We start from the raw sequence: 144179 nt of genomic DNA on the forward strand, positions 1-144179 counted from the left end.
TCCTCCTTATTGACTCTCTGTCAGTTCCGCTGATTCTGGGTCATCCGTGGCTTTCTCGTCATAACCCTGTTGTGGATTGGGTGAAAGGAGAGATTGTCCAGTGGAGCTCTTTTTGTTCACAGTCCTGCTTGACCTTGCCACTCCGGATCCTGCAATCAGTTCCTGAGCAGCTTCCTTCTCAATACCATGAGGTCCTGGACGTGTTCTCCAAACAAGCTGCTGACTCCCTACCGCCTCATCGCGATTTTGACTGTGCCATCGAGCTCATTCCTGGGTCCAAGTTACCGAAGGGGCGCTTGTATTCTCTATCTGGTCCCGAGACCAAGTCCATGCAAGCTTATATTGAGGAGAATCTTGAGAAGGAGTTCATCAGGCCATCTAAATCTCCTCTAGGTGCCGGATGCTTCTTTGTGTCAAAAAAAGATGGTGGACTGCGGCCCTGCATTGACTACCGGGGCCTCAATCAAATTACAGTCAAGAACACCTATCCTCTCCCTCTCATCTCAGTGTTATTCGATCAGTTAAGAGGTGCCACCGTCTTCACCAAAATCGATTTCCGTGGAGCATACAACCTCATCCGCATCAGAGAGGGAGATGAATGGAAGACGGCATTCAATACACACTCCGGCCACTACGAATATCTGGTTATGCCGTTTGGCCTCAGTAATGCACCTGCTGTGTTTCAAGATCTGATTAATGAAGTGCTATGGGAGTTTCTCAATTGTTTTGTGGTTGTTTATTTAGACGACATTGTCATCTATTCCAAATCATTAACTATACATCGGGGTCACGTCAAACAGGTCCTACAGAAATTGCGAGAACACCACCTTTACGCCAAATTAGAAAAGTGCGAGTTTGAGGTGCAGAAGGTATCCTTTTTAGGTTACGTAATTTTTTCAGAATGGTTCTCTATGGATCCAACCAAGGTCCAAGCTATCCTGGATTGGGTGCAACCAAATAATCTCAAAGCGGTGCAGAGGTTCCTGGGCTTCGCTAATTATTATAGAAGATTCATTCATGGCTTTGCTGATATTGTGGCTCCTATTGTCACCCTGACCCGCAAAGGAATGGATTCCGCTAATTGGTCGGCTCAAGCAATAGGGGTTCCTAACAGTAGGGAAATGTTTTTCCTTCTCTCTAGTAAGCACATCTCACTCCCTTATTCAAGATTTCTCCCAGGCTGCCCCGACCACTGGAACGATCTCCCTCATTCTATAAGACTGTTCCCTAGCCTGTATAGCTTCAAACGGTCATTTAAAACCCACCTGTTTAGAAAAACTTACCAGTCCTCCACTCAGTGTCGGACTGGGACATGAAGGGCCCACCGGGGGAAATGCAGCGGTAGGGGCCCACTACAATGGGGTGTGGCCAACTGTAAGAGGGGTTGTGGTCAGTCATTAAAGGGGATGGGGTCAGGCCATGGAGGACAACGTATAGCACCTTAGTATGGTCCATAAAGAAAAAGAGGACATTTGCAGTGAGGAGCCGCGAAGGAAAAGACAGAAGAGAAGAAAGAAGTCAATAGGAAAGTAAGTGAAGGGGAGCAAATGCAGCATGGAGGGCACTGTGTGAAACAGGGGAGACAGGGAAAGGGGAGGGATGAATTGAATACAATCAATCATCATCAGCTATTTGTGTGCTGTCCATTCTTTGTGGTTAGTGTTCTCTCCCCTCATAGTGTACACAGAAAACAAATGCTATACTACAGTACTAGAGATCAACCATTCATCATATGAAAACCACAATATAAGGGTATAGACTAAAAATTAATATATCCATGAAGCACTATGGAGACCACAAAATTATTAGCATAAAAATATATGCACATTTAAAATATTACATAAATCTAATTACACTCTAGACACTGGCAAATAAAAACAGGACTCTAAAAAATGATCTACCCACAAAATGTACACTCAATAATAATCCAATGCCACTACAAAGGACAAAAGCAAAACATTAATATTAAAGCATATAGCAGATGCAATCCTATAAGGACCTAACTGTCTGAATGTGTTTTATTCTGATTAAGATATGCTTCTATAGGGAATAGAGTCCCACAATTGATTGAAAACAAATAAACATGGAACATGATATAAACAGTGAATTTGGTTACTAGTTTATTAGGAATCCATTCATTGGTCAGCTGCAATAGGATCCTTTTATAGAGGCACTGAAGACGTATATTGCAATGAAGCCATTCTAATTTATCTCCCTCCCTCCGAGGTCACACAGTGGAGAGCTCTAGAGAAGTTTGCACGATTTATTACTTACTGATTACACGGACTCACACTGCAGTTAGGATGGCAACTTTATGACTACAGGACGCCTGCAACTACAGCAGAAGGAGTAATCTGAGATCTGTGTCACTGTGAAGCATTTCTGCCTCTCTCTGTCTCAGGAGCAGGAAGTGTTCTCACGTGCTGGCTGTAGGCAGGGATTAGTTTGACAGTCTCCGTTTCATATGTAGACTGACCGCAACTCGGTAATTCTCTGCTCTGCCTCACCAACAAAGAGGGCGGGGTTATCAGGCAACAGGGCCTCCCGGGGGATACCCCGGCTCCCCGGCAGGCCAGTCCGACACTGCCTCCACTTCACCATATAGTATACCTCACCTAATTTTATCTTCCATCTCTCCCACTCTTGCTTCTTGCCCTCAGATTCCTTTACATTGGCTCACCCCATGTGTCTGTCCCTTTCCCTTTAGATTGTAACCTCTAGTGAGCAGGGCCCTTTTCCCTCCTGTTCTCATTTCCTATGGCTCACCAGCTACACTGCGCACCTCCCTGGGCTCTATGCCGTTTGACTCCTCTATCATCTTTGTACCTATTTCAGTGGCTCTAAACTTGTTAGTTGCGCCCATGCTAATGGTTACAGGTTTTAGCCTGCACTGTGAATACATCTTGCACCCCATTAGCTGTGTTGAGAGTTGTAGTATTATTTGTTTACTGTATTGTATGGTTATACCATATACAGACTTGTTGTTTTCCATCTGTATGGTGCAGCGGACCTCATCTGGCGCCCTATAAAGATTATTAATAATAATGCCACAGAAGCTCTTCCATCTGCATGTCTGCCAGCATCATCACTGAAGATGCCAAAGTCCTTTCTTACTCTAAAACCCTGGCCAGAACTAGGCTTTTTATAAACTTTTTTGGGGGGGTGGGGGTCTTCTTCCTGGTCTCTTTTTCTTAATCCTGTACGCACTCTCCCTCCTTTCCACTCTGTTTTTCTGGTGTTTTTTCCTCTTTATAACTGTTTTTCAGTTTCTTTGTACAATACTGCCTTTACCACAAAACATGATACATCAGAATGTGGAAGCAGTGTAACAGAACCAATAAGAGAAAAATAATAGGGGAAAGTTTGCAAAACATTTAAGGCCAGGGAAACATGCAAAATTCAGCTGTAGACCTTTTCAATACAACAGATCATGTGAAATTACAATGGTGTTTGAGAAGTATTTGAGTGTGTGGGTGAGTTAGGCATATGCATGTGCACAACAGAAAGGGTTAATAAGTGTGAAGGAAAAGTGAGGCAAACTCCAGGAACTCCAACAAGCCCAGGTGGGTGTACAATTCTTTAAAAAGTCATCAGTATTCATCAAGTAAATGTCAAGACAAACATGTAACAGTTACCAAAGGAGGAAAGAACATCTGCTAGTGGGAGGGAGTTAAAGAGATGTTGTAATACCATAGACTCCAAAAATGTGTGAAATATGAAGTAGGCATACCTTTTCTCCATGGATGTTAGGTGACATATTTTGTTGTGCACCTGCTGCAAGGAGGGGGGATCTATTTTTTTTCCCAATGATGTACTATGAGGCATCTAGTTGTATTAAGAATTTGTGTGGCCAATTTAGCTGAGGGTTTATCTAAGTTCTGTATTGGTAGAACCCAAAGAAAGGACCATGAATAATTAATGGTTTTAGGGTTATTCTGGATATAAGGGTGGTTATGTTGTCCCAGAATTTGGCAAGCTTAGGGCAGAGTCACTAAACGTGGTAGAAGGTACCACATCCTCTCCAACGTAATGAGCAAGTTGTGCCAAATATCCTTTGGTGTCTAGTAGGTACTAAATATTACCTGGTCACTTTTCGACTATTGATGTGGGCAATTCCTGTTGTGTTGTATATAGCTTTCCAGGACTGTCCACAACCCCGATTTAAATTTAGCAGATGTATTAAGATTTCATTAATTTGGCATCACTCCATAAACAAGAACTTTTCATAAGAAAATTATTACAGGAAATATGTATTAATTCTGCATAGATCAAATCATAAACACTACTGGAGTTTTTTGTGTGCTCTATCATCAGAGTGATTTATTAAGGCCATTTAGTTATGTTTGTGCTTTAACTATTCATTAAATCACAAGTATTTTTGTTATTGTACTTCCAATGTGCTCCTATAAGCATGTTACAAAGGTAAAACAAACAATGAATCATTCCTGAAAACTTGTGCAATATTTGTCTCTGTTTATCTAGAATACCCAGGATACTCTATTATTATTATCATAGATTTGTAAGGCTCCACAGTGCTCTGCAGTGCTGTACAGTAGGGAAAACTGGATATATAAGATAAACAAAATAAATACAGACATGAAAACAAAGGGTATGGAGGACCCTGCTCATTAGAGAGCTTACATTCTAAGTGGAGGGGGGCACAGCTGAAACAAAAGCATCAAATGAAGATTGGGCCAGTTGTGAGGGTGCATTAGTGTAAATAGTGTTATCGGGGATAAGGTCACCTCTAAAAAAGAGATGGGTTTTCAAAGAGCATCTAAAGGTTTGAAGGCTGTGGGAAAGTCTGCTTGAGCGAGGTAGGGAATTACATAAGTGGGGAGCAGCACCAGGCCCGGCGCTCCCATTAGGCAAGGTTAGGCACTTGCCTAGGGCGCCGGGCTCTGGAGGGCGCCACAGTATTCTAAAATACTTTAAAACTGTGTGGTGACCGCTGACCATACCTGTCACGGCCGCCGCACAGCATTCAGATGGACGGGGAGGGGGGAGGGGAGGCTATTTTGTCACCACCACCGCCTCTCTGCTCCGTCTCCTCCCCTCCACTTACTAGTGTCAGTGAGTGGAGGGGAGGAGACGGAGCAGAGAGGCGGCGGTGGTGAGACAAGGTAAGGAGAGGAGGGTGGAGGGCGGTGATTTTTGCAGGGGGGGGGGGATTTTTGCTGGGGGGGGCGCCGCATTTTTAAAAATGCCTAGGGTGCCGTGGACCCTAGCACCGGCCCTGAGCAGCACAGGTGAAGGCTTGTAGGAAGAAGTGAGAGGTGGCTGCCAGAGACGAGACAAGTGGAAGGTCAGATGTAGATCTAAGAAAGCGAGCAGGAGAGTACTTTGATATGAGATTTGAGCTGTGTACAGGGCCAGTGTTGTTGAGGGTTTTGTAAGTAAGGGTAAGTAATTTGAACTTGATTCTGGAGGACACAGGAAGCCAGTGTAGGAATTTGCAAAGTGGTACAGCAGATGTGGAGGGGTGAGAGAGGAAGATCATCCTTGAAGCAGCATTTAGGATGGAGTGCTAGACTCCATCAGGAGGTTGCAATAGTCAAGACTGGAGATGATGAGAGAATGGATAAGAGTTTTGGTAGCATGTTGAGTAAGAAAAGGGCATATTCTGGCAATGTTTTTAAGGTGGAGTTGACAGAACTGGGAGAGAGTCTGGATGTGAGGAATAAAGCAGAGGGTGGAGTCAAGTGTGACACCAAGGTAATGGGCTTGGGAGACTGAGGAAATTGTGGTGTTATTGACAGGCAGGGAGATGAGGGCAGGTGGTGACTCTGGCAGAAGGGAAGATAAGCAGCACTGTTTTGGACATGTTGAGTTTTAGGTAGCATTGCGACATTCATGTGGAGATAGCAGTAAGACAGTTGGTTACACGAGATAGTACAGAAGGAGAAAGGTCAGGGGAAGAGATATATATATATTTGAGTGTCATCAGCGTAGAGGTGGTATTGGAGGCCGAATGAGGGAATTAATTCCCCAAGAGAAAAGGTGTATAATGAAAAGCGTAAAGGGCCAAGAACAGAGCCATGTGGGACCCAAACAGATAGTGGGTGTGGAGGATGTGCCAGAGGTAGAAACAATAAAGCAGCAGTTCAATAGGTAGGAAATGAATCAGGAAAGAACTGTGTCACGAAGGCCAATGGAAGTGAAGGGTGTGTAGGAGAATAGGGTGATCAACAATGTCAAAAACAGCAGATAGGTCCAGGAGAACGAGTATAAGGAAATGACCCTTAGGGCTAGATTTACTAAATGGCGGGTTTGAAAAAGTGGAGATGTTGCCTATAGCAAACAATCAGATTCTAGCTGTCATTTATTTAGTGCATTCTACAAAATGACAGCTAGAATCTGATTGGTTGCCATAGGCAACATCTCCACTTTTTCAAACCCGCCATTTAGTAAATATACCCCTTAGACTTTGCAGTAAGTAGATCATTGATCACTTTTGTAAGAGCAGTTGAAGAGATGAGATAGAGGTGGGCATGCTGTGGAGAGGGAGCAGAGAAGTTGGGAGGGAATAGAGTCAAGGGGACAGGTTGTAGAGTGAGATGAAGAGGAGTGCAGAGACTTTGTTTTCAGTTACTGGAAAGGATGAATTAAGGGTGGATTGGGGAGTGTAGGTAAAAGTGGGTAGAGTGAGTGGAATTTGGCATGAGGAAATATCTTGTCAAATGGTGTCGATTTTGTCTTTGAAATAGATGGCAAAATTATAGACTGTGAAGGAAGAGGGGGGAGGAGGTGCAGGTGGGCAGAGAAGTGAGTTGAAGATGGCAAAGAGGTGACGTGGGATAGATGACTGAGTGGATATTAGAGATTTGAAGAACGGTTGTTTGGCAATTGAAAGGGCAGTGCTGTAAGAGGAAAGGATGAATTTATAGTGGAGGAAATCAGGATAGGAACAAAATTTTCTCCAGTGGCGCTCTGTAGTGCGGGAACACTTTCGCAGGTAGCAGGTCTGTTTGGTGTGCCTGGTTTGGGTCGACGGAGACTATATGTAGTAGCTGGAGCTGCATTGTCAAAATTTTAGCCACATGAGGTGACAATATCCATCATTGGTTCATGGTCCATGGAATAATGCATATTATCATCAATGGGACAGCTGATTCTTACACCAGTTTTATCAAAGATGGCAGATACAAACGAAGATTTGCTACTATGTGATGTATTTACAATACAGAACACTACAAAAAGAATCAGCCCGATACACTTTCTTAAATTTCATGTTCACAAAAGATGAACAGTAGGCAGATGGGCAGAGTACATAGGAAAAGCTAAACATGACGTTTTTTTAGCATATTCAAGCACAAAGGACATGCCAATGTGCAAATTTCAGGCCAACGCTTAGCCACAAGTTTGGTAATATCTGTACATTTTAGGCAGATAATCTATTACGTCTTGTGATCTTGAGCTCACTATGAGTTTTAATGAAGTTACAGTAGTATATGTACTATCACTGAAAGTCCAACATCTAAATTGGGTGTTCGCATAGCCTCTTCCTCCCCACAGACTACTACATCAATAGGGACTATAGCTGCTCCCCCCCCCCCCTGCCTGCTCATCCTTACTTGTACTGGAGCCCTTTCATGAAGTGAGCTGACCCAGACTGTCAACAGATGCCTCACATCCCAGTCAGTTGCCTTCTCCCTTGTTTTTCTTCTATAACACTTGTGAAGCTCACTTGCAGAGATATATAGCAGTAAAGATCTTTAGAACTTTAACACAGTAAAAATTATAACTTATAATAACTTGTAAAACTATTTTTTAAACCTAATACATATTTTTTTTAGAATAAATTTTAACAGATTTAAGTTTGAGATTCAGACTAAATTATAAAACTAAAAACTAAAATACAATTTGAACAGTAAGATGCATGTTAGAAGCAATTCATCTTGCCATTTGAAATATTATATGCGGATACTAAAAGTATAAGCTACTGCCCTTTGTCATTTAAATTCCAAATTGTGTGTCCATTAATTGACTTAAGATGGGTACACACGCAATTCAGTCCTTCACATGACTGCTGGGATCGGTTGCCAGTTTGGTCATTTGGTTACACAAATGTAATATTTCTTCCTGTTTTTCTTCAGATTGACCTATCATTTCACATGTTAGAGAGTGGTTTGGTACGATATGGCGGCTGAATAACACACACAATAGACGTCAAAATGGTGACTGTGTAAACGTCAACAGCCACAATGTCAACATTCAGAGACAATGCTAGCGTTACAGCCAATGGACTCACTAGCAATAATGCTGGAGGGTCCGGCCCAAAATAATAAAAATAAGATGATTTATACTTACGATAAATCGGCTTCTTTGATTCCATCTGTGGAACACTGCTAACCATGGGGTTGAGTAGGGTAGGGAGGAGTCTGGCACCTAACCAGTTAATCTTTTGCTGCTGACAGACCATCCCCCCCACCAACTCCCAACAGAACTCAGTTTGATTAACAAAGCCCCAGGAAGATAGGCCAATCAACCAAGATACACAGAAGAAAGCAAAGGGGGAGGGAACGCACTGTCCCCCAGATGGAATCAGAGAAACCGATTTATCGTAAGTATAAATCCTCTTTTCTCTTTCATCCATCTGGGGGACACTGCTAACTATGGGGACTTACTAAAGCAGCCCCTCTGATGGGTGGGACCGCTCTGATAGCCCAGCACGTAGAGCACTACGGCCAAATGAGGAGTCCTCAGACGCAAAAACATTAAATCGGTAGAATTTTGTGAAAGTATTGGCTGAGGACCAGGTGGCTGCCTTGCATAGCTGGTCCGCTGAGGCCCCATTTCGCGCCGCCCAAGACGACCCAACTGAACGGGTAGAATGGGCAACAATACGCTTCGGCACAGGATGGCTAGTACGGACATAGGCCTCCCTAATTGTTAGGGTAAGCCATCTAGCAATTGATTGCTTAGACGCTGGCCATCCTCGTCTAGAAAAATCAAATAACACAAATAGAGAATCTGTCTTACGCATCTTTGCAGTTCTCTTAACATATATCCGTAGCGCCCTAACCACATCCAAACATTTACTTCCCCTGGTTCCAGAAGCCTGAGGCTCCCCTCTGAACACCAGAACTACTATTTCCTGATTTATATGGAAACTCGACACCACCTTAGGGAGAAAGGATGGAATAGTCCTTAAAACTGCTATATCCTCATGAAAGACCAGATAAGGTTCCCTGCAAGATAAAGCCCCCAACTCGGAGACCCTCCTGGCTGAGGCAATAGCCAGCAGAAAGACTGCCTTCCAAGTCAAGAACCGCAATTCCGCTGAGTGTAACGGTTCGAATGGAGGCTCCTGCAGCATATTAGGATCCCAAGGATCCGTTGAATGCACGTAGGGCGGTTGAATGTGAAGCACTCCCTGCAAGAAAGTCTTACCATCCAGAATCTCCGCCAGCCATCTGTGAAAATACACTGACAAAGCTGACACCTGAACCTTTAGGGTTCCCAACCGGAGACCTGCATCCAAGCCACCCTGTAAAAAGGCCAGAAATCTAGTCAGACGAAACGACTTTGAATTGTAGGATTTCTTCTTACACCACCTTATATAAAACATGCCAGATGCGGTGATACATCCTAGCCGAAACTGGCTTCCTAGCTTTTAGGAGAGTGTCTACTACACTCAAAGAGAACCCTCTCGCTGTCCACAGACCATATTCAAAAGCCATGCCATTAAATTCAGCTGGTCTAGACTCTGATGCAAGAACGGTCCCTGGGTCAGCAGATCTCTTCGAAGCGGCAACCGAACCCCTTGACCTACTGCCACAAGAAAAATCTCTGGGAACCATACTCTTCGCGGCCAGGCTGGAGCCACCAGAATAACTGGTCGATCTCCCTGTCTGACCCTTCGAAGGACCCTGGGAATCATTGATATGGGGGGGGGGGGGGGAACAGGTAATCTAACCTGAAGTCCCAAGGCATTGTCAGGACGTCCACTGCAAGTGGATCTCTTGTTCTTGCGCAGGACTCTGGAACTTTCCTGTTGACTCTTGATGCCATCAGGTCTCGATACGGAAGTCCCCACCTGTCTACCAGCAACTGGAACACTTCTGGATGCAGGGCTGTTACGGACTTACCTTATCCCCGCCGCTCCGTCCAGCCGCACTTCCGCATTCGGACCATGTGACCGCACCCAGAGGCGGTCACATGACCACAACCTAGAGGCGGGGATTTTGAATCCCCGTCTGTATAAAAACCTCACTCTGACACTCGCTGAGTGTCAGAGCAACACTTACCTGTTCCTGGCTCCTGCTCTTCGTGGATTGCAGTGTCTTCCTGTTCCTGTGTCTCCTGTGTGCTGATCTCTGCCTGTTTGACTTCCCTGGCTCTCTATTCCCTGTGTACCGACCCGGCTTGCTGACCATTCTCCTATTCTTGTGACCCGTGTACCGAACCTGGCTTGTTGACTCCGAGTTGCCTTCTGATTCTGCCTGACTCCATTCCTGTGTACCGACCCGGCTCGTTGACTCCGCTACCACCGCTTCACTCCGCTGTACTACATCTTGAGGCGAATCTGGGGACCGCGACCTGCGACTCCTGGCAGCGAAGCCCACCCCGCCTTGCGGCGGTTCTTGGTGAACACCGGGGAGATCGTTAGACTCCGCACCTCAGGTAAGCCAGCGCTAATCAAGATTAGTAATATAGTATCCAGAATCTGTTACAGTTTGCTCTGACCATGGATACCACAGCTAAAGATCTGTTGGAGCATTTAGTAGGAAGGATGGATAAACAAGAAGCTAACCAAGAGCAACTTTTAAAATTCCTCAATAGCCTATCCACTCGCTTGGATGTTGTCCAGAACACCCTAGTGGCTGGTGGATCACCTGGGCCGGCAGTGGCCCCTGTACCTCAGGCAGCAGCAGCAGCTTCTTCCTCGCAGCTACGGTTACCTAACCCACCTAAGTTCGATGGAGACCCTAAAAATTGCAGAGGATTTTTAAATCAATGCTCTATACAATTCGAGCTTCTACCTGGGAACTTCCCCTCCGGAAAAACGAAAGTGGCCTATGTGATTTCGTTATTGTCCGGTCAAGCCTTAGCATGGGCTTCCCCCTTATGGGAGAGGGACGACCCCATTCTACATGACTTCAACCTCTTCTTGTCCACCTTCAAGAAAATATTTGATGAGCCAGGAAGGGTGTCCAATGCCGCTTCTGGCTTACTACGACTCCGCCAGGGAAACCAGTCTGTGGGGCAGTATGCGGTCCACTTCAGAACCATGGCCTCTGAACTTCGCTGGAATGATGAGGCTCTAGTAGCTACATTCTGGCAGGGCCTTTCAGACCGAATCAAAGACGAGTTGGTATCCCAGGAACTCCCTACATCTTTGGACGACATTATCTCCCTCTGTGTCAAAGTTGATTTGCGTTTCAAGGAACGCAATTCCGAGAAGGAACAGTCGCGGCGTAGCATGATTCGCTTGGCCCCCAACTTCCAGACCCCTGTTCTTCCCCCTGAAGAGCCCATGCAACTTGGGAGGACCCGCCTATCAGCCGAAGAGAGGGAGAGGAGATTTCGGAACAAGTTGTGTTTATATTGTGGTGAGAGTGGCCATCTTCTGAGTTCTTGTCCCAAACGCTCGGGAAACGACAGGGCCTAACGAGTTCTGGAGCTGTGTCGTTGGGCCTCTTTTCTCAGTGTCAGTCAGTTCCCAATAGTAATGATTGCCTGTCTATTCCCATTTCCCTTCAGTTAGGACAAAAGACCTTCCCGCAGTCGGCTCTTCTAGATTCCGGGGCCGCAGGAAATTTCATTTCTGCCACAGTAGTTAAACAATTCGCTATTCCCACACAAGCCTTGGAACAACCCATCTCTCTGATGGCCATTGATGGGGGAAGAATCCCTGAGGGGTCCATCTTGGTACGCACTATTCCTCTTCTACTTCAGATAGGAGCACTTCATCGGGAGAAGATTTCTTTTCTAGTAATACAGAGATCTACCAACCCAGTCATCCTAGGACTTCCTTGGTTTCGTGCCCACTCTCCCACCTTGGACTGGAAATCTGGTCACATATTGTCCTGGGGACAGTCCTGCTTCTCTCGCTGCCTACAGAGAGTGGTTCCCCCGAATAGTCCCAGACGTACCCAAGAATTTCCTGTGACTCTCCTGCCTGAGCCATACCAAACCTTCTCTGATGTTTTCTGTCAACAAGAGGCCACTAGACTTCCTCCTCACAGAATCTGGGACTGTGGCATTGATCTGATACCTGGTAAACCCATTCCCAGGGGCCGTGTTTACCCCCTTTCCCTCCCGGAATCTAAGGCTATGGAGGAGTACATCCAAGAAAATCTAAGCAGGGGCTTCATCCGCAAGTCTGCCTCCCCAGCTGGGGCTGGCTTCTTCTTCGTAAAAAAGAAAGATGGGGGCCTCCGCCCTTGCATTGATTACAGAGGCCTGAATGCCATTACCGTTAAAAATCGGTATCCACTGCCACTGATTTCTGAACTATTTGACCGGATCAAGGGTGCCACCATCTTTTCTAAACTTGACCTCAGAGGAGCGTATAACCTTATACGCATTAAGGAGGGGGATGAATGGAAGACGGCGTTTAACACCCGAGACGGCCACTTTGAATATCTAGTCATGCCTTTCGGGCTATGCAATGCCCCAGCCATATTTCAGAGCTTTATGAATGAGCTGTTTCAAGACCTCTTGTACCAATCTGTAGTCATCTACTTGGACGACATTCTCATCTTTTCTCAAGATCTAGCATCTCATCGTACTCATGTATTGGAGGTCCTCTCTCGTATCCGAAAAAATCAGTTATTTTGCAAATTGGAGAAATGCACCTTCGAGCAGAGACAAATTCCCTTCCTGGGATATATTATTTCGGGCACCGGTCTACAGATGGATCCCACAAAATTGAAAGCCATACTTGACTGGCCCCAACCTTCAGGCCTTAAAGCCACTCAACGCTTCCTAGGATTCTCCAACTATTATCGTCAATTTATCAAGGGGTACTCCTCTCTCGTGGCTCCCATCACAGCATTGACCCGCAAATCTGCTGACGCTGGTATTTGGTCCTCTGAGGCTATCCAAGCCTTTATATTATTAAAGTCTCTCTTTTCATCCGCACCCATTCTTCAACAGCCAGATTGTTCTCGTCCCTTTGTCCTGGAGGTAGATGCCTCTTCTGTTGGCACAGGAGCCGTACTATCACAGCGAGGTCCTTCTGGAAAACTTCATCCCTGCGGATTCTTTTCCCGTCGCTTTTTACCTGCTGAGAGGAATTATGGGATTGGCGATAAAGAGCTCCTGGCCATCAAATTGGCTCTCTCCGAATGGAGACATTTACTAGAAGGAGCACAATTCCCTATCACCATATATACCGACCATAAGAATTTGCTGTACTTACGCACTGCCCGATGTCTAAATCCTCGACAAGCAAGGTGGTCCTTATTCTTCTCACGCTTTGATTTCAACATCACTTTTCACTCAGGATCTAAGAACACGAAGGCAGACGCCTTATCTCGCTCTTTTGATCCAGCTGACATGGAATCCTCGGAGGATAAGAAATTCATTGTAAATCCATGTCAAGTATTGGCAGCTACACACCTAAAAAAGGGCTGCCCTCCAGGCAAAACATTCATCTTGCCACATCTACGCACCCGGCTCCTTCACTGGGCTCATCACTCACTCTTCTCTGGGCATGCCGGCATTCGCAAGACCTGGGACTTATTGTCCCGAAGCTACTGGTGGCCTTCCTTGCTGGAGGATGTGAAGAAATTTGTTGCTGCTTGTTCCAAATGTGCTCAACACAAGACCTCTAGGAAGAAGCCTTATGGATGCTTGCTCCCATTACCCATTCCTGATTACCCTTGGTCACAGATCTCCATGGATTTTATCACGGACCTTCCCCCTTCCAAATCCTGTACTGTAGTGCTTGTGGTCACGGATCGCTTCTCTAAAACAGCTCACTTTATTGCTCTCAAAGGCCTTCCTTCTTCCTCCTCCTTAGCCGATATTTTTATTAAAGAAATATTTCGCCTCCATGGCTGTCCTCAACATATTGTCTCCGATAGGGGATCACAATTCATATCAAAATTTTGGCGGTCTTTTTGCAATAAATCCGGGATTAAGCTTGACTTCTCTTCCGCATATCATCCCCAGTCCAATGGGGCTACTGAGAGAACCAACCAAGAATTAGAGAAGTTTCTAAGAATATTTATCTCTAGTAACCAAGACAACTGGGTGGACCTTCTCCCTTGGGCCGAGTTCGCCCATAACAACCATTTTCATGAGGCCATCTCTAACTCCCCCTTTTTTGTTCTGTATGGCTGCCATCCTAGACTACCCACCTTCTCTCAAGTCTCATCTTCTGAAGTTCCAGCAGTGGACTCTCTGGTTCGTAACTTCTCTGATATTTGGGAACAAACCAAGACAAACTTAAAACAAGCAACTACTCGTTCCAAAAAATTCTACGATAAAAGGAGAATGACTCCAAGTTTTGCAGTTGGTGACAGGGTATGGCTATCCACCCAGAACATTCGTTTAAAGGTTCCCAGTAAAAAATTTGCTCCCAAGTTTATTGGCCCATTTGCTATATCTGAGATTATTAATCCCGTAGCCTTTAGATTGAGTCTGCCTCCCTCTTTACGTATACCCAATGTCTTCCATGTCTCCTTGTTAAAACCGATGGTAACCAACAGATTCTCCACCTCATCCAGAACTCCTCCTCCTGCTGTGGATCGGGATCAAGTTGAATACGAGATTAAAACTATCCTAGATTCTCGTAAAGTTCAAGGTGCCATACAGTTCTTGGTGGATTGGAAGGGTTACGGTCCTGAGGAGCGCTCATGGGTAAGAGCCATTGATCTACATGCTCCCCGTCTACTTAGATCCTTCCATAAAAAATTTCCTTTGAAACCCTATTAGGTGTTCGGAGTCCACCTTTATGGCAGGGGGTACTGTTACGGACTTACCTTATCCCCGCCGCTCCGTCCAGCCGCACTTCCGCATTCGGACCATGTGACCGCACCCAGAGGCGGTCACATGACCACAACCTAGAGGCGGGGATTTTGAATCCCCGTCTGTATAAAAACCTCACTCTGACACTCGCTGAGTGTCAGAGCAACACTTACCTGTTCCTGGCTCCTGCTCTTCGTGGATTGCAGTGTCTTCCTGTTCCTGTGTCTCCTGTGTGCTGATCTCTGCCTGTTTGACTTCCCTGGCTCTCTATTCCCTGTGTACCGACCCGGCTTGCTGACCATTCTCCTATTCTTGTGACCCGTGTACCGAACCTGGCTTGTTGACTCCGAGTTGCCTTCTGATTCTGCCTGACTCCATTCCTGTGTACCGACCCGGCTCGTTGACTCCGCTACCACCGCTTCACTCCGCTGTACTACATCTTGAGGCGAACCTGGGGACCGCGACCTGCGACTCCTGGCAGCGAAGCCCACCCCGCCTTGCGACGGTTCTTGGTGAACACCGGGGAGATCGTTAGACTCCGCACCTCAGGTAAGCCAGCGCTAATCAAGATTAGTAATATAGTATCCAGAATCTGTTACAAGGGCCCACTCCCCCGATAGTCTGCCTGCAAGTTCTGTATTCCTGGGATGAAAACCGCTGACAACGCGGGCACGTTCCTTTCGGCCCAGGCAAAAATCTGAAACGTGACCTTCATCGCTCTTGCACCCCCTTGTCTGTTTATGTATATCACTGCCGTGGCATTGTCGGATTGGATGCGGACCGGCCTTCCTTGTAAAACACTCTGAGCCCTCTGCACTGCTTTCAAGGTGGCCATGAGTTCCAGCACATTTATGGGAAGAACCGACTGTTTCTCTGACCACAGCCCCTGCATCCTTAGGTGAAGGACCACTGCCCCCCAACCACTCAGACTGGCGTCCGTGGATACTAAGATCCAGGACCACGGGACAAAGGACCTGCCTTCTGCTAGGTTGTCCCTCACCAACTGAGGGATTCTCTCACCTTTAGAGACAATCTCATCCACTGGCGATCCAACCAGAGGAAGGACCCTGACCACTTCCTCAGTATGTCCCATTGAAGACATCTGGGGGTAAATGCATCAATCTGCGGGTTCTTCAACACCCGCGTGTTCAGCCTCTTTCGCGATTACATTTCAAGCGGCGCTGCATTGTAAAGGGTTAACTTCCCTTTACAATGCAGCGCTGCTTGAAATTTAATCGCGGAAGAGGCTGAACACGCGGGTGTTGATGAACCCGCAGATTGATACATTTACCCCCTGGAATGAATCCTTCCGTACGGAAGCATCTAGAAAGATGCCACCATCTTTCCTAGCAGCTTCATACACATGAGTACTGACAGCCTCCTGTGCGACAGAACCTTGTCTGTCCACTCCTTTAAGGACCTTACCTTGTCCTCCGGAAGAAAAACCCTGCTGTCTGCAGTGTCCATTATCAATCCCAAAAATGGACATGTTATCATTTGAGACTTTATTCCATTCAGGAGCCAACCGTGTCGTTCCAGCACCTTCACCATAAGGCAAAGATGTTGTTCCAACAACTGAGCTGTTAACGCCTTGATTAGTAAATCGTCCAAGTAAGGTACAATCTGCACTCCCTTGGAGTAGTGCAGCCATAATCTTTGTAAACACCCTTGGGGCTGTGGCAAGCCCGAACGGAAGAGCCCTGAACTGATAGTGAGCTGAGCCCACCGTAAATCTGAGAAGCGGCTGATGCCCCTCTCAGATCGGAACATGGAGATAGGCATCCTTGATGCCTATTGATGCCATGAACAGGCCTGCCTCCAGGCCATTTATGACAGATCTCAGGGATTCCATCCGAAAGGAGATTACCTTCAGATGAAGATTTAGTTGCTTGAGGTTCAGCACTGGTCTGAACGAACCATCCGGTTTCCGTACCAAGAAGAGGTTTGAGTAAAAGCCTTTCCTTCTCTGGTACTCCGGAACCTGTACAATAACCTCCTGTGAAAGAAGCAAATCGACAGAAGAGATCATTGCTTGTCTTTTTTGAGGACAGCGGGGTAAACTGGTTACAAAAAACCTGTGCGGAGCTGGCCCTACTAGATCTATCATGTAACCCCTTCTCATGATCCCCTGAATCCACCTGTCCGCCAAGGACTCTGTCCACTGCTGGGCGAACCCAAGCAGCCGTCCTCCCACCCTACCCTCTGCTACCAGAGGAGGGTGGTAGTCATGCTGCTGGTCTATCCGGAAGCTTGGCGGAAGAGGACCTACCTGCTGCGGAGGAAAATGATGACCTTACCCTAAGCGACTGTCTCCTACCTCCGGCAGCCCTTGACCTGACTGTCTGGCCTCTGCCAGACATGCCCCAACAAAAAGGCTGTCTAAAAGAACTAAACCTTGGAGTCCTGGGTCTAGGAGTATTCACAGGCAAGGATGTACTCTTACCCCCCGAGGCCTGTGAGATCCAGGAGTCCAACTCTGGACCAAATAGCACCCCACTAATATACGGAATGGATTCTAATGATCTCTTCGACTCCAGATCCGCATCCCAAGCTCTTAACCATAATGTTCTTCTTGCTGCTACTGCTGTAGCAGAAATAGAAGATGATATGGAGGCTGAATTCTGGGTCGCCTCATACACATAACCTGCCGCCTTAAGGTGCATGGCCAAAGGGTGCAATTCCAAATCCTGTAATGCGGACGCTAACTGCCCAGCCCAAGCTTCCATAGCCGTTGCTACCCAGGCCGAAGATAACGCCGGTCTGAAGTTGGTACCAGTGGCCGTAAAGACCGATTTCAGAAAAGTTTCTAACTTACGATCGGTCGAGTCCTGTAGGGCACCATTCCTGGTACAGGTAGCGTGGTCTGGCGAACCAACCCCACCACAGGCGTATCTGCTCTTGTCACCTGTTCCCATCCGGTCATATCCTCCTCCTGTATTGGATATAATGACCCAAACTTTTTTGGCACAGAGAACCTCCTATCCGGATGCTTCCAAGAGGCCTCTGCAATCTCTCTCAGCTCTGCTGAGGGAGGGAACCTGACCACTTGTTTAGGAGCCTTCTTAAAAAGAGACCGGTCCAAGGACCTCGTCTCTTCGACTTCAATAAATCCCAAGGTCTGACATACTGCTTTTACCAGATTGTCCATACCCTGGTACCTAGAGCCTTCCTCTGACTCTATTAATGAAAGATCAGAATCCTCTAACAATTGACCTTCCTCCGCAGAGGATTGCTCTGAATCAGACAGAGACAACAGCGCATTAGCTGATCTATGTCTCTTATTTCTATGTATATGCCTGGGATTTTCCAGCAAATGGTTTAGTCGGTCTAAACCCCTGGCCACTGCCGACCATCCAGCCTCCCCCATCTGGGGTGACTCCTGTAGTGCCAGGGAAGGAGATTGTCCGACCCCTGGTGGCAATAAACTAATCATTCCCCCTCCTGAACTCACTGAGGGTAGTGTCCCAGGGGTAGATGGGAGCTTCATAGCCACCACTGGGCACTCTGCTGGTTTAGATAAAAGGTTCACAAGGGTATTAACCCCCTGTGACAAAGCTGCCACCCACTAGGGAGGCTCTATCCCCTGAATGAAGCTGTCTTTAGGCTGCAACATCACAGGCGCCACAGCGCAACCAGCACAAAGCCCCCCCTGATCCAGATGTTCACCAGTTAATTTAGCATTATACTTTGGCACGTGTTGCTTTACTTTTATCAGCCATCATAAGATAAGAAAAAAATAAAGTCACGTATAACAGAAAACGCCCAAACACTCAAGACATTCATCAGAAATACTAATTATGCTTAAACACATTATAGCATTTCTGACTCAAAAAGGAGAGCTATAGTTTCTTTTAACATAAAGCTCTACTTAGTATATGTGCCCATAATACCTATACTTCTCTATCCATTGCATATTGGAGTTTGTATGTTCTCCCCGTGTTTGCGTGGGTTTCCTCCCACACTCCAAAAACATACTGGTAGGTTAATTGGCTGCTAACAAATTGACCCTAGTCTATCTCTGTCTGTGTGTGTGTGTTAGGGAATTTAGACTGTAAGGTCCAATGGGGCAGGGACTGAATAAGTTCTCTATTCAGCGCTGCGGAATTAGTGGCGCTATATAAATAAATGGTGATGATGATACATAGAGAAAGTAAATACTTAGCAGGGGAGATGTGTGTCAGCAGCTGCACTTCCTCCGAATGACTGCTGTGTCTCTCCTCCTTTTGTATTTTGGCGCCAAAAAGGAATCTTCCACCTGCTCTCTCAGCGGGGGGGGGGGAGGGGTGTTTTTTTTACACATTCCCCTACCGCTGGCACATTGCATTCTCTGCGCCGGATAACAGCGATTTCCACCTCTCCAGTAAGTGAAATCCTGTTATCTCTGTGTCCCCTGAAAAGTGCTGAACAGCGCGGCCATTACTCCAAGTTCCCCCTCCCCCCCTTCTGAGGAGGGGACTTGGTACGCTCCATTCCTTATCATGGCCCCGGGGAACGGCAGGAGTACCGGCGCTCTCTGCCTGTGGCAGCGCCTGACCCTGCTATCAGTGTGAGAGCGGTCTGTTGCAGACCGCATAACACACTGTGAGAAGCCTCACTGCTCCTGTGAAAGCTGTTAGCGGGGACCGCGGCTCCCCGGCTGACAACCGCTTCTCTCTCCACGAGTCTGCTCTGTGTAACAGAGCCCCTCGCGCTAGTCAACAGAAAGCAAAAAACTTCTAAAAGATAAAAAAAAAGCCTAATTACAGTGAACTCCGTTCACTGTGCAGCTCTTCAACTTCAGCCCATACTCCTTGGGCACCTACTTCAAACTGAGTTCTGTTGGGAGTTGGCGGGGTTATGGTCTGTCAGCAGCAAAAGATTAACTGGTTAGGTGCCAGACTCCTCCCTACCCTACTCAACCCCATGGTTAGCAGTGTCCCCCAGATGGATGAAAGAAAAAAAAAAACATTACAAATGACGCAAACTAGCTCTTGACAGCAAAAGCTACCAATGCTAAATGAAAGAAATACTGCTTGTAGGTCTACTTAGAACCTGGGACTTTCCCACACTGTCAAAGGGAAAGCCATGGGTTATAACTAGACCTAGTGGCTGTCATTTTTCCATTATGCAACAGGAGTTATTGTGCGTCTGTTCACAGTTTATTGTGCCAAGTATGTTTCAGTGGAGTATTTTGGCTTATCAAGCTTGAAGATGGGATTAATTTTAATAGGCTTTTTTGTGTTTGTTTGTTTTTTTAAGTGGACAACCACGGACCACTGTAATTATTACAGATGAATAACCTGGTGGTTGGTAGTATTACTGGGGTTTTTAATTTTTTCCCCAATAAATCTATTTTGGCAACAGGGTGTGTGGACTTGTAGTGCACCAGCATAAAATGGTGTGTTTACTATGACAATATACTTTATTACCCCACACCCATTTCCTAGTGATGCGGGAAGAGCACTGTTGCTTTCAGAAGATTTGGGCTACATGTTTGGGTGTTTTTGTTTTGTTTTTTTAACACTGGCTATTTTGTGCCCGACCCGCCAGCTACTGCTGGCATTGCCCTTTGGTCACAATGTCACAGTTTGACAGAATGAATGTCAATTTACACTGTCATCATTTTGATGTTGACAGTATAAGTGTTGACATATCTACCGTTGGCAGAATGAATACATCACGTTAGGGCGGTGAATATCATTGGCTTACTAAATTTTCGGTTATAGAAAAATTTACTGCAACATTACATTTGGCTGTGATGATCTATGTTTGGCCAGAATTACAAGTAGAAAGTCACTTGCCCACAAGTACATTGTTATCAAAAATATATTTACACTTGTGGAAAACATCTAATAGTATCCATCACATGAAACACTCTAATTGAGTGATCCTTTATACCAGGCCTGTTCAACCTGCGGCCCTCCAGATGTTGTGAAACTACAAGTCCCAGCATGCCCTTCCAGCTATCAACAGGTTGTCTACTGGCAAAGCATGCTGGAACTTGTAGTTTCACAACACCTGGAGGGCCGCAGGTTGGACAGGCCTGCTTTATACTAAATGTGCACAGTCAATTAATCCACAATTAGATGGACTGATGTTTAACAAAAATGTGATAAAATGTTCTAGGGCCTGAAATGCTACATGAAAAAACAGTCAGTATTTAACTTACCGTATATACTCGTGTATAAGCCGAGTTTTTCAGCACATTTTTGTGTGCTGAAAAAGGCCCCCTCGGCTTATACACGGGTGAACTTCCTGGTGTCCGGTCCCGCAGCTGTTAAGTTCTGCAGTGGAACGCATGTGAGTTCCCCTGACAGGAAGTTTTGCATTTGGAACGCAAACTTGCGTTCCAAATGCCGAACTTCCTGTTGGTGGAACGCACATGCGTTCCACTGCGGGGTGAAATATATGCCGAATGGATTAAGACTGATCTCGGAGATTCATCACGACATGGTATCGTATTGCATATGTATCTATTACCGGATGAAGTGTCACACTATCTCCCTGTGTAGAGATTGATCTGCTATCTCCAGAGTATTTCATATTCGGTTCACTCAATTGAAACGTGTTTGTGTCTATGTATTTGTTCAACATTACCGAAGTATTGCAATACCGGAATGTGCAGAAATTGATCTGCTTACGCTACGAGAATTACCATTTGGTTTAACAAATTGAGACTTGATTGTCCCCCTATTATTACCGGAACAGTGTTATACCATCCTTATGCACAGAGAACCAGTAGTTTGAATTCACGGGTTTTTAATTGAGCAATACATTCAGTTCTTTCAAGCACTTCCTGGACCCAATGATTGTATGAGGACTTCCACTTTCAGAATTACACCCACTTCACAGAATTCAGGGTGTTTGCGTTCCAAACACCATCAGCGCTCACTTGAGCATTTGAGACATTATCGATTTGTAGTCTCCTGAGGAGTGCTTATTGGCCATAAATTATATCTTCACTGCGTATGAGACTCCTACAGAACGCTGACGCCTATTCATAGCATTAAACTGAAAAACACACATGATATAAAAATGTGTACAACAAAAATGCATATACAGATGTAAATAAAAAAACATAATAATGAATAAATCTAAAAAAATTACCAGTAGCTCCTGCATTTCCCACCCTAGGCTTATACTCGAGTCAATAACTTTTACCTGTTTTTGGTGGTAAAATTAGGTGCCTCGGCTTATATTCGGGTCGACTTATACTCGAGTATATACGGTATGTGCAAAACAGAAAACTCATTTGCACCCCTTGCATTGTAACATGGTTTTGTCCAGGAGACTGAAATAAGATACCTCTTCATTTAAGATCCATAAAGAATCAGGCCCCTAGTTTTTTTTTTTTACTAAAAAAACAAAATACACAGTAGAAAAAAAGGTTACACTGTTCTTGTTGCTTCAATAGTATTTAATGTGACTCTATTCTTGTGTGATTTTTACTCTTAGTTGCTTCTGGTACACTTAGTACAAACATTTACATTCAATGTCTCCTGTCTTGGTAAATGTGTTCATTGCAGTACTGTATAATGTAAATGATGAAAAGGCCGGTACCGCCAACAAAAAGTCCTCAAATTTATGCATCCTATATTCTCAGCCAGCATTTGGAAAAGGCATTGTGACCACAATGCCCACATACAGATCTGACAAAGGCTTGCTGAGGATGTGTAGGCCGTGCTGCAATACATGTGACAGTGCCCTAATTTTTCTTTTCATTACTAATCTACTCTGCTCTCTTTCCTCACTTACAATAAAATATATAAACTGACTAAAGTGAGCATATGGTGGCTTACAAATTATAGAGTACAGATTTAGCATAACAGTTACAAATAAAAAATGCAATCAAAATTTGCATACAAGTGGACAGCTTCGATTTTTTTAGAAGTTACAAACTATACACCAATGTACTTGAAAAGACTATGATTTGCAGCAGTGCATCTCCTAAATTTTAACTTTGTCAGCCTGTATCATTAATGAAATATCCCACAGATAAATTATCAGAGGAATGAATCTCCCAGTAATAGTTGCATTTTCATGCAAAAAGTGCAAAAGAGACTCTTTGTACATCCATTTCGCTTGCTAGTGAAAGTTAGGCCATGACACTTCTTATCCTCTATTTCAGTGTCCATTTGTAGAGAGTGTGCAGCAATGTGTAACCACATTGGTTTTATTAGCTGTAATTTTGCCATTAATTCTGTGGGTTTAGACAGAGTGTTGTGGTTGGAACTTAGAACCAGCTTGAGGGGCAGGTACTGAATTCCGTGTTCCCAGGAGTCTTACTGCATTTATTTCCAAGGCAGAGCAACTGAACTCTAGAGAAAAACAGAGGACAAAAATAATTGTGATAGCTTGCAGGTTAACCAGGCAATTAGAATAAAATCCAAAACACATAACGTTCTATTACAGTTTTTTTTCTTTTGTGAGCCACAGTAATCCAGAAAATTTTTACATTTTAAACACTATGCATATCACAGTGAGCAATCAGGTTAATACTTTGTTAGTGGCATTGTAAATACAGATATTCAGGATATTGTATTGGACATATTAATATGCACAACAAAAGAATCATAAGAGTCTGTTCCACAGATACACAGCACGTGACTCAATTTTCTCCATATCACATAACAAATTTCCAGCACTTGCACCCACATGTCCACCACACAGAGGCTCCATAGCGACTATATATAGTTATATGGTCTGCATATCCACACCATACCAGCACAGTCATGTTCAGACAGCTATATTTCACATTGTTCAGCATCACTGCAAGGGAGAAATCTGCAGTGTTATTGGTTACAGCTCTAGTACAGCATTTCCTATAATGAACTCTGTAGTACATTCCAGCATGCCAGCCAATCAATTAGTGAAATGTTACCTATGCAACAAATGCAGTGTAGTTGGATCTGATAAGCATTTTTTTAGACCAGGGACACAGCTTTGTATTAAGAACTCCCTTACTGAGTGCTAATCTGACATGGTCCCAAATTGTGTCAATTGATGGGACCATGGAAGTTGGTAGGTTTGTACAACTATAAAAGTGTACTTATGGGTACCTCACTATTCCTCACCTTTATATAACGGAGTGCTACTCCATTACTCACCTACAGAAGTACACGAGTCCATCGGTTGTAATATATTTGGAAAAGACAGTTTCCCTCTGCTCTCCACTGACTGTGTCCTCAACAAGGGATGTTCCTCCTCTGCTAATGTCAAATTCTCCCCCTCCAGACCAGTTCCAGAAGGTGTTTCTGCCGCTGGACTGCTCTGACTCACGCAGGCAGAACTCCTCCAGCCAAAAAAAGCCAGGGAATGTACAGAGCAAAACATGGGATTCAAAATACCCTGAAAAACAAAGCACACCATTGTAGTTTATCTTTTAAGCCACCAACTCAGTGCAAAACACTGTATAACAATAAAAAAACTCAATATTAAATAAATCTCTAAATTACTACATACCAGATCAGCATGCAATATTTATAAAAAGTATATGTAAACAGAAGGCCAGAAGATGTTTTGGTATCACTTCAAGATGTGATCATCAGGTCAGTAACCTATTGGTGTTAAACAAAAAAAAAAAAAGCAACACTAGTAAAACACTAGTAAAAGTATACAAACAAGTATGGGAAAGGAACCCATTTGTTCCAGTGCCCCCAGACTCACATCCACAGGCACCTGCCATCGTCAGCTAGGTCGTTGACTTTTGGATGCTGTATGCTCCTTTTAAATGCGTCCACTAAAGTGAATGCAAAGCGATCAATAGAGTGTCTTCCACTGATTCGCCTTCATAAACACAGGTGTAAGCGCTAGGTATACTCTTCACATCAATTGTGATCGTGTTTGACATGCAGAGTATACCGCTGCTCGTCTGAACAGCATCGTCATTCAGGTGCTGTGTATATCCTATTCAGGTTAAACAGAGAAGAAAATATACATCAATAATTATATTCGTATGGTGAGAGGTTCCTTGATGGTTCTCCTCCACTGTTTCTCATATGTAATAGGAGGATTTATGAAAAACAGAAAAAAAAACCCACTAATAGTGTGATATTGTATGCACCTGTTAGGATTATAATTTATAATAAATAAATATATCCCTTATTAAACCATTCATGGATTTGATAAATGTACAGTAAAGCATTTTATTGATTGAAGATAAAATAGAGAAGAACACTAGAGAACTGATGAAATTTAGGAGAGGTAGAAAGTTGAGGAATTTAAAGCTCAGTGAATTATTTAATGATGAACAACAAATAGAGAATCAAATAAATAAAGAAAAAAAAACTAATTCTAAAAAAACCTCCACGAAGATCAAATAAACAATATAAAAAAAGTGGAGTTTTTTCGAAGACAGAAGGAAGGTGATAGATCAGTGTATAAATGGAGAGAACATTTTAGTCCTAAAAATAAAACAGGGAAAAATGAGGGAAGGTCATTATAGAAACGATGACCAGAATGACATACACAAATAGAAATGTTTGTTTCTGTTAACCTGAATAGGATATACACAGTGCCTGAATTGTTCTTTAATTATTGTATTCAAGTGTTTGTTTGTAAATTAGTATGTGTTTTACATCAGAACTGGTTTGGGCAGCAGTTGATTTTTGGAGCACTGTGCGAACTTATGTTTTCTTTTAGAGTATTACATATACAATACACCATAATAAAATAGCTAACTCACCTAGATGTGATTTGTAATAATTACCTCATTAACAAAACAAGTGGTCTTGTAAGGTTAAAATAAGAAAACCTGAACAATAAGATAAGTCTATTTGAAAAGATAAATGGAGACCTATAATCTCAAAGCAATTACCTGCTTTGGGTTTTATCAGGTTTTTTTTTTTTAAGAAAAAACCTGATAAATCCTTAGTGACCATAAAACAAGAGATTACACATACTGATTGGGATTACAGCACTGTTCAAATACAAAAACCATTACATCATATGTTTTTCATCTGTGTAGAAGTCTATACAGTTCAATAAAAAGCAAAAAAAGTCCAGAAAGGGCCATTTACATGACATACATTATTGCATTAAGATGTAATTAGTGGCAATACAAAATATTCTTCCATCTCATAAGAGGAGCTGGACGGATCTGATTTTACCGCTGAATGTGACAAAGCTGCACCCAAAAGTGTATGAAAAAAGAGGATTTATGTACTTCCGTTAAATCCGTTTCTCTGATTCCTTCTGGGGGACACTGCTTACCATGGGGTTGTGGAGGGAGCTTGGGGAGTTGGCACCTAACTAGTTAACTTTAGTACTGCCGACAGTCCCCTCCCCTCTACAATCCCCCTGGACTCTTCAGTTTATTAAAAAGCCCTAGGAGTAAGGCCAGTCAAACAAGAGCACACAGAAGAAGGTAGGGATCGCAGTGTCCCCCAGACGGAATCAGAGAAACGGATTTAACGCAAGTACATAAATCCTCTTTTCTCTTTCATCCAGTCTGGGGGACACTGCTTACCATGGGGACGTTCTAAAGCAGCCCCCTAAGGGTGGGACTACTCTGAAAATCCCGCTCGCAAAGCATTACGAGCGAAATCTGCATCCGTAGATGCAAATACATTAAATTGGTAAAACTTTGTAAACGTGTGGACAGAGGACCAGGTGGCTGCTCTGCAAAGCTGGTCCGCAGAAGCCCCATTTCTCCCTGCCCACGACGCCCCTACCGATCTGGTGGAATGGGCCGAAAGTCTCTCTGGCACAGGACGGTTAGCCTTTATGTAAGCATGTCTAATGGTTGCCGTAATCCATCTAGCGATGGACTGTTTTGAGGCTAGCCAGCCTCTCTTATTAGCATCATAAGAACAAACAAAGAATCTGTACGTCTAAGTTGAGAAGTTCTTTTTACATAGATGCGCAGAGCCCTAAGCACATCTAACTTTTCCATAGTCTGGTGATCAGATTGGGAAGATGATGAAAAAGCCGGAACTACAATTTCTTGGTTAAGGTGAAAAGCCGAAACTACCTTCGGAACGAAGGAAGGAAGGAAGGAAGGGTTCTTAAGACCGCTCTGTCCTCGTGGAAAACCAAATATGGTTCCCGACAGGACAAGGCTCCTAATTCCGAAACTCTTCGAGCAGAAGCGATAGCTAAAAGAAAGTGGACCTTCCAGGTCAACCACTTTAAATCTGACACACGCAAGGGCTCAAAAGGAGGCCCTTTAAGCATTTCAAGTACCAGGTTGAGATCCCATGGTGCTGTCGGCGGAACATAGGGAGGCTGAATATGCAGTACTCCCTGGAGAAAAGTCCTGATATCCGGTAAATTGGCTAATTTCATATGGAAAAAACCCGAAAGTGCCGATACCTGGACCTTTAGGGAACCTAACCTGAGACCTGCCTCCAGGCCATCCTGAAGGAAAGCTAACAAGCGAGTGAGGCGAAAGGAGGATGAGTGGCAAGTCCTACCTTCGCACCATCTAATGTAAGCTCTCCAAATCCTGTGATAGATGCGAGCTGAAACTGGTTTTCTAGCTCGCATGAGGGTGTTTACCACGTTTGGGGAGAAACCTCAAGCCCTCCAGAGGCTGGCTTCAACAGCCATGCCGTTAAACTGAGCTGAGGTAAATTTTGGTGTAGGAATGGACCCTGAAGGAGAAGGTCGTCTCGAGATGGTAGACGAAACCCTGGTCCTTCTGCCATGGAGATTATGTCCGCGTACCAGACTCGGCGCGGCCATGAGGGAGCTACCAGAATTACTGGCAGACCCCCCTGCCTGACCCGTCTGAGAACGCGAGGAAGCATGGAGATAGGAGGAAATAGGTATCCCATCCTGAACTCCCATGGCATGGTCATGACGTCTACTGCCACGGCTAAGGGGTCTCTTGACCTTGCGCAAAACCTGGAAACCTTCCTGTTGTGTCTGGAGGCCATGAGATCTATGTCCGGAAGGCCCCACCTCTGAACCAGGGACTGAAACACTTCCGGATGCAGAGACCACTCCCCCGGCATCATCTGGTTGCGACTGAGATAGTCTGCTTCCCAATTGCGTATTCCTGGGATGAATACAGCCGATATTGCCGGAACATGAAGTTCTGCCCAAGACAAAATCTGGGCTGCAATTTTCATTGCCGCTGCACTCTTGGTTTCTCCCTGTCTGTTGACATATGCCACAGCCGTGGCATTGTCGGACTGAATTCTGACAGGGTGGCCCTGGAGGAGGGATTGTCCTCCTTTGAGGGCTAAGAAAATAGCCTTCAGTTCCAACACATTTATGGATAGGGATGATTCCTGAACCGACCAAAGGCCCTGGAAGCCGGAGGTGAAGGATTACCGCCCCCCAACCTTTCAGGCTGGCGTCTGTCGTTGCTATGACCCACGCCCCCGGAGAGAAGTATCTGCCCACTGTCAAGTGATCCTGAATCAGCCACCACTGGAGAGATTCTCTGGACCTTGGGGATAGAGAGATCTTCTGTAGGTCCAGGCGTAGATGGGATCCTGACCACTTTGTTAACAGATCCCACTGAAAACAGCGAGAGTGGGCTCGAGCAAAGGGAATGGTCTCGAAGGAGGCCACCATCTTTCCCAGCAACCGCATGCACAAGTGGATTGAGGGTCTGGGAGAGGACAAGACCTGGGAAGTTATACTCTGAATTGAGGTGGCCTTTTCGACAGGCAGGAACACCTTTTGCTGGCTGGTGTCCATGATGAGGCCCAAGAAGACCATGCGCTGACACGGAACCATCTGTGATTTCTTCAAGTTGATGAGCCATCCGTGGCTCCTGAGAACCACCAAGGCAACGGATAAGTGATAACGCAAACAACTCTCTGAGGAGGATTTGAAGAGCAGGTCGTCCAGATAAGGCACGACCTGGATGCCCAGAAGGTGAAGACGAGCTGCCATAACCGACATGACTTTTGTGAAAACCCTCGGCGCTGTGGAGAGGCCGAAGGGGAGGGCCCGAAACTGATAATGGGAGGGTCCTACAGTGAATCTGAGGAGGGACTGATGGCCCTTTCAAATGGGAATGTGGAGGTATGCATCTTTTATGTCTATGGAAGCCATAAATTGATCTTTCTCCAAACCGTTTATGACCGACCTCAGAGATTTCATCCGAAAACTGTCGACTCTTAGGTGCACATTGAGGCTCTTTAAGTTTAAAATGGGTCGGAAGGAGCCATCTGGCTTCTTCACAAGGAACAGGTTTGAATAAAAACCCTGTTCCTTTCCGAATTCTGGAACCCTGCAGATAACTTTCTGAGAGAGAAGAGAGGCTACACAATCCTGTATTGCCTGTCTTCTGAATGGATCTCGGGGTAGGGGGGTTACGAAGAACCGATGGGGTCTGGGACCCAGAAGGTCTATCCTGTATCCCCTTGATATGATGCCCCGAATCCAGGAGTCCTGGGAGGACTCTGTCCACTGTTGAAGAAAAAGAGACAGACGACCTCCCACTGGGGTTTCCCCCCGGGGAAACGAGTGGTCGTCAGGACGCAGGCTTCTCCTGAGTCTTGGAGGCCTGGCGCCTGGCCGAAAAAGAGGATCTTCCTCTAGAGGAGGAGCCTCGGGCATTGGGCTGTTTACCCCTAAAAGACTGTCCCCTGGACAAGGAGGATCCTCGAAAGGGCTGACGGAAGGAGCTGAACCTGGGTTTCCTGCTTCTACCTGGGAAAACCGGCAAGGAAGTACTCTTGCCCCCAGTTGCCTGGGATATCAAGGTATCTAATTCCGGACCGAACAAACCTACTGCTGAAAAAGGAATGATTTCAACAGACTTTTTTGATTCCGCATCTCCTTCCCAGGATTTCAGCCATAGAGTTCTTCTAGCTGAAATGGATGCAGCCTGTATAGAGGAGGAGACAGCTGCTGAATTTTGTGCCGCCTCATAAATGTACCCCGATGCCTCTTTTAAATGTAAGGCCAGAGGGAGTAATTCAGAACCCTGTAAGGCCTCTGCCAGCTGGTCTGCCCATACTTCCATGGCTCTAGCAACCCAAGCTGAAGCGAATGTGGGTCTAAAGGACGAACCTGCAGCCGCAAAAATAGATTTCAGTTGGGATTCAACCTTCCGGTCACTGGCATCCGGAAGGGACGCTGAACCAGGAGCTGGAAGTAAGGTGTGTTTAGCCAAACGGGCTATGGGAACATCTACTTTTGGGATACTTTCCCAACGAATTACCTCCTCCTCCTGTAAGGGGTACAAGGAGGAGAATCTTTTGGGAACTGAGAACCTCTTCTCAGGTAGTTTCCATGCTCCTTCTGCAATGTCTACGAGTTCCCTAGATGGGGGAAAACGGCAAGCCTTTCTTTTGGCCTTTTTAAAAAGAATTCTGTCTCTAGGCGTAGGATCCTCCGGTTCTGGGAGGTCCAACGCCTGTCTAACTGCAAAAACCAAATCATTAACAAATTGGCTTTTAGAACTATCCTCCTGTTCCGAAGACTGAACTTGGTCAGAATCGGAATAAACTTCCCCCTCATCCTCAGAAGATTCCTCAGAATCTGAAAGGACCATGATAGGGTTATCCAATCTAGGTCTCTTTCTTTTAGCGGACGGGATGTTTGGGGACTCAAGCAACAAGTTAAGCTTATTTAAACCTTTAAGGAAAGCTGTAGACCATGCCGCTTCTGTGGGGATAGGGGTTTGGTCAGAACAGGAAGAGGAAGTTCCTGGTAAAGACGTTCCAATGGACCCTGTGGTAACAGGGAGGCCCAGCTGAGTGCTATTATTAGTAGCCACCGAAGTAGCCATATTAGATAGCAATTGGTTAGATTGTAATACCATCTGAGCTAAGGAGGAAACCGACTGTGTCAGGGAGGCCACCCAGGCCGGCTCCTCCGTCAGAGGGGCTGTGGACTGATGAGTCTGCACAGTGGAAGCCCCTGCATCACAGGCAGAACAGAGCGCCAATTTAGGGTCCCCCTGCCCACACGGTTATTTAACTTGACATTTTGAACAAGTGAAATATTTTGCAATAGGGCCCTTTCCCTTATCTGTCATTCTTATAAAGCAAGGCACACCAATCACACAGATTAAAGGGTTAATCTAGCTGTGTAAACAGAGAGAATAGAGAGAGAGAGATGTATGCAGGAAAACAGATTATATAACAAGAACAACTAATCTATATAATAAAAGTTGTACTTGTAATAATTAAACACCAATTGTTTGTAGGCAAGTAGGCGACTATAATGTAAACCTTACAAGCCTACTTTTTTTCACAGAAATAAACAATATGTGTGTTTAAAGGCAATACTTAGCCCAGGGCCATAAAGGAGAGAAGTCCACGGCAGTTTGTCCAGTGTCTGCTCCCTCAGCTCTACTCTCTCTTCCTGGGCTGCCTTTGGCGCCAGAAGACTGGGATATACCATCTCTCTGTGGAAGGAGGGGGGAACTCTATGTATTAGCTCCCCCCCTTCAATAGCTCCAAAAACGTTTTTTTAAAAAAAAGAAAAAAAGAAAAAATTGGAGCGTGGCAGATAGTGGAGACCTCTATACAGAGGTCTCCGCAGCGACATACCCGGCGCCCTCCTCCTATGCATGAGGGGGGAACCGTGGTATAGCCCACTTCCTCCTCTCTCCGTAGCGCTGCTGGCCCGAAAATCCAAGATGGCCGCCGCTACATGTAATGCCGATAACCGGCACTCTTTGCCTATAATGGCAGCGCCGGTTATTGGGGAGGCTGGAGGAGTGCAGCGGTCCATGAGACTGCTTGTCACTCCTCAGTTTAGGCACCTTTTTTTTTTTTTTTAAGTTTCCCTGTCAGTGAGAGCCTCTGGCTCCCATCTGACAGGAGAATGCCTGCGCTGCTGGCTGTGAGTGTGTTCTCTATTATAGGGGGATTGTAGAGGGGAGGGGTCTGTCGGCAGTACTAAAACTTAACTAGTTAGGTGCCAACTCCCCAAGCTCCCTCCACAACCCCATGGTAAGCAGTGTCCCCCAGACTGGATGAAAGAGAAAAAAATGTGTGTGGCATATTTGTAGAGGCATTACTGATTTACCAGGTGTCCAAAGAACATTGTTAGCTGCCCAAAGTACATTATTTTTACACCTTCTGTGTTGGGGACGATCAGAGCCTGGCAATTACCTTACTAATACAACACCATTCCATCTCCCAGGCACATTTTATTTGGGATAACGCATTTGTATTCACACATAAGCCAATGTTTTATTTGCATTGTTTGGTGGAGATTTTACTTACCGTTATTACAAGAACGGTAACAGCAGCAACCTGTAACTGCCGAGGAGGCTGTGAGGTCCCCCAAATCTCCACCAGAAGCAGCAGGAAGTCACATAAAATGTTCCCAAGCCAGCTGTTGGTAATAAGTGTCTTAGTAAAAATGTAATACCTTTCATTCTGTAGCTTGGGACAGAGATTGTAAACAGCATAGGGAAGAATGGAACTTACCAGGCTATAAAGGTACCGCTGATTTGCATTAGCCTCCTACACAAACTCCGCTTTCTGAAACGCTCACTGCACGTGTATACCCCACACTGCATCTTAAGGACAGCTGGCACTGCCAGGCACACAGTATAGAAAAAAAAAAGGAAAATATACACAAATGCACAATTTACATATTAATGTACATATATACACACACACATACATACACACGCACACTCTCAAGCAATTGAGTCATGTACTGTATCCTTTGTTTAGACACAAGGCCTCATTCTGTTACAGTCACAAGGTTGCACTCTGAACTATTGTTTTGCACCAACCAGCTCAGATCTCTAACATGTACATGTAAGGCTATGCAAGTTTTCACATTGTTTAAATTTATACTTTTTTTCATTTCAAATCTATATTGTTCTCAATTAAATGAACTTATAGCACAAGTTAGACACCAATTCAAGACATACTAAGTACAGAGTTACAGGGGCACAAAAGCGCTTGGCTATTGTGGGAGGGTGTGAGAATGAGCCGCAAACATGGGTTCCTCAACCTAGTAAACATAAAAAAGCGATACAGTGCATAGTTGTGGAGCAATGCTTGTAGGGGGTGGCTGTTAAAGGAGCTTGGTTCTGTTGATGGTAAATGAGGGTAGCCGATCCTGGTGGGAGAGGTTTGGGGGGCACTATGTGGAGGTCCGTGTTGGCAGAGATAGGCAGACAGAGAATACTGCCCGGCCGCTCTAATTGTGTTTTAAATACAGAGTGGCCGGGCACCATACTCTGTCTGCCTGTCTCTGCCAATAGCAAATAGTAAGGGGCAGAGCAAGAGATTGGCTGTGTGAGATGGCATTGCGCTCGCTAAAAACAGTCAATCTCCTGAGCCCTAATGAGACTCCTGGCTGTTCCCACCTAATAGGAGCCCAGGGCACATTCCATTCACCTACTATGCGAGGCAGATGTGAACAATCAATCATTATAGAAAAGTCTGCATACCTCCAGCAATGGCTCTTCTTTGCAGCAAAGGGCTACCAAATAGTGCAAGTAATAGAGGGGTGTATAATAGGACATCATGCAACAGGACCAGGCCTTGTTTAGAGTCACACCTGAGTGCAGACAGAAATTAGAAATGAGATTTTGCAAATATTGTTTCTTCATGTATTTATTTATTTTTTTTCTAAATTTTTGAACAATTTGGTAATTGTTAATGATTAGTTTTACCAGGACAAAAGCTGACATAACAACACAGAATATCTACCATTCACTCTACGGTGGAGAGTTTGATTGTTGTGGGATGTGAAAATTGGCGCACTCTGCAAAATCATGTTGCACTAATCAATATCCAGAGCCTAGGGCCCATTGGTTCCTGGAAGGGCCTGTCAGACGCCACCTGGGTTAAGCCCTCTTTTCTTAAAATATAAACATTTGCCCTACTCAGTGGGGCCCCAGATTCGGAGGTGTAGGAGGGGGTGGGGATCAGGGGCCTGGTTTGGGTTGCCAGGGATTATCAGGCCGGTCTGCCAATGCCATTCTTTCAGGTGGCTGGCCCAAACACCAGGCACAGCCACCAATGATGCCCTGCACTGTGAATTAGTGATCAGGTAATATTATGTGGAGCTTATTGGGTTAGCAATATTATGCGGTTCGCGCTTAATTAAATGTGGGGGCTATTGATTTAATTTTAGGGTTGGTTAGGGGGAGGCAGGCCTAGAGTGTTCACTACTTTCTTGACTTTCCAGGAGGTAAATCGTGTTTATCCCTTTTCCAAATAGGTCCAAAACATTCCAGGATCGATTTAAGCAGCAACAGAGCTTAAGAAACCAGCTGAAAGAATTAATCAAACAAGCAAGAATTGATAGGAAAGAGCATTAGGTCTGCCAACTGTGCACTTATGGAGGGAAAGTAAAGATTTTGGGGGACTGTCCCTCATGACTTTTGCTCTGATTGCAAGGACAGGCTGTAGGCATGTTCCACTTCACGCTTCTCTGTTAGTGAATGGGGAGACACATACACCCAAACCACTTCTGCTACTTGATGGGGGAGGAATTTAAATTCAGATTAAGCAAATCAGTATTAAGCAATTTGTTGATCTCCTCCCATTTATATGTGCCTGCCAGTTAAATGTCAACTCTATTGTACAGACTTCCACCTTAGCAGAGTATTTGGATAATGCCCCATTGCAAGAAACTTGGTTGGTCTACTTATTACGGACAACACAAGTCCGTGCATGAACTAATCCCTCTTGCTTACATAGCACAAATTGATTATTTCAACTTCGTGACATATACCCTTTAAATCAAATCAACTTTTGGTTTACATTTTTCCTCATTAATCATGTTACTTTTAGACTAGTTACTTGCCCAGAAACACACTAGTTTATGTTTGCTCTTAGTTGTGTGTTATGTACTTACAGATCTGCTGACTTTATCCTAATTATTTGTGGAGTTAAAATTTGTCTTTGGTCTATGCAAGAGCCAATTCCAGTAAGTTTTTGGATAGGAGTGAAGAGAAACTCTAAAAGAGCTAATAAAATTAAAAAATTGAAGGCCACATAGTTCCTTCAACTCTAGTTCCACATGAGCTATTGTGTGTCTCATAAGAGAACTTAAATTTACCCCTAAAAAGAGAGGTCAAAAAAACATTGTTTCACAAGCCACAAATCCAATGAGAAAAAAAAAACAATGCTTACGAGCTGTTAGTAGAGCAAGCTGAAATTGGTATTTGACCATAAATAGGCTATTTCCCCACTGAGAAACAGCAATAGCTTGCACCAAATGTCATGACAGTAAAGCTGTTGAGCAATCCAAGGTACCAGCCACCAGTTAGGGAATTTTTATCCTCTCTGACTAAATTCATACAAATCTATTATCTCAGCGGTTCCCAAACTTTGCACTGCGGCGATCTCACAGGGGTGATGTGGCCAGGGCCTGTGGTAAATTGGGTAATCAAGGCAGGAGACTACTTGGCAATTATTTTGGCTTAGGGGTGCTTTAAAATATTGTGGAGACCCTAAGGATGCCTCAAATTGAGAAAGTTTGGGATCCACTATGCTACCAGTTTTTGTCTCTGGTAATGGAGGTGTTTAATATAATAAAGGGGCTCAAAAGCCCCAGAATCTAACTGTAACACAACCCTCTTTATAAACTACTCTTGTCAACAATAGTTCCAAAAATCATATCCCTTTATGCATAGAGCCATTGGTAGCTCTGGTTTACTCATCTCTCACTATTCAGGTTATCAATTTGGGTTCCCAGGACTACAAAATACCAATATTTGCAGGTGACAGCCAGTTCTCTCTGACCCAGTCTCTTACCTCAATGCTAGCCTATTTGTCTTAATTCAGGAATTCTGCAACCTTTCAGGGGTGTCAAGTCAGTCCTCAAAATCAATGCAGCCATGCCAGGTATATTTTGGAAGTAAAAAAAATGGTTACGGTTTTCCCTGGTGCAATAATTAGTGGTCAATGTATGAATGGTGAGGGTTCAAAGTAAAATAAAACAACAATCTTTAATAAAGCAATTCCATAAATTGTATTATCAGAAATATATGAATTATGGTCTGGCCCAAAATAAATAAAATAATTCAGTTCCATATAATGTGCACATAAGCAACAAGGAATCAATATGAAAATTCTTTCGCTAAAAATAGCCAAAAACAAAGTCCAATGGTTTCAAATCGAGAACCAAAAACATTGTAGTCCAAACACCTATAGATAGGGAGTCAAAATTTCAAAGGCCACATATATGTTACAATACACGGGGGGGTAATGAAAAGAGGTTTTTTGTTTTTACGTTAAATCCATTTTCTGATTCCGTCTGGGGACACTGCTTACCATGGGTTGTGGAGGGGTGTTCGGGAGTTGGCACCTAGCTAGTTAACTTTAGCACTTTCATCCAGTCTGGGGGGACACTGCTTACCATGGGGACGTTCTAAAGCAGCCCATTAAGGGTGGGACCACTCTGAAAGCCCTGCTCGTAGAGCACTACGAGCAAAATTTGCATCCGCGGATGCACATACATTAAACTGGTAAAATTTTGTAAAGGTGTGGACAGAGGACCAGGTGGCTGCCCTGCAAAGCTGATCTGCAGAAGCCCCATTTCTCTCTGCCCACGACGCCCCTTCCGATCTGGTGGAATGGGCCGTAAGTCTCTCTGGCACAGGACGGTTAGCCCTTATGTAAGCCTGCTTAATGGTTGCCATAATCCATCTTGCAATGGACTGTTTTTGAGGCTGGCCAGCCTCTTTTGTTAGAATCATAAGGAACAAACAGAGAATCTGTATATCTAAATCGGAGAAGTTCTTTTGACATAAATACGGAGAGCCCTAACCACATCTAACTTTTCCATAGACTGCTGATCAGAATGAGAAGTCGATGAAAAAACCGGAATCACAATTTCTTGGTTCAAAAAGGAAAACCGAAACTACTTTTGGGACTAAAGAAGGAATTGTTCTTAATACCGCTCTGTCCTCGTGAAAAAACAGATATGGTTCTTGGCAAGACAGAGCTCCCAATTCAGAAACCCTACGTGCAGATGCAATCGGCAAAAGAAAAACGACCTTCCAGGTCAGACACCTAAAATCAGCCGCCAGTAGTGGCTGAAAAGGAGGCCCTTTAAGCATATCCAGTACCAGGTTGAGATCCCATGGTGCTGTAGGCGGAACGTAGGACTCCCTGAAGAAAAGTTTTGACGTCTGGAAACTCCGCTAACTTCAGGTGAAAGAAAACTGAAAGCGCTGATACCTGAACTCTTAAAGGACCCTAAACAGAGTCCTGCTTCCAGCCCATCCTGAAGAAAACGCTAATAAGCGAGGGAGACGAAAAGAAGACGTGTGACAAGACTTTTTTTCACACCATCTGATATAGGCTCGCCAAATCCGATGATAGATGCAAGCTGACACAGGTTTACGAGCTCGCAGCATAGTGTTCACTACACTGGAGGAGAAACCCCTAGCTCTCCAGAGGCTGGCTTCAACAGCCATGCCGTTAAACTGAGCGGATGTAAATTCTGATGACGAAAGGGACCTTGTAGAAGAAGGTTGTTTCGTGACGGAGGACGATATCCTTGTCCTACCGCCATGGAGATTGTGTCCGCATACCACACTCAACGCGGCCATGAGGGAGCTATTAAAATCACCGGCCGACTGCCTTGCCTCACTCGTCTGAGTACTCGAGGAAGCATGGGAATCGGGGGAAACAGATATCCCAACCTGAATTCCCATGACATGTTCATCACGTCCACCTCTACCGCTAAGGGGGTCTCTTGCCCTTGTGCAAAACCTGTGAACTTTTTTGTTGTGTCTGGAGGCCATGAGATCTATATCCGGAAGACCCCACCTCTGAACTAGAGACTGAAATACTTCCGGATGGAGGGACCACTCCCCCGGCATCATCGCATTGCGACTGAGGTAATCGGCCTCCCAATTTTTTATTCCTGGAATGAACACCGCCGAGATTGCTGGAACATACTGTTCTGCCCAAAGAAAAATCTGAGCTGCAACTCTCATTGCAGCTGCACTCCTTGTTCCTCCCTGTCTATTGACATATGCCACAGCCGTGGCATTGTCGGACTGAACTCTGACTGGGTGGCCCTGAAGGAGAGTCTGGGCCCCCCGAAGCGTTAAAAGAATTGCCTTCAACTCCAACGTGTTGATAAGGCTGATTCCTGAACTGACCAGAGCCCCTGGAGCCTGAGGTGAAAGACTGCTGCCCCCCAACCTTTCAGGCTGGTGTCTGTTGTGGCTATCCATGAGCCTGGAGCAAAGGACCTGCCCATTGACATGTGATCCTGATTCAGCCACCACTGGAGCGATTCGCTCGCCCCCCGAGACAGAGAGATCCTCTGGAGGTCTAAACGCAGGTGGGAACCCGACCATTTTGTCAACAAATCCCACTGGAAGCATCAAGAATGAGCCCGACCGTAGGGGATCGCCTCAAAGGAGGCCACCATCTTTCCCAGCAGCCGCATGCACAAATGAACTGAGGGACTGGGAGAGGACAAGACCTGAGATGTTATACTCTGAATAAAAGTGATCTTTTCCACCGGCAGGAACACCTTTTGTTGGCTGGTGTCCTTGTTGAGTCCTAGGAAGACCATGCGTTGGCACGGGACCACCTGGGATTTCTTTAAGTTTATCAGCCACCCATGGCTCTCGAGAACCGATACTGTGAGGGATAGGTGCTGACGTAAGCAAATCTCTGAGGAGGATTTGATGAGCAGATTGTCCAAATAAGGCACGACTTGAACCCCCTTTAAGTGAAGACACGCTGCCATCACCGACATGATCTTCGTGAAGACCCTCAGAGCTGTGGAGAGGCCGAAGGGAAGAGCCCGAAACGCATATAGTGGGAGGTCCCCACTGTGAATCTTAGGAGAGACTGATGATCGCTCCAAATGTGAACGTGGAGGTATGCGTCCTTTATGTCTATGGAGGCCATAAACTGATCTTTCTCTAAGTCGTTTATCACCGACCTTAGGACTCCATCCGAAAATTGTACACTCGTAAATACACATTGAGGTTTTTTAAGTTTAGAATGGGTCGAAAGGACCCGTCCGGTTTCTTGACCAGAAAAAGATTTTAATAAAATCCCTTCCCTTTCTGGTTGTCTGGGACCCTGCAAATGACTTTTTTGCAAAAGAAGAGAGGCGACATAGGCCTGTATTGCCTGTCTTCTTTGTGGATCTCGGGGAAGCGGTGTTACAAAAAAACGATGTGGTACCGGACCCAGTAGGTCTATCCTGTACCCCCTTGATATAATACCCTGAATCCAAGGGTCTTGGGATGACGCTGTCCACTGTTCCTGAAAGCGACAGACGCCCCCCCCCCCCACTGTCGCCACCCCCCCCGGGGGAATAGAGTGGAAGTCAGGACGCAGGCTTCTCCTGAGACTTGGAGGCCTGACGCCTAGCCGCAAGCGAGGACCTGCCTCTGACTGAGAGGCCTCGAGCATTCGGATGTCTACCTCTAAATGACTGCCCCCTTGGCAAGGAGGTCCCCCGAAAGGGCTGACGAAAGGAGCTGAACCGTGGGGCTCATCCCCTACTTGAGAATACCGGCAAAGAAGTGCTTTTGCCCCCTTTGAATGGGAAATCATAGTATCCAATTCTGGGCTGAACAAATCTGCTGCTGAAAAAGGAATGGTTTCAACTGACTTTTTTGATTCCGAATCTCCCTCCTAGGATTTCAGCCATAACGTTCTTCTTGCTGAAATAGATGCAGCTTGAATACAGGAGGACACAGATGCTGTGCTCTGGGCCACCTCATAAGGTACCCCGATGCCTCTTTCAAATGTAAAGCTAGGGGAAGTAAATCAGAGTCCTCTAAAGTCTCTGCCAGTTGATCTGCCCATGCTTCCATGGCTCTAGCAACCCAAGCTGAAGCAAATGTGGGTCTAAAGGAAGAACCCATTGCTACAAATATAGATTTTAGCTGAGATTCCACTCTGTGATCAGTGGCATCCTGCAGAGTTGCTGAGCCCGAGACTGTAAGAGAGTGTGTCGGGCCAAACGGGCTACTGGAATATCCACTTTAGGGATTCTCTTCCAGCGAGCCACGTCCTCCTCCTGCAATGGATACAGGGAAGAGAACCTCCTGGGAACAGAGAACCTTTTATCAGGCTGTTTCCAGGCTCCCTCTGCAATATCTCGGAGTTCTACAGAAGGGGGAAACCGGATAACCTTCTTTTTGGCCTTCTTAAAAAGACTTCTGTCTCTAGGACTAGGATCCTCCGGTTCTGGGAGGTCCAACGCCTGTCTTACCACTAAAACCAAATCATCAATAAACTGATTTTTAGTGTTCTCTTCCTGTTCCAAAGGTTGAACCTGGTCAGGATCAAAATTTGTTTCCCCTTCCTCTTCTGAAAAACCCTCAGAATCTGAAAGGACCATAAAAGGATTAGCGGATCTAAGCCGCTTTCTTTTAGCAGGGGGAATGTCTGGGGATTCGAGTAACTGGTTTAGTTTATCCAAACCCTTTATAAATGCTGCGGACCATGCCGGTTCTGTGGGAACAGGGGGCTGGTCCGTAAGCAAAGAGGAAGGTCCTGCTATAGCCGTTTCAATAGAACCTGTGGCAGCAGGGAGGCCCAAAGATGTAATAGCATTATTAGCCGCAGAGGCTGCCACATTAGATAGCAACTGAGTAGATTGAGAGATAATCTGTGCTAAAGAGGAAACCGACTGTCAGGGAGGCCACCCAGGCCGGTTCCTCCGTCAGTGGGGTCTGACTAAGCGGGGTTTGCGCAGAGGGGACCCCTCCTTCACAGTCAGAGCAGAGTGCCAACGGGTCCTTCTGCCCACAAGTTAATTTAACATGACATCTAGAACATGCAAAATATTTAGCAATAGGTCCTTTTCCCTTATTTGACATTTTATAATGAAAAGCACACCAAACACACTAGATAAAGATATATTGAGAGAGACAGAGCAAGCAACAAGTAACCAACTAATCTATAATAAAAGTTGTACTTCTATGTGTGTAACAGACAGTGTAATATTTATGCAAGTAAGAGAATACAATAATCCTTACTAGCCTCCCTCCTCCAACCACAAAATACAGTTTGTAAATGGTTAAAGAAAGGTTTTTGGTACTTAGCCAAAAGGGCCACACAGGGGAGAAGTCCAACAGCAGTGTCCTGGTGCCTGCTCCCTCCAAGATAAGTTCCTTCCCGGGCTTCTTTGGCGCCAGAAGACCGGACTGTACCACTTGTGCTGAAGAGCAGGTTTGCTCTGTGATAGTTCCCCCTCTGCAGCCTTCTGTCTCTCCTTTTTTTTTTTTTTTTAAAAAAGGAACTTATCTTTCTGGCAGAGTTATGGAGACCCCTTAGAAGAGGTCTCCTGCAGCGATATATAGCCCGATGCCCCCTCCTATTTTCCCGAGGGGGATCTTGGTATAGCCCCCGCTCTCTCTCTCCTTCTTCCTGTGCACCTTTGCGGGCCGATGATGTCATCATGGCCGCCGGCGAGGTATTCCGATAAGCGGCGCTCTATGCCTATAATGGCAGCGCCAGTTATCGGGGGAGCCTCAAAGAGTGACAGCGGTCTGGAGACCGCTTTGTCACTCTGTAATGTGACCGTTAATGCTCTGCCATTGAGAGCAGTCTGCTCCCTCTGACAGAGCCCGGTCAGTGCTCCCTTTCTGGGAGTGTGCGCTCTATAATAGAACACACTCCCAGCTCTGCCCTAAACTAACTAATCTAAAAAGTAAAGAAAATTAATGTTATTAAAAAATAAATAAAACAAAAAACTAGCTGTTTCTAAAACTTGCCCAACTCCTTTGGGCACCTAGAAAAAACTGACAGGAAGAGGAAGAGGCAGGGGTATTGTAGAGGGGAGGGGTCTGTCAGCAGTGCTAAAGTTAACTAGCTAGGTGCCAACTCCCGAGCTCCCCTCCACAACCCATGGTAAGCAGTGTCCCCCAGACCGGATGAAAGAGAAACAAAGTTTCATTCATAAAGTCATATGTAGAGAAGGATACACTCAAAGGCGTTCCCTGCACCTGTGTACAAGATGATACAGCCAGTTGTTTCTCCTAGGTGTGGTAGCAGAGAAGGGTTTAGTGGAAGACCCCATTGGTGGCAATACCCGGATTCCCAGTACACTCCTTCACAGACCTAGAAGCTTGTGTCTGTGGCTAGAATGTCTGAATCTTATTTCTGTTCCCAGGGTTCACACTGTGGCTTTCATAGCCATTTCACAATGCCAGGTAGCTTGCACATTCGAGTACACAGCCAGGGTTTGATGAATGTAAGAGTTATTGAGCTGTGCTGGTAGGCAGTTCAGCAGTCAGGATGGCCTCAGTTAGTCTGTAAACCAAAAACCCTACGCATTTCGCCCGACAGGGCTTTAGGGATTGTTTCTAGAGGGCAGGAACTACTTCTATTTTACACTTTTTCCACAAAGGCAGCATACTACACACACTACGAAGGGAAGCGTGGTCTCTTCTCCACCAACTTGTATTAAAATATATTGGAAATTGCAATTAAAGTTTGTCCGTAACTGAATAATTTCTAGATATGTGGCTTAATATCTGTATGATAACCCCAAAGACTTGTACCAAATAAATGACCCCTGTCATGTTTAAGAACTGGTCTCAATTAAAACAGTGGACCCATTTAACATCGTGCAGCAAGGTAGAGTTGGCTCATTAAAATAACAACCCTCACCATGATGGTCTATCTTTGCCGAACTCATAATATTATTCCTTTTTATTTGAAATGGTTAAATATCCAGCAACAGACTGACTATGGCTAGATTAAAAAGACAAGTGTGCTGTGGTCTGTGTTGATATTGTACTATACAGCTGTCTTGTTAGTGTAGACAATGGGTAACCTATCCAGAAGAAAATTATCTGGGTGGATCCCTTTTACTTTAAATTCTTAATCTGGTTCAATCTGTATTTTGCTTGGATTTAAAATAGTGATTTCAGTATTTGTCTATGGTAATAAATCATCCATATGTTCTGCTGCTATATCTGTTTTACACTTTACTAATAGAATTAAATTAAACAAAAAATAAAGCACAAGGCTAGTACAAATCAAGGCAGTCATAACATAGTGCTGAACTCCAAAGTCAACAAAGGAGTGTTAATAAAATGTTAACCCAAAAAGAATAGAAGATAAGTAAAACCAACAATACACTACAAATAAGTGGCAATTCCAGTGCAGGGACTAAATACATGCAAACTTCAATAAAATGTCTGCAGATAAAGGGGGAGGGGGGGGGGCCAGGGGTAGACGCTTTAAGAAAAGAAAAAAGTGCAAATACATAGCAATCATGCTGACCAAGTATGATTATGGTATCTACAAAAACCTAGAGTGAGCTCTCCTATGGCGATAAGCCATATAGGAAGGATTACGATTAAATATGCCTTTGCCTCTCTTGGTTGCCATCTCATGTGTTAGCTACTCATCTGTATAGTGTTAGGCTGGGTACACACTACAGAAAATTTCTCCCAATTCAAAATAATTAACGATTTTACCAAAGTCCAGATTCATATGTACACACTATATATGTGTTACCTTTAGATTGTAAGCTCCATTGAGCAGGACTCTCTATCCTCATGTCCTCTTCCTCCTGTGTACCTCTGCCCCCGGCTCCCTACCCTCTTTTCTCCTCTTCTTCACTTCATCATCATCTATTTTTTTATAAAACGCCACCAATTCCGCAGCGCTGTACAGAGAACTCATTCACATCAGTCCCTGCCCCATTGGAGCCTACAGTCTAAATTCCCTAACATACACACATACAGACCGACAGACACTAAGGGCAATTTAATAGCAACCAAATAACCTACTGGTATGTTTTTGGAGTGTGGGAGGAAACCTGAGCACCTGGAGGAAACCCACGCAAACACAGGGAGAACATACAAACTCCACACAGATAAGGCCATGGTCGGGAATCAAGCTCAAGACCCCAGTGCTGTGAGACAGAAGTGCTAACCACTAGCACTTCTGTGCCACCGTTCACTTGACCCCTGCCTCTCCTCTTTGCCCTTGATCCAGTTATTGGTGCCCACATTATTGCACACTGACCTCTCCCCCCACACTTCCCATCTTACATCATTCCCATTCAGTCTGTGCACTGGAAGACACTTTTACCTCTTTGCCAGTGCAGCTGCTCTGTGCTGAATTTTGTATTTTGTAATTTTTATACTGTCTGTATGCTATGTACTGTTATCTTGTACTGTTGTCCCATGTTCTATGTACAGCGCTGCAGACTCTTTCTGGTGCCTCAAAGAATAATACAAGATTTACCTTCAGATCTGTGCTCTTCAGCTGTCATAACCATCTGCTTTAAAGATCATGACTCTGCAATCGCGACCAGATCGCTATATAATCTAAACACACTGCAGAATAGGAAAGACAACGTTCCATCGTTGAGCTAGATTTTTCGTCCGTTTATAAAATCAAATAATTCAGTGTGCTGTGGAATGATAATCGTTCATCGTTGGGGCGTACACACTAATGCGATATCGGGCCAAACGGTCGGTTAGCGTCTCATTGGCCTGATAATCGGGTGAAAATACTGTAGTGTGTACCCAAGCCTTACAGAAAAGAGCATTTGGTTAGAAATGGGAATAAAAATAAAATTATAACTTTGGTTGCAGAACATTTTTCATGTTCGGTTTTAAACTAGACTGATAGGATAGGTTGATGGTAGATCAGACACAGGAACCAGCATTTATCTGTTCCTCAGGAAGTGTGAGCATCAGGTTCCTGTCAGAATACCACCAGCTCTTTGAACACCGTCTGCTGCCTTCATATGGTGTATCCACAGTTGCATTGAAGTGGATAAATATCTCTAGAGCAGGCCTGGCCAACCTGAAGCACTTTAGCTTTTGGCTGGCTATCTACTGGTAAGGTATGCTGGGGCTTGTAGAGCTACATGTTTGCCAGGCCTGCTCTAGAGTATAAGGTCTCATGAGCAATGCCTTCTCTACCCTCTCTCACATACCTGCACATCTTTTCTCAACCGTGTATCTACTTGTTCTGTTTTTATTTAGGAATTTGTATTTGTCATTGACTGCCCGGTGTTGTAGAGTTTTGTGGTGCATTACAAATAAACAATGATGAGCTCCAGTGTTTGATCTAGGTTGGGAACAGAAAGCATCAGTCTACGACACTATTAGGCTATTTAGTTTTAGAGGGATGTTAAAGTTTTGTTTATATCACGTGCTTCTAAATATAGGGTACCAGAAAATGTGACACATTCCTTCATGGGGCAAAAGATGCTTTTACCTCAGTGACCAGAATATTGTGTTTTGATTGCAGCTTGGTCCTACTGATGATCAGCACAAATGTGCAGCTTAAAAACACTGTGGAATTTGGGTATTCCCCATCTGCTTGTCATCTGGTGAAACACTTCTGGATAGTTAGTGTCAAGCCTACGAGGGTCTGGTCTGCAGTGGCAGCATTCATTTTTTTTCTTACAAACCTTCTACTTGCAAACTTTTGGGAAGTGTGGGAGAAGTCCTGGTGACGAGATCCCTTGCTATGTAATGCTGAGGTTCATGGCATCGCACAGCGGGGGGCCCCTGATGACACAAATCACGTCATTAAGCCCTGCCTCTGATGCGACCCAGGGGGGGGTGCCTGCTCTTCCAGGAGTCTGGGAGGATTCCCCAAAATATGTGCGCCTCCAGAACATAACAGGAGAGTAGGCAGGCATGTTCCTACCCCCTCAGCAACATTTTTTTTGGGTTGCTTAGATTATCCACCAATAAACCCAAATATTACAGTTCCATTTAAAAAACAAAAGGTTAACCAATTACACATTATATGGCATTTGTTGATGGTAATGTTCCTTTAAATAGAGCATACACCCAGTTTAAGGCAACACATGTTCTTTATGTTTCAACAAGTGTACATAAACAAAACACAGGCAGACATGATCCCTCAAAATAACTGGGATTATATTAAAGTATCCAGTAATTACATGCTGGGTTGCCAAACTGACATGATTCCTGAAAAAAATAAAAATAAAAGTAATTCTGCAAAATCTTAATTGTTTAGTTACTATGTGACTTGGCTGGTTTTAAGCATCCCCATGTCACCGATAGGCTAGAAGAAGGGAACATCTTGTTATCCTATGCAGAGAAGTACTCCTGTTCCTCTATTTGATGCTACTACTAGTAGTGGCATCAAGTGGCAGGGTATGAAACATACTAGCCAACTCTCCCGGAATGTCCGGGAGACTCCTGAAATTCGAGTCAGCCTCACGGACTCCTGGGAGAGCAGGTAAATCTCCCGCATCCCGCTACCGCCGTCTCAAAAGGACACGATTTGCGGTGAATCACGTCATTTTGGCTCCGCGCCGCGACAAAACGGCATTTCCGTTGCGAGGCCAAAATGGCGCATTTGGCCACGCACCCTCACTCCCCTCTCCTGGAAAGAAGTTGCTCAAAGTAGACAAGTATCGTATGAAGGGGTGGAGGTGACAGGCTTGCTTCTTGCAATTTGGCCACACATTTAAACAGAAAAAGTCATCTAGGTAAGTACTAATCATTACTCAGTAAAGGCTCAGTAATTCCACCAGGGATGCCATCACTTTTGTGAAGACCGAAGGAGCCAATGACAATTGAAAAGGCAGGGCCTAAAATTAATAATGGGTTACCTAGCAGGCAAGGAATCCTATCTGGCCCTGATGTGATTGCTCACTGCATGCACATTATGCTAGAGGTTGGTTGGTAATTTACAAAAAGGAGAAACCAGCTGAAGCAAAGATTTTTGTATATTTTATTGCAAGCTATCACTTCCACCATCTTTCTGATCCTGTGATCATATGATCCTGGCACATCCCAGGGCATCCACATTTTTTCTCCATATGATTTCCCCCTATATATTTCTGCCATAATCTTTTTGTCTCTAGTCCCTTCTCCGAAAAGATTATTATTATTAATATAAGAAGCAGATTATATAACACTCCATGTCAGCTCCTCACTTCTCACCAAAGTAACTTTCTTCTCACTGCCCATTCATAGAGTGTCCTCTACTGGTCACATCTCTCAATACCAAATAGGGTTGTGAAGAACCAAATCTACATCTCCACAGTGTGATTCCCAAAACTACCATTCAATATGTTAAGGAAGTGCAGAACATTTAAATTAACACAAATTGTTGCAGCCAAAAAGAAAGATTTTTTCAAGGCACCCCTCCAAAATAATTATTGAGCAGTCCTGTTTTAGAAGTAGTTGGGTCAAAAAATTATAATAAGTATTTAGGTCAGGACAGAAATACTTATTTAGTTGTATGCAAAAATGCCCCCTCTGCACCCAGACACACTGCCCCCTCTGCATCCAGACACTTTGCCCCCTCTGCATCCAGACACTCTGCCCCCTCTCACACTGCCCCGACACCCTGTCCCCCCTCCTCTGCCCTCTCTCACAATGTGTCCCCCTCCTCTGCCCTCTCTCACAATGTGTCCCCCTCCTCTGCCCTCTCTCACAATGTGTCCCCCTCCTCTGCCCTCTCTCACAATGTGTCCCCCTCCTCTGCCCTCTCTCACAATGTGTCCCCCTCCTCTGCCCTCTCTCACAATGTGTCCCCCTCCTCTGCCCTCTCTCACAATGTGTCCCCCTCCTCTGCCCTCTGTCACGCTGTCCCCCTCCTCTGCCCTCTGTCACGCTGTCCCCCTCCTCTGCCCTCTGTCACGCTGTCCCCCCCTCTGCCCTCTGTCCCTCTCACGCTGTGTCCCCCTCCACTGCCCCTCACGCTGTGTCCCCCTCCACTGCCCCTCTGTCTGCCCCGCTGTCACTCTCCTGTGCCCCGCTGTCACTCTCCTGTGCCCCGCTGTCACTCTCCTGTGCCCCGCTGTCACTCTCCTGTGCCCCGCTGTCACTCTCCTGTGCCCCGCTGTCACTCTCCCTCTCACTCCTCTGCCCCACGCCAGACATAAAAAAAAAAAACAAAGAACACATAAACTTACCAATCCGGCGGGCGCCCGGACCCAGCAGCCTCCTCTCTCTAGCAGCAGCTTGTTACTGACGTCGATATTCAATGACAGCTGCGGGAGAGAGCAGGTTGCTGGGTCCCGGCGCCCGGCGGATTGGTAAGTTTATGTGTTCTTTGTTTTTTTTTAAAGTCTGGCTCGCGGCACCCCAGTGACAGCGCCGCGGCACCCCTGGGAGCCGCGGCGCACAGTTTGGGAACCGCCGAGTTAAAGGATATAGAACATTCATTTTTTTTCTGTAATAGTTATATGTGCCATGGATTAGTACTGTGACCACCAGACAAAGATTATCCATCAAAAGTAGCTTAATGTACAGTACACACAATATTTCCATATGCCTAACCACATAGCCCCATAATACCAAAACGTAGCCTCATTTGCCACAAGTGCAAGCAATATGCCACAAGTGGTGCCGAGTAATATGCTCATGGTAGCAGTAATGGCCAGAACTCTGATGCGATTAGTATGCCAACAGTACTCGCCCTGCCACTACCTCCCCATGCAAGTAGTTGCAGCTGTACCATAGCAAGGCTAAGTATCCCACACCACTTGAAATAAAGCAAGGATTGTGCCTCCAGCTTCTAACTAGTCAGTGTTGATGTAGGGTAAAAACTCTCTCTCATCCCCTCAAGCCCTCCAGAAATCAGACATTCTTTACTCCTTTATTCAGCAGTTGGAGGGGAAAATATGGAAAAATGCCTGCGGAGACTGAAACTAATTTTATGAACTGTGGTTCCCATGTTATGTTCCCAAACCACGTGTCACATGGTGCGACGTTTAGTTGGCAGGTAGGCACTAAGTAAATCTTGCTATAAGCGCAAAGATGAATGGCTGGTGTTTGTGTTAGATGCAGTGTTCCTTTGGCCCTATTCTACTGCCATTTTAAATTTGGCATTTTTTTCCAGGTAAGGTTCCCAAATTTCCTAAAAGTAATTACCATCACACATTTTAAAAAGGCATATACAGATACTCACCATCATTCAGAAGCTTTTTATTTGCTATTGATTAAGCATCTTTTTGCATAACTCGAAAATGAAATAAGATGTGGTGTATGTAGTACATTGTATCTTAAACTCGTTTACTCCCAACACCCCAAGCTCTTTTGCATAGCTGCAGCTTGGAAAACCATACAGTCAAGGGAGTGTTTCAGTATAGCCGCATAAACACAGGTCAGGAGTTAAACAGGCCTTGGAGTTTTTGTAGTTGCTTTTGTCTAGAAGTTAATTTCTTTCCCCTCTTCTTACCAACTCAAAACATCCTTGTCACATGTAAGCATTGGAAGAGTAATACAGAAGTAGTGTTAAGTGTGCTAAAGGACTTAACCATGCACAAAATAAAATAACCCCTTCAGAGACATTAAGTGCAATAGCACTTTAGTCTAAACCAATTGCGGATTAAAACTATGATCGCTCTTAAAATAATTTAGTCTATACACAGGATGGAACTAAATTCCATTGATTTTTTACATCCCACTTCTCTGGCCAGAAAGATCAAGCAGCTATGATTAGCCCGTCACTAATCTCAATTCAGTATAGGCCACATACCAAGTTTCTAGCGATATGCATGGATTTTAATTTATTTTTTTTAAACCCTTACAGCTGTCCCTGTGATAATGGCCCAGAGTGGTAAGGGTTGACTTACTGCCCCTGCAGATATGCTCTTGCATAAGTCAGTTTTAATACCAAGTGTAAAACAAATAATAATATATAAACAAATAGACTGAAAACAAAAATGTTTATATGGTGAAAACAGAACAAGTATTCCGTTAGTACAAGTACCACTGCTATATTTGTTAAACTGGCTACCCCATGCAAAGGCGATAGCTGCCTAATCATACCACTGCAGGTAACCCTTTGTTGCATTGAGCAAAACAATGAAAGCCATATTGCCAAAAACACTATTTTTCTGCCCTTTAACAACTCAGCTTCTAAATCAATTGAAGAGGATCTTTACAGATGTGAAAGGACCTCTAGGGTCCTCAGCATTAATGTTAATAATGATATGTGAAGGAGTTAAAAATGTTGGTATTGCCTTAAAAATACATCAGCATAATCACCAGCTCCAGCCTTGAACTATCTCAAAGACCACTAGGACAAAGGATAATGGATGATGACATTGGGAGTACTGGCTCCAGTGAAAGTTGATAAGAAGAAGCCATAAAAGTGACATGAAGAGAACTAGTTTTGTCAGAAGATTTATATTTACTCAGGAAAATATCAATCATGTGTTTCTATCCTATAACCAGATGAAACGCTTTTTCATGTATAAATGTAGCCCACTAATAAATGAGCACAGCTCAGTTCTATCTTGACATTGGCATGTCTGTGTCTTGATTATTGATCTCCTGGTTAACCAGCATCTTATCTCACTGATATCTAAAGGGACTTGATAAAGGAGAGGTAAAATTACCCTAACACAGCCAAACCATATTGCACATAGCCACTAAAATACAGCCTATTTCAGAAACGGTATATTTGTTTTTAACGTATTCATTTTTTAAACACATCTTATTTAGAGTTAGGAGCAAATCCAGATAAGGGGTGCAGATTTACACATGACCAAGCCATGTTGACATGCAAATCCTTTTTTTTTTTTGATTGCAGGGTTTAATACGTCCAGTTTTTGCACGTAGGATAAATATACTTTATTTTGACTGAAGCCAGGATTAGCCACACTCCACCACTAAATTTGTTAACACATTTTAAATCCCCACCACCACTTGCTACGCAACATGTTTTTGTACCTGCAACCTGGATTTACTTATAAATCAATATTAGGCCCAAGGGGGAATTCAATCAGCCGCAATGTTCCGCCAAACAATGCAGTTGCGCACGTTTTCAGGTACTACGGTACCTCAACATTGTGATGTTACATCACCACGGAGTGCCTTCATGACCATTCCGGAGACATGCTGCGGCTAGCTGAATTTTCCCCTAAAGTCTAAAATCCTTAAAAAAACTCAAAAACAATTCAGAGCATTAATACAGCAGTAAAAGAAAAATTTGTACATAATAAAATATTTAGTGTTACCTTTATCTACTCATTGAAGAGTAGAGGTAATAAGAGAATAGGGGGCATAATTTCCTAGTACCTGTTTTGAGAGGCAGAAGGAATCGCCAGCATAAGTAGTCCATGGAGACACAAGAGGCTGGAAGCCCCATAACACAAGAAGGTGCATAGGCTCCCTAACCTGAGGAACAAACAGATAGTCACATCGGGAATTATTATCCTACGCAATTTCATCAGCAAAAAATTAAACAGAAACAATGCAATGGCAGTCAATATCAGAGCCGTAACTTAGAATTCTAGCGCCTGGGGCGAGAAAGATAAATGCCGCCCCCCTAGCCCTCAATTTTAATCAAGTGAACCTAAAATATTCCTAAATTGCGCCCCCCTTCAGCGTTGCGCCCTGGGCGGTCACCCCTATCGCACAGCCCTAGTTACGGCCCTGGTCAATATAATGTATGCATTGGTGAGATTTCCTATTAGCTCACAACAGTTAAAAACAGTGCAAAGTGACAGGATCACTGTCCAATTTGCCATGTATCAGACATGTGAATGGCCAAACTGGACAATATCGGATTGAGTGACACTTGTGCCGATGGCCAGATCACTTCTGTACACAGAGATACCGGCTAGTGATTTCACACTGGCCAATAGTGGTCATTTCAGAGTGGATTTATGTGCGTGAACAATAACTAGCCAAATTATTGCAATTGGAACATTGACAGATATTTTGTTCACTGTGGAAACATACTGACCATACATTAAAGGACAATGAAAGTATGATGAATGTCTAGCATAAAAATCCAGCCAACCTTTATCAATTGCTTTTGAGAATAAGCAGATGTGTAAAAACATTATGAGTTTCATTAATAAGGCATTAGAGCTTTGCATATCTCATTATTCAACAGGGGATATAAACAACAAGAATTTATTTTTACCTTCAAACTATTTTGTTTTCTAAAATAACAAAAAACCAATTGTAAGATTGATGAAAATGTACAGATATAGTTATTGGACACTATCAGTTGCACAGAGTTTAGCTGCATCAGATCAGATTTAGTTTGGACTGTCAGATAACCAGGGTGGCTGATGAACACATTTGGCACGGGTCATAGTGGAGTGAGCACTACAAGCTTTTATTAGAATGTAAGCTCCAGTGGGGCAGGAATGATGTGAATTATATATTCTCTGTACAAAATTGTGTAATATAATTGACACTATATAAACAATAATAATAATGTAGTCATTCTGCTCATCACCGCCTGTCAATTGGACCAAATGGTCTGATTGAAATGTATGTGGTCGGCATAACATAAAAGTTGCTTTCTGTGAAAAACCAATGAATAAAAGCATTCAAAAATATTTTAGCAATTTGCTATAGCCGGAGCCATTATAGATAAACCAGAGATGGAAGATTAGAATTACATCATAAAGATGCTGAAGTCCACAGCCAATTGCTTGCACTCTTGGTCAACATGAGTGCATTTCATGTCAAATATTTTACATTCTGTCATACTATAACAAAATGTGTACATACATTTGAGAATACTAGAAGTAGCCTCTCCAGGATATACCAAAGTATACTTTTGAGTTATGCTGGCCACATATGCTGCGATACCCACCGCAATATCAGGCAATTGGTCGGATATTGCATTGTGTGTTCCCAAAACTACCTCTTATAATCTGATTGAAAATAACTGGTTCATCATCAGACATGTTGGTAAACGTGAGTCGTGCAGCTGGAAGATGACCCCACACAGCTGCAACATTGGAAGAGATCTGACTACTTGGCCTTACCTTGTCTCATAGGACTACTTACATGTGTGACAAAGTGTCTATGGCTGAATTTAAATATTGGAATATTATTTCTAAAATTCACACTTGAGGCTCTTATGGAATGAAACAAGGCTGTTGCCATATCAGAGAGGGGAACTGCTGATCAACCAACAATACTTTGCAAAAGAGTATGTAGTCCTTTAGGGTGTCTTAAATACAAGGGCTGAGGGGACATAAAGTCTTATGTACAATGCCAGGATCCCCCCTCCCCAACCCCATTGTGATTACCTCTCTGAGGGGTTTGGTCTGAGCAGCTGATCAATCTCCAGAGAGTAACAGAAAAATGCCCAAAATAGCACAGAACAAAAATAATGAATCCATGTCTACAGGAAAAAAAGAGAGAACAAAAACATAAGTAAACTAGATTGGGTAAGAAAGAGCTATGGGAGCAGTACATGAAAGCACGACTGAAAACAACTCACTGATATGATAATACAGAGGATGCGAGACTGCCCATATGTCTGACTGGACAAGAAATCAGGAACGCTGAGCGACAGGATTGAATGTAATAGTATACCTTAAGGGAAACATAAATAAATACATACATATTGAAACAAGTCATGCCTCTGCACATTTGTTAACTTAGGAGGTTGTTCACATTTCAACCAAAACAATATTAAACTATATAAACCTTCATGTACTGTAACAAATCAATCTTGCACAGCCCTCCTAACACATTAGTGGCGCTATATAAATAGCCGATGATGATGATTATTGTCTTTTGGATACGGGCAAAAATCAGTATACTGCTTCACGACACAGAGAATGCAGGGTCTGTTAGTGTAATGTCAGACAGGGCTTCTAAACACTAGCATTTGTAGGTCACCAGCATGTAATGTCATACAAGACATTAGAACACAATTTAATCATTAAAACATAGAAATAAATTGGGCCTTTGCATAAACACAAATTCAGTGTCAGTACACAACCAGTTAAACACCCCATTATAAGCCGGCGTTTTATTTGTTTGTGCAACATTACCTATAATCTCTGTCTTCACCAGCTGCTCACTGCAGGATCAAGTGCAGTGACTGACACAGGGAGAGGAGTAGGGGAAGGATTCTCAGCTACTGTCCCTACTTCTTTCACCCTGCAATCACTATGGAGTGGGACTGCCAGAAAGGATCAAGGGTACTTGTGCCACCCTGACCAACTTCTGCAATTATTTTAGAGTGATCAGTGCTCTAAGAGGGGCAGGAGAAGGTAAGTTGAGGCCAAGATGGAAATCCTGTCTCAGCTATCCTAAGATGGTACTGCCCAAAACGAGTTTCTCAGCTCACCTCATGAGTGGAATGGCTTGGCTATAAAGCTGCAACCTCTCATGCAATTGTAAACCTAGAAACAATATACTTTACATTGTAGTTGAGAGAAATGCTCCATTGCTGTAGCTCTGAAAAAATTTCCAGTGTTTAGTAACCCATAAATGAATGTTTCAATCTCAGCATTTCTCTCTGTATATTCTAGGTTCCCATCACCAATGCCTTTATCATCTTCGCATGAGTTTTTTGCAGTGCAACACAAACAGTAACAGTGAAAAATTCGAAGAATTTTTTTTTTATAAATTACAAGCAGTTTGGTGAACACACAAACTTTTCTCTTTTCTATTGCCTAACTGGCACACACACAGGTTCATGTGGCACTTGGGCGACAGGATTTACTGCCCCATATAATCAATATCACAATCTATATGTGATTGGGCTAGATAATAGTTTTTAACTCAAGCAGTGATTTGGGCTAGTTTGGTTTAAAATGGCCACGACCAGCTTTCACATGGTCAGTTCAGCTAGTTAAATCTGAAAAGAATACACATGATGCATGTTTGCCACATAATTCAATTGCATGCTACAGGTCTACGGTTGTCCCTGTGAAAGTATACACAATTTGATATGGCTGATCATACAAACAGTTTAAAAACATACTTGAGAGCTGCAAATTTAACCCACTATGCGCCCGCATAGTTAAGATACAGTGACAAAAATTTAAATATCCATTACATTGATCCTGTGAATTAATAGTCCACCGAGAAGTACTGATTGTATGACAAACAAGTGGAAACAAAAGCAAGGATATTACCACTATAACATTGAATTCCCCCCCCCAAATGCATCAACCTACAGTGTTGTAATATTACCGATTTTCATTGATTTTGCAGTCAGGATTTAAAAAGGAAGTGTAATTAAAGGCAAAACTCGGCGTGTGGGGTTGGTAAAAAAAAAATCTCTATTATAATATATATATATATATATATATATATATATATATATATATATATATATATATATATATATATCTATCTTTTAAATAAATTGAATTTTTAAGTCCCACCAGAAAAAACAACAAAAATCTGCAAGATTACACCACAGGATGCTACATTTCCACACAGGTCTTAATAAAAAAATCCGATAGAAACATTTTTGGGGGAGAATATTCCACTACTCTGTTTGATGGACAATAAATAACATTTCAAGGAGCATCATGCTGATGGATGTGAACCTATGGAACATGTGGCACCATAAAATAAAATAGTGAGCTACACCCCTAAAAAGAAGACACTACATTTTCAGAACACAGCTATTCTCTAAATAGACAGTACGTAGAACAACTAGTTAAAGCTACATCCAGAACAAGAGGTCCACTTGACCAATATGGAAAAAGAAAAAGAACAATTAGGCACAAATATTTAACAACTGATTTATATAATCACGTTTTTTACATTTCCCTCAGTTGCATCCACAAAGGGAAATCACAGTAACGAGCCTAGAAATTAGTATGGAGACTGGCATCTTCTATTTAGTAACAGATTCAAATCAGTATGCAACATAGGTGAATGTAAAAACATGCATATGTAAGCTAGTCCAAAAACTGGAGTACCTAAAACCAGGAACATTAGGTATCAGCAGCTAGAGGTGTCACTTTCAGAGGACACATTAGTAATTCGGCTGACTGAGGTGTAAACTTAAATGGTGCTGTTCTCATCCCTTGTAAAATTATATAAACATTTTCATGTATAGTGTATGCGATCAAAGACAAAACTTGCCACTTTAACCCCTTTTAGAACTAAGAGCAAGGCTCAAACCATTAATTTAAAATGTTGCAACATAAATTGTGCATTTTCAAAGTTAATTATTTACATTCTGAAGCCCCACTAAACCTGTGGCCTAAGACTGTTGTAAGAATTTGTCTCATTATAGGTACATCCCTGGGCACACCTGCAGTGACCAAGGCACTGGCCAAAAGAACGGTCCTGCCCATCTTCACTGCCCGGCTCTCTCTATTACTCCTGCAGTGGCAGCAGATGGCTAGGCCTAAGAGTCCCAGGAGAGCACTGCACCCACACAACACATGATAGAGCTCAGAGCTCAGCACAAGTTCAGTACCAGCATCCCTATCAGAGCAGCACAACCGTGGAAGCCTAAGTGATGCCATACCCTAACACAGCATGGAAACCTGGTGTGGGAAGATTTATATAGCTTAACGACAGCAGGTGCTGCTCAGCTCCTATTTCACTCCATGATAGCCCAATGACTAAATACTGCAAAAAAAGTACTTAAATCCATGGTACCCTAATTAGTGACACTAAAGTTTATTTTATAGCCACACCGACATTTTATTAAGCTCACAGGAGAGAATGAGAAAGTGATTGTGTTTGCATACTTTTTTTCCCCCACAGTCCTTTCTGCTACATAATGACTGATATATCTGAAAAAACTTTAATACAAATGTAATCAAATGGGTATTACACATTCACTAAGACTAACTAGTATTTTGTTTTATCTCCACAATAGCCAAATTGCTAACGCTGGGTATTTAATTCCACAATAGCTAACATCCCTGAGAGGCTTACTTAAAAATAAACACATGCGAATAATGGAGTAAAATTATTAAAACATTCTGGAGATAAAGAAACATTGTAATGAATACTTAAAGAAAATTGTTAAATTTAGCATTTTTCACCAAAGGTTAAACTTGATGGTCAACTATCATAGTCAACAGCAAATACATGATTTTCAGGTATTTTCCCAACTGAGGGCCCATTTTTTTTAATTTTGAAAATTGCAAATTGCTGTGTACTTCATATTTTCAGATATTCGCATGTAGACAACTTTTGTGTAATAACACTTGTACTAAGCTTGCACTGTGATACAATACTGTATAGGTTCTATCATTTTTATTTTATTTTTATAATAGTTTTGAGTTCATTCTGTGCTAACTTCCAATATCCAACACAAAAGTTTTTTGCGGTTATACAAACACATACAGTTTTTTTTACTTCAACACATCCCAAATAGCTGACGATAAGGTAAATGTAACCATAGGTGATATGTAGCGCACATTACAGAACACTGTATTCGTGGGTTAGTTAAGAGCCGTTGTAATACTGGGGTACCACTGCTTCAGAAAGCTATTAGCTCCTATTCTTATAGGCGAGATCCAGTTGCCAAGTGTAAACATGGCGGCTACAGAGTCGCTGCCCTTACAGACAGTGATGTAAGCAGCGCGCTCCCTGCAGGGAGAAGGGGTTCGGTCATGACCAGTTGTTTCCTTTATACGTCATCTCATGCGCGGCCCCTGTAAGGGAAGGAAGATGGCGGCCTTCGGTATACTAAGCTACGAACACCGGCCGCTAAAAAGACCTCGACTCGGTCCACCAGACGTGTACCCGCAGGACGCCAAGCAGAAGGAGGCAAGTACAGGGTGGCGAGCAGCCAGTGGAGCAGTGGAGGGAGGATTGCTACTAGTGGGAGGACAGTGTTGTCTACATTTATATAGAGAGAGGGCTGTGAGATAAGGATATAATGCGAATAACAGTGGAGTTGACTTTGAGATAATGGAATGCAGGGGAAAGAATTATTGATGGTTTCTGGGGAGAAAAATAAGAATTCGAGTAGGAGACTAAATTGAAAGGAAGATTATTAGCCAAAGAAGGGCAGTGGAAATAGGAGAATGTATACTTCTCGATAGTCCCCTAAAGAGCCTGGTCTATTAAGATGGGGCGTGGTTACTGGGAGCAGAGCTAGGTCACTGATGTAGCTTGTGTTCCGATTTTTAATTTCCAAGTGTTTGGTATGAAGCTAGTTAGCTGCAAGTAGAAGGACTGTATGTGTGCAGCTGAATGACAGGTAGAAGAGGAGGTGTTTTGAGGAGGAGTGTGCTGGGAGAGAGGCCATTAAGGACAAGAGGAGGTGTGTACTTGGAGAGGGGCTAGAGGAGGCTAGTGCTGGGAGAGGGACCAATAAGGATGAGAGGAGGCATGTGCTGGCATAGGGACCAATAAGGATGAGAGGAGGCATGTGCTGGCATAGGGACCAATAAGGATGAGAGGAGGCATGTGCTGGCATAGGGACCAATAAGGATGAGAGAAGGTGTGTGTTGGGAGAGGGACCAATAAGGATGAGAGGAGGCATGTGCTGGCATAGGGACCAATAAGGATGAGAGAAGGCGTGTGCTGGGAGAGGAGCCAATAAGGATGAGAGGAGGCATGTGCTGGGAGAGGGACCAATAAGGATGAGAGGAGGCATGTGCTGGGAGAGGGACCAATAAGGATGAGAGGAGGCGTGTGCTGGGAGAGGGACCAATAAGGATGAGAGGAGGCATGTGCTGGCATAGGGACCAATAAGGATGAGAGAAGGCGTGTGCTGGGAGAGGAGCCAATAAGGATGAGAGGAGGCATGTGCTGGGAGAGGGACCAATAAGGATGAGAGGAGGCATGTGCTGGGAGAGGGACCAATAAGGATGAGAGGAGGCGTGTGCTGGGAGAGGGACCAATAAGGATGAGAGGAGGCGTGTGCTGGGAGAGGGACCAATAAGGATGAGAGGAGGCATGTGCTGGCATAGGGACCAATAAGGATGAGAGGAGGCATGTGCTGGCATAGGGACCAATAAGGATGAGAGGAGGCATGTGTTGGGAGAGGGACCAATAAGGATGAGAGGAGGCATGTGCTGGCATAGGGACCAATAAGGATGAGAGGAGGCATGTGCTGGGAGAGGGACCAATAAGGATGAGAGGAGGCATGTGCTGGCATAGGGACCAATAAGGATGAGAGAAGGCGTGTGCTGGGAGAGGAGCCAATAAGGATGAGAGGAGGCATGTGCTGGGAGAGGGACCAATAAGGATGAGAGGAGGCATGTGCTGGGAGAGGGACCAATAAGGATGAGAGGAGGCATGTGCTGGGAGAGGAGCCAATAAGGATGAGAGGAGGCATGTGCTGGGAGAGGGACCAATAAGGATGAGAGGAGGCATGTGCTGGGAGAGGAGCCAATAAGGATGAGAGGAGGCATGTGCTGGGAGAGGAGCCAATAAGGATGAGAGGAGGCATGTGCTGGGAGAGGAGCCAGTAAGGATGAGAGGAGGCATGTGCTGGCAGAGGGACCAATAAGGATGAGAGAAGGCGTGTGCTGGCAGAGGAGCCAATAAGGATGAGAGGAGGCGTGTGCTGGGAGAGGAGCCAATAAGGATGAGAGGAGGCATGTGCTGGGAGAGGGACCAATAAGGACGAGAGGAGGCATGTGCTGGGAGAGGAGCCAATAAGGATGAGAGGAGGCATGTGCTGGGAGAGGAGCCAATAAGGATGAGAGGAGGCATGTGCTGGCAGAGGGACCAATAAGGATGAGAGGAGGCGTGTGCTGGCAGAGGAGCCAATAAGGATGAGAGGAGGCATGTGCTGGGAGAAGGACCAATAAGGATGAGAGGAGGCATGTGCTGGGAGAGGAGCCAATAAGGATGAGAGGAGGCATGTGCTGGGAGAGGGACCAATAAGGATGAGAGGAGGCGTGTGCTGGCAGAGGAGCCAATAAGGATGAGAGGAGGCATGTGCTGGGAGAGGAGCCAATAAGGATGAGAGGAGGCATGTGCTGGCAGAGGGACCAATAAGGATGAGAGAAGGCATGTGCTGGGAGAGGAGCCAATAAGGATGAGAGGAGGCATGTGCTGGGAGAGCAGCCAATAAGGATGAGAGGAGGCGTGTGCTGGCAGAGGAGTCAATAAGGATGAGAGGAGGCGTGTGCTGGGAGAGGGACCAATAAGGATGAGAGGAGGCGTGTGCTGGGAGAGAGGTCAATAAGAATAAGAGGAGGCGTGTGCTGGGAGAGGGACCAATAAGGATGAGAGAAGGTGTGTGCTGGGAGAGGGACCAATAAGGATGAGAGGAGGCGTGTACTGGGAGAGGGTCCTGTAGGGGACTAGAGGAGACGTGTACTGGGAGAGGGTCCTGTAGGGGACTAGAGGAGGCGTGTGCTGGGAGAGGTGCTGATAAGGGACTAGATGAGGCGTGTGCTGGGAGAGGAACCAGTAAGGATGAGAGGAGGCGTGTGCTGGCAGAGGAGCCAGTAAGGATGAGAGGAGGCGTGTGCTGGCAGAGGAGCCAATAAGGATGAGAGGAGGCATGTGCTGGGAGAGGGACCAATAAGGATGAGAGGAGGTGTGAGCTGGGAGAGGGACCAATAAGGATGAGAGGAGGCGTGTGCTGGGAGAGGGGTCAATAAGGATGAGCGGAGGCATGTTCTTGGAGAGGAGCCAATAAGAATAAGTGGAGGCATGTTCTTGGAGAGAAGTCAATAAGAATAAGAAGAGGCGTGTACTGGGAGAGGGTCCTGTAGGGGACTAGAGGAGACGTGTACTGGGAGAGGGTCCTGTAGGGGACTAGATGAGGCGTGTGCTGGGAGAGGGTCCTGTAGGGGACTAGAGGAGACGTGTCCTGGGAAAGGGGGCTGGTAAGGACGAGAGGGAGGTGTGTGCTGGGAGAGGAGGGGCTGGGGAGGCGTGGGACGGGAAGGGTGTGGGAGAGGCGTGTCCTGTGAGAGGGGGCTGGTGAGGATGAGAGGGAGGCGTATGCTGGGAGAGGAGGAGCTGGGGATGGGAAGGGTGAGGGAGAGGCATGTGCTGGGAGAAAGGGGCCGTGACCTAATAATGCTCCATAATACAGGAATTTATTTTTTAATTTATTTGGAAATCAAATCCAGGACCTAATTTCCAAGGCATGGAAGCCCCCTATAGTTTTGAGTGTACTGTGTTAAGCTAAAATTTAGAGTAGTAGCCTGGCCACACACAGTGAGGTAACATGTCTAGTTGGTTTAGTTTGAAGAATGGATCACTTTTTATGCTTTTGAGTATTTTTTTTAGTGTGGTCACATGATAATCGCATCCTTCTGTGGTTACAGTGTCTCTTAGCTCCAGTCCTCGTGCACCCCCAACAGCTCATGTTTTGAGGATTTTTGTCTGTGCAAACAGGTGGAATAATTACTGACCCAGCCAAGTAGACTAAGGGCTAGATTTACTAAGCTGCGGGTTTGAAAAAGTGGGGATGTTGCCTATAGCAACCAATCAGATTCTAGCTGTCATTTTGCAGAAAGCACTAAATAAATGAAAGCTAGAATCTGATTGGTTGCTATAGGCAACATCCCCACTTTTTCAAACCCACAGCTTAGTAAATCTAGCCCTAAGTCACATGTGCATGATTAACGAAGACCTGAAAACATGAGCTGTTGGGGGTACGTGAGGACTGGAGTTAAGAAACACTGTGTTGTTGCTTTACGACTATATTTCTGAATGTCCCCAATAATGATTCTTTCAATCTTGAAATGATCTTTATTGGGCGTCATTACTGTTGTTTTTGGCCCATATATGTTAGTTCCCTGATATTAGGTGCAGTATCACAGTGTATATGTATGGTGTATTTGTGTTCTCCTTGTGTTTTGGGAGCTTCATAGTTTGGTGCTGCTACTGTTTTCCTGTTCCATACAGATAACAATGTTGTTCATTCCCTCTGATCTGAATGAATGCAACCTCAGTTGAGTATTCCAGCCACCTTTTCAAGGATCTATTCCCTACAATTAAATTATTATTTTTTATTTTTCAGTCAAAAATTTGTAGTGTTGGCCATATTTGTTTCAGTGGAAATCTAGATCTAAATGCTGTAATCTGATATATGGGGGTTATTGATTAGCGAAGTGCAGCTGTGCAGTAACCTTTGACAATCATTTCACGTGTATCAATGTAGTTAGACAATAAATGTAAATGTGTGGTTGCTATTAGTTACGGTACATCTGCAGTTTGAGGTATACATCAAAGATGTGCCAGTTTTTAACATGATTTTAATCTACTGCTGAAATGTCTTTTAATAATAATAATAATAATAATAATATAATATATTATTATTTTGTAATTGTTTTTGGTAGTACATACACTGGGTGGTGGTCTATTTTGTTTCATAGAAATAAGATTTATTTCTGTTGACTGGTAAATACTTTATCTTCATTTTCTGAATAAATGTAGATATGTTCACTACCCAAACGTATTTCTCCCAACATATGGGTTTTACAAGAGACTATTTAGTTTACTTCATGGCTTAGTACCCTGTGGCTAAATCAGAATATTGTCCGTGTTGAATAAGCATGTACATGTGCTCTTGAAAACTATATATATTTTTTTTAATTTGAGATCCAAAATTAATAATCAAGCATTTTTAGGAGTCTTGCCTGTCTTTATGGGTTTACCCTGTTCCTTAATTAATCAATAAAACAATGTATTAAAGCCAATTCTTCGTAATGCTTTTGAATCCCCCTTAGATGGACATTGTTCTGTCTCTGTATGGATGGTAATTGTTTTCCCAAAGTTAGTTCCAGCTCAACAGATTGGTTTATTTGGGCCTAGCAATATATACTTTGCTTCTTCAAAATTCTGTGACATTTGTGTCTCACTAAAAATTGAGCAATCCCATTCTTTACTTTAGGTTGTGATCTGATCTCTAGATGACACACTGGTTTAGCGTCTCATTACAAAGAGGTCACTTTAGCATTCCCACTCGAGCCATAGTTACTGTCGCAAATTTAATAGAATCCTGCTGCATGCCATGTGTACATTGGGAACTTAGTCAGATTTCAGTGCAGTCTGTCTTCCAAATTTACTTGGAAAAATTAGCTATTGGGGAGGGGGGAGGAAACCTCCTAGCATTCAGTTGCTCAATGTAGAGTTGCCTTGTCATATTTTCAGACAACTCAGATGATGGGCAGAACTGTTGCACATTGGTTTATATTGCGTCCTCACAGTACTGGGGTCATGGGTTCGATTCCAACCAGGGCCCTGTCTGTGTGGAATTTGTATGTCCCCCCCTTCCCCCCTCTGCATGGATTTCTTCTAGCGCTCCGGTTTTCCTAGCACATGCCAAAGACTTACTGGTAGGTTATTTGGTTTCTGATCAAATTAACCCTATTTGGTATGTGCCACTGGGGTAGGGTCTGATGTGCATGATTAAATATTCTCTGTAAAGCTCTGCATAATATGTAGGCCCTATATTTATTTATTTAATAAATAATGTATACAGAATCCAACCTCTCGTCCTGAGCGTTAGATGCTGAGACACGTCCAATTTGTCACCTGTGTGTGACTAAATGGATAGTGAATCTGTCGAACTATCTGCAGGAGTAATTGACACTCTATATATAGGTTATGTGTCATCTATATATGCCTTTTACAACCATACTTGGAATATGTTTGTAGATTGGTTTTCCAATAAAGAGTTATTGCCCCAGGAAAAATAAACTGTTCACACACTGTTGAGTCCTGTCATTCAGCCTAACATTCGTAGAAGGCCAAATTGTACAGAAGCAGCCATTCAGACACAGAACTGAGATTGCACTGTGCATCTAACCAAAGCCTGCAGATAGACTGACCCGCTTTACTGTCCTGTCAATTTTGATTCAATTAAATTGAACTTTGGTCTGTCGATATGCAGTACACACGGTGCAATAAATGATTATTTGGGAGAAATTAAAAATTTTGCCAACCAAGCTTTGTACGTACGTGTGTGTGTGGCTTAAGCTCTCTTCAGTTCTAGAGTTCAAGCCATCCTCCAATAGAGTAATGTTCTCAGTATTAGAACTGACTAGCATCTGTTCATCTTCCTGATCTGCTGTAATTGCCTGTTGGAGATAAGTTCCAGACAGGAAACAGCGCTATCAGTGGGACCCAGCTGAAACAAGTGCCAGAAAGCAGCCACAAGGAGAGAAAGGTTGACAGTAACTGCCAATACTTCCAGCCATGGCTCTGCAAATGGTGGCATTTAAGTTCGCATTTGGTACCTAGATTTTGGACATTTTTGTCAAGACTTGCTTATATTTGAAGTGCCTCGAAGCCTAGAATTAAAAATTAAAAAAAAGTGCCCCTAGCAGTCAACTGATCTGTTGCTTAACCTCAGAAGCCTATGTGCAGGAATATACAGTCAACTCTGGCACATTGAATACAGAGCAAGGCAGGATCTGTGAGGCACTGAGAGAAACTTGCAGGTATGATCTGCTGCAGTGGAAAAGGTGATGTAATGGAAACAAAAAAAGGTGCTTGCAACTGGCCTGTGTAATATATCTGGCATTGGGTCAGGCAGGTTTTGTATGAAGTAAATGCATGCAACAGTGAACAGACAAATGCTATCATATAACAAATTGTCTCAGAGGAGTCATAATCTTACAAACTCTCAGCATTTTATGACTCTTCCCTGCTGTAAATATGCATACCCTACCCAGTTCAGTGCCTTTTAAAAGTGATGGAACTCCAGAGCGACTTCTAATATCATGTTTTACAGCAGGGATAGATTTTTCTTTATCATTCAAAAGTTATAATTAGAGAAGGAGAAAGTTGTTTACATGTGGCGATCTTCGTATACAGATGTGTTTTGTGTTCACTTTCCACTTTCCTAGAGCTAGACTCCGTAAATAATTTCTTGGCTACGGTTGCAGCATCTGCTTTTGCATATGGGTTTCAACATGAGTCATATGCCATTCACTACTCTCCAAATATAAGTGTTAATGTTAAGTCTGTTGTGGAATTCTTACATTAGGAGATATGTGTTGATTGATCAAAGGTTGCCTGTTGTCATTGACAGATGATTTCATCAGGAATACAACATGTCAGTGCATAAAACAGCCTTTTTATAGTCTGAGACAAAGATACTGCACAAGTTCACACATTTCACTTACTTTAGCAGTATATGCAGATGTGGACAAATTTGTTGGTACCCCTCCATGAAAAGGTGAACCCATATTTTTCTCTGAAATAACTTGAAACTGAAAAGTAATTTGCATCCTTTAAGTCAGGCCTGTCCAACCTGTAGCCCTCCAGCTATCAACTGGTTGTCTACCGGCAAAGCATGCTGGGGCTTGTAGTTTCACAACACCTGGAGGGTCGCAGGTTGGACAGGCCTGCTTTAAGTGTTTATTTCATATTTAATAGAAATCAGACATTGCATTTGAATTTTGATTCAACAGAATATTTTAAATGATAAAACAAATGAAAATGGCATGGACAAAAATGATGGGACCCTTAACCTAATATTTTGTTGCACACCTCTAGCGGCAATCACTGCAATCAAGTGATTTCTGTAGCTCGCAGTGAGAATTCTGCACCTGTCAACAGATAGTTTGGCCCACTCTTCCTAAGCATCTCAGGTTTGATGGGTACCATTTCCAGACTACATGTTTCAGCTCTCTCCATAGATGTTTGATAGGCTTCAGATCAGAGCTCATAGAAGGCCACTTCAGAATAGTCCAATGTATTCTTCTTATCCTTTTATGGGTACTTTTAGCTGTGTGTTTTGGGTCAGTATCCTGTTGGATGACCCATGACCTGCGACTCAAACTGAGCTTTTCTGACACTGGGCAGCATGTCTCACTCCAGAATGACTTGATAATCTTGATTTCATTGTACTTGTGCCAGACACCGCAAGGCAGGCCCCAAAACATCACCGAGCCTCCTGCATGTTTCACAGTAGATAAGCTTTTTTTTTTTTTTTTTTTTTTGAAAGCTTAATTTTTTCATCTGTGGAAATAGAGCTGATGAGACTTTCCAAAAAGCAGCAATTTGGACTCCTCTGTCCAAAGGACATTCTGTCAGAAGCATTGTTGCTTGTCGGTATGCATTTTAGCAAATGCCAGTATGACTTTTTTTTATGTTCTTTCAAAAGTGGAGTCTGCTACTGCTCAAAAAGCATCTGATTCTGCGATCAGACAGATCTAGATTAGTTTGAAATATCACTATAATCCAATTATAATCTCTGCTAAGGGGTACCAACAAATCTGTACAGCCCATTTTAGAATATTTTTGGAGAATAAGCAATAATTTTTCTTTCCCCACACACACTGTTTCTGTGTTATTCTATGATCTACCAAAGCCATGCAGGTATTTCCCTTTCATCTCCTCCGCTTGTTCTCCCCTCTCTCCTCCCGGTTTCCCTGTTCTCTCCCTACATACTTCAACTGGCTCCCTTTGTGCCTGAGTTTTGTTTACCCTCCTTTAGGATGTAAGCTCGTTTGAGCAGGGCCCTCTTTCCTCCTGTCTCCATACCTGCTCTTCTGCTCCGTATTTACTGCATTAGCCTGCCTGGAGTTTCTGAAGTTTTGGTATTTTTTGTTTATTGTTCATTTACGTTTCACCCTGTATAGTCTACTGTTTGTGCTGTGTACGGCGCTGCGGAACTCTTGTGGCGCCAAACAAATAAAGGATAGTAATAATATACCAGTGTTCGCCCTCCCAAAAATTACCAGCCTGGTGGCATTAAGAAGTAGTCAGTTGGGGGCAGTGTATTGCTTTTGCAATAATAAAGAAAAACGTTGGAGGTTATTGCCCAAACCAGCCAGGACTGGTCTAACACATACTGCTGGCTGTAGTGCTCACATAGTGCCTGTTAAAACAAGAGAAACAATGGTTTATTATATTATAATGGAACTCTGTTGGGCTTCAAGAGCTAGGTGGCAAGTAAAAACAACCGGGCGGAGTACCCGGGAAATAGGCAATTTGCAGAACACTGTATACATGTATCTATGGCCACAGTGAATTAGATGGAGGCAAGAGAAGGGTCATTTTTATGTCCCCATTGTGAACTTGCATGGCATACAGGTTGGAACTAGACAATCATACATCTTGACAAGTGTTTTTTAAAAGGTAAAGCTCATGAGAAGTAACTGAACAGCAAACATTCAAACTGGCTGGATATAATGAAAAAGCTTCCATAATCGGTGATCCTGATGAAGCAGGCAGACTTTATTTTTCTGGAGGAGCAGTGTTATGTTGGTGCAGGGCAGTAATCTTGCAGTGCAGTGTGTGCACCCATGTCTTCTGACTGTGACCAGTGTTCTCCCCAGCACCTAGTTCTACGCAGTTGTTTTTACTTGCCAGCCGGCCCTTGGAGCCAAACAGAGTTTAATATAATGGAATAAACCATTGTTTCTCCTATTAGAAAAGGCAGTATGTGAGCACTACAGCCAGCAGTGTGTGTTAGGCCATTGACCACCAGTCTGACCAGTCCTGGCAAGTGTGGGAAATAACCTCCAACATTTTTCAATATTATTGCAAAGTATTACAACTGTCCCCACCTGGCTGCTTCTTAATGCCACCTGGCTGGCAAAATTTTCTGGGGAGAACACTGTTGGCACTTAATGGATGTTTGTACTGTTCACTCAGCTTTGGCTCAAGTAAATACTTTCTTCTTTGCTTGAGAGGAAAGTGGGTTTCCACCAGAATTTTTTTTAATATTTCCCATCTCCTACTTTTTCTCGTGGGTGGCCTGACCGAGCGTTTTCTCAAGGTGCAGGTTTATGCTCTTTACTTTTTTCTTTTTTTTTCTTCCAATCTTACTGCGCTACCTTTTTTGCAAGGAACAGGCCTTGGTAGGTTGCTCTATGTTCTGAAGGTTTTTCAGGGTGTTTCCTTTGAAACCCCTTAGATCAGTTCCCCTGTGCTTCCTGTCTTGAAAGAGGACTTTTCTCCTGGCCTTCATCTCTTCTAGGCATGACTCTGAGCTGTTTTAACACTGGTTCCTATATTTCGTTTTCTGTAAAGAGAAGGCAGCTCTTCACATGGTGCAATCTGAGATAGTTGTGTTTTGTTGTGCCTGCATTCTCAGTTGGTGCACTTCCTATGTTTAAGTGGAACCATAATGTTGTAGCACTAGTGTTTTTAGAGAAATGTGCGATATCCGTAAGTTATTTCATCTTGAAGAAGATTTTTACAAGTAAACACTTTTATTAATACTCTTTAGTTGGTATTTCAACCATCCATTAAGGGCAGCAAACAATCTTTGTGTCACTGTTTACTAACATTAGAGTTTGAGTGTGATTTTTCATAAAGAGACCTCAAACAATGAACCTTGTCTCAAAGTAGTGGAGGTAGATTTCAGCCATCTATAGTTAATCATGATAAAAATGGTCTAATTCAGTGTTTTACTGTACAAACCTGTTTTCCACTTCCTTCGTTCTCCAAGTTTGTACAGAGACTTGTAAAATGCATAGGATAATGAGCTGCATGTGTCTTTGTTTTCTGTTTCTGTCTGAGATGGTACTTATATTTTTCTTTTTTTATATACAGGACGAGCTAACTGCTCTAAACGTAAAACAAGGATTCAATAACCAGCCAGCTGTATCAGGAGATGAACATGGCAGCGCTAAGAATGTCAATTTTAACCCAGCCAAGGTAAGCATTTATTTTGAAATCGGCCATCATTGGTTCTCACCCTCCATTTCCATCCTGATGTCCTCACATTCTCAATCTCTTTTCTTAGATCAGCTCTAATTTTAGTAATATCATGGCGGAAAAGTTGCGGTGCAATACTCTGCCAGACACTGGTCGAAGGAAGCCGCAAGTTAACCAGAAGGACAACTTTTGGCTGGTAACTGCTCGCTCCCAGAGCGCCATTAATAACTGGTTCACAGACCTTGCAGGAACCAAACCTCTGACACATCTTGGCAAGAAGGCGAGTGCTACAGCTTTGTAATCATTTTTATATATACAGTAAATGCACAGAGGTTTTTCACAAGATTCAGTTTAATGAAAATGAGTTTTTATTTGGGATCCAATCTTTGTATCGCTATGATCCATAACACATACTCAATTTTGACATGTTTCATTTTTGTTGTGGACAGGTTCCTATTTTTGGGAAGAAGGAGGAGGTGTTTGGTTTCCTGGCTCGTTATTCTGTGCCAGTTATGCGGGCAGCCTGGCTCATTAAGATGACTTGTGCCTATTATGCAGCAATTACAGAAACCAAAGTGAAAAAGAGACATGTCATGGATCCCTTCATAGGTAACATGGTGTTTCTAGTACTCCTGGTGACTGAGCTACACAGTGTAAGTATGCTGTTGAGTTACTTTCTCCTTTTGTCTGACCTTTGCAGAGTGGACACAGATCATCACTCGCTACTTATGGGAACAGCTGCAGAAGATTGCTGAGTATTACCGGCAGATGACTGGGGGTTGCGGGCCTTCTCCTGGGCCTGTGCCTCCAGAGGTGGAACTAGCACTAAAACAGTGGGAATATAATGAGAAATTAGCCATGTTTATGTTCCAGGTAAGCGTTCTGTGTGGAAGCTTAGAATCTTGAAGCCAAGAAAATGAAGGTCTTAAGTATTAAACTATGAAAATAATTTAAGTTTTAGATCTATGTAATAGTCAGTTAATTAAACTAGTGTATACCTAAAATGTTGGCTGGGGTATTGTGATTTATTTCCTGTTTTCTAATAGTTATCCACTACTCCACTCCAAGGAATTATTCAGTAAAATGGCTTCTCTAATATAAAGAGACAAATATAAACATCACTCAGAATTACTTACTAGAAGTAATGTATAATGAAATCACATTCTCTCTGTGGGGTATAGATGCAGGTGTGATCAGCTTTAGCACTTTAAATAATTCTTCAATGGATGAACTTCCTTCCCCTCTATCTACCTGTAATGACCAAAGAACACCCATTGTAGATTAAGTGCCTGTAGGAGCAGGCACGTTTTTCAGGGGCAAATCCCTCTGGTATACAGCGCACTTCCAACAAAAGACTGGGTTAGCTACTCTCCAGAGGGGACCTGGTCACTGCTTACACAGGCAGGGATGGAGGATGCCGGTACCCACCACACTCTGGAGGGAGCATTGAGGAGGAACAAGGCACTGGTCAGGTTATGATAAGGCTCACATCACCTCGGAGGGGAGAGCTTTTTTCCTCTCTCTTTTTAATAAAGCAGCAGTGTCTGCCATTATGGCAGGATTTACAATGGTGCAGTCCAAAAGCTTCATCACAGGCACATCAGGAAGAGGTCCTAGTACCTCCTCTTTTAGCGGGCTTCCATCTTTGGCAAGCTCGTCATGAACATGACAGAAGAGTCACAGGGAGATCCAAGCTGCACAGCACATCTGTCAGTGAAGCCTGGGCTGTCACCTCTCCCTCTTCTACAAACTCTGTATTCTTTATGGGTTATTTGGTTCTTGTGCGCAGCTTATTACATGTAACACTGCAAAACCTGCAATAGAAGGAATCTGAGTACACTCTCTGATTCAGACCTGGTGGATTATTTTCATTATTACTATTATGGTATTCTTTTGGGAGTGTGCAATTCTGTTATCAAAAACGTTGATATATTCATAATACTCACATCATAGCCGTTTGTCTACTTATATATTTGCCCCTCACAGTTTAAGTCAGCATGTGGTAGCTTACTCTGTATAACATAGCTACATACTAATTTTTATACTACGGTTTAGTTTTACTGTCTGTATTGGTATTAACATGTACTATTGTTCCCTGTCTGACTTTAGTATGCGTGGGAAGGTGAGCGGTGGCAAAGATTGTAATACTAAATTCCAGTGTGCACAGTCTGACCCATGGACTTTGTGTCCGACGTGTGAGGCGGAGGCTCATCTCCCATTCTTGCTTGGGGGGAGGGGGAGGGGGTGGGTGCCTAACGAAATGGGAGATCCAGTTTGGGCATGGTTCAGGCTATCAGAATTGAACCAAGAAATTTCCAGACCCTGTCTCTTCTGCTCCTCTTTCTCCGTCAGAGGAGCTCCACTGTTCCCAACTCCCCTATTCGGGACATCTTTCTTCATGCGTCAGAAGAAGGTGTTGTTCACTTTCCCATTTTCTTCCCAATTAGAGATTTCAGGTATCCTTCGACTTTAGTAACTGTGCCCTGTTCCTAGTGTGGGGACACAAAAGTGGGAATCTCCTCCCAAGGTTGATGTGCCTGTAGTGAGCTTATCCAGGTCCACCATGATCCTTGTTCTAGGAACAGCTACCATTAAAGACAGCACAGACTACTGTCTTTAAGGGTAGCTGTTCCTGGAAGACACACAGGGGTATATTTACTAAGCTGCGGGTTTGAAAAAGTGGGGATGTTGCCTATAGCAACCAATCAGATTCTAGCTTTCATTTATTTAGTACCTTCTACAAAGTGATAGCTAGAATCTGATTCCTATTCAGGTGGAATATGTGTTTGAGCACAGGTGCAGGGACTTTGCTCAGACACACTCTAGTCTCAGCAAGGCTGGGAAATGGTGAACTAACCAACTGGCAGAGGAACTACAGTCAGGCAGACCCAGATCCAAGTTGCTTTTACCCTTGGAGCACATCTGAGATTTGGCAGACTACGTAGGAGCAGCCTCCTTTCATGCCGGCCTGCTTGAGAACAGATTCTTGTCCTCGGCAGTGGCTGGCCCACTGCTCTCTCTTGTTGCGAGCTTGGCATTCCGCCTACCGGCAAATACCAATCTGAGAGGGATACCAGTGTCCTCGGGTTCGCTATGCACTTCCAGCATAGCAGCCCTTACAGTTTGTGGATTTAAAATACTTGTCCTGGAAGACTACTTTCCTTTCGGCAATCTCACAGGGTCTCGAAATTGGGGGTCTTGTCTTGCGCTTCTCTCATCCTGGTGTTCCATGTGGATGGGGTGGTGCTTATGACAAACCCTTTTTTCGAACTGAAGGTAGTTTACATATTCCACCTGAATAGGAAATTGTGGTCCCATTTTTCTTCGGAGTAGGTCCGAGGCTGAGGATGGCTCGTTGACGAGCTGGACCTGGTGCAAGCCTTGCAGATCTACATTCAGAGGACAAAAGAGATGTACCGCTTGGGTAATCTCTTGGATCTGTATGATGTGCACAAGAGAGGCTGGCCTGCCTCTAAACAAACTAACTATCGCCAGGTGGATTAAGTCAGTACACCAGTGCGGGTCAGCCTGTTCTGTACTGAATGAATACTCATTCTACCCGCTCTGTGGGTACCTCCTGAGTCTCGTGGCTGGTTGCTTCCACTGAACAGCTGTGCGGGGCTGCCATGTGGTCATCGGTGCACAGTTGTGTGGCACTTTTTTGTGTCAAGATGCGTCTTTTGGTCGTAAAGTACTGAGCACTGCAAAGTAGCATTCTGGCCCTTAGGGGCAGTTTGGGATGGTATTCTAGAGTCTCCCTTAGGATGTCCGAGAAAATTGGAATTTTGGTACATGCTTTTCTCTTAATCTATGGTGGACACTGGATGCCCTCCAATGTTGTCTTTTTTTGTTTGCCTGTTCTTCATGTTTGAGTTCAGGTTGTGTATAGAACAGTTCTCTCTTTTTCTATTGGATGTTTCACTCACTCGTTGGGCTCCTTTCTTGAGTGCTATGTTAATTAAGCTCCTCCATTGAAGAATTATTTAAAGTGCCAGAGCTCCTCACACCTGCGTCTATAACACATGGTATGCCATGTTCACCATGGATTAGGAGAAAAGGGTTTTACGCAAGTACCCAAAATCCTATTTTTGATTTTAAGTAATCAAAAAGCATGAAAGTAATCAATCGGCACACTTGTTTGAAATATGATCCCACAGCACTTAGTCATAATTGAATGGAAAAATCCTGTTTTTGGTCGAAGACTAGTAAAATAATCTTATGATTAAAACTGGGGGTCTGAAACCAGTCAAGTGGTCCTATTGGTTACATCAATGTTTTAATCCTTTAAAAATGTTATTTTATTAAATGTTGTGATTCTGGGTGTAGACCATAATTATTTTCTGCTGTTTTAAAGGATGGAATGCTAGATCGACATGAGTTCCTTACTTGGGTCCTGGAATGTTTTGAAAAGATTCGACCGGGGGAAGATGAACTATTGAAACTGCTGCTTCCTCTCTTACTGCGTGTGAGCATGATGATAATGCAATGAATGTTCGTTATACAGCTATATGTCTTTCACTCATCTGGTTGTGTTTTTTCCACAGTATTCAGGTTCTTTAGTCCAGTCTGCATATCTGTCACGTCGTCTGGCGTATTTCTGCACAAGGCGCTTAGCACAGATGTTGGAAAGTAGTGGGGGCCATACAGGACATCTCCTTACAGCTCAGAATGGTACAGCTCTGCCTCCTGCGCCTGCACCTCCTCCACCCTCAGGATCTGCTTCATCTTCCCCCTTCAGTGACCTTCTTCAATGTCCCCAACATCGTCCTCTTGTGTTTGGGTTAAGCTGTATGCTGCAGGTAGTGTTTCTCTGGCTTGTATGTACATCGGGGCTCCACTCATTTATTTATTTTTTGTTTATATACCCAGTTGATAAGCTGACCAGCACACCATTAATTTTCAGCTGCCTTCTAATGAAAATAAAATGCACATATTAGGGAATATTCTACAAAAGTACCCAAACAATCTTTATCGACTGAATTAGAACAAACAGGGGTATGATTTTTCACATCCCCCCCCCCCCCCTCCCTTTCTATATTTGCCTCATTGCTGTCTGCCTCCCAAAGTCTTGTGAAGTCAGAGTTGTCTGGTTTTAGAAAAACCATAGAAACTGTTCAAATCATTGCATTTGAGCATGGTTCATAAATTGTGGCCAAACCACATATAAAATGTAGGCAAAATAAAGCAATCATAGGGAATGTGTTGTCAAACAAGCAGGAGAATTAATAAAAGGAGCAATATTCCCTTAATAAACGTAAAATCTTCCCTGCAGCATTATGTTATAATTGTTTTAATGCAATTTTCTCTTTCCTACTATTGGGGGACACTGCGAGACATTGGGGTATACTAGGTGGGACTAGGAGTTTCGCCACATATTAACTTCTTTGTTCCTTACACTCCTCCCCTACTATGCCCCTCCTCTCCAGCTCAGACCTCAGTGCCTAGGAGAGGTCACTTTGGTATAGGCTCCTGCCTATACTTTAATTAGATCTAGGTTTTCATATTCTTATTTTTTTTTACTTTCCTGTGCAGGTGCAGCGCAGGGATCGACCTCAAGACCCAGAGGAGTGAACAGCCTGTCGGCTTCCTTCACTCTGGGTCCCTGCGCAAGGTAAGACGTAGCCTGGCTCACTTGCCTAGCACCATTACCGGCAGTCCTCTAGAAACGAGCAGTTGGGCCGCAAAATATAAGTCTGCCATGCAGGCAGCAGTTACTCGCAGCCAGCACTGCCATTAGGATGGCCTTATAGACTGCTGAGGTCACAATCTTTAGTACGGGCTGGAGTGAAGCTGCAATAGCCTCTCCTCTCTGCCCGACGAACATGCCAGCAAGTTCACCCCCGTCCCCCTAGACAACGAGCAGGGCGGACAGGGAAGCGATTGCACTCCAAAGGAGGTGATTAGCTCACTAATGCTCCCCGCAGCCTGGGCACCATTTACTTAAGGTGGAAGATGCACTCTAATAGCCGACAGCCATACTTTATGCGTGGTTCGGCGGTACATGGAGACGGCCATTTTAGGGGATGGATGGAGGGTGGAAAAAAATATATACTGTATATCTGAGGGGACCGCAGATGCCCAGCATATGTCTGACCTTTGGCAGAGAGCCAAATAAACTGTTATTACACTGAGCAGGTTCTCATCTCTTTTTCCTCTCCTGGCAGAGAAAATAGACCAGAAGGAACCCTTGAGGTTGACAACCTTGTGACTCGTCTATTCATTTATTCTGCTATTCCTACACATGACAGGCAGGTTTTCTCTGACAAAGTGTAATCTGGCCGCCACTCAGCTTAAGTGACGGCTGGCAGTTTGTTTACACCCAACAGGGTCATAGCTAGGTTCTGAAAAATTCAGCCATGGTCAGAGCAGTTAGCCATAGGTATTCATAGTTTCCATGAACGGAGCTTCTCACTATTGCAGAGTTACAGTGTAGTCTCCAGGAGCCACTGGAGGTTAGAGTACATCTCTTCCCGTGAGCTCCACCAGGCCACTTCAAGGGCCGTCTTAAACCCTTCGTCCCCTTTTTTTTCTGGGAGCGAGGTACACCATCACGTACTCACTTCTTGGCTCCCATAAGAGCATATTGTACCTGCACAGGGGCAGTTAGGGGAGGAACCTATATACCTGGTGGTATTCCTGAGGATTGGGGTATTTTATTCTAGCCTTCTCCTGGCCCACAGATGGATCATTTTGTTCTATCTAAGCTGGCTGGCCCTCAACAGGTCTGCGTTCTCTTGTTTCGGATGTAGTCACTACGCACAGTCATTGCAGGCAGTGAACAGAGAGAGTTTCTGACCTCAATATACATCATGTAGGTCTTTTTACATGTACCAGCCGGGAAGGGGGCATCAGTGTCTCTTTCGCTTTAGCAGTATAGAGATTTTGGTTCTGGCTCTGGATCCTCTTTTTTGTTAGTATGGACATTGCACCTTGTGGGTTTCTGAGGTAATGGCAGTCATGGCAGGGCTATGGCCCTCCCGCCAAGTCACGATAGTACCCAGTCTGGATGACCATTTTCCGAGGGTTCCGTCATCTCTCTCACAGACAAATCTCCTTCCGGTTCCTGGAAGCGCATGTCTGGGTGCAGAAACGACATATGTCCCCACTCAATCTGCCACAGCAGATACGGTTCTTTGACCTCATCTTGTATACTGGTTCCCATTTCAGCGCAGGAAAAGGATGCTCTTCGCGCGGAGAGAAATTTTCTCTTCTCAGTTGCTTAAGGCTTCTGGAAAGCAGGGTACCTACGCTCAAGGCAGTAATGCTTCTATGATCCTCTCGACACCTCCAGAAGGAAATTCTCCAGAAAGGTGCTGGTTCCCAGGTTATTGGACTTGCAAATCATTGCTCTGTCAAAACCCACACGTCTCTCTCTCACTGGTTAGGCAGACATTCAGGATTGAGGTCAGTCGTTCTTCAGGTCCTGGACCCAGGTCCTGACAGGCTACAGTCTGTTCGATGGAGGCGGACTTAAAAGGATCCTTAGGGTTTCAGGGTCTTTTCAGTCATCCCAGAAAAGACTGTACTTTCAAATCTGGTGCTCAGAGTGCACAGGATGTGGCGTCAGGACTGGCAGGTCCTAATAAGGAAACCTCTAGGCAATCAGTCAGATATTGCCACCGCTGTTGCATTCCTGTGTAGCACGAGGGAACACGCAGCCTAAGAGCAGTATAAGAGACTACCAGATTATGGCCCGAGCAGCGTGGCATATTCCCATACTTTTGACCATTTTCCGAACATGAATTAGTGGGATGCCGAGAGTCTAAGCAGGTAGGCAATTATCCAGGGGGAGTGGTCTCTTCACGGAGACGTCCTTTGCCCTCATTGTGGAGTGTTGAGGGCACTCCGGACTTAGTCCCCAGGACGTCCATGCTTGTTTCTCAGGTCACCCCCTTACTGCTCATAATCAGGAGACCATCATGTGGAATATTCTCATACCAGGATGTTTTCTAAAGCTTCGTTCTGGTGTACCTGTCTCTTCCACTTCCCAGGTTCCCATGGGTAAAAAGTTTCTATAGGAGTGTGGCTTCCAGCTATCCTGATTGCTCTTCATTTACCTCGCAGAGCAGGATCCTCAGACATTGGCAGCCAGTGGCGACACCTCCCGTCCGCCTCCCTCTGTGGCCAGATTTAAACGGTCGAGGGCCTCTTTCTGCCACTCTTAATATCGTCTAGCTTGGCGCTGTGGCGTTGGAGTTCTCCTTGCTTTGAAACAGTACAGCGTTTGGTGTGAATCCCAGGGTTTTCACACGTTCCATTGCTGGCTCCCTTAGTCGCTTTCTTTTGCAAGGTATGGAACTCCGCCTAGGTTCCCGCAGGGTGCAGCTCCCAGTGCTCTACATCAGTTTCAATGCCGGTTTCAAGGATCACAGTATCTTCTGTCTTGTCTTCAAGGGGTCTCTTCTACTTCAGTCCCCCTTTGGTTGGTCAGGTGAGGCCATTAAATCTAGTTTGGGTGATCACAGCGCTGGTTTTGGCCACTTTTGACTTGCTTACTATGGGATAATATGTTTATCCCAGGGTAGGAGTGTTCCCTTGCATATCGCCCCTGTTCGCAGGGGTTCAGTGGCGGGAGTGTGGATTGCACCCCCACATATTACCTTTCCAGAAGGATAGACAAGTGTGCCGCTCCGGCCAATATTGGTTGAGAGGAGAGTATCTGCGTGGCTCAGGAGCTTGGGGTCAGGCATTCTGTTATTCTTCCTCCTTTTCGTGACACACTCTTCCTTGGTTGGATGTGTGCTCTTTGATGCCAGTTTAACCGCTGAGTTAAATATGAGTCAAAATAAGTCGGGAGTGAGGTCAGTCATTCACCAGGGCCTGGACCCTGGTCATAACAGGCGCTAGTCTGTTAGGTGGAGGTGGATTAATAGGATCCTTTGGGTTCCACAGTCTTTTTAACCTCCCTAAAGAACTGTTATTTCAAATTTGGCGCTCACAGCTGCACAAAGTGTTGCGTCAGGCTCCGCTGTTCTTAATCAGAAGACCTCTAGACATTCTGTCAGATGCCACTTCTATTACATATCTGTACAATCAAGCGGGGAACACGTGGCCCTAGGGAAATGTGAGAGATGACCAGGTTATGGCCTGAGTCTAGGGCGTCCATACTCAATTTTCAGGTCACCCTTTACTGCTCCGAATTGTAAAACCCTCAGGTAAAATTTTTCCAATACCATTATTTCTCCCTGGATCTTCAGGCTGGTGTACTGGTCTCTTCCATATTCTCGTGAGCGTTAGAAAGTTTTTAAAGGGGCCAGCTTCCAGCTAAGCTGGTGAACCCTTGTTTGCCTTGCAGAACATGGTTCTCATACATTCGGCGGCTGGTGCTCACACCACCTTTCCGCCTTCCAATGCTGGCGGATCTTATAGTTCAGGGGCCTCTCCTGCCACTCTTTTGATCTTCTCTAGCTTGGTGTCATGGCGTTGGTGACTAGGGGCGTAGGCAAGAGATTCTTCGCAGAAAGCTGCTTGGTACTTTGAATACAGCCTGTGGAGCATCTTCTGCACTCATTCTCATTGGTCTGAAAATTGTACAGCATTTGGTGTGAATCACAAACACTAGTCCCTCTGCTGGCTCTCTAAGTTTTCTTTTGCTATCTGGCTCCAATATGAGACTCCACTTTGGTTCTCTCAAAGTGCATCCTCCAGTGCTCTCCATCTATCACTGGTTTACAGGATTATGGGATGTTGTCTTTTCTTCAGGTTCAGCCCCCCTTTGGTTGGTCAGGTGAAGCCATGGAATCTAGATCTCGTCATCAGAGCGCTTCCTTTGGCTTCCCTTGACCCTCTGATTTTGGGAAATTGTCATCCCAGGGTAGGGGTGCTCCCTTGGATATCTCCTTTGTTCGCAGGGTTCTGTGTCGGGACTGTGGATTGCACTCCCACATTTTACTTCTCCAAGAGGATAGAGCGGTGCGTCGCACCGGGTGTTATTGGTTCAGAGGATAGTGTCTGCATCTCACTTGACGCAAGGGTTTGTGCTTAAGAATTCTCTTATTCTTTCCCCCTTTTCGTGTGACACTCCTTGTAGGCTGGATGTAGTTTGTGCTCATGACCGCATCGTCTCATGGCTTTGCATCCGAGCGAAAACATTCTGCATTTAAAACTTTAATCAGTAACTTTCATACTTAAAATAAGCAAAATGTTGATGATTGCAAACATACAGAATTTCCAAGTAATATCAAGATCACTATAATTCTCAAATAAAATAAAAGTGAGGTAGGTGTATGTTGAACTAAACACTGCTTTAAAAATCTGGCAAATACTCAATGGGAGCAACTTAAATTTATAGTGCAATGCTATATTATTGTTTTCAACAGTTTAGTACAAAATACATTTGTTCCTCCTCCTCAGTCTCCTATTTTCAGATGGGAAGGCTTACTAATACACACAACACACTTCCCTCTCCTATAAGTAGGATTTTTCACATTTTGTTTTTGCAGAGCATCGTCCTTTGCTGTCCCAGTGCTCTTGTCTGGCATTACTCTTTGACTGATAACCGAATTAAGACTGGGTCACCCCTGGATCATCTTCCTATCGCTCCCTCTAGTCTTCCCATGCCGGGTGGCAATTCTACATTCACTCAGCAGGTTAGTGGGGCCAGGTTTTGAGTAAAGCGCTTTTCTTTGCAGATTAGTGTCTGTATTTAAGGCTATGTAATTGTCCTTTTACCCATTTCCCTTCAACTGCAGTATCCTATATTTGATTGTCTCTAGAACTCTGTGCCCATTTGATTAGCTATGCATTTCACAGGTACGTAGGAAACTGCGGGAAATGGAGCAGCAGATAAAGGAGCGGGGTCGAGCAGTAGAGGTCCGATGGTCATTTGATAAGTGTCAGGAAGCCACAGCAGGTAAACCTATGCTTCCTTTATGTACTATACTTATTCCTCTACTGTTTCTGTTTCTGTCATTATGACCCCTATCTCCTTCCAGGGTTTCCTATTGGACGAGTTCTTCATACTCTGGAGGTTCTGGATAGCCACAGCTTTGAGAAGTCTGACTTTAGTAACAACTTAGACTCTCTGTACAACCGTATTTTTGGACTGGGTCTTGGCAAAGATGGTCATGAGGTGATGGGGGAAATGGTTCTCACTCAATATTTCTATTTTCTTTATCTATTATGTTTTATCCTCTGTCTGCATCCTTTGCTGGTAAAATATTGTCTGTCTAATCTCTGGTGCCGTTTCCCTCCTAGATATCTCCAGATGATGATGCTGTGGTTGCACTACTTTGTGAGTGGGCAGTCAGTTGTAAACGTTACGGACACCACCGTGCATTAGTTGTGGCTAAATTACTAGAGAAGAGACAAATGGAGATTGAAGCTGAGGTTTGTATTACTCTTTGCCAATGCCTATGTCTCTCTTAATGTCTTCATCGTTTTTAAATAATCTTTCCCCTTTTCCTTTAGACATCTGAACTTTTATTCTGTGACATCATTGATCATTGTGTCTTTGTTCTTTGTCAGAGATGTGGAGATTCTGAGACAGTTGATGAAAAGGGATCTGTGTCTTCAGGGTCCTTGTCTGCACTTAGTTCACCCCCTGTTTTCCAAGATGTCCTGCTCCAGTTTCTTGATACACAAGCTCCAGTATTAAGTGAGTATGGGCTATGAAGGCAGGATTGCATTAAGTTGTGATGACTAAATAATTGTACTGTCTCTTTCATCTTATCTGGGGGACACTGCTACCATGGATTGTATGAGGGGAGCTAGGCGTTGTCATAGAATGTGATATTAGGGAGATTCAGGAACAGCGAGTATAAGCCCAACCCTAGGAGGCCAGATACTCAAATGCAGGTCACGTTTCCCCAGTCATGTCCTCAGCTAACCAGTTTTAATTAATGTTCTTAGGCATTGGGCATTTCAGGAGGTACTCACATTATGTGTATGGATCAAGCAGTACTTTTGTACACTTGATAGTAATGTGAGTTGAACACCTATGTGAAATTTGAACCTTTTTCAGTCTGGTAGAATTGCATTTGTTTGGGGTTTTTTTTGCTTATTTGCGTTCAGGTAGTTATGGTTGGCCAATCTTCACTGAATCTAGAAGACCTCCCAATCTGATAAGATTTTTCTAGCTATGCCACATTCACATAGAGTAGTATGTGAGTGAGTGATGCCACTAAGGTGCGCTTTGTTTTAGTGGCTGTCGATACACAATGCACTTGGCTGTAAACCTAGATATGGTAATACTGCATTCATCACCATGCAGTCTTCATGGAGTCCCATATGTCCTGTAACTTGAAGTATTACAGTTTTGGACTATAGATAGTCAGGAAATGTCGACTGTAAGAGCAAGAACACAAAAAGGGATAATATTGTAAAAGTGTTTGCGTGGGTTTCCTCCCACACCCCAATAACATACTAGTAGGTTAATTGGCTGCTATTAAATTGACCTTAGTGTGTGTGTGTGTGTGTGTGTGTGTGTGTGTGTGTGTGTGTGTTAGGGAATTGAGACTGTAAGCTCCAATGGGGCAGGGACTGATGTGAGTTCTCTGTGCAGAGCTGTGGAATTAGTGGCGCTATATAAATAACTGATGATCAAGTACAGCAGTGAGTATAAGAGTATGAATAAAGTAAGAATAACAACAAAAAAAAGCCCCATTGGAGCTTACAGTCTAAATGTCCTAGCCCACACACAGACACTAGGGGCCGTGTAGTCCACACCCAACAAACCAGCAAGTAGGGTTCTGTTACAGTTGTAATGGTAGTTATGGCTTTGAGTGGGAATGCTAAAGTGATCTCTTTGTAGTGAGATGCTAAACTAGTATCTCATCTAGAGATCACATCACAACCTAAAAGAAAGACTGAATTTGCTAAGGAGATGAATACTTTTTTCTGATGACACACAAATGTCACAGATTTTCGAAGCACAGTATATATTGCTAGGCCCAAACAAAACCAATCTGAGCTGGAATTAACGTCTGGAAAACAATTGCCATCCATATAGATATAGGACAGGGATAATTTTAGATGTAGTGGTTCAAACGCGTTACCTTAGAATTGGCTTTTATGCATTGATTAAGAAACATGGTACCCATAAAGACAGGCAAGACTCCTGAAAGTGCTTGTTATTCATTTTGGATCTCAAATGAAAAAAAATAAAATTCGAGTTGCTGTGAGGCAGCAATTCTAACAATTGTGCCACTGTGCTAAATAGAATATAAACATACTGTAGATTGCAGAGAACAAGTAATAGAAAGAAGATAATAAAACGGTCTATAGTGGTCTGCGCAGAAGTAGTTTTAAATGTGTTTCTCAACTGAGACTTGTGACTCCCTCAGTGGGTTCTTTTGCAGGAAACTTACCACAAATACACACAACATGATGATCTCCTTTTGCTAATTTTTTTTTTTTGTAATCAATAGCTTACATTTAAATTGAATAAAATTTGTTTTCAAATTTAGTTTTATTATTTTACTATATAGTATAGTGTCCTACACACTGCTGCATGTGTCCCTTAACCCATTTGGAATGGGTAGGAGAATGTTATTTGAAAAGTGCCCTTTTGGTACATAGAGCTTACTCTTCATTCCACATCATGTACTTCATTTGTTTCCTCTCGCAGCTGACCCAGCAAATGAGGGAGAACGTGTTGAGTTCTTTAATCTGGTGCTGCTATTCTGTGAGTTGATCCGGCATGATGTGTTCTCACACAACATGTATATGTGTACTCTGATATCAAGAGGTGACTTAGGACTGGACGCACATGCACCCCGACCTCGTTCACCGTATGAGGACCCATCAGATGACACTGACCGCAAGGAGGTGGAGGCCAATAATAGTATAAAGTTAGAGGTGAGTTAAATAGAAAGAAAAGTCCGTATGATGAGAGTAAAAATAATAGAATGAGAGATTATTTGTGGTTGATTTTCCAGAGGGAGAGGACATTTTAATTACAATTTTTAAAGGAATTTTAGCTTAAGTTTTGTAAAATACATGTGCATATGGATACTTACTATAATAATGAACACTAATTCCTCTGATTGTACAGTGTAAATAACATCTAATAACCTGACTGTGTTGACCACTGTGAAAGTGGCATACAAACACAGTGCAGTTACAAATGTGTGCAAACAGAAATGTTATATCTGTGAAACTTTTTACGAAAATGTATTGCCTCCTCTTCAATGTTTTTACAGTACACTGCAGAATTGAACATAAAACATAATATTGTGTTTTGTTTTTTTTTTTGTTTTTTTTTCTTCTTACCTGTGCCACATCTTTTTTCTTTTCAGGAACCGGCACTCTCAGAAAGTATGGATCTTGACCACAGTTCAGGGGCTTTATTTGATGACATGGAGAAGAGCGAATTCCCAGTAAATTTATGATATATTGCATATGCCTCTCTTACTGAATTTCTTACCATTTCTTGAGTGTGCTCCCAGAGTCTCAATTTCAAGCTGTACTATTGGGGAAAATAGTTCTAGATAAGATAAGCAATGCTTGCATTTTTTTTTCTCTGAAGCATAACTATTTTAGGATGATATGTCACTAAATGAAGCAAGAACACCTAGGGCTAGATTTACTAAGCTGCGGGTTTCAAAAAGTGGGGATGTTGCCTATAGCAAGCAATCAGATTCTAGCTTTCATTTATTTAGTGCATTTTACAAAATGACAGCTAGAATCTGATTGGGACACTGCTTTACCATGGGGTTGTGGAGGGGAGCTGGGAGTTGGCACCTAACTAGTTAACTTTAGTGCTGCTGATAGACCCCTCCCCTCTACAATCCCCCTGCCTCTTCCTGTACAATCCAGTTTTTTTAGGTGCCCTGGAGTTGGGCAGCCTTTTTGATTAGTGCTTAGTTTAATGTTAAGAAATTTTTCTTTTTTTCTTTTACTTTTTACCTTTTTTCAGGTGGCAGCGCTGGAGTGTGTTCTAATATAGAGAACACACTCACAGCTTGGCAGCGCAGGCATTCCCCTGTCAGCAGAGAGCCAGCGGTTCTCACTGACAGGGACTGAAGTACAAAGTGCCTGATTGAAGGGAGTGACAAGCGGTCTCATGGACCGCTGCACTCCCATAGCCTCCCCGTTAACCGGCGCTGCCATTACAGGCATAGAGCGCCGGTTATCGGATAATGAAAATGGCGGCGGCCATCTTGGATTTCGGCAGCAGCGCCGAGGAGAAGGGGGCTAAACCTGGATTCCCCCCTCAGACATAGGAGGGGGGCGTCGGAAAGTACCACTGCGGAGACCTCTGTCCTGGGAAGAGGAACTAATAGAGGTCTCCACAAATCTGCCACCAAAAGCCGTTTTTTCCTATAGATTTTCAAGCAGGAACATCGGCATCAGGGAAGAGGGGGGAGCTAAAACATAGAGTTCCCCCCCCTTCCTACAGAGAAAGAGAGAGATGGACTGTCCCAGGGTTCTGGCGCCAAAGCAGAAGCCCGGGAACAGGAACAGAGCTGAGGGAGAGCACAGACTGCTGTTGGACTTCTCCCTGTCTTGGTGGCCCTTGGGCTAAGTACAAGCTTATTTAAACACATATTTGTTGTTTTATTACTGGCTTAGCAGGTTTACATTATAGTCTCCTGCTAGCCTAAAATATTTATGGTGTTTAAAATATTCAAGTACAACTTTTTCAAAGACATTAGTTGATTACTTGTAATTTACTCTGTTCTTTTAATATTTTACTCTCTCTCTCTCTCTCTCTCTCTTCCTTTATCTCTATCTGTATATTCAGCTAGATTGATTTTGTGTGATTGGTGTGCCTTCCTTTATATAAAATGACAGATAAGGGAAAGGGCCCTATGGCAAAATATTTCACATGTTCTAAATGTCATGTTAAATTACCGTGTGGGCAGAAGGACCCTTTGGCGCTCTGCGCTGCATGCGAAGCAGGGGCCCCCTCTGTGCAAAGCCAGCAGGTTACAGCCCCTTCGTCTGAGGAACCGGCCTGGGTAACCTCCCTAACACAGTCGGTTACCTCCCTAGCCCAAATGGTTTTTTCAATCAAATCAGTTGCTATCAACTGTGGCAACTTCGGTGGCTAGCAATACTAATACGCAGTCAGTCCCCCAGGCTTTCTCAGATGCCAGTGGATCGAGTTTGCCGGGAACTTCCACATCACAGGCTGACCCAGCCCCGGCTTGGTCTACAGCCTTTTTGAAGGGATTAAACAAGCTTAACCAGTTGCTAGATTCCTCTAATGCCCCGCCTGCTAAGAGAAGGAGGCTTAGAGAGGTAAATCCCCTTGTGGTCCTTTCAGATTCGGAGGAAGAGTCTGAGGAAGAGGGGGAAATCTATTCGGATGCTGACCATAGTCATTCCTCAAAGCAGGAAGTGTACCCTAGAAACCAATTTGTTAATGATTTGGTTTTAGCGGTTAGACAGGCGCTGGGCTTCCCAGAGCCGGAGGAGGTTTCCCCCAGGGACAGAAGTCTGTTCAAAAAGGCCAAAAGAAAAACCAACCGTTTCCCTCCTTCTGCAGAACTCAGAGAGATTGCTAAAGGGGCTTGGAAACAACCTGAGAAAAGGTTTTTCATTCCCAAAAGGTTCACCTCTTTGTATCCTCTTCAGGAGGAAGAGGTGACTCGCTGGGAGAGTATTCCCAAGGTAGACATTCCTATTGCTCGCCTGGCTAAACATACTCTACTCCCAGCCCCGGGTTCAGCGTCTCTTCCAGACGCCAATGACCGTAAGGTAGAATCCCAGCTCAAATCAATATTTGCGGGTTCTGGCTTTAGACCCACATTTGCTTCAGCCTGGGTAGCAAAAGCCATGGAAGCATGGGCAGACCAGCTGGCAGAAGCTTTACAGGACTCCGAGCTCCTTCCCCTTGCTTTGTATTTAAAGGAAGCTTCGGGGTATCTCTATGAGGCGGCCCAGAATTCAGCGGCGGTTTCCTCTGCCATTCAGGCGGCCTCCATTTCAGCAAGGAGAACACTATGGCTGAAATCCTGGGAAGGTGATGCAGAGTCAAAGCGGTCCGTTGAAACCATCCCCTTTTCTGCAGCGGGCTTATTCGGCCCGGAATTGGATACCCTCATTTCCCAGGCTACGGGGGGGCAAAAGCACTTCTTTGCCAGTATACGCTAACAGAAGCCGCGCTCAGAGGAATAGCTCCTTCCGACAGCCCTTTCGAGGGACCTCCTTCCAAAGGGGTCAGTCCTTCAGAGGAAGGCAATCTAATTCCCGAGGCTCCTCCTCTAGGGGAAGATCCTCGTTTACTTCCAAGCGCCAGGCCGCTAAGACCCAGGAAAAGCCTGCGTCCTGACGACCAACCTGTTCTACAGGGGGCGCCAGTGGGAGGACGTCTGTCCCTGTTTCAGAAACAGTGGACAGCGTCTTCCCAAGATCCTTGGATTCGGAAAATCCTTTCAGAGGGGTACAGAATAGACCTATTGGGCCCGGCTCCACAGCGTTTCTTCCAGACCCCGCTACCTCAGGATCTTTTAAAAAGACGGGCTATACAGGATTGTGTTGCTTCTCTTTTACTCCAGCAGGTCATCTGCAGAGTGCCAGATGGGCAGAAAGGAAGGGGTTTTTATTCAAACCTGTTCCTAGTCAAGAAGCCGGACGGCTCCTTTCGGCCCATCCTAAACTTAAAGGGCCTCAATGTTCACTTAAGGGTGGACAAATTTCGGATGGAATCTCTGAGGTCAGTAATAAACGGCCTAGAGATAAATCAGTTCATGGCGTCCATAGATATAAAGGACGCTTATCTCCACATTCCCATCTGGATCCACCACCAGTCTCTCCTCAGATTCTCGGTAGGATCTGCTCACTATCAGTTTCGGGCCCTCCCCTTTGGCCTCTCAACTGCGCCAAGGGTCTTCACGAAGATTATGTCAGTTATGGCAGCATGTCTTCACCTGCAGGGAGTTCAGGTTGTTCCTTACTTGGACGACCTACTCGTCAAGGCTTCCTCAGAAGGTTGCCTGCGTTATCACCTGTCCCTCACCCAGGCAGTTCTCGAGGGCCACGGTTGGCTAATAAATTCAAAGAAATCCCAGTTGATCCCGTGTCAGTGCATGGTATTCCTGGGACTCATCATGGACACCAGGAGGCAAAGAGTGTTTCTCCCAGCAGAGAAAATCTCCTCTATTCAGTCGGTAACCTCTCAGGTTTTGTCTTACCCCAGCCCCTCAATGCACTTGTGCATGAGGCTACTCGGAAAGATGGTGGCCTCTTTCGAGACCATTCCCTTCGGGCGAGCCCATTCTCGTAGTTTCTAATGGGATCTGCTATCGAAGTGGTCAGGGTCACACCTACACCTGAAAAGTCAAAAGATCTCTCTATCTCAGAAAGCGAGAGAATCTCTTCAGTGGTGGATGTATCCACACAACATGAGCGTGGGAAAATCCTTCGCACAATGGTCATGGATCATAGCCACGACAGACGCCAGCCTGAAGGGTTGGGGGGCGGTAATCCTTCACCTCTGACTCCAGGGAATTTGGTCGCCTCAGGAATCAACTCTACCGATAAATGTTTTGGAATTGAAGACCATTTTCTTGGCTCTCCGGGGAGCCCAGTCTTTTCTCCAGGGCCAACCGGTCAGAATTCAGTCCGACAATGCCACGGCCGTGGCATATGTCAACAGACAAGGAGGAACCAGGAGTGCAGCGGCTATGGAGATTGCAGCCCAAATATTTGTTTGGGCAGAGCAATATGTCCCAGCAATATCGGCGGTTTTCATTCCAGGAATAGAAAACTGGGAGGCGGACTATTTAAGTCGAAACCAGCTGATGCCGGGGGAGTGGTCTCTACACCCGGATGTCTTCCAGTCTCTGGTTCTCAGGTGGGGTCTTCCGGACATAGACCTCATGGCCTCCAGACACAACCGGAAGGTCCACAAGTTTTGCGCAAGGGCAAGGGATCCCTTAGCGGCGGCAGTGGACGTTTTGACGATGTCATGGGAATTCAGGTTGGGATACCTGTTTCCCCCAATTCCCATGCTTCCTCGAGTACTCAGACGAGTTCGGCAGGGCCTTCTGCCAGTAATTCTAGTCGCTCCCTCTTGGCCGCGCCGAGTGTGGTACGCAGACATCATATCTATGGCGGAAGGGCCGGGGTTCCGCCTTCCGTATCGAATCGACCTGCTTCTGCAAGGTCCATTCCATTTCCAGAATGTACCTCAGCTCAATTTAACGGCATGGCTGTTGAAGCCAGCCTCTGGAAGGTTAGAGGTTTTTCGCCCAGTGTAATTCAGACTCTGATGCGAGCCAGGAAGCCTGTTTCTTCTCGAATCTATCAACGGATTTGGAAGGCCTACATTAGATGGTGCGAAAATAGGATGTTCCACTCGTCCTCTTTTCAGCTTTCCCGTCTATTAGCCTTCCTTCAAAATGGCCTGGAAGCAGGCCTTAGGCTAGGTTCCCTAAAGGTCCAGGTTTCGGCACTTTCTGTATTTTTTCATAAGAAATTAGCCGAATTGCCAGACATTAGGACTTTTTTCCAGGGAGTTTTACATATCCAACCTCCCTATGTCCCTCCTACTGCTCCATGGGATCTCAACATGGTCCTAGAGATGCTCAAGGGCCCCCCCTTTGAACCTTTGAGTAAGGCAGACTTAAAGTGGTTGACCTGGAAGGTCCTTTTTCTTTTGGCTATCGCTTCGGCTCGTAGAGTTTCCGAATTAGGAGCTCTGTCCTGTAGGGAACCATATTTGGTTTTCCACGAGGACAGAGCGGTGTTAAGAACTCTCCCTTCTTTCGTACCAAAAGTAGTGTTGGCTTTTCATCTCAACCAGGAAATCGTAGTTCCGGTTTTCTCATCTTCTTCCCATACGGATCAGCAATCGATGGAAAAGTTAGATGTGGTTAGGGCTCTCCGCATTTATGTTAAGAGAACTTCCCAGATTAGACGTACAGACTCTCTATTTGTCCTTTATGACGCTAATAAGAGAGGCTGGCCATCCTCAAAACAGTCCATTGCAAGATGGATTACGTCTACCATCAGACAAGCTTATATAAAGGCTAGCCGTCATGTGCCGGAGAGAATCACAGCCCATTCCACCAGATCGGTTGGGGCGTCTTGGGCAGCAAGGAATGGTGTTTCTGCGGACCAGCTTTGCAGGGCAGCCACTTGGTCCTCTGTCCATACGTTTACTAAATTTTATCAATTTAATGTGTTTGCATCAGCAGATGCAAATTTCGCTCGTAATGCTTTACGAGCGGGATTTTCAGAGTAGTCCCACCCTTTAGGGGCTGCTTTAGAACGTCCCCATGGTAAAGCAGTGTCCCACAGACTGGATGAAAGAGAAAAGAGGATTTATGTACTTACGTTAAATCCGTTTCTCTGATTCCGTCTGGGGGACACTGCGATCCCTCCCTTCTGTTATTCTTCTGTGTGCTCTTGTTTGACTGCCCTTTTTTCTCCTGGGGCTTTTTAAAACTAACTGGATTGTACAGGAAGAGGCAGGGGGATTGTAGAGGGGAGGGGTCTATCAGCAGCACTAAAGTTAACTAGTTAGGTGCCAACTCCCAGCTCCCCTCCACAACCCCATGGTAAAGCAGTGTCCCCCAGACGGAATCAGAGAAACGGATTTAACGTAAGTACATAAATCCTCTTTTTTTCAAACCCGCAGCTTAGTAAATTTAGCCCCTAACCTATTGGTGGAAATTTATCCTTTATTCTATAAATATTCAGCTTAATAGCTCAGTTTGAAACATTTTCTTATAATTAAATGAGACTCTCAGTTGAGACTGTTTTGATTAAAGGTTATAAGAATTTTATGAGTTGTTACTGTTTTGGCAGGTGTTAAGTTAGGTCCCCCAACCTTCTTGATCCACAGTTATCTCTCATGTCCCCATTCCCTCTGTAGTAAAAATTCCCCTCTCACCTTTGTATAGCAACATGTTCTCCCTCCTTCTCAGCTGCGAGTGTAGCTCTACCCCTAATCTACTCCTCCCACAGGAAGGTGTATTCAGTTTAGTTTAACTACCCTTAGGAGTCGGACATGTTTCTCAGGGCTCCTGCTTTTGATTTTATTTAATCCTCATCATCTATTTATATGGCGCCACTAATTCCACAGCGCTGTAGAGAGAACTCCTTCACATCAACCCCTACACCACTGGTTCCCAAACTGTGCGCCAGGGCTCCCTGGGGTGCTTTGGAGATCTCACAGGGGTTCCTCGGCCAGGGCTAGTAGTGGTAAGCAAGACGGAGGACTATTTGGTAATTATTTTGGCTTAGGGGTGCCTTGGAAAAATTTTGGAGACCCGAAGGTTGCCTTGAACTGAAAAAGTTTGGAATCCAGTGCCCTACACCATTGGAGATTACAGTGTAAATTCCCTAACACACTCACACTCACACACACACACACACACACACCCCTAAGGTTGATTTGATAGCAGCCAATTAACCTACCTGTAAGTTTTTGGAATGTGGGAGGAAACCGGATTGCCCAGAGGAAAGTCATACGAACTCAGGGAGAACATAAACGCTACACAGATAAGGCCATGGTTGGGAATCGAACTCATGACACCAGTGCTGTGAGGCAGAAGTGCTAACCACTAAGCCACAATACTGCCCATTCAGTTTATTTTTTATCTTATTTTTCACTTTTGTGCCTACCCAGGGGTGGATAGCCTGCAGCCTTCATCCACCCCGGATCCCTGAGCCAGGTTTAGCAGCCTGAAGTAGCCCTCACCCCAGGCATTACTGCTTATTTTTACAGTGTCTCCTACACTTAATGCAAGAGATGGCAGCCAGCTGTCGGTGTACTGTGCCGGCGGCCAGCATTGACATTTGTGACTGCCGAACACCTAATGACAGGTACTATGGTTGCTTCCCATCTCTGACATCGAGATTTGACGGCCAGCTGGTGGGGAGGACCAAAAAGCAGCCACAGCGGATCTCTGTTGAATCGGAGCATACATCTGTGACACCACATTGGATCGGAGTCTGCTGGCCACAGACTTCCTGTTCCTCCCTTCTAGCTGGCGCACTACTCCATGAAGATGCCCTTTAACAGACTGTGTCTGTGCATCTTGCTCCCCTGCTGTGCTTCTCATATATATATATATATATCTATATCTATATCTATATCTATATCTCCATCTCCATATCCAGGTTGGATACTAACAGACAGGGTGACCATGTTGGGCCCTTGCATATATATGGAGTATATTGTGGGCATTCTTTGGGGTTTCATTAAATACATCGTGGCAGAAACGGGGACTTCCAAGAAAGGGTCTGCTGCAAATTCTGTGTTACATTATACCTGTGCAAAATGTCTGATTCTTTCAGTTCTATTTCTGTACCACATCTTTCAAGCTCATTGCACTTAGGGTTTGGCTAGGGCCTCTTCATCTTGCCTCCTTAGCGCTTCCTATAGGATAATGAACCAACGTCATGTCCCACAGGCGGCGCATGGAATATAGTGTCCATGTCTGATCTATTATCTGAGGAAGAAGGGGATATACTTAGATACTGTGGGGAGGAAGACTCGGGTAGCATGGAGAAATCAACCACCACTCAGGGTGTGGATGATTTGGTTTTAGGGGTTCGCCAGACCTTAGGCTTTGCGAACCCAGTGATCTCATGCGCAGCTGTTTTTTTCCTATTTAAGAGGCAGATGAAGCAGATTATCTGTTTTCCTCCTTCTTGCCAATTAATGGATGTGATGTCGGAGGCATGGAAAAAGCCTGACCACCGGTTCCATATTCCACATAATTTGTGGGCCAACTGCTCGTTTCGAGGGGTGAGACTGCCGGCAATGGTGCTAGGCAAGTGAGCCAGGCTGCTGCTTACCTTGCACAGGGACCCAGAGTGAAGGAAGCCGACAGGCTATTCACTCCTCTGGGTCTTAGGCTCCATCCCCGTGTTGCACCTGTAAAGGAATTAAAAATAGGAGGGGCATAGTAGGGGAGGAGTGTGATGAACAAAGAAGTTGTTTAGTGCCTAAACTCCAGTCCCACCTACTCTACCCCAATGTCTTACAGTGTCCCCTAATGGTAGGAAAGAGAAACCTGTGATTTCTTAATGAACGTCTGGTGTATTACTGAGAGAGCCAATTCTGTGTTTGCCACTATTGTTTTTGTAGATGTTTTCGCCTGCAATGCGCTGTGAGGGACGAAGCCCAGGCCCTGATGAGGGGGATTGTGAAGGTCGTCGCCCAGTGAAGACTCAGAGTGGGGATGGACTGCTGGCTTCTCTATATGATCAACCCCGTCACATTCAATATGCCACTCACTTCCCCATCCCTCAGGTTAGTCTAATTCCTGCATCTCTTGTATTCATCATCTGTTGAATTTCAAACATATATGGAAACCTTTACTGCTCTGCCATTCAGGAAGAGTCATGTAGTCATGAGTGCAACCAGCGACTAGTTGTTCTGTTTGGAGTGGGCAGGCAAAGAGATGATGCTCGCCATATAATCAAGAAGATCACTAGAGACATCCTTAAGGTGCTGAACCGGAAGAGTACAGCTGAGACAGGTGGGTGCTTACTGCATTTGATTGCTTAGAATGCATTGAGGTGCAATTTACAAAGACTGATGAATACTGATTTGAACTTCCATTCCTAGGGTCAAATGAAGGACAGCGCAGACGCAGAATAAAACCTGAAGCTTTTCCTACAGCAGAAGAAATTTTCTGCAGATTTCAACAGCTCTCACATTTTGACCAACATCAAGTTACAGCACAGGTAACTTGCCAAAGGTGCAGTGAAGATTGCTATGGAGAGATGTGCATGATTGAACAAAAGTTAAAGTATTAAGTTGTAGGGACTAAAGGTTAACTCAACCTAAAACAGGAAAACAAATTTTTGGCTGAAAGATCCAATGATCCTGCACTGCAATCCTATCTCCTATGAAGACATTTTTGTTGATGTTTTTTTTCAAGCAATCCGTGTTGTCAATTCATGTTCCCTGTGAGCTTTCCATTCACATCAATGGGAAGTACATGAAGGAGAGGCATGGGCAACCATGGAGCAATCATGAAAGTGGTATCAGAGAGAGGTTTTCAGTGCTTCATCGTTGCATCTTCTGGGAGCACCATTTGTATTGGGGTAACACACAGGACTGAAAGGAATTAAAACTCTTTATTTTTCCTTATCTGAGTGAACCCAAAACATGTTTAATTGGATTCTAAGTTATTTGAGAATTGCAAACAAGTGAGAGCTGAACCATTATTTTGCTTGTAGGTTTCTCGAAATGTTTTGGAACAGATTACAAGCTTTGCCCTGGGTTTGTCTTATCACCTTCCTCTGGTACAACATGTCCAGTTCATCTTTGACCTCATGGAATATTCTCTTAATATCAGTGGTCTTATTGATTTTGCCATTCAGGTGAGGATTGTAATACCCTAATGACATACTTGTTTTTAGTATTGTTCTCCCATTGCTTTCCACGTTTTATTTCTTTTTATATTGTGTTTTAATTGTTTTGTATCTATTTTTTTATTCTTTATTCTTCTGTTTTGCAGTTGCTAAATGAACTGAGTGTTGTTGAAGCAGAGCTCCTGTTAAAGTCCTCCAACCTGGTTGGTAGTTACACAATGGGCCTGTGTTTGTGCATCGTGGCAGTCCTGCGACATTATAACACCTGCCTTATTCTCAACCAGGAACAGACGGCACAAGTCTTTGAGGGGTGAGAGCAGTGCAGGTGGCTGTGAGAAAGCAACTAGTGCGGAACTGTATAAAATGAAACTAGAATAAGGGCATTTCAGAAGTAGTTAATTGAAATGGCACAGTGTAATGTTGTGTTTCAAGTTTAATTTATTAATGTTTGTCATGCAATGCTTTCCTTATAGTCTATGTGGAGTGGTGAAGCATGGAATGAATCGTTCAGATGGATCCTCTGCTGAGCGTTGTATTCTTGCATACCTGTATGACTTGTACATGTTCTGCAGCCACCTCAAAAGCAAATATGGAGAATTGTTTAGGTAAGTGGAATACCCTTGATCTGTAACTGTAAACCATTTTTGGTTTTGCATTAACTTTTTAACATTTTGTAATGTAGAAATAAATAAAAGTACAAACACATCTAAAGAAAATATATAGAATTGCATAATAGTAAACAAGTGTTTGCAACTATACACCCACATATGCAGTATTTCTGTAAATATTTCATTAATACACAAACATAATAAAATACTCTAAAGACTATGCAGCCTTTGCACTTGCTAAAGGTATTTGACAAAGCACACCTTATGTGCACCGTTAAATAGTTTGGTTTTGCACCTGGATGGCCTGCCCAGTGCGTTTCAACAGATATGTCTACCCTCTGCTTTTGGGAGACAATTTCACTATATATAATATATACACTCAGTGGCCACTTTATGAGGTTCGTAGAATGAGCTTGAGCTGTCGTGTGCTTTGTGACATGGTGTGTTATCCTCCTGGAAGTAAGCATTATAGGATAGGTAGACTGTGGCCATAGAGGGATGCACACAGAGCAGCAATACTGCACCACTTAAATGGTGCTTAACTGATATTAAGGGGCCTAATATGTGCCTAGAAACCGTTCCCAACACCATTTCAACATCTCTAGCCTGTGTCATTGACACAATGCAGAATGAGATTCATGTTGTTCACGCCAATTTCTGACCATGGCATCTGCAATCGAGATTTGTTAGACTTGGCTACATTTTTCCAAGAAATCCATCTGGCTCTCTGACTCCCAAAAGAGAATCTGGTGAGTCTCTAAGCAGACCATTGCCAGATGGATTATGTATGTGATTTGCCAGGCTTATATAGGGCAGGTCATATGGTCCACAAGAATGTCAGGGCACATTCTCCTTGGCCTGTGGGTGCCTCTTGGTCTTCGGTGCACGCATTCACGAGATTTTGCAGGTTTAACACTCCAGTGATGCGATCTTCAGACGTAAGGTGCTGCACACTGCATCTGAGTGTACCCTTCCTTAGGGACCACTTTCGGACATCCCCAATGTCAACAGTGTCCCCCTATGATGAATGAGAAAATGTCGTTTTTGTACTTGGCTTAAGCCCTCTGCCCGAATTCATGGGGGACACTGAGCGCCCTGCTCCTCTACACATTTATTCTCGATTTTCTTGTTATAGATTGAAAACAAGGGTTTCCTGCTCCTCTCCCTCTTGTTCTATACTCCTTTTTAGGGCTTTGTCAGTAAAAGAACTGACTTCCTGTGCAGCCAATAAGAGTATAGAGGGGGAGGAGCTTGATTGCTCCATGTCACCTCACTCCATTCCCAAATGTGTCTTTACATACATACATACATACATACATACATACATACATACATACACACTCCAAATTGTGTCAGATGAGTCCCTAGATGTCTAATAGCTGCAATTGCTTGGGGATTACCTGCCTTACCTGTATGCAGGTAAGACTCAACCTAGTAAAAAAGCCTGGTTGTAATCATGCCAAAATTGATATTTAATTTCTGTTTATATTTAGCTTAGGACTTGCCTGGGGAAGACTTTGATGTGAGTTGGTTCAGCTTAATATGTATGGCAAAATGAAGAATTGTTGCTGCACTGTGTAACAAATGGGGGTCACCAAAAACAGCATTTTACTCTCCAATGTTCTCAACCAATGTAAAATAATGGGGCTCGTCTCAGCCTAAAGGAGTCGGCTCCACATTAAGCACCAGTTATCAGAAGGGGGCCATCCTTTCAGGGTGTTACCCCCAGGTCCCTCCTTGTTGGTGGGCATTAGTTTTCCTGAGTGGGTCAGTGTGTTTTTTTCCACTGTTACTGCTTGATTTTTATGTCTGTCTTTGCAGGTTCAGTTCTCTGATTATGTACTCTGTATCTGCCAGTTTTTTTTTCTCCTTCATTATCGGTCATGTCAGATAAGGGGACTAGTTCTTCAGTGACTTTTTATACCTGTTTAAATTGTTGTAAGTTGCCCAGTGGGCACTCTGGAATGGATGCCTTATGCTCAGCCTTGCTGCAAGTTCCCAGGTGGTAGGTGAATGGAACCTTCCCTCTACCTCCTTTGTTGAATCTGCAACGCGTGAACCCCTGCACCAGAGAGCGCTCAGCCAAGGATTACCTTCCCCCTCATTGGTGTCTTTAGATAAGCTAGTCTGGGAGCAGGCCCTGACTTAGTGCAAGTTTAAACATTAAACATAGTTCTTTTGGTCACACCCTGGAGAGGGTCTGATTCTGAGTACTCCTAGCAAGTAGAGGGTGAGATGGTGGAGAAATCTGATAGTGAGGATTCTGCAATATTGTACAGGGTGTATGATTTTAGTGGAGTTGGTGCAGCAAGCACTTCACAAACAGGACAGCGAGGAAGTCAGCCTAGATGCATCTGAATATCTTGGTGATTCACCTCTGGATGCGGATCTTGTTGGGGCTAGAGTTTTGACTACTGGGGTCTAAGCTTGTCGTAATCTCTGGTTCAATAATGGGGAAGTGGATTCATGGTCTAAGAAGACTCTGGAGTCTCTTCCTTTTTCAGATGATGTCTTATTGGAGATGGACAAGATTATTAGCCACGTAACAGTCAGGAAAACTTGTCGGTAAATTTTCCACAAGTGCAGGACTTTTGGTAAAGGGCTGCTGTAGAGGAGGCAGTAATCTGACGTTTGTGGAGGACAGCATAGAGGTAAACAGGCCTGGTCCATAAAGAAACCAGTGTCCAAGCCCTCAGACAATTTGTCTGCATGATGAGCAGGAAGACAATTCTAGTGACTGCGGTCTAAGACGGAGTGGTTTAGTTCCATTTCAGATTCTTTGGTGAACGCATTATAGTTTTCCTTGGAGCTCTACTCTGATGCTTTGTAACTATCTCCTTCCAGTGGACTTGTCCAAGTGCCGGTTTTGAGAAAAGCCATCCAGATGTTACTCACAGTTGATATAATCACTTTATTGCCAGCAAAAAGGGGATTGGATATTACTAGTTTTGAACCTCCTTTGTTCGGGTGTACTGGTTTAAGATGGAATCATTGAGAAGTGTCCTCAATGGAAGTTCTAGGTTTCATCTGTTCCAAGCTGGAAAGGTAATGCTTTCTCACATTCATCTGAACTGACAGCTGATCTCCCTGTTGCTGATGGTCTCTCCTCTGGAGTCGCAACAACTTCAACAGGAGAGGTCTTTTTGCCATATAGGACTGGACAGTTGCGATGTCGGGCACCAGCCTTCAAGGCTGTTGCTCTTCATTGCTGATTTCAAGGTCTGTGGTTCTGAGCAGAAATCAAGATTTCAAACAATATTCTAGATATAACAAAAAGCAAAAGAAAGGAAATGGGAAAAAAGTCAGCTTTTTCCATTGAGTCAGTCGGGGCAGTTGTGGGATGCATTATACGAGGTTGAGATTGGATCCATGCAGCGATTTATATTTGCCTGGTGAGACAAGTGTTTTTCCAAAGTAACCCACTGCTTGGCTCTACCAGGTCATGTTCACTTCATAATCCTGTTGAGCTGGACAGCCTGATAATAAGACAGAAACTTATGCAAGTTCCCCCTAAATGTTTATGTCTATAAAGTATGTCATGTCTGAAACAAGGCCTCCTCGTATTCTAGTCAAAGTTCCTAATGGCAGCATGAATGTCTTTAAAGAATTACTTTACCTCATCCAGAGGTAAAGTAATTTTGGTAAAATGTTCTTTTTAATTACGTTGACCATGCCTATCCAAGAGTGTCTGTTTTTTTTGCTTGCCACTTCACCAGTTCTGAACATGTATCTGTCAGTTTGGTTGAAAAGGTTATAGTTTGGAGATTACTCTCTAGCTAGATAGGTGCCTAGATTTTTAATTTGGGAGTTGTGCCATGTAAATATCAAGGCACTTTGTAGACCCAGGATTGTATGTTTAGGTATATTGATATTGAGCGATGCGGATTTCATATAGTTAATTTTAAACTGTGATAATTCACTAAAGTTATGAAATCCTGTCAGCAAATTGGGGAGAGTAACAACCAAATGTTCTTTTCTCTCCACCTAAATTCCAGAAATGTCAGGATAAGCACAAATCGCTCTAGCCAACGCTTCCATACGTAATATAAAAATAACTCCACCTGATCACTTGCATAATCTCGGTCAGAAAGGGCTCAAGATGGTTAGCAATAATTTTAGCAAATAATTTTATATCGACATTCAACAATAATATGGGTCTATAACTTGAGCATATGGCATGATCCTTTCCATCCATGGGGATAGCCATAATGTGTGCTTCAGCAGCTTGGAAGGGAGAATTTTGGGTGCCTGAGATCTTATTTAGAGCGGAAGTAAAGTTGTAAAGCAGATTGTCTTCTAATATGAGATGAAGCCATCTAGGCCAGGACTTTTCCCGGAAGGGATAGTCTATAGCTGCTTCAGGCTCTATAATTGTAAAAGACCAATGCGCTATGTGCAATTATCTGTAAGTGTCAGATAGTATATGTTGGCCAGATAAGCATCTATAAAGATGCTTATCTGGCCAACTGTAAAGATCTAGTCTCCTGCTGAGATGACGATAGAGGGATAAAATCTGTAATGGCCGTTGAAGTCAATGCCTTGGAGGTTGACAGATAATATCCTTTGGAGCGTCAGCCTGGGAACTCCTTGTCTTAGGAGCTCTTTGTGATCTATCAGCTAGAATTTTATCATCTGGGTCATTTTACTGCATTTTGTTGTAATAGTGCAGGAATAATAATCCCTGCAGGTTGGACATCTTCAGGTAATACCCCAGATCCATTAATTATTTCTCTGGCCACGGTTATCAAGATCATCTAAGCAGCTTTGCCTTGTCCTTATCTCCAATGCCTGATGGCAGATTTGTTATGTTTTTTTGAAGATTTCAATGTTAAGAATATTGCATAATCATGTAAATTAGGTGCCATGTGTCCCCCTACGAAGCATCAGTGAGATCTCATGCTAGTGGTGGGTGTGGAACGGGGCTACTTTTCCAGGAGTTGACAAATTCTTGTGATAAATCTGTTTTGTAAACAAGATGGGCTGGTGTATTTCTGTTGGCTTTTGCACATGCCTCTTAATAAAGCAAGTTGGATTAAAGTTGGTCAATCGAATCACATTCAGAGAAAAGATCTCTCTCCTTCACAAACTTGGAATACTGAATATATAATGTGCAGCACAGAACTTCGTGTCTGTTTTTAGTTTGGTTGATTTGGTCGAGCTTTAATCTTATAAAGGCTTGCTAGGTGAACTCTCGAATCCGTCTATTAGACTGTAGTTTAGATAGAAGAAAATTTAATGTAAGATTAGGTCACTGCAGTGAGAGAAACAGGAACAGATGTACAGAAGTGGCCTCCGATGATCAGGACGCCGTGTGCCAGGTAAGCAGCATTTTTTTCTCGCCTGCTATTAGTTTGTCACATCTGGCACAATTAAACAGGGACCACTGAATATTTACATGAAGGCTAGTAGTTTTGTGTTTCACTCCCAGTGCATCAGTGTCATGGGGAAATGCTTGCAGTCTTGAGTGTTAAATGAAGTGATTATCTCTTGATTTGATCCCACAAATGAAGAGGAAGTTTCTACTCTCTTCTCATCTTCCTACTCTACCTCCTGTCCTCTTGATCCCATTCCCTCACAAATTGGTAGGTCCCTGTCTCCTGTGCTCATTCCCCCTCTAACTAAAATCTGTAATCTCTTTTTCTACTGGTATTTTTCCTTCACTATTCAAGCATGCAGTGATTACTCCCATTTTAAAAAACAAAGCAACCCTAACCCAAAACTGACCCTAACGCTCTCGCAAATTACCGCCCCATCTCTAAGCTCCCATGCCCCTCCAAGCTTCTCGACAGAATTGCCTACACTCGCCTCACACACTTTCTTACAGCAAACAACCTATTGGATCCTCATTAGTCAGGCTTTCACTCTCAACACTGCACAGAGACTGCGCTGACCAAGATTGTCAATGATTTGATCACAGCAAAAAAGTAATAACCATTACTCTCTTCTAATTCTCCTGGATCTCTCTGCTGCATTTGACACTGTTGACCACTCTCTCCTCATACAAACGCTGCAATCCCTAGGTCTTGAAGGCACTGTCCTATCCTGGTTCTCATCCTACCTATCTAATCGCTCTTTCAGTGTTAATTTCTCTGAATCCACCTCTGCTCCGCTTCATTTATCAGTTGGAGTACCACAAGGCTCAGTCCTAGATCATCTGCTATTCTCTATCTACACCACCTCTCTTGGAAAACTAATAAGCTCCTTTGGATTTCAGTATCATCTCTATGCTGATGATGCACAAATCTATCTATCCTCTCCTGATCTTTCACCATCTGTGTCTCGCGTTATTGACTGTCTTTCTGCCATTTCATCGTGGATGTCTTCTCACCAACTCAAACTTAATTTTTCAAAAACAGAATTAATAATATTCCCACCCAAAAACAGAAGCTTCCTATCTGACATTTCTATTTCTGTTGATAACATGACCATAAATCCCACTCCGCAAGCTCGTTGCCTAGGTGTAATCCTTGACTCACAACTGTCATTTATTCCCCACATCAACTCTATCTAAATCATGTTACAAACACCTAAAGAACATTTCCAGAATACGCACATATCTCACACAAGACACTGCAAAAACCTTAATTCATGCACTCATCATCTTCCGCGTCGACTATTGCAATTCCCTCCTTACTGGTCTTCCCAAAGTCAGACTTGAAACCCTACAATCTATTTTGCACGTAGCGGCTCGATTTATTTTCCTTGCAAACCGTTCTTCCTCTGCTGAGCCACTCTGTCAGTCTCTACATTGGTTGCCTGTATTTCAACAAATCCAATATAAAATTCTTCTACTAACATACAAGGCCGTCAACAAAATTGCACCGTCATATATTTCCTCACTTGTCTCAAAATATCTCCCAACTCGACACCTCCGTTCTGCACAAGATCTACGTCTCTCTTCCACTCTCATCACCTCCCCCCTTCTCGGTTACAGGACTTTTTTCGGGCTGCACCCACTTTGTGGAATTCCCTCCCTCGCACAGTAAGACTTTCCTCTAGTCTCCAAACCTTCAAGCGTTTTCTGAAAACCCACCTCTTCAGACAAGCTTATGATATTCCTCAACCACCATCTTAATCTCCCTAGATTACCCTATTACCATCCTCTACACAGCTAACGCAAGACAACAACCCTCTGACCAACACTGCCACACACACAGCCCACTCAATACTTTTACCTTTGCATTCTAGCTGGTCCATTGTGTAATATGATGTAGCACATGCCCTTGTGTTTCAAACTCCCATTGTCCTATAGATTGTAAGCTTGCGAGCAGGGTTCTCTTACCTCTCTGTCTGTATGTATTACCCAGTATTGTCTTATTAATGTTTGTTCCCAATTGTAAAGCGCTACGGAATTTGCTGGCGCTGTATAAATAAATGTTGATTATGATGATTGGGCCGAGGCCAGAAATAATCTGAGCATTGTGACTGACTGCATTCATTGAGCGACTCCTGTGAAGTGGGGTCTTAGCCGCGGGTTTTATGATACCAAGAAACTTTCTCCTCTTTTCCCCCCATTAACAATAAGATTCACAGACTGTAGCAGGCAGGCTGAATTTTGTTAGTGGTGATGTTCCGGTGGTTTGCAATCGGGTGCATCGCAGATCAGCGGGGAGATGAAAAGCCCAGAAGAATCTCAGTACTCCAACTCCCTGGCAATGAGTAGAGAGTGGATGATGTCTGAGAACTTGGCCCTCGGTCTTCGGGTGGCCCGGTCCTCTGTGTTGGGTTGAGGAGAGGAGAGAAACCGGTATCCGGCAATATAGTGGTTTGTAGGCCGCAGATGTAATCAGCCCTGTGGAAGGCTGTTTTTGGCCCATTAACAGTACCAGAGTCTGCTTTTGGTGTTTGCAAGCCATTCTTGGTAGCTTGACAGATGAGTATAGATATTCTTTCTATGCAGTGGAGCTCTTGAAATATGCAGCATTCTCGAATGGCTGTTAGGCCACCCCCCTTCCTAAATCATCTTCTACTCCTAAAGTGGTTTCTAAATTTCATCTGAATCAGGACATTGTGATTTTGGCTTTTCGTGCAAATTGAGAGGGATCTCTTTAATCATGGGTTGTTAGTCTTCCTAGAGTCGCGTCCTCCGACATGGGTGCCCTGATGATATTTTGGTCCGCTCTGATTCCCACAAAAGAGGTTGGTCTGCGCCTAAACAGGAAAAAGCTAGATGGATCAGTTCTATGACTTGTCATGTCTACATTGAGATGGGAAGCCTGGTTATTGCAATATTAAAGCACATTCTACCAGATCAGTGAACGCTTCTTGGGCGTGGTGATTTGGAGCCTTGACTGAACAGTTGTGTCAAACAGCCATATGGTCCTAAGTTGTTTTTTTTTGGTTTTTTTTGTGGCCAAGGATTTTATGCTTGTGTTAAATCTTTTTCACTGAATCCATGTGGTGACACTGGCACCCTCCCTTTTTACACTCTGTTAAACTTTAAACTGGAGAAATAAAGTTAGTTTATTTTGCAGCTGAATCAACTTTAGGAGACGGTCCTGGCGCTTACTGGACGTTCTTGGGTGCCCTGAAGCCTTCTTCACAACTATTGTACCTCTCTCCTTGAAGTTCTTGATGATCCGATAAATGGTTGATTTAGGTGCAATCTTACTAGCGGCGATATCCTTGCCTGTGAAGCCCTTTTTGTGAAAAGCAATTATGACTGCACGTGTTTCCTTACAGATAACCATGGTTAACAGAGGAAGAACAATGATTTCCAGTCTGTTATTCTAACTCAATCAGCATGACAGAATGATCTCCAGCCATGTCCTCGTCAACACTCTCACCTGTGTTAACGAGAGAATCACTGACCTGATGTCAGCTGGTCCTTTTGTGCTGAAATGCAGTGGAAATGTTTTTGGGATAAAGTTCATTGTCATGGCAAAGAAGGACTTTGAAATTAACTGCAATTCATCTGATCACTCTTTATGACATTCTGGAGTATATGCAAATTGCCATCATAAAAACTGAGGCAGCAGAGTTTGTGAAAACCAACACCTGTGTCATTCTCAAAACCTTTGGCCATGACTGTATATGTACATTTCATCAAGGTGCCACCTGTTGGTAGAGAAATGTATTGCAGGAAATTTTCTGTATTGCGCTTTGGGGAAAACACTTTTAGCCATGTTTCCTTATGGGCAATGCTGAATATGTAAGTTAAGTCATAAGGTACTAAATGTTTAGTGCTTCCTAAGTTTGTGTGTGTACATATCTATCTTTTATATAGGTTTATGCAAATATAATATATTTTTTTTTTATACTGCACTCTACTTCAGACAGTTGCTGGAAAATTGTTGGTCTGCAGTCAGTGTTCAGATAAAGAGTGTATGAGCATGAGGCTTGTTTAATTCGCTTCCCTGATACAATGACCGCAGACCAGCTTGAAAGAAAATTTCTACAGGTGGTGCAGCAGTGCAGAGGTGAGACGAGGTTCTAGAGAGTGGGACTTTATTAGATGTTTTGCATAATTACTAATTTTGTATACTGTAATGTTTACAATTTTTTTTTATTGTAGCTGTTACTCCTGTGTCCCTTTTCCCTCAGTCTCAGAAAGTTGTCTTAATACATGTTTTGCTGTAGGGCGTGTTTATTGATGTGTAACTTATAACTAATGTGGAGAAAATGACACTGTGCAGTGTGATATTTTGTTATTTGTTTTTTTGTTTTCCCTCTGAAGTGATTTCTGCTCCAAGGTAAAGAACACAATATACTGTATTGTGGATCCATCTGACTCTAACATGTTGTGGGAACAGGAGTTTATGTTGGACACCATCATTAATCCATCAGCACACAGTTATAACTGTGGCATGCTGGGAAAACTTTTAAGAGACTCTCCTACCAACCGCTACAGCTTTGTGTGCAATGCTCTCGTGCATGTGTGTGTCGGAGACCATGACACTGATAGGTAAACACTTTGTAAAAGAAATATTAATAAAATGGACAAGTACATTTACAAATGGTGGGCAGGAAATCGCATCATGAACAGTATCACACTGCAGTCCTGTTTTTCTTTTGCAGAGTGAATGATATTGCAATTCTATGTGCTGAGTTGACTGGATCCTGCAAAGATCTGAGCTCTGAATGGCTTGGAGTCTTAAAAGCTCTTTGCTGCTCATCCAACAATGGCACTTGTGGCTTCAATGACTTGCTTTGCAATGTAGATGTAAGTTTTACAGAAACATCTATTTACACTCCCCTTTCCCTGTTCTTTATTTTCCATATGAATTTAAATTTGCTAATCAGAGGTCATAAAGCTTTTTGTCCCTTTTTTAACCCATTGTAGGTCAGTGATCTGTCTTTCCATGATTCTCTTGCTACATTTGTTGCAATCCTGGTTGCTCGCCAGTGTTTTCCACTTGAAGATCTAATCCGTTGTGCGGCCATCCCATCCTTGCTCACTGCAGGTAAGTCAGGAAATTGTGTAGCATTGTCAGTAAAATTTTATCATTCATCCAAATGGGGGGACACCGAGCCAATGGGATATATGGAGGCTTTACTTAGGAGGTTCCAATTAAGTGTTTTCGTCTAGTTGGTTCTTACACTGTCAAAATAGCAAAAAAGGCTTCTTTTGCCAGAGCAATTACTTTTATTATTTTATTTCATATGTGAATGGTTAAAATCACCCACAAAAATTAACATATTTTTCTTTGCTGCTTTTTTAGTTTGTATTATATAGTTTTAATTTCAGTTAACATTTGTTATGTGTGTTATAACAAACTCCAAGCAGTACTTTACTGGTGTGGTTTTTGTTTTGTACCATGTAAATTTACCAGTAAGGACTCCACAGTGTGATAATCTTCACATATATCCTCCCACTGGGCAGGTCTTAGAAAAGTTTTTTGTTTTTTTTACATAGACAGAGACCCCTCCACTTTCCTATCCTTCCTAAACATGCCTTCAGTATCAGTTATACGCCTAATTCAGCATTATTACTTCCTGTTCACAATTTTGTTATCTATTCACAGGATAGATGGGGTGATGTAGCCCTGGGCATTCAGTCCTGGGCTATAATGTTGTTTTAAGATCAGGTGCTAGTTTCCATTTACCTCAGGAGGTAACTCCATCCCCATTTACAAGACAGTGGTTACCAACTAAAGTTTATAGTTCTTTTTTTTTTTTTTGCATCTTGGCAAATTAGCCTTTCTGTCAGTAATAACACTGAGCAGTCTGTCACGTCATGTCTTGTCTGAATAGGGCAACATTGTCTTATGGCTCTCTCCCCAATTATATGCTTGGAAAGCATCCACAGAACTTGATATTTTCATATTCTGCTCCCTTCATCTGCTCATTGAGAATTAACTACTTTCTCTTACTTCCTGTTTGGGAGACACAACTAAGGCTTTGGGTATAGCGTGCGCTGGTGCTTGGAGTAGGCACTAATTCAAACTATAAACTATAAACATGTTTGAATTCAAGCTCTTCTCCTCCTGTAGTCCTCCCCCAATAGCTTCTCCGTTTTTAATTTGTGCCAATGGCGTAGGGCACCTTTTTTTGAACTTGGAAGGACAGCATGGATTTTTCCTTTTTATATTAATTTTGATTTTACTTTTATTAGCAATAGTGGTGTTCTCTATGAACACTGTTATACAGAGGCCTCTTAATCCAATGGTTCCTTGGCAGCTCTAGTCCATTTCTTTGACAGGCTGTACAGACGAGTCCGAGTCCCGCATCAGAAGACTCTTCTGGTGGCCCAGACAGTGGTCAGGTAGGGGGCATTATTGAGATAAGTCTCGCACAAGGGACAGACTTGGCAGGAACACCTGTGCTATGGCCAGCTCCATGTCTGTACTGGGCCAGCAGTGGTAGATGTTTTTATCCCCAGTACTTTCACCTCCTTCTAACTGTGCCATAGATCTAGTAAAATCACATGCTACTCAACAGCTCAGCAGTGCCAGAAGCCCCCCTTCTGGATGAAAACATCATTGTATGTTGACATTCTAAGCATGTCAACAGAACTATTGATGAGGCTGCCTCTAAGAGAAGATCTTCTAAGTTGAGGCCCATTTTACCTCCCAGAATGCAAGGAGTTTTTCACATCCAACTGCTCCTTTGTTCTGCCGGTAGTTCCTTGAGACCTAAATTTGGTTCTTTCAGCATCAGAGACCACCATGCGAGCCTCTGGAATCTAGAATCTCTGGAAAATAATTTTTACTAACTTTGCTTCAGTAAGAAGGGTGCCTGAGTTGGCTGCCCTATCTTAGAGGTCAACATATCAAGGTGGTGACCAATTGCCACCTTATTCTCTGACTCGTACAAGAGAGGATGACCAACAGCAAAACAGTGCCAGATGGGATAAGGCTGCAATCAGACAGGCTTTATAGCTAAGGAGGAAAATTGGTTTCTGATAACAGTACAGCCCACTCTACTAGATCGGTGAGCACCGAAAAAAAATAAAAATACAGAGGGAGCTGTTGGTGGAGGGGTAGAGGAGAGGAGGAGCTTGAATTCAAACAATAAGAATAGTTAGAATAAGTGTCTACCCCAATTACCAGTGCCCTCTGTAGCCCAAGCTTAAGTAGTATCCCCCAAATGAGATCGAAGAAATGTATTTAATCGTAAGTCCAAAAATCCTTTTAGTCCTTTTTTAAATAACATGGTGCCGTAATAAAGAAAATTTACGTTTAGTGTAAAATTACTGAAGGGAATTTTCTCACAAGCTCTGAATTCGTAGAGTTGGTTAGTTTGTTTTTCTAATGAGGCACAGCTTTACAATATTGTTCATTGTGTGGGAAGTGTTAAAAGTAGCAGATTGACAGAGGGACGTTGTATTGATAACATCTTTTTTTTTTTTTAAATCTATTTTCTTTGCACTTTTACTAAAATCTGAACTTCTTTCAGCTTGCAGTGAACAGGATTCTGAGTCTGGAGCACGTCTCACGTGCCGTATTTTGCTTCATCTGTTCAAGACTCCACAGCTGAATCCATATGAACCAGATGGCAGTAAGTGTGGAGTCCAGTAGGTTATATAGTGGTTCCACTAGGTGATGAAGTAAGAAAACAGCATTCAGTCTGAATTGTTTTGTTCTCTTTGTGTTTTCTTTAAACACTTGGAAATGGGTAATTAATGAATGTCTTTGTCTGCTGTCTCACAGGTAAGGCAACGTTTGGGATTCGCTCTTCCTGCGACCGCCATCTTCTGGCAGCTTCTCAGAATCGTATTGTACCTGGAGCACTATTTGCTGTTCTCAAGGCAATATTTATGCTGGGTAAGTTGTTGTATTTCCTGCCTACTCCACTTTCAATATTTAAGCTTGGTAATATCTTTAATATTTTGCTATGTTTTATTGCAGCGGTTCTTTACCAGGGGTGCAAGAGAGCATTTCTAGGGTTCAAATGGTAACAATAGGTTTTAAGCTTTTAGAATTGTAATATACGACTATAAATTTGACTTGACTGTACTATGTACTCACGGAACCCATGATACACTGGCAAACGCTATGACGATATGACCCTACTAGTACCCTCTCTACTTTTGCCACTGCGCACTTACGAGCGTGTCGAGAAACTGGTTGAAATGTGTTTGCGTACTTGAGTACAAACGTCAATGGGAGTTTTTGGTACGATATATTATTTTTAGGCATATTTTCTTATTTTTAGTATCTTCATATACACATATAAATGTTATATATTAGTATTTAATGACTGTCATGTTTTGTTTACTTTTAGTTATATGTTCATTTTTTAAAACTTTTTTTTAATTGTATCAGAAAGTTAAACAAAGAAAATAAATATAAGTATTTTTCAAAAAATCAATTGTTTTGCAATAAATGCAATTTCCTAACAAAAAGCCAGAACACATATTTCAAGGGGAGTGCAAGAACGTATTTTGAGATTCAATGGGGAGCCGATCACTAAAAAGGTTAAGAACTGCTGTTTTATTGTATAGTATTTGTGTATAGTTTTGTGTAGCAACAATTCAGGTGCATTGGGAGGGAAACAAATCTTTAATAAAAGATACACAACAAAGGGGCATATTCAATTGACGGCGGGATCGCCGAAAATCCCGCGCTCCAAAAATATTACCGTTAATACGGTAATATCTCGCTGGAGTTCAGCCAGGGAGCTGCGAGCTGAAATCCAGCGAGTAAATTACCGTATTAACTGTTTTCCCGCGCAGGATTACCGTAATAACGGTAATATTTTTGGAGCGCGGGATTTTCGGCAATCCCGCCATCAATTGAATGTGCCCCAAAGTTGTTTTTTTTTGTTTTTTTAATGTGCACAAACCTTACTCATGTAAGACAATGAAGAGGATTTCCATTTGATGGAATCAAATGTTCATAGGTCAAACATAAACATGGCGCATCATGAATTTTTTTTTTTTTTGGCTGGGTCATTTAATTGAGTTACAAGAAGATGCTATAACCACCTGCTGATTGTTGAACCAGTTTGTGGTATTAATACAAAAAAATATGATATAATATATGATTCACCAGAATGTCTTGAATTTTTGATTAATTTTAAAACCAAGCAAAATCTCATTAAATTTAAATAAGTCCAGCACTTTGGAACACATTTGAGCTTCAGTTGATGCATGTTAACGGTATTTTGTTTTTTGGTTTTTTTATTGCGAATGGCAAACACGGTATTGTTTGCAGATTGAAATAAAAATAAATCTTTTTTTATTTTAAAATTTTTAAAGAAATGTGAGCCACAATTTTTGAACCACAAAATGGAATTGGGATTAATCGACAATTATACTACAAACATGTTTGTGGTCTTCACCCAATTTTACATCATAGACCCACAATTTCCCATTTAGGTTTGTAATATCCACAACACAGAGATAGTCTGATGCAATGAAATGCAAAACTGTTTGAAAGTAAATATCCTTTATGCAGAAACCTACTTGTTTCACCTTCCAGAGACCATATAAAAGCCCCTGTCTTTTGAGACACTTCTTGAAGTGAAGGAGATGCAAAACCCCATTGGGAAATGTTGCTTTACTTGAAATGACTGCATAAAACATATATGGTCCCAGTCCACTTTTTTCTGACTTCAAGCCAGTGCTTCAGAAACGGTCTTGGAACACTAATTCTTACCTGGTGACACTTTTCAAAAGCTCATAATCTGGACAAAGATCAAACTAGCAGTCTGACACAGGTATTCTTCATTTTCCAGGTGATGCAGAGTTGCAAGGTTCTGGCTTCTCCCTGCCTGCAGGCACTGAAGACATCACTGAGGAAGATTTGGCCACAAACAGGGCAGGGGGGCGGTCTGTATCTATAGAGACGGCCAGTTTAGATGTGTATGCCAAATATGTTCTTCGCAGCATCTGCCAGCAGGTCAGTTCTTGATAGGTTAGTTCAGTGCATGCTCCATATAATATTCACAATGCTGAGTTGGGCATATATCCATTTGCTTAGCATAACATACGCCCACAAAAATGCATATGTCTATGTCCTTATGCAGATCTGACACTGAGGAGTGGGGGGGCAAACACAGTCTGATTACAATAAGGGGGTGTAATTTTGAACTGAGGCAGACAGTTATTTTTCTTGTGGGTGCCTGAGAGCTGCTGCAAATACAAACTGATGAGTACCACCAGTACTATTATTTGCTTCTTTCATTTGTACAAAAGGAACAGTATACCTGCTGTATTATAGAGGGTTTTTAATTTAAATAAACTTAATAGCGGATGCGTTTTTCGCTCTAATTGCAGATGTTAAAAGAAAACAAACACGTTTTTCTTGTGCTTATGAGCTAGTTGGGTGTAAGTGTATCTGATATACAACTGATGTAACAGAAAAGAAAAATACCGCACCAGGTGGATCCAAATCCCCCAGAAAGAGTGGTTAAAACCTATAGCAAGGAATATTATATCTCCTTATATTATCAATCAATCGGGGAGTGGTGCACCCACACATTCCGTTTCATGAAGATGCAGGAAAAAAAGGGGGGGAATGTGTAAATGGGGCACTCTGGACCCAATTTCCTAAAACTTATGTCAAATTTTATTGATATGCATTAAAATAATATCCTATTGTGTTGGATTCTGTATAGGCTTCATTTAATAGTACAAGTAAAACAAATGCTTTACCAACAAATCAAGCATTTGTTTCCTGACTACACTAAGTTTGTTGTTTGGGCTACAGTACATAATTGTTTTTGGAGCATGTATTTAAATAAACCTCACTATGTGCTTTATCTTGGAATTAAGTAAGAGGGTATGTTTGTATTGTTGTTTGTGCAGTTGGAGACGCTTATTTACGTTTATCCTTGTTTTTAACATTGCGTCCTTCATGTTTATAGGAGTGGGTGGGGGAGCGATGTGTACGCTCCCTTTGTGAGGACTCCATTGATCTTCAGGATCCAGTTCTCAGTAGCGCTCAGGCCCAGCGCCTCATGCAACTGATCTGTTACCCACACAGATTAAGTGACGCAGAGCAAGGGGATAACCCTCAGAGACAGCGCATCAAGTACATCTTGCAGGTGAGCTTAAAAAAGTGGAAGGTGTAGACCAGGCTTAGCCAACCTATGGCTTTCTAGGTATTATAAAACTACAAGTCCCAGCATGTTTTTTCCGTGGATGCCAGCTGATGGCTGGTAGGGCATGCTGTGATTTGTAGTTTCACCACACCTGGGGAGCCACAGGTGGGCTAGGCCTGGTGTAGACTCTGTTTTAATGAGGTTAATGTTTAGAAACCTAAAGTAAATTCTGTGACTAATTTATTAATGCAGAATAATGTGGAGAACACATTAAGAAGTTTCTCATGCATCCAATTTGGGGAACACTGCTTAACCATTGGGCACTATGTTTAGAGTAAGGCACTAATTATATAGTAAAACTTGTTTGGACTCTACTCCCCCTCCATGCACCTCTACTGTAATACCTCATTTTTTTGTTTTGTTTTGTTTTTTAATCCACATGGTGTAGGGGATGTAATTTGTTTTTTCTTAACAGGCAGTATATCCATTTTGTTTTAGTTTATTTACTTTGACTGTTATATCCTCTGGAATAGAGAAGGAGGGGTTTGTGTTATTACTCAAACCTGGATTTGACTTTTCAGCCCATCCTATACCTGAAGTCCCCTAAACATGCATATGCGTATGGACATCTTTAGGATGAAAATCCGTTCACTTGCCGGAGGGAAATACTCGAGCCGTTCATAAATAGGTGAAAGCTCTGTTATCCCTCAGTCGGTCTCCATCCTCCATTGTATGAAGCTAATGGGTAGAATAGTATTGTGCTACACTTCCAGTCCCGGAGTTTCTAGTACCAAATTCTAGCCAAGTGGTTAAGGTCAAACCCTTATTTGGCAAGTTTTTCAAACTGTCGCCACAGACTCGTCAGTCTCTTCTGTGGTTGTTGTAGTGAAAAAATCTCAGCAAGGACCATCCCTTCTCCATCTGGGACTGGACTATTGTGACCATAGATGCTAGCCTGCATGGATGGAGAGCAGAGATGCTGAACCTTTGACTAGAGGGATATTGATCCCCAGATTGGCAAAGCTAACAATAAATGTTCTCTAGCTCACAGGGGTGCTAATAGCCCTGCTACAAGCTCAGTCCCTCCTAAGGAGCAGACCCATTAGTATCTAATCGGTCCCCTCCCTTCTGCACCTGACACGCCAGCTTGGGCTCTTTGGTAAGGATGTTGGATTCTGCTCCACATCCAGACCCCAGAAAAGCCAGCTTTCAGAAGTCCTCCAGTCTTGGGAAGGGTCTGACTCAGAACTTTTCTCCAAGGAGGAAGAATAGGCTGAGGACTCTGACCTGGAGGCTTCTTTGTACACTGAATAGGACCCTGGTAGCAAGCAGGCAGTGGAAGCTTTTAGTGTGTGCATTCGGTAGGTACTAAATATTCAGGACAGTGCGGAATTGGTGATTTTGGACAATTCAAGCGAAAAAAGAAGCAAACGGTTTCCTTTCCCTGTACGCCTTCAGTTGGAGGACCTTTTGTACAATCACAGATTTCAGGTGTCACACCACTTACTTGACCCTCTATCCACCCCCTAGTGTAGACACGGCGAAATTTGAATCTCCTCCTTATGTAGATGTTCCCATAGAACGCCTGTCCAAATCCACCACTATACCTCCCATATGCTGCTACCCTTTAGAATAACACTGTTAGGAAGAAAGTGGTCCCAGTTCTGGTAGGCCAGAACCGTTTGGGTTTTACTTGGTGCAGAAGTCAGCTGGCCCTTCAGACCCATCCTCAACTTAGTCACTGAATGTCCACCTACAGGTAGGCAAGTTCAAGATGGTCACTGTCCATGGACAGTAAGAAACTTACCTGCACTTTCCATTCTCTTTACAAGGAGAAGTGAAGTCTCTTTAAGATTGGTGACTGTGCACTTTTGCATGAAAGTGTTAGGTAAGATGATCCCCACCTTCAAGTCGGTACAGTTTGCAAATTACCATTCCAGGTAGTTTCCGATCAAACTTTTCATTTGGAACAAGTCTAACCTGCAACTGACCACTTGGTGCACCAGACTGTCCCCAATAATTCATCATTTACTACTTTGTTGACCACCTCAAAAGGGGTTGCCCTTTCTCTATTTGGGACTGGACTCTGGTGACCACTGATATCATGTTCAGGGGCTTTGGCCTTTGGAGAGGGTGAAACTCCAGATAAATGTACTGGAGCTCAGGTTGGCAAGAAGGCTTAGCCCAAAAAACTGGCCTGTATGTCGAAGATTGCCCTAAGGTTGTCTCCCAAGTTCCACCTGAACTAAGACATTGTGCAGGGCCTTATGGACAGGACCAAGGATGTGCTCCAGACAGAGGACTTCCTGGTTTTCTATGACTCCCAAAAGAGAGGCCGGGCAGCCTCTAAGCAGACCATTGCCAGGTGGATTATGTCTGTAATGCGCCAGGCTTACAGCCAGGCGGGTCAGCCAGGATGCCACTTGGGCACTGCTGAACAGCTGCGTAGAACGACCGTCTGGTCTTCCGTGCACAAATTCACAAAATTGTACAGGTTTTAACATCTTTGCATTCAGGGATGTTTGCTTTGGGTGTAAGATGCTGTGCACTGCATCTGCAGCATTTGTGCTTCCTGCCCGTGGCTCATTGAAGTTTCGCTTTCTGTTTGAGTTACTACTCCTCCCCCTTCCCTCCTGCTTCTTCTAAGTCTCTGTTGGAGAAAAACTAGTAGCTAATGTTATCATGGCCAGCAGAGGGATAGTCATGCTCTAAATTTCCCAGTGTCCATCCTCCTTGAGACATAGCATTTACCCACGGTTACAGTGATTACCCCACCCCTAATGTAACATCATTAAAATAAAGTAAGTACAAATTTCACACTATTGCAAAAAAGAGGAAAAGTTAAAATGTGCTGTTTTGTACATATTGATCTTTGTCTGTTTCATACGAAATCTTAAGACAAACCACAAAAGCAGAATTAGTTTGTGCTTTAAAGTATGCACTTTGGAAAAATGGGTACAGTTATAAATTTTAAAGAGCTCTTTCTTTGCATTCTTCTGGGGTATAATTAGCGCCTAGTCATGTTTTTTTCTATGGACAGGGTAAAGAGTCAAAATCTATAAACCATTTATTGCTATTTGTGCTTTGTGTATGTTTTAATCATTTACTCCATTCAGTATTGATTTATTGTTAATTTCCACTTGACAGAGTCTGGATCAGTGGACAATGCGTCAGTCAGCACTGGAGCTCCAACTCATGATCAAACAAACATCCAATAATGTAAGACCAAAAAACTGCAGGATCAGGATTAGGGCTCTGGAAAAGTTAGAGGGACTCTGTAAACTGCTGCCTAATGATACTCTTTAGAGTGATATGCAGTCCTCCTGAAGGATATATTTATTGGTTTTGTAGTCAGGTCAGGCGCTGCCTATATTCACTAATATTGTTGTGATTATTATATATGATTATACACTATTGTGTCTGCTAAAGTTTGAGCACTGTAATGCACCTTAGTTTTATCTGTTTTAATGGTATACCGTATCGATTTAGCATGTATCGAGATAAATGTAGCAGGGTTAAATTCCAAGATGCTGAATACCTGAATTGTAGCAAACCACACTGTGTACATACTTGTATAATTCTATATCGCTTACGTCCCTCTAGGAGTAGAGTTTAGGTGTATTGTTAAATGTATGCCTGGGCTATCTGTAAAAATCACTGGTAATAGTTAAACAGCAGAAATTTAGATGCAGAAATTCAAATGCACACGCTGCCTATTTCTAACCCCCCACCCTTACCTGCAGTTTCCTGACAGATAGTGCTTTGCTAATCAACAGTCGGTTTTTGCAGGATAAACAGGAACCTGTAATAGTTCTTTCTTTGGTTTGACACTTGTGAATTATGCAGTGTAGTCTGCCTGAATCCCCCATTGATGTCCCGGGTATTCCGTATTTATGATAAATCTTGTCACATAAGGGGAAGTGGAGAAACGTGGCACATAGTGAGGTATCGTTTATACATTTATTTCAAATTAAAATGTTACACTTACATCAGTGTCCAAAAAACGTGAAAAACGTATAATAAGCTGCTGTTGCTCTATAGCAGTGCTCCCAGGGATGGAGGTCCGATCCTCTCCCTCAACCCTGTTATTTCTCTGTGTTTCACATGTCCTGGATGTCGTTGTTAAATGTGTTTTTTTTAATAATGTAAGATGGTAGAACCAGTGTGTGATGATGTGTTTTGTAGTGTCTTTTGGAGAGTCTTTATAAATGTATTTGTTTAAAATTTCCATGTTTTGGTGTGCCAAGTGGTAATTACTGCAGTAATGGTTTTGAAATTAAAGAGAACCTGTCACCTATGTTTAAAAGAACTTAACCTTTTAGGGGAACCTTAACCTTTTAAATGTATTCCCATGCTTCCTTCACCCAGGAGAGAGCACAACATGTGCTGTTTGTAATTGACTGGACTTGTCTCCGTGTCCACATACTATGTTATGCTCACTTCTGAGTGGCTTCCTACCTGGGTTATGTCTCAAGTGGCAGATAAATAATTTTAAGGAGGATAATAGATTAGGGAATGTTGAACCTACAGCATCAGGAAGTGGTGATTTTAAAGGAAGGCTTTTTTCATCTTTAAATACTTATCCCACAGGAAATGAACTCCCTGCTGGAAAACATTGCTAAAGCTACAATTGAAGTATTCCAGCAATCTGCGGAAAATGTTAGCACAGCACCTGCTACCAATGCTCCTAGCAATGCCCCAACCAGCAACACAACCCCTAATGCCAAGTCCAAGCCAGTGCTCAGGTACATTTCCATACCAATCTCTAGAGTTTGTAATCTTCTCTTGTCAATTTGAATGACCTGTGGCCTCCATTGTGCTTTCTGTTAGTGCTCTAGAGCGGTCTGGTGTTTGGCTTGTGGCTCCTCTAATTGCCAAGCTCCCAACATCTGTGCAAGGTCACGTGCTTAAGGCAGCGGGGGAGGAGCTGGAGAAGGGGCAGCACCTGGGCTCCTCTTCTCGCAAGGAACGTGACCGTCAGAAGCAGAAGAGGTGAGTAGGAAGGAAGAGACCGTCTTTTAGAAAATCATTAATTAACTCTTTATTTCGTAGTGAACTGGGATTGTTTAGCAGAATGCAACTAAAACTTAGAGGTTATTTAGGAAATTAGATTTAGGCTTTTTGTTTTAGGTTTACTTTGAATCTCCTTATACACGTGAGAAATTTACAGCAATGGTTTATCCAAACCTCAACATTAATGTTACTATTTTCATTCACTTACGTGTTTTTATATTTTCTTCTCTTGACAGTATGTCTCTGCTCAGTCAGCAGCCATTTTTATCATTGGTACTGACCTGTTTAAAGGGACAGGATGAGCAGAGGGAGGGGCTACTGACTTCTCTCTACAGTCAGGTTCAACAGGTATATATGATCTATCCTCTTCTTTTTAAATTAAATAAATAAATGTAGCACCATTGTCTTAAGTCCTAAAATTTTGACCACCAACATCAAAGTGGTCTGACATATATATTGTTCACTTTTTTTCAGATTGTTAGTAACTGGCGGGAGGATCAGTATCAAGATGACTGTAAAACCCCTCAGCTGCTGCATGATGTGTTGAAACTCAGGCTTAACTTGGTGAGTGAACTGGTCATCCAATAGTGGACAAATATTTACAGAGTGAATTTGGATGATGCTATGAGTCATGGTTACGTTAAGAATAGGTTTTATTTTAAGGTTATGTATGTGTGTATATATGTGTGTGATATAGATATAGAGATATATATATATATATATATATATATATATTAGCGTGTGTTGTGACGCAATGCCTCCTACTTTGAGAATCACTAGTGGAGACTAGCCTCTTTCCTTTACAAGCAGCCTGCAGCAGTAGAATGTATGCCAGTAATGTACATATCTTCTATCTCTCTTAAAATGCCACCTAATGTTATGTTCGTATGTGGCAGTATAGCCCTTGTTTCACAAATATCAGTCATCCTCTTTTCCTTTTAACTTTGTTCTGCGACCCCTTCCCCCCCCCCCCCCCCCCCCCTTTTGTCATTTTTAGGTGGGAGGAATGTTTGACACAGTTCAGCGCAGCACTCAGCAAACCACTGAATGGGCAGTACTTCTACTGGATATAATAAGCAGTGGCACAGTGGATATGCAGTCTAATAAGTAAATTACCTTGCTATGAAATCTCCAGAAATTAAAATTCACGCTAACTGTTGGTCATTTTGTGCTTGTTTCTACTTCTAGTAATCCACTTCTAGGCCTCTTGTCCATAGTGGATTGACATCTCTTCTTTGCCTTGTAGTGAGCTCTTCACCACAGTGCTGGACATGCTGAGTGTGCTGATCAATGGAACTTTGGCAGCTGATATGTCCAGTATCTCTCAAGGTAGCATGGAGGAGAACAAGAGGGCATACATGAACTTGGTGAAAAAGCTACGGGTAATTTTCATGTATTTTAAGAGCTATTCCTCCACTCTCGCTCTCTTTCTTGGTATGCTCATGTGTCTAACTTTTTCTGTGTCCTTGTAGAAGGAATTAGGTGACCGTCAGTCAGAGAGTTTGGAGAAAGTGCGCCAACTGCTGCCGTTACCGAAGCAGACACGGGATGTAATAACATGTGAACCTCAGGGATCTCTTATTGACACCAAAGGAAACAAGATTGCTGGCTTTGACTCAATCTTCAAGAAGGAGGTGAAACAAATAAATAATGGCCTATGTTTCAACCTTTTTATGTTGACCGTTCATAATTTACCTTGATAATTTGTACATATTATACATTAATTTCGTTCTTATGAACTCTATTTATAGGGACTTCAAGTCTCCATTAAGCAGAAAATTTCCCCTTGGGACCTATTTGAGGGTCTGAAACAGTCTGCCCCACTTTCTTGGGGATGGTTTGGGACTGTACGTGTAGACAGGCGTGTCTCTCGCTTGGAGGAGCAACAACGACTACTACTGTACCACACACACCTGAAACCTAAGCCACGTACTTACTATCTGGAGCCTCTCTGTCTTCCCCCGGAAGACGAGGAGCCACCCACTCCCACAAACAGTGAGCCAGATAAGAAGCCGAGTGAGCCACTCAAGGTGGATAAGAGTGGAGGAGGTTGTACAGGAACTGGTGACGAGCGGAAAAAACAAAGCAAGAAAAACAAAAAGAGTCGTCAGTCAGCAAACAAGGGAGAGGTATATACCTTTTAAAGCACCCTTCCATAGCTTAACAGATATGATTTGATTGTTATATGCTCAAACTATGTTATAGGTGCCTTCCCCTTCGGGGCCAAACAAGACTTCATAGTACTCTTCTAGCATTTCATTTTCTGCTTTTTATCAGGAATATGGACTTGGGGGACGCTCTATGACCTATCAGATGGGAGTTCCTACTGACCTTCTACACCCCCAAGGAACGGGGTCTATGTCTCGCCTGCCTTATGGAGCACCGAGTGTGTACACCCAGAACCAACCACTGCCTCCTGGTGAGTATTAAACATCTGTTGTCAATTCAGCATCATAAGAGGAGTTCTCCACTGATTCTTCCTCATACTATAAATGACACTGCATTCTGTATCTGTCTTCATTATTGTCATTTTCCTGGACATAGGTGGCCCACGTCTGGATACCTACCGACCACCTCGAATGAATATGGTAAAAGTAGTCCAGACACGGCCGCCATATGGTGGTGGTGTACCACCAGGTGTAGGGGGGATGATGGATCCTTACAAACCTATGATGTATAGACCGCAACCTCCTATTCCCCAGGGACAACTGCTAAGACATCATCTGCAGGCCAGGCTGGTGAGTGAATGCTGGATGAGAAAAGATGGTATAAAGCAGAAAGTAGTAGCTAGATTGGCAAACTTATTAGACTTGTGTTGTTAGTTTATTTATTACTTTTATATTCCCTTCCCCAGCACGGACAGGGTATGATGGCTCAGCCCGTCCGACCGATGACTCCAACACCTCCATACGGTTCTATGCAACCCTCCCAGGTATTCATGGTCACTTCTGTTTCTGCACTATGGCACACAGTGCCTCCACCACCCTCGCTTTTCTGTCTGTCATTTTTAAAACTGTTGGTTGTTGGTCACACTGCTTTCCATTTGTTGTTTTGACACCTCTGCTCTTCCCCCTAGGGTTATACAACATATACTTCCCATGTACCCATGCAGCAGCATCCCCCTCAATCACAGGCTGGTAATTTGGTGCCACCTGCATACAGTAATCAGTCCTATCCTGGTTCTCTTCCACCTTCGGGTGGAGCCCTTCAAGACCCAGTGCGTCCGATGCAGCAGAGACCTAGTGGTTATGTCCATCAGCAGGCATCTGGATACAGTCATAATCCCCAAACTGGTCAGAGGTAATTGAAGAAGAATTAGAATTATTCAGACGCACAACACACAACTATGGATTAATAAGTGTTATGTTCCATCAGATTTCAGCATCAACAAATGCCGCAGGCTGGCATGATGACAGGAATGGGTCACATGACTGCACAGTCAGTGCAAGGTGCAATCCGACCCACTCAAATGTTACCAGAGCAGCAGCAGCAGCAACAGCAGCAGTATCTTAGGCAGCAACAAATGTTACGTGTAAGTGGGTAAATGTGCTTCTTAAGGGAATTTTAGAGTTATGTTTTTGTGGAGGAAGGGTGTTGTGAACTTTCATACTTATCGACCATCCTATTGCAGCAGCAGCAGCAACAGCAGCAGCAGCAGCAGCAGCAGCAGCAGCAGCAACAACAACAACAACAACAATCTCAGGCGCCTCCACAGAACCAAGCTCCTCCACAGCCACAGCCACCACCCCAGCAGGTAGCAGCAGTACAGCAGAACCAGACACAAGGACAGCCCCCTGGACTTGGAATGCAGACATTGCCTCCTCAGCAACCCATGGTAAAATCATAGTTCTTTGTAGAAGAAGAAAAAGTAGCAAATCTTCCACGAAGTTGTGTTGAAAAGAATTTATTTTCAGGTGGACAACAATAGGTTATGCGGACATGTTTTAAACCTCTCCGATCTTTGTGGCAGTTGAACAGTGAAGAGATGGATGCCCACATAGAGATCATTAATCTCCATGGAGATACTTTAGTTCGGTGCCTACGGCAGACTTATCAAAGCAGATGACGGAGCAGCATTGGGGTAATAGGACATGTTCCTTCCCTGTCACATCATCCGCTTTAGTGTCCAGCTGTGCGTACAGTACTGACGTCTCTCTATGTAGCGATCAATGCTCACTACATGAGCATTTATCTCTCCTATTTGACTGTCCAAACCATGGAACACAGAGGATTAAAACACTCTGGAACACAAGCCACTACATAGCTCACATTCATTCACCGAGGCCCTCCCAGATTCACACATGTTATTTTCCTGCATTATTTGTGTGCTCTCTGTAATTCATGCTTGTCTTAGCTGATGATTTCAGCACGGCATAAGATCTTTGCTTTCTCAGTTTCAGAGACATGGCGTGCAACAAACTCAGCAGCAACAACAGACTGCAGCTCTTGTACGGCAACTACAGCAGCAATTATCCAGTGAGTATTGCGGTGGGTGAAAATTCCCTGTGTGTGTCTGTAGCAGACAACCCTATGCTATCCCTGTATGTTCCCTGAATAATCTCCAACATTGAAATCTCTTCAAGCAATATGCAGCACTTTGCGCTGTGATTCCCCCCCTCCCTTCCCAGTGCAGAAGCCTGCAGGTGCACAGTGACTAATGTTCTTGTTCTCTTTCCAGACACACAGCCACAGCAAGCTCCCAATCCGTTTGGGCGTTTCTGATTTATGGATGGACCCTATGGGTGAAAGCTCCAATTTGGCTCCCTCCTGAAATATAAGACAGGACTGAGGATTTAAATGAAACAGGAATAGTGTTATTAAGGACCCTGTGAGAAAATCAAGATGAGCCAGGTTTTACAACACATGAAAGCAGAACGTGACCTGGGTCTCTCAAGGGACGCAAATATAATGGAGGGGGTGGAAGCGGGGAGCAGAATGTCACTTGGCTTTCCACAAAATTTGGAGCAAGGGCTTTTGTGTCTTGTGGAACTTTTACCTTTAAAGAGTTTTTATTATTTTGATAACCAAATGATTAAATTGTCATTTTCTAACCTATTTATATGGAACCTGATCTCAGGCACTTGTATGGACACAGCTGCTGACAGTTACTTGGCCTGTTCCCAATCTGAGCAGCTACTAAATAGGCGAGACCAAAATACACCAAATAGGTAGTATTCAGTGTGCAGATACAGCTTTCTCCAGCAGGTGGTGTATGTTTGCCTCATGGTCCTTGAATCGATAGCTGCAGTGAGGAATTTCACCAGTACTCTTCTTATTGTGTGAGTTCAAATGCCAATGGGATTTTTTTTTTGTGGATGTGTCTCTTCTCTTCACTAAAACAACAGTAATACATTCTTACCCTCCAGATAGCTGTGACTATCTTTATAACACACACTGTTCAAGTGTCTCTCAATTCTACAATAATTGTACTCCTTTTTAGAATTATAAGTCTGCTGCCCTGAGGCAGTCAAGAAAATAGAAATGGATTCACTATCAAATGTTTCTTCACCAGATGTAATTTTAAGGAACTACAGCTTAAAGAAGATCACATGCCAATAAATGTCATTAGCTACCACTCACAATATTTATTTTTCTCAAGATTAGATGTGGATGTCCATAAAATCTGCGCATTTAATTTGTCCTTTGAGATGAACAGTCGATCATTCACACATCTAGTAACACAAATATTACCTTTACATGTCTAAGCATAGATATGTAACCTGTCACTTTACATGCCCATGGAAATGTGTGTATCCATACTCTGGGAAATATTCCAATATCTGCATCATGAACATGTCACACTAGGAAACACCTACACCTTTAAGTTTCCCATCCTACAGCATTGCTGTATTGGGACTTTCTCTATATCCATGAGGGAAACCCAGCTGGTGCTGGTATGTTTTACACTGGAAAAATAATGGATTTTTCCTCCATATAACTGCACTGCTCCTGCTTAGTTGTTCTTTAATGCCCTGCAGAGATTGTGGACAATAGACCTCCTGTTCCTTTTTATTACACACATGTTTTATTCTTCCAGGTTAACTGCCAGATCATTTGCAAATTTGTTGGTGGCACAGAGACACTTACCTCAGATCCTATTTAGTGGACAATACTTCCAAAAGGTGTCTGTCCGCACTGCATCATTTGTCAGGGAAGGCCCTTTTTGGGCCAAGACTAGAGAAGATAATCTAAGAACATACAGATTGGCAGCAAGATTTCCTTACTTACCAAATTTAAAGCGATCACTTTAGTCACAAAAGCTCCTATTTATAATGCCGCCCAACAAGAAGCCCTTCTGGACTTCCAAAAGGGCAGACGCAGACTGCTTACAGTGGTAAGTGCTCCTAACTGCTACCTGGGACCTGGGTTTGTGGAACAGGGAAGGGACACATAGTCTCGTCTTAAGTACCTCTTGGTTGAGATCCATGTCAGACACCCGGGTGTAATCTCAATCATCAATCAGGGGATGAAGAATATCATTTCAAGGCTCCTCCTGAATAATTTAGTTCACAAGTTCCCAGAGTCCCGAATGCAGTCCATTTGACCAATCAAGGATAGCTTCACACTGTGTTCATTTGGTTTGTCATGAATAATCCGAGATATTGTGGTATTGCTCCATCGTTAACCTGATTTCCAAGCAGAATGGTTCCTTGTGTCCTGTATAAGATCTGAAAGCCTTCAGAAGAGTCTGGTTTAACTATCTTATTGGGAGGTTGCCTCCCTTAGGTGGTAGATGTATTAGTCCAACATATTTTGGAGACCCTTCTCTGTTCTGACACGCCAGGTACAGGCATCAGTTTCTTGGCAATGTAGAGTAGAGGAGGGTGTCCTTAATCCCAGGTTATGTAGTTTCTGTGAAATTCAATCTATTTAGTGTTCCAGAGCCCAAGGCTACAGTCGTGGCTTTGTTAGTGGTCCCCCCTTTTTTTTTCTTTTTTTTTTTTTTTATATTACATTTTTTATTTAGGACCTTTAGATTTAAGATCTGGGGGTACCCAGAAATAGATCTGTTAGTGTTGTAATTAAGTTGCATACACATCCTCAACAGTGGGACGAGATTGTCTAGCCAACAGGCTTGCAGTTCCCTGGTTCGTCTGCCTCACAGACTCGCTTGTATTCTATGAAAGGTCACACTAGAAGGTGTATGGATGGTGCTCATATTGTCTTGAGATGCAGATCTGGTTGATGGTTGATAGCTTAATCAATTCAATCCGTGTGCCCACCTCTATCTCTGAGCCTCTTTTTTGTTTTGGTTTTTTTATGGCCACTACTTTTCACAGGACCCATCAAACACTGTTTGAACAACAGGATTCTTCAGTGAAAAGACTTTTCCAAACTCCATCAAATTCTGCTATATCTAGTCCTAAATAAACAGCATGTGAGCCATTCTTGTGTGAACTCCCCTCCCTTAATTTCATTTTCCTATTAATCACTCAACCGCCCTGCTTCAACCACTTTACCCTTCTTATTTTACCTCTCAACAGTATGTGAAATTTTGCTTACATTGTAAACACTGAAACATTTTTGATAAGAAATAAGGTTTCATTTTTATTTTTGAATATTAAACACTTTTTGGCATCAGTCTTCCTTTATCAGTTCTTCTGCTGACTGACTGATTATTGCTAATGGACAATTATGATTTACATTGATTGATTGGGACAAATAAGATACTTTGTTTATCTCGTTTATGCTCCCCTAGAGACATTTATGAAAACTAAAGCAGTGGATAAAAGATACTGTTAGCCATAGTAGCCAGGCAATTGCTTTACTGTTATAAACTACTAGAAAAGGGATTGACATTCTCATGGATTTCTCTTTCGGAGTATACAAATTGTGTATGGCGCACAGCACAGTCTGCAGGAAAATAATGTGTGCAACATGTTCTAACTGTTTGTGCAGTTTTATTAAAGAAAAAAAATAATTTTTTTGTACTTACCATTAAACCTTTCTCTGAGTCCGTAGGAGGACAATGGTTTACTTTTTTACAGGATTCCAAGCACCAAGACAAGGGGGCATGATCAGTCCATGGTATAGGTAATATAGTAACATTTGTTGTAGAGACCATTTATCTGACAGTAAAAGGTTGATTCAAGAGTTGGAGTTATGTACAGGGAAGAAAAATGTGAAGTCTCATGCCCCTGCCCCAAACATCATAAAGATCATATACTCTGCGAAGAACTGAACCTGTTCACTGTTTTTTAAAGAGCCCAGGAGAAACTGTTTCTTCAGTTACAGTCTAGCCACCTTTGACTCGTCAAATATGTTGATAGTAAAGTGTGCAGCTGCTATTCTATCAGTGTGGCCTCATGCAGCACTAATGCTTTACTCCCAACTGTTGTCCCTTTGGACTATAGACCAGAAGAGGGGCAGGCAATGGAGAATTTCAGCTGAGCGTGAGCACAAGTTTGCATAGCTTTTGTGCTGAATATGGGTAAGGCTGTTAGTAAAGAAACTGTTTCCAGATGGGCTAATGTTGTTTTTTTTTTGCTTTTTTTGGGGGGTGGGGTTTACTGAATTAGCATTTTAACAAATAATTACAACTGAAAAGCAGACTTCATTCACAACAATATCCAGCACCCAAAGTACATCTTTATTGACATCACTGGAGACCCAGCATTAATCATAGACAGTTACATGGCCAGCATTAATTATTTAATATTGTTTATATAGCACCACTACATTACATAACATTCTGCAGAGTTTCACATCAGGCTAAATTCCCTAACAAGCAAACCTAACACACTAGTGTACATTTTAGTCAACAGCCAATTAACTTGCCAGTGTGTTTTAAAGTGTGGGAAGAAACCGGAGCACCTGGAGGAAAACTACACAAACACGAGGAGTAGGTACAAACCCCACACAGATACAGCTCATGACCTCAGTGCTGTGTGCAGCCCCATGCTCCTGGACAACCACATAATGCTGGTGTAAGTCTCAGGTTATGGGTCATAGAGCTAAGATTTGACTTCCAAGTGTACGCTGATGCTTAGTTAATGGTATTTCTTCAGCAGCAGTTGGGAGCACAGAGAGTAAAAGATTATTAATTTTTTTCCCTTTTTAGGCTTTTGAAAGTTTAGTCATTGCTGAAAACCCTTGCAGCATTGCCAGATCTCCATCTCGTCCCAGACACTGCCTTGGGAGACCAAAAGGAAGGCTGAGCTCTCCATTACAGTCCAGGGTTCCGCCAGATCCTTCGCCAGTTTGGTGACAATGTGCATCGTTATGTGGTGCAAATCTTGATTTGTGGACAATTCTGCCTAAAGTTCATTCTGCACTGCCTTTTTCTGAAAGGCCCTCTTATTGTCAGAACCGGAGAATATAATGCTACAGTTAGGAAGAGTTCCTTCCTTAGACTAGACACACATGAAACTTCTGGTGCAAGAGTTTGTTTAGCTCCGACAAAATGTGCACTTGCCATGTAACAGACTGGCAGTGTTTCCGGCAGGCTTAATGAGCGGCACATGTAAAAGGCAACTGTCTCCATCAAATAATGATGTCACTTGTAATGGGCAGACTGAAAATGAGTTGTTTTTTTTGTTTTTTTTTAAATCAAATATTTTTATTCAATTTTAGTACAAACAAAACATAAAAACAAAAAGCTATACATGACATAGTTCCAAAAGTACAATGCATTCCATATTAATAAGAAAAAGGAGAATCATATTACGAATTCCAAATATCACAATTTGTAACATCATAAAAAATGTGTTTTTAAAGCAGCAATGTTCGGACCCACCCCCTGTATAATGTAATTCAGGCGGTGGGTCTGACCATTGCCACTTTAAAACCTTCATTTTCAGTATGGCCATTAGAAGTGACGTAATTTTTTGATGGAGACATTTGTGAAAGTTGCGTTTTACATGTAAGTCTACATTTTGTTGTTGCTGTTATAGTCTCTATTTTCACGTCTGTGTTAGGTGTGTCGGCTTTTACATAGCCAAGAAAATGATTACCACTGGATTACGCAGTACGTTTACACTTCTGAATTTATTTTGTTCCTTTTCAACAATTAACCAATTGATTCCATGCAGGGTGACATAATTCAGGTAACAGCCACCTAATGACATCCCTCTGCATGGAGTATCAATTGTAAAAACATAATAGGATTTACATTTTAAGGGACTCCGGTTGTAGCAAGAATATACAGTGTTGAGAATCTAACGTGCTGTGCATCTTTAGTGTACAGCCTTTTGAAAGCCTAAAATCATCATTATCATTTATTTATATAGCACCAACATATTCTGTAGCGCTTTACAATTGGGGACAAGCACAATAAACTAATAAACAAACTGGGTAAAACAGACAGAGGTGAGAAGACCCTGCTCGCAAGCTTACAATCTATTGGACAATGGGAGTTTGACACATGAGGTTAAGTCTACATTTGCAGTCGGCCCAGCCAGTCTGAAAAAGTGACTCATAAGCTAAATGATCCTGTCACACAACAATGTTGGTCAAGGGGTGGTTGTATAATAGGTGGTAATAGGGTAGTGTAGTCAGGTTAAGAGGGTGGTTGAGGAATATTATAAGCTTGTCTGAAGAGGTGGGTTTTCAGAGAACGCTTGAAAGCTTGTAGACTAGAGGAGAGTCTTATTGTGCGAGGGAGAGAATTCCATAGAGTGGGTGCAGCCCAGAAAAAGTCCTGTAATCGGGAATGGGAGGATGTAATGAGTGTGAATGAGAGACGCAGATCTTGTGCAGAGCGGAGTTGCCGAGTTGGGAGATATTCATCAAAAATGGCTTGTTTTTGTGCTAAAATGATAAAGGTTTGTGACAGCAAGTCCTCCTGGCTACCAACTAGGAGTCTGAGTCACAGAAGTGGTTGAAGCCCATCTCCTGTTTTCAGTGAATTCCTGATGGTGCTCTGTGCCTGACGTCTTGATACTTACTGTTTGGTGATTTGGGATATGTGTTTTAGAGCTCCTTCTGAGCTACTTCTTCCTTTTAGATTTCCAGGTACCCAGAAAGCAGATTTTGGAGGCAGCAATAATCTATCTTCGTTTATCAGAGGGGTTAAGGTTTCTGTTTGGTTCCGAAGTTGAGTGATTATTTCTAACCTGGGTACACACTACAGTGTTTTCAGCCGAGTATTGGGTCAATCAATTGATAAACGACCGGCCTGATATTGTATTAGTGTGTACACTCCAGTGATGAACGAGGATCGTTCCAAAGCACAGATCATCGTTTGATTTGATTGTTCAGCTATTGAACGATGTCCTTCCAATCCTGCAGTGTGTGTGAACTCACGACCACGATTTCCATAGAGTTTACAGTAATGATCTTTTTAGCCGACGGTTATGACAGTTGAAGAACACAGATCGGAGAGTAAATCTTTTAAAACATGTATAGTGTGTACACATGAATCCGCATGCTGATAATCACATTTCTTGTTTTCAGTCGTTGGTACAATCATTATAGATAACACATAGGTCAGAAAATTCTGTACTATGTACCCAGCCTAACGTGTGTTTTTTTGTGCTTGGCTGCCATTGCCTAATTTTTTTCTATTTCATTTTATTTTTTTGTACTGGCAGTGGCAGATGGAACCTGGGCAACGCTTATCTTTCCTGGTGTCATCCTGCTCACATTTCTGGATGATTTAGGGTCAGATGGTCACTGTCATTGCTGTCTCAATTTTTTTCCTTAAGGGTCCGGGGGCTACGTAAAGGGGTTGTCTGACCGTGTGGTGCAAACCATGCTTTGGTAAAGGAAGCCAGTTTCAGTTAGAAATTATCACAGTGTCTGGAGAACATATATTTCATGGTGCGAGAGGATTGGTTTTCCCACGTCTTCATCATTATCTACATTTATTTATATAGCGCCAGCCATCTCCGTAGCGCTTTACAATTGGGGACAAACACAGTAATAAACAATACTGGGAAAAACAGACAGGTAAGATGGCCCTGTTCGCGAGCTTACAATCTATGGAGCAATGGGAGTTTGAAACATGAGGTGCTACATATTGCATACTGGTCCAGCCAGATTGCAAAGGTAAAAAGTGATTTGTATGCTATGTGATCAAATCACGCAGCAATGTTGTTTAGGGGTTCAGAGGGTTGTTGTGTTGTGTGAATTGTGCAAAGAATGTTAATAGGGTAACCTAGAAAGGTTGAGATGGTGGTTGAGGAATATTATACTTTTGCCTGAGGGGGAGGGTTTTCAGAGAAAGCTTGAAGGTTTGTAGGCCAAAGGAAAGTTATTGTGCAATGGAGGGAATTCCATAGCGATGGTGCAGCTTGAAAAAAGTCCTGTAAATGGTATGGGAGGATGTAATGAGATTGAATGAGAGACGCAGTTCTTTTCCGGAATGGAGTTGTTGAGTTGGGAAATATTTTGAGAAAAGCGAGGTGATGGACAGTATGTAGCTGCAGTTTTGTTGATAGCCTTGTATGTTAGTAGAAGTATTTTATATTGTATTCGGTAAAAAACAGGAAACCAATGTAGACCTGGCAGAGTGATTCAGCAGAAGAAGAACAATTTGCAAGGAAAATCAGTTTGGCTGCTGCATGCAAAATAGATTGTAGTTGTGAGAATCGGTTTAGGGAAGAACAGTAAGGAGGGAATTGCAATAGTCAATGAGGGAGATGAGTGCATGAATTAAAGTTTTTGCAGTATCTTGTGTGACGTGCTTATTCTGGAAATGTTTTTTAGATGCATGTTACATGATTTAGATATGGAGAACAAATAATAGTTCTGAGTCAAGGATCACATCTAGGCAGCAAGCTAGCAGGTTGGGATATATGGTAATGTCAACAGAAATAGAAATGTCAGGTAGGTTAATTCTGTTGGTGGGTGGGAATATTATTAACTCTGTTTATGAAAAATTGAGTTTGAGTTCGTGAGAGGACATTCAAGATGAAATAACAGATTTCAAGATGAAATGGCAGAAAGACAGTAATGTGGGACACAGATAGCCACAGATCAGGAGAGGATAGATACATTTGGGTATCATACGCATAGGGTAGATACTGGAATCTATAGAAGCTTATTAGTTTTCCAAGAGAAGTGGTATAGATGGAGAACAGCAGAGGTCCTAGTCCTGAGCCTTGAGGTACTCCTACTGATACAGGAATTGGAGCAAAGGTGGATCCAAAGAAATTAACCAGAAAGAACCAGGATAGGACAGTGTCTTGAAGACCTAGGGATTGTAATGTATGTATGAGAAGAGAAATCCAGGATAATTAGAAGAGAGTAATGGCCTTTAGTTTTATCAGTGATCAAATCATTGACAACCTTGGGCTATGCAGTCTCTGTGGAGTGTTGAGAGTGAAAGCCTGACTGAAGAGGATCCAATAGGTTGTTTGCGGAAAGGAAGCATGTGAGGCGAGTGTAGGCAAGTCTCTCTAGAAGCTTGGAGGGACATGGTAGCTGAGAGATGGGATGGTAATTTGAGAGAGAGTTTGGGTCAGAATTTTGTTTTTTTCAGAATAGGCATAATCTCTGCATGCTTGTATCATGATGGTGTTAGGACTAAGGCTATTTAGATAAGCTTTTTTAACCATACTAATAGAGGTCTTCATCTTTAGCAGCTGTTTTTCCATAGAACTTAATATGTTCAGAGTTACTCAGATGCCCCCAAGACTTAACTCTAGGGTAGTAGAAGCTTATCAGTATAAACATAGCGCAGGGTGGAGGACACCGGAATACTGGAGACAGGTACTGCGGCCAGTCCAAAGGTCGTGGGTCAGTAGCGAGCATGAAAGTCGAGAAACAGGCCAAAGGTCAGGGCAGGTTTCAAACACGGAATTTCCAAACAAGAGGCATAGGTCAAGGGGCACAGGAGTTCAAGCAAGGTCCAAGAATCAAGTCACAGGTCGCGACAGAAGATCAAGTCAAGGGTAGCAGGGAATCCACAGGAGCAGGAAAGCTGGTCAGCAAGTTGTGCAGCACACAGAATGCTATAACCGGCATGGAGGCTAGGCCCTCCCTGCCTAAAACATTTGAAGGAACCAATCAGGGGCCAGGAGTATAATTGGCCTCAGGAGGCTAATGAATAATAATTACTAATTAGTACTAGCGCATCAGTTGGCAGCCAGGTGCGGCGCTGCTACAGAGAGCGTCCCTGCTCACCAAAGCGAGGCTGGAACGCGGCCCATATGTAAACAATTAGCTGCCGCGGATCAGGGCACCACCGCGGCTCATAACAGATGGGAAAGAGACCAGTAGAGAGAAATAGATTACAGATTTTAGTTAGAGATGAAATGAGCACAGCCGACAGGGATCTACCAATTTGTGAAGGTATGGAATCAAAAGTCCATCTTCATTTGTGAGATTAAATGAAGAGAGGGTGTTAGATGGTGCTGGGAATGATTTGAGCCGATTGCTTGTAGAGGAAGATGATACCATTTCTAGTCTAATCTTATCAATTTTATCCTTTAAGTTGTAAGCAAGATCCTCGGCACCGATAGTAGTTGGAGGGTTTGGGGTAGGAGGGCTGAGAAGAGATTTAAATGTGTTACACAAGCGTTTGGGGTTAGAAGCCTGAGCATAGATGAGAGACTGGTAGTATGTTTGTTTTGCTTTGCAGTTTCCAGAGCATTTTGATAGGAGTGGTAGATAGAAGTATATGTGAATAAGTCATTAGAGGTACAAGATATACGCCAGTGACGTTCTGCTTTACGGGAAAGTTTTTGAAGATTTTGTGTTACTTTAGTGTTCTATATCTGACATCGAAATCAACTTGAATATATTTGCGAAACCCACTAGATCAAGGGCTGTTGCTAGGGTATGGTGAAAATGAGGTGCTGCCTAATCAGAGGAGGAGAATGTAGAGATTGGGGGGAGAGAAGGTGTTGGAGAGAGGTGGAAAACTGTTGAAGATTAATAGAGTTTAAAGTAGTGGGGGTGTGCATGTAGCTGATAAGGTGATGATCCGAGATCGGGAAAGGAGTGTTAAGAATATCATAAACTGAGCATAGTCTAGAGAAAACAAAATAAAGGCAATGGCCATCCTGATAAATAGAGTATTCAACCCACTGGGAGAGGATGATGGAGGAGGTTTGAGAAAGTAGTTTGAAAGCCGCATTGGAACATGGGTTAGCAATTGGGATGTTGAAATCACTCAGGATGGTGGTGGGGATGTCCGATAATAAGAAGTGAGGGAGCCATACAGAGAAATCCTAAATAAATTGTTGGTGCACACCAGGAGGCAATAGATCACAGCAACACGCATAGAGAATGGATTAAAAATCTGAATAGTATGTACTTCAAAAGATGTGAACATAAGTGATGGGACATTTGGTAGAACTGTAAATGTGTACTATGGGGAGAGAAGTAATCCAACCCCACCTCCTTGTCTGTCTCCTGGTCTGGAGGTGTAGGTGAAATGGAGGCCACCATGTGAAAGGGCTGCAGGTGAGGCAGTGTCTGATTGTTTAAGCCATGTTTTGGTTATTGAAAGAAGGTTAAGGTTGTGTATGGAGGTAAGTTTGTTACAAGCAGAACATGCATTCCAAAGGGCACATTTAAAGGACTTTGGAAGAGAAGGGAGACAGGTGATGCATTTGAGGTTTGCTGGATTTTAGTAGTGTTCTGATATATGTGTATAGGAGGAGTGTGTGGGAACAGGATACCAAGGTTACTTATGTTCTTACAAGAGGGAATAGACACCTGTTTGCTCCTTAGATCTCTTATGGTTCAGGTGTCCGCACTCTCTGTCTTCTTTCGAAGGGTGTATTTCACATACAACCTCTTCATGTTCTTCCAGTTGCCCTGTGGGATCTTAACTTGGTCTTGAATACTCTGCAGCATTTGAAGTTTTGGACTCTGACATGGAAGATTGTCTTGCTTTTGACCATTTCTATTACTTAAAAAGTTTGAGTCACCTCTTCTAGTTTTCCATGTGGATAAGCCGGTTCTTCGGATCAAACCTTTTTTTCAAGGTGATGTACAGATTTCATATTAATCAGGACATCGCAGCACTAGTCAAGAGTGGGTCTCCAGAAGAAGAGGGCTCTCTGAATGTGTCAGAGCTTTGCAGACTTATGTGAATAGATTTAAGTCGTGCGCAAGACTAAGGATCTTTTGTTCCTCTGACACGCACAAAAGGGGCTCACTGGCTTCTAATATTACTATTTCTAGATGAATCTGCTGTAATCCATCAAGCTTTATAGTGGAGCAGGGAAACCTATTCCTGAAAGTCTTCAGGCTTGCTCCAGTAGGTCATTGAGTGATTTTTTGGTGGCACAGCATGGAGTCTCAATTGAGCAGCTATTCGGGGTTGCTACCTGGTCCTCTGTACACACCTTTATCAGATTTTACAAATTTAATATGTTTGCATTCAGGGATGCCAGTTCTGGGAGAAAGGTGCTTTGCACTGTTTCTTCTGAACATTCCTATCCGTGATGGATGTTTGGGACCCGGATGTACCCAGTGCCCCCCAAAGGATACCTGAGAAAAGAGGGTTTTTACATTTTTGTTAAGTACTATTCTCTTAGTCCATAGGGGGACTCTGAGCATCCACCCTTTATGTTCTGGTTCTCCTTTTGTGTGACATGTTTGTTTTTTTTATTCAGGAGGAGGTTGTTCTTTTGCTCTTTTTCTGTTTTCCCATAGGACAGTTGCCAAATCCAGCGCCTACTGGGGGCTTACATCTAAGTAACTCCCACTTGACCCAGCTCCTTAAAAAAAAAAAAAATGAGACTGCCCCTAGTAACAGAGGCAGCCGTCCCAGGGGCCCACCGGAACTTTCAAACTATCCCTCTCTCAGCATTGTGCTGTTATACTCGCGGTCTGCCTCTCCTCCTCCTGTGCTGCACGAGTGTTAGGAACTCCTTCAGCCAGTACAGCAAAACCCGGAGTCTGCTCTGAAGTCTGGTGTTCACTGTTGCCCCTAGTGGTGGGGACAGACTTGGATGCAGACACACAGAGGGTGGAGAGATGTGTACCGGCTAAGGAGAACCCAGGAATAGAGTGTTATGATAGACAGCAGCGTGGGGTCCAGGCCAGAATCGGTGCCGGCAGCAGACAACGTAGCCGGAGAACAAACCAAGGTCAGGGGTCACAGGCACAGATTCAGAATCCAGGGACAGGTGTAAAATCAGGGTCACTAGCAAAGGTTCAGAATCCAGGTGCAGGCAATAGATCAGGGTCAGAAGCACAAGTTCAGAGTCCAGGAACAGGCAAGGGTCATACACGGGTAATCAATCTCAGGTTAAACACTAAACACAGGAACAAGGTAGCAGGCAGCAGTACTGAAACTACGCTATAACCGGCAGTGAGGATCAGTCCTCACTGCCTTAAATAGTACAGATGGCCAATCAGAATGCAGTCCAGAATGTGTTTCCAGCATCAGAATAATTAACATGCAGAGCCTGTATACAGAGTGCCAGCAGTAAACTAAAGCTCTAATCAGCCTTGATTAGCTGATCCTACACAGTTTTGCAGGGCTGGCCCTACCTAGTCCTATGCGCACACGCCCGGCTGTTTGACAGCTGGCTGGGCGCGGCGTCAGGTAGACCAAAGCGTCCCGATTGTTGCCCAGGCAACCGGGACACAGAAACCGGAAGTGACGCCCCGGTTACCGTAGCAATGGCCGGGACATCACCAGCAGACCCACGAGAGTTGCGGCGGTGCCTGCGGCCCCCGCAGCCCCCGCAGCCCCCGCAAACACTAACAACGAGACCACCAGTCACAGCCTGTGATGACAGTGACTGGCTCCCTTGAGTCATTCTGATTTGGGATTGGGGAGGGAGGGAGGGGATGGGGGGGCGGGGCAACGTAGGAGGCACCCCCTCTGTACTTTTGAACCCCTGCTTCAGGAGCGCACATCTGTCTGTACTATGCCCTGTGATCCAATGATACAATTAAATACTACAAAAAGAAATGAAATAAATAAGAAAAAGGTGCCAAGGGTAGCACAGCACAAAAAAATGCCCCCTGCATCACCGGCCACTTAGGCCTTCAGTTTAGTTTAACATGATAGCGGTATCGAGGGGGAGGAGCTACAGACAACTCTTAAGAGTCGTAAGTGTCCTACACTATACTGTACACAGTGTCATCCAATGGACTACGAGTAAAGGATTTAACATAATTATAAAAGTCCTATTATCAAAAGCTATATATTACTGAGCTAAATGTTATGCATGAAATAATATCCACTATGCTCTATTTACTCCTCCTCTGCAGCAGGTTGCCATATTAGGAAAGAAGTGCTTCTCTAATTAAGCAGAGTGTTATTAACAGTGCAAAGCAATACCAGAGATGTAGACAATGTAGATTGGTTGATTTCATACACAGGGGTAATACCAGTGCTGTACCAACAATTCAGTCCTAAAGATGTTGGTCTTTTTAACATAGCTGTAGGGAAATGTCAGAATAACACTGAACAATGTCCCTTTCCTTCTTTTTCACACCTGAAATTTTCAGTTTTGGTGTTGTAAGTAGCTAACCTAGATTAAACTTCATAATAATAGGAATATGCACATTCCAATTTTTGATGCAAGATCTTTCTAGCCTTTGCAATCTACAAAATAGAATAATTTTCCACAAGTGATTGGGAATGAAGCATTTATTCTACCTCTAGCACTTATTGATTGTTCACCAGAAGTGGTTATGAGGAAGTTTATTGAAGGACATAACAATTTGTTTGACAAGAATGACATAGAAAACATTTGCTATTTGTAAAAAAGAAGGCAAATTTAACTGACAATAAACTATAGAATTTTGTAAGATCAACAAATCGAACCGACAGCTTTGACAATAGAACCAAATGTTCCTGAACGAGAACCACCTGTTATTTCTTGGACATAAGAGAGGTATGTGTATGCAGCTTCTATCGGGAACATTCTGTATATTTTGACTAGAGATGGTCACTGACCCCCGTGTTTTGGTTTTGGATTCGGTTTTGGATCTGGATTACCGTCGTGTTTTGGTTTTGGTTTTGGTTTTGCAAAACCGCCATTGCGTGTTTTGGTTTTGGTTTTGGTTTTGTTTGGTTTTGTTTTGCTATTTTTTGGGAAAATCCATGTTTTTGGGCCTAAATTAACCCAATTTAGTGCTCCAACTGTTTTAGAGACAAGTAATCTAATTGTTGAGGTAATAAATCATCCAAAAAAACAGTTTAATTCTTCGTTGGTAGGCCTTCATTTATTCTACACACAAAACAGATTGTCTTCCTCTCCATCTATGCATATTGGCAATGCAGCCATCGTCTTTGGATGTATATTACACCCTACACTTATAGTTAAATATGTAAAGAAATGGAAAAAGACAGTTTGCTTTCTGTCTCTCTAGGCCCCTCTCCACTTTTTTAAAAAAAACCAAAAATTCAGCCATTATAGACTGTACAATATTAATTGACATGGAGAAAGCCAGTTTGGTTTTTGTCTCTCTAGGCTCCCCTCCACTTGTATAAAATACTAATAAATTCAGCCGTTATATACTGTACAATATAAATTGAAATGGACAAAGGCAGTTTGGTATCTCTCTGCATCAGATCCTCTCTCCACTAGGAGTAAAATAGAAAACTATTCAGCCGTTATATAATCTAGAATATAAATAGAAATTGAGAAAGGCAATTTGGTATCTGTCTGCATCATAATCATCAACATCATCATTAGCGCCCTCGTCGCCTACACAAATCTCCCCCTCATCCTCTTCTAATTCCAAAGTGGCATCCTCAATTTGGGTATCACCGGCTACACTCGGGCTATTAAGGCACACATCAGAAGAATGCTCACGATTAGACATCCTACTATTGGATGGACTCTCCACAGGGATTGTTGTCATTTGTGAATCAGAGCAAATATTCTCCTGTAATGCCTCACTGTTATCTTGCAGCTCGGCTTTGACGCGTAACAGTAGTTGTGCACTAATTGTAGGCTGGGTAAATTTTTAGGATCTGCCACTAATAGCCAAAGGTGAAGGCCTCATTCTCTCTTTGCCACTGCGTGTGTAGAATGGCATGCTTGCAATTTTTTTTTTATCGTCACTTAACTTTTGCTCAGTTACACTTCTTTTTCGCTTCAATACAGTAAATTTTTTTGGGGTTTTTGTTTTTTGCACTAATTTGAAAACACTCTGTTGTTTGACATCGCCTTGGCCAGATGACGTACTGGGAACACTAACATCAGGACTGGTGACAGAACCTGGTTGCTCATTCAGATAATATGTGGACTGCTTTGAATCCATTCTGAGCGCAAACCACTGGGGAGTGCTAAAAATTATTTGGTAGATACTGCTGACAGATATGACTTTTGACAGCCAGAAATATTAATGCACAATTAGGGAGTACACCCCAAAAGCACTGAGGAGTGCTAAAAATTATTTAGTAGATACTGCTGACAGATATGACTTTTGACAGCCAGAAATATTAATGCACAATTAGGGAGGACACCCCAAAAGCACTGAGGAGTGCTAAAAATTATTTAGTAGATACTGCTGACAGATATTACTTTTGACAGCCAGAAATATTAATGCACAATTAGGGAGGACACCCCAAAAGCACTGAGGAGTGCTAAAAATTATTTAGTAGATACTGCTGACAGATATGACTTTTGACAGCCAGAAATATTTATGCACAATTAGGGAGGACACCCCAAAAGCACTGAGGAGTGCTAAAAATTATTTAGTAGATACTGCTGACAGATATGACTTTTGACAGCCAGAAATATTAATGCACAATTAGGGAGGACACCCCAAAAGCACTGAGGTGTGCTACAAATTATTTAGTAGATACTGCTGACAGATATGACTTTTGACAGCCAGAAATATTAATGCACAATTAGGGAGGACACCCCAAAAGCACTGAGGAGTGCTACAAAATATTTAGTAGATACTGCTGACAGATATGACTTTTGACAGCCAGAAATATTAATGCACAATTAGGGAGGACACCCCAAAAGCACTGAGGTGTGCTACAAATTATTTAGTAGATACTGCTGACAGATATGACTTTTGACAGCCAGAAATATTAATGCACAATTAGGGAGGACACCCCAAAAGCACTGAGGAGTGCTACAAATTATTTAGTAGATACTGCTGACAGATATGACTTTTGACAGCCAGAAATATTAATGCACAATTAGGGAGGACACCCCAAAAGCACTGAGGTGTGCTACAAATTATTTAGTAGATACTGCTGACAGATATGACTTTTGACAGCCAGAAATATTAATGCACAATTATGGGGGACACCCCAAAAGCGCTGGGGAGTGCCAAATATGAAGAAAAAATAATAAACCTCTATCCTCCTCTCTGCACTAGCGATTTTGGTTAGAGCAATTGCAAGAACAATATTGTATTCTCTGTCCCTGCTCTAATTAGCCTATGACTACACCCTGCTCTCTCCCTCTGTCAAATGGCGATGGATTGCTGTGGAGGCGTGTATTTATAAAGTTGAAGTATCGCGAGAACCGAGTCCCGAGATCCGACAACGTCACAATGACGTTCGGCCTCGATTTGGATTCGGAATGGGCGGGAGAGTACCGAGCTGCTCAGCTCGGTACTCGGATACCCAAAGTTTGGGTGGGTTCGGTTCTCGGAGAACCGGACCCGCCCATCTCTAATTTTGACAAACCTCTTTACACCTCTATAGCATAATGCAACTATTTTCAGAAATAGAGGTGTCAATAGCATGAACTGTGGAAAAGAAAGCCTGTCAGTGGCAGTTTAGGGTGGGTATTGTGTTTTATTTGTAGATTTGTGAACATTGTTGTTGTAAGCGAAATCTGTGCAAGAGAGTAAATCATCTTGATGTGCAGAAAAATTAATCGTGAGTTTGTGTTTCTATGTTTGACTCTTCCAGTTTGCCCATTTGACTGAGGGTGGTATGCAGAAGGAAAGTTTAGTTTAATAACAAAATGAACTTCCCTATTAAACTACGGGGAAAAAGAGACCATTGAAACAAAATATTTTTTTAATAAATAATATTTCTGCCAGGAACGAGGCAGAGGGCAGACTTTATTTTAAAGAGAGAGTAATTGGGGCATCTTGAACAACCAATCTACAACCAATGAGAGGGATGGATTTTGAAGCTTGAGATGTTGCTAATAAAGTCTATAGAAATTAGGCCAAGGTTTTTAAGAAATTAAAATCTAACATCTTCATTAAATCAGGCCACCAGCCTCTTTAATTGATAAGTTCTAAGGGTTCCTTGACACCAGGATGTCCTGTGATCTAAAAGTCTTGTGTGCAAGGTCATTTAAGCTATAGATTACATTAATGACATTGGAGGGTTCCTGAGGATCCTTTTGGTCCAAATTGGTGATTGAGAAAGGGCACACTAGTGGGATGGCTCTATTCGTCCAATATATGTTTCAAAGCAACAAGTTCTCAATCCTCAAAGTAATTTTTCCCTGCAGAAGAACATTTCTAAGAAGCCCACTCCCCTACACAGATATGTCTTCCCAGTTTTGTTACTCTTGCATCAAGTCCAATTGATGAAGTGTTAGTGTCAATGAAAAAGGTTGCATAGTATCCAGGTGCTCGAGTACTGGTGCAGTAAGAAAATTATTTTTTTAAGAAATTAAAAACAGATGCCACTGCCAGAAGAAAGTCTGAATCAAAGCACCTGGAAGTAAGTGGAACAGGGTACTGGCTTTTTGAGGGAGATTTTCTGTAGTTCCCTGAAGATGATGGATATTCCTATCAGTGAGATGCAGCAGCTTTTCTAGATGTACAATTATAATTTTAAGTTAAGCGATAGGCTGCACTCAATGAAATTACCAGTAGCCCCTGAGTTCACAAAGACAGTGGCTGAAGGAGTCATCTAGGTGAGAAACTTGAATAGATTTGTTCAACTTAAATGATTCTTTAAACATGGGAGAAAAGTGATTTTGGCTAGCACGCCCTACCCAGAAGCCAACAGGCAACATGCAAGCCTCTGGTGGTTCAGGGAAGCTGAGGATGTTTTTGGAAGTTGAAATTTTATTTTGTGTAATACTTTAACATTAAAGAAAGCTTTTATCAGTTCTGTTATATTATTTGTTAAGGTCAAAAAGAGACCTAGGGACATCACAATTGCTAACTAATCCTTAATTTGGCCCAAAAGGGTATTCAAAGAGGCAGCTATGCTTTGTTATTCTACTCATGTACCAATGCTAGAGTGCAAAATTGAATAGCCTATTGGCCTTCAGTTATAGTACCCTGATGTAGGAGTAGCAGGCTTATAGAGGCAGAAGAGACCCAGCTGAGATAAAGGTGGATGCATTGTGAATCAGAAAATCATTATTCTCCTAGAATGAAGACACCTAATTGATTGCTCATAAGAGAGTAGGGAGATAATGTATGCAATTTTGGTGCACTAATGATAATATTTCCAGACTACAGTTCAAGTTGGATAATACACTGGATCAACAACTAGTAGTAAAAAGTGCATTACTGATATGGCTTTACAAGCAATGATTCTCTGCTGTAAGAACCCATTGTGGACAAGGATCTCACACTTAGTTTATTGGAAACTTTAATACTCTACAATGGACTTCCTTTACTATGCATCTTGACGGCCCGCCCACATGTCAAGGTGCACACTAACTCTCTGCTTTAGGAAGTCATCTCTACAAATTAGTAGCGTTTCTACGTTTGCAGAGCGGAGGAAAAAGTGCACTATGCATAAAGTGGATCATTACATCAAAAGTCAAACTTCCAACCATTTTAGAACCCTGTTTCTAAATTGAATATATTCACCCTACAATTCTTCTTGGTTTAGCTCCACTTCTAACTTAAATTATTAGTGCTAGGGGAACATTTCTAACTCTCGACTCTTGACTTCCAGTGGCTTGATATGGTAGATGGAGGTTATAAAGAATACATACGAGGATGAAATACTGCCTCTGGGTTTAGAAGCAAAGGAGAGGCTGAGTAGAGGGGATTTTGCCTTAGTCTATGGGAAGGGTCGATAGCCAATGTCTAATATGTAGATATTTGGGGAGGTTGAATTTCTGTTGTTTTTTGAAAAAAATGACTGGATGTTCTTCCCTTTTGATCTCACGGTCAAAGGTTGTTTCTCAGTGATCAGATTAGTTGATGTCTGGAATTGCTACACAATAAGGGCACAGAGGGTGAGATCTTTAGATTCGTCCCAGAGTTTGATAGTGCTCAGTGTGGACAAGTAAAGGGAAGGGAGAGAGAGTCGGGATTCTTGGCAAAACCAAAGTAAATCAGACTAATATGACTTCTAGCTACCAAAAAAGTTATTTGTGTGTGGTGGGGGGTGGGAGGGGGAATACCCCTACATTATTTATTGAAGAATTAACATTTTTACAGCCACTATGCAGTCTATGCCAGAAGACCATTATATCAGCTTTTTACCCATGAAACTAATTGAAGGCAATATGACATTTATTGGGGGAGTTAAGGCTTTTTCGTTCGTGAGATTTAGAGCCATAGGCTAGAATGAGAAGGGGTAGATTGTGAGTTATCTTTTAAAAAATGGGAAGGGCCTCTCAGTCTGTCCTTTCTCTCTTGGGATGGAGGTGAAAGAAACTTAGTGATATGATACAACTGGTAAATTGGATAAACTGTCAGGATCTGCCTCCAGCTGCTTTGCCTCTGCAGCTCCTGTCTGCTAGGGCTATGTCTGGACTTTATTATTACTTGTACCAGGCTTGCAGTACCTCTGGCATACCAGAGGTGCTGCTGTTGTACTATTGTCATTTTTCCCTCACCAGCAAACTTTTTCCCTTGTTAATTACCACACCAGTCTCACTGACTATTTATGTCTGCTCCTCACAATGCTCCTTGCTGGTCATTGATTGTTTCCTTGGACTTCCTGCAAGCTACATTCTGTTCTGTGAATCTTAGGTACTGGCTTTTACCATTGCTCAGCTAAGTTCACCTGTACCTGCGGTTTGTATCCACTGCTATTTACCGGTTATTTAGTCACCTGGACATTAGTTTATTATTCTCAGCTTTACCTGGTCTGTACTGTTCCTGCATTATCTGGATTGAGTTTTGCACCAATAAAACAGTTTATGTTCCCATCATACTTCTGGATTCATAGCTGTGATTACATGATTCTAATTATAGGAACCAAATTGTGACACTTTCTTTGTAAGGAGGTAGTGAAACAGGGTGGAAGGGAGAATAACTTAAGGATATCTGAAATGGACCAAAGTAGTTTCTTAGGGAGGTGTATGCTGAGTCACCTAGTGGGAGAGAACCATACACCAAACAAATACAATTGATGTAATACCCTGAGTAAAACAAGTTAAAGAGAATAAAAAATGGTACTTACTGAAATAATATGAGAGGCATAACAAATAACCAACGCAAAAGAAAAACAATCAAAACAAGTCAAAACTGGAGCAGGGATTCCAACCTAATGGATTTAAGGTATCTTTGAGACAGTTGGTGTCTGTGTTTGTGAAACTGGGTCCACGAGATCAGGTGTTGTGTAAGTCACACCCATTTGACATTTGGTAGCTTATCCATCAGCAGTCACTTTTGACTAGTCGCTATTCGGCAAGGTCTTTCAGTCCAGTTTTAGAGGTGAATGGGACTATCTTACCATTCCTCTGCACTAGGAACTTTACTGGCAAGCCCCATTGATATGTTAATGCAGGTTGTCTCAGTGCGTATGTGATTGGGGAGAGGTTTTGTCTCTTGACTAAAGTAGCTGCAGATGGACCTGGGAACTGAATCTGGATGTTTGGCAACATACTGTATGTTTCGCTTGAGATGCATGACACCTTTTAGGATTTGATTTTCGATATGGAACAAAATTAATACCTAGTAGGTCATCACAAGAGCGAGCCTCAGATAAGTGTTTGGAGCAAGGCAGGCAGTAGATTCTGTCATTTGACAGATTTTCTTTCCCTTTCTCTTAGTCCTGCGGAAGCAGAAGACTTCAAAATCACTAGGATGTGCGACTTCAGTTCTGAGTTGAGGACAGTATCGGGATCCCCCTAAAATAGATATTCAATCTTGACTAGTCCTCAAGGTCAACAAGTTTATGCCATAATTCTTTCTCTGTTTCTCATGCGCCAATATAAGGTTGTTATGTTAAATTTAGATTCAAAATTTTCTGTGCCTTGGATGAATTCTTTCAACCTCTTTAATGGCTGATCTAATCTCTCCCAATACTTCTTTAAATGAGCTAAATATGATGTGCATGGCAGAGATGGTTAGGGTGCTTCCTTATAGAGGGATTAAGAAAACACAAGGGGTCTGTGGAGAGGCTGGAGATGCTGGAGGGTAGTTAACTTTGCAGCAGTCTCTGCGGTTGTTAGGAACTCCCAAGTCAGTACAGTGAAACTCGGGAACTACTCAGAAGGCCAGGTGTTCGCTGGAGCCCCTAGTGGTGGGGACAGACTGGGCTGCGGGCCGACCAAGGGTCGAGTAGCGTATACTGACTTAAAGAAGTTTCCCAGAAGTGGAGTGATTGGTGGACTGTAGTATAAGAGAAATCCAAGGTCCGGGGCGTCACTAGGAACAGCAGGAGAGTCGCGGCGGTGCCCGGAGCCGCCGCGACCACTAACAGTACCCCCCCCTTGAGCAGGGGTCAAGGAACCCCGGCATCCAGGCTTCTTGGGGAACTTCTTGAAAAATTCTTTAACGAATCTTCCAGCGTGGAGACGCCTCTGCGGTATCCAACATCGTTCCTCAGGGCCATAACCCTTCCAATGAACGAGGAATTGGACTTGACCTTGAACCCTCCTAGAATCAAGGATTTTTTCAATAGCATATTCGTGGTCTCCGTTCACCATCAGAGGCCTGGGCCTGTTAGAGAGAGACCGATTAAACTTGCTGGGAGCAGCGACTTTCTTCAGAAGTGAACAATGAAAGGTCGCAGGTATTTTTAAGGAAGTGGGTAGTTTCAATCTAAATGCCACTGGATTAATTTTCCTCTCAATTGGAAACGGTCCGATGTATCGGGGCCCCAGCTTCCTACAAGGTTGCCGCAACTTGATGTTCCGTGTGGATAACCAAACGTGATCCCCCACTTTCAATGAACAGGGTCTACGGTGACGGTCAGCGAAGATCTTGGATTTTCGGGAAGCTTGACCTAGTGCAGCGTGCACCTTTTTCCAGACGGACCTTAGCCTGGCTGTAAAAGCAGGCGTTCCGGAATCTCCACAGGGAACAGTAGTAGAGAATGAATTGGATTTTGGGTGAAACCCGAAGTTGCAGAAAAACGGGGACGTGTGAATAGTGGAATAGCAAGAATTATTGTACGCAAATTCTGCCCAGGGCAGGAGAGAGGACCAATTATCGTGAAATTTAGACACATAAATGCGCAAAAACTGTTCCAGAGCTTGGTTCGTCCTCTCTGTCTGTCCATTCGACTGAGGATGATATGCTGAAGGCAGACTGGTAGAGATCCCGATGGACTTACAAAAGGCTTTCCAAAACCGGGCAATAAACTGGGATCCTCGATCTGATACTATATCTTCAGGAGCACCATGAAGACGAAAAATATGCATCAAAAACAAGGTGGCCAAGGTCCTGGCATCCAGTAACTTGGGCAGTGATATAAAATGTGCCATCTTTCTGAACCGATCCACAACTACCAGGATGGTGTTATGTCCTGCGGATACTGGTAGGTCAACAATCAATAAAATCCATCGACAGATGGCTCCAAGGCCTGCTCGGTGCCGGCAAAGGTAACAATAGCCCAGAAGGACGGTTCCTATCGGTCTTGTTTTTAGCACACTCAGGACAAGCCCGAACATAATTCTCCACATCGTCTGACAAAGTGGGCCACCACAACCAATGAGAAAGAACTTCAATAGTCCTACGGATTCCCGGATGGCCAGCAGAGCAGTTGTTGTGGCCTTCAATGAGAACAGATTCCCTTAAATAGACGGGGACAAATAATTTGTTGACCGGTGTCTGAACTGGAGCGATTCTCTGGAAGCGCCGGATAGTTGCTCCTAGGTCCTGGGTGAGACCAAGATGAACAGCAGTTGTTGGAACAATAGACAACGGGTCCGGAGACTGAGGATGATGGGCTAAAAAACTTCGGGACAAGGAATCGGCCTTAGTATTTTTAGAACCTGGACAGAATGTAATAATGAAGTTAAATCTGGTGAAAAATAAGGCCCAGCGGGCCTGCCTAGGATTCAGAGTTTTAGCGGTCTGAATGTATTGGAGGTTTTTATGGTCCGTGAAGATGGTGATGGTATGGGTAGCTCCCTCTAACCAATGCCGCCATTCCTCCAGTGCCAACTTAATGGCCAACAATTCACGATTGCCGACATCATAATTGCATTCGGCAGCTAATTTTTTTTTAGAAAAGAATGCATAAGGATGTAATTTTTTGCTCCTTGGGTCTTTTTGAGAAAGAATAGCGCCAGCACCGATATCAGAAGCGTCCACCTCTACAATGAACGGAAGTTCCGGATCAGGATGTCTCAGCACTGGAGCAGAAATGAAAGCGGCTTTGAGTGCCGAGAAACTCGCCAATGCCTCCGAAGGCCACTTCGCTGGGTTAGCTCCCTTTCGAGTGAGAGCAGTGATAGGAGCCACTAATGAGGAAAAAGAGTCAATAAACCTACGGTAATAATTTGCGAATCCGAGGAACCTCTGGATCGCCTTCAGATTAGTAGGGAGGACCCAATCCTGGATTGCTCAAACTTTAGCAGGGTCCATGGCGAATCCTGATGAGGAGATGATTTATCCCAGGAATGAGACGGTGCCCACCTCAAATTCACATTTCTCCCTTTTTGCATAAAGGTGATGTTCCCGTAATTTCAGCAGAACTTGGTGAACATGCTGACGGTGCTGAAGTAAAGACTCCGAGTAGATTAAAATATCATCCAGATACACAACTACTGTTTTACCCAAGAACTCTCGTAAAACGTCGTTGATCAGGTCCTGGAAAACCGCCGGAGCGTTGCATAACCCGAATGGCATCAAGCGATGTTCATAATGTCCCGACTGGGTATTGAAGGCAGTCTTCCATTCACCCCCTTTCTTGATTCGAATAAGATTGTACGCCCCTCTGAGGTCAATCTTCGAAAATATAGTGGCAGATTTTAATTGATCAAACAACACCGAAATCAATGGTAACGGGTACATATTCTTAATAGTGATGTTATTCAGTCCACGGAAATCGATGCATGGTCTAAGACTGCCATCTTTTTTTGACACGAAAAAACAACCTGCGCCTACGGGAGATTTAGAAGGACGTATGAATCCTTTTTTCAGGTTTTCCTCCACGTATAGCTCCGTGGCCTGAGTCTCTGGAATGGACAAGGAATAAAACCGCCCTTTGGGCAACTTGGAACCTGGAATTAAATCAATGGCGCAGTCATACTCTCGATGTGGTGGAATGGAATCAGCTTTTCTTTTGCAGAACACATCAGAGAAGTCCTGGTAGGGTACCGGCAACAAGTTTGGACTAGGCTGTAAGATTCTAAGCGGCAGGGTCAAGCAAGACGTGGAACACTCGGAAATCCAACGAGTAATCTCTCCACTTTTCCAGTTGATAAGGGGATTGTGACTGCGAAGCCAGGGATACCCCAATATCAACGGAGCGGAGGGACTAGTGATAAGATAGAAGGAGAGCTCCTCCGTATGGAGGACTCCTACAGGCAACCGAACCATTGGAGTCCTAGCGAGAATCCTTCCCCCAGGCAAGGGGTTACCATCCAAACCAAACGTGGTGATGCTTGATCCTAACCTGATATGCGGAATATCAAGCGTCTGAGCCAAATGTATATCCAGGAAATTACCAGCCGCACCACTGTCAAGAAAAGCTTTCAGGTCCATGGATCTCCCACGGAAAGTTAGACGTCCAGGGACTAATAAAGAGTTTTCTGAAGAGGTAATCTGAAGACCCAAGCGCACCTCTTCACCTGCACTTAGGCTTTGGAGTTTCCCGGCTTATTGGGACATGAGCGAACTAAGTGGCCTGGTTGACCACAATACATACACAGGCCTAGTGAGCGTCTTCTGGAGCGCTCCTCCGGAGGCAAGCGGTAAGCTCCCAATTGCATGGGTTCAGAGGAATCGGGCAGAGTGTTATTGGAGCTAGTGAAAACGTCCATCGG

At 43.3% G+C, this 144179-nt stretch overlaps 2 protein-coding genes across 5 annotated transcripts; one reads left to right on the forward strand and one right to left on the reverse strand.

Annotated features, from left to right (window-relative positions):
* Positions 1-22643: 22643 nt before the first annotated feature.
* On the reverse strand, positions 22644-55830 carry LOC142100722 (G-protein coupled receptor 143-like). Its single transcript, XM_075184476.1, has 9 exons — positions 55731-55830; positions 52944-53038; positions 52750-52844; positions 50771-50869; positions 33230-33339; positions 32250-32358; positions 32043-32154; positions 24009-24249; positions 22644-23219 (listed from the first exon to the last, which is right to left on the reverse strand). Exons 1-9 carry the CDS (start codon positions 55771-55773, stop codon positions 23110-23112), a joined length of 1014 nt encoding a protein of 337 aa, XP_075040577.1. The 5' UTR covers positions 55774-55830; the 3' UTR covers positions 22644-23109.
* A 1252-nt stretch (positions 55831-57082) lies between these two features.
* MED12 (mediator complex subunit 12) lies at positions 57083-120257 on the forward strand. Of its 4 annotated transcripts, none has more exons than XM_075184472.1 (44): positions 57083-57205; positions 67871-67975; positions 68064-68255; positions 68425-68584; positions 68676-68848; positions 72330-72440; positions 72520-72774; positions 78418-78564; positions 78728-78827; positions 78910-79046; positions 79172-79303; positions 79442-79571; positions 81543-81772; positions 82213-82293; positions 90966-91130; positions 91215-91359; positions 91449-91567; positions 92066-92209; positions 92347-92510; positions 92674-92805; positions 102485-102712; positions 102826-102970; positions 103091-103211; positions 105646-105747; positions 105900-106013; positions 107929-108092; positions 109060-109239; positions 112384-112455; positions 113827-113981; positions 114067-114228; positions 114486-114597; positions 114724-114813; positions 115247-115356; positions 115496-115631; positions 115722-115883; positions 116001-116378; positions 116527-116668; positions 116794-116987; positions 117104-117181; positions 117326-117549; positions 117625-117781; positions 117881-118084; positions 118644-118725; positions 118928-120257. In XM_075184472.1, the coding sequence occupies exons 1-44, from the start codon at positions 57107-57109 to the stop codon at positions 118969-118971; spliced, it is 6477 nt and encodes a 2158-aa protein (XP_075040573.1). In that variant the 5' UTR covers positions 57083-57106; the 3' UTR covers positions 118972-120257. The 4 variants fall into 4 exon arrangements, with proteins under 4 accessions (XP_075040573.1, XP_075040574.1, XP_075040575.1 ...); XM_075184473.1 differs by having other exon boundaries at positions 117884-118084; XM_075184474.1 differs by having other exon boundaries at positions 117896-118084.
* Positions 120258-144179: the final 23922 nt, after the last annotated feature.

The sequence above is a fragment of the Mixophyes fleayi genome, chromosome 9, assembly GCF_038048845.1.
Source record: "Mixophyes fleayi isolate aMixFle1 chromosome 9, aMixFle1.hap1, whole genome shotgun sequence".
NCBI lineage: Eukaryota > Metazoa > Chordata > Amphibia > Anura > Limnodynastidae > Mixophyes > Mixophyes fleayi.

What these genes read in the sequence shown, in the direction of transcription:
- LOC142100722 (XM_075184476.1), bottom strand. Translation starts at nt 55,773, where the DNA reads ATGGGCAGGACCGTTCTTTTGGCCAGTGCCTTGGTCACTGCAG. An exon ending in TCCTCTGTATTATCATATCA is followed by an intron (nt 52,845 to 52,943) that starts GTGAGTTGTTTT and finishes TTTTTCCTGTAG; the next exon opens with ACATGGATTCATTATTTTTG. An exon ending in TTACCGTTCTTGTAATAACG is followed by an intron (nt 24,250 to 32,042) that starts GTAAGTAAAATC and finishes TTTGTTTTTCAG; the next exon opens with GGTATTTTGAATCCCATGTT.
- MED12 (XM_075184472.1), top strand. Translation starts at nt 57,107, where the DNA reads ATGGCGGCCTTCGGTATACTAAGCTACGAACACCGGCCGCTAAAAAGA. An exon ending in TTGGCAAAGATGGTCATGAG is followed by an intron (nt 79,047 to 79,171) that starts GTGATGGGGGAA and finishes TTTCCCTCCTAG; the next exon opens with ATATCTCCAGATGATGATGC. An exon ending in TCTACAGTCAGGTTCAACAG is followed by an intron (nt 114,598 to 114,723) that starts GTATATATGATC and finishes ACTTTTTTTCAG; the next exon opens with ATTGTTAGTAACTGGCGGGA.